The sequence below is a fragment of the Ranitomeya variabilis genome, chromosome 1 (genome assembly GCF_051348905.1).
Source record: "Ranitomeya variabilis isolate aRanVar5 chromosome 1, aRanVar5.hap1, whole genome shotgun sequence".
NCBI classification, from domain to species: Eukaryota; Metazoa; Chordata; class Amphibia; order Anura; family Dendrobatidae; genus Ranitomeya; species Ranitomeya variabilis.
Window position 1 is genome coordinate 267,745,876 of NC_135232.1, and position 140,386 is coordinate 267,886,261.

Consider the following 140,386-nt stretch of genomic DNA (forward strand, 5'->3'; position numbering starts at 1 on the left):
ATTGTCTGTTTTTTTATCATTTTATTTGCATATTAGGGTGGAAAATAAGTATTTGGTCAGAAACAAAATTTCATCTCAATACTTTGTAATATATCCTTTGTTGGCAATGACAGAGGTCAAACGTTTTCTGTAAGTCTTCACAAGGTTGCCACACACTGTTGGCCCATTCCTCCATGCAGATCTCCTCTAGAGCAGTGATGTTTTTGGCTTTTCGCTTGGCAACACGGACTTTCAACTCCCTCCAAAGGTTTTCTATAGGGTTGAGATCTGGAGACTGGCTAGGCCACTCCAGGACCTTGAAATGCTTCTTACGAAGCCACTCCTTCGTTGCCCTGGCGGTGTGCTTTGGATCATTGTCATGTTGAAAGACCCAGCCACGTTTCATCTTCAATGCCCTTGCTGATGGAAGGAGGTTTGCACTCAAAATCTCACGATACATGGTCCCATTCATTCTTTCATGTACCCGGATCAGTCGTCCTGGCCCCTTTGCAGAGAAACAGCCTCAAAGCATGATGTTTCCACCACCATGCTTTACAGTAGGTATGGTGTTTGATGGATGCAACTCAGTATTCTTTTTCCTCCAAACACGACAAGTTGTGTTTCTACCAAACAGTTCCAGTTTGGTTTCATCAGACCATAGGACATTCTCCCAAAACTCCTCTGGATCATCCAAATGCTCTCTAGCAAACTTCAGACAGGCCCGGACATGTACTGGCTTAAGCAGTGGGACACGTCTGGCACTGCAGGATCTGAGTCCATGGTGGCGTAGTCTGTTACTTATGGTAGGCCTTGTTACATTGGTCCCAGCTCTCTGCAGTTCATTCACTAGGTCCCCCCGCGTGGTTCTGGGATTTTTGCTCACCGTTCTTGTGATCATTCTGACCCCACGGGGTGGGATTTTGCGTGGAGCCCCAGATCGAGGGAGATTATCAGTGGTCTTGTATGTCTTCCATTTTCTAATTATTGCTCCCACTGTTGATTTCTTCACTCCAAGCTGGTTGGCTATGGCAGATTCAGTCTTCCCAGCCTGGTGCAGGGCTACAATTTTGTTTCTGGTGTCCTTTGACAGCTCTTTGGTCTTCACCATAGTGGAGTTTGGAGTCAGACTGTTTGAGGGTGTGCACAGGTGTCTTTTTATACTGATAACAAGTTTAAACAGGTGCCATTACTACAGGTAATGAGTGGAGGAAAGAGGAGACTCTTAAAGAAGAAGTTACAGGTCTGTGAGAGCCAGAAATCTTGATTGTTTGCTTCTGACCAAATACTTATTTTCCACCCTAATATGCAAATAAAATGATAAAAAAACAGACAATGTGATTTTCTGGATTTTTTTTTCTCAGTTTGTCTCCCATAGTTGAGGTCTACCTATGATGTAAATTACAGACGCCTCTCATCTTTTTAAGTGGTGGAACTTGCACTATTGCTGACTGACTAAATACTTTTTTGCCCCACTGTATCTTGGAAACTGTATTTGATCTTGTGGAACGCCTGCCAGGGCCATGGGGATACTCGGTACCGGGTCCGGTCATTATTAAAGGGGTGGTCATGGTGACAGCAACCCGGTCCGTGGCCCTGTGCACCCAAGTAAAATGGATAGTCTTAAAAGGGATTTGTAAAGTAATAAAAGTTTGTGACGCCACCTGTGGTACTCGGTCAGGGGTGACCGACACTGCTTAAAGGGGTCCTCTGGGGGTGATGGTGGAGCACCCCCACACCGCCGCAGGGCCTAGGGGCACCCGGAGCCGGGCCTCTGAGTCTCAGTCCTGGGGTTGTCACGGTGGCTAGACTCGGTCCGTGGCCCTGTCTGTCAGTGGGGGGACGTCCGGTGCAATAAGTCGTGTTGATGATGCAGTAACGGTGGTGTAGCGGTGCAGTTGTGGGGTGCAGGTCGCGGTAAATAACGAGGACACCAGGTTGCAGTCTCTTTACCTCTTTACTGGAGATCTCTCAGTCCGCAGTCCAGAATACGGTTCACCAAGCTGCGCAAGTCCGGCCGGTCCAATGGCACCTCCAGAGTTCACTTTCACAGGTGGAAATCAGTGCCCTCCTTCTTAGCGCTATGTGTTGTAGTCCTTCCCTGCTGTGCTCACGGAAAGTACCCCACAACTGTTGTGTCTGTTTCTTAAGTTCCCTCACAACACGATTCACTGATGTTCTTCTCGTATTCCATCCCTCCCTGTTATTCAGGTTGGAACGGCACCCGTTTGTCAGGTAGGCCTGGAGTTCTTCCGGGACCCTAGAGACGCCCCTCTCCCGCAATTGCCCCCCAAGACTTCATAGGTGATATGTGGTAGACAGCCCGCCTTAAACTGACTGCCCTGCCGCTGTTTGGAGTATGGCTTGAAGCTGTATGCTATTCCACTCCCTCGGCGTTCCGGCCACCGGTAATGCGCCTCAGTAGGATGTTGCTCCGGTCCTACAGCATGACCCCTACTGGTATTCTCCTTTTTGCTTGATCTCGTTTCTCACTCAGCACAATCTATCTCGCTTCTAGTCCTTTCTTGGGCACCGCCGCTATGCTGAGCAGGCACGGTCCCGTTACGTTCTTTCTAATGCCAAGCCTCTGTCAGGATCCCACCCCTGACAGAGACCCTACTGTCTCTTCCTCCACAACACCCTCTGCCACAAGGTGTTGCTTCGTTCAATCCAGTCAGCCTTCTCCTCTAACTTCCTGCCTGACCCCCAGTTTACCCACTATGGTGGGGAGTGGCCTAATTAATAGAACCCTTAGCTCCCCCCGGAGGCCCTGCTGTGAAACATATTGGTGTCTGTGATACCTGGTCAGATGAACTCCTTCAGTGCCATCGAACGCACCATGGCTCCCCATAGTGGCGGATCCACAGTACTGCAACGACCAGGACTCTGGGGCGCTGCACTCCCCCCTGGTTAAACACAGTACTCCGGGACTGGGAAGAAAACAACAATACAAGTTAGCAAAAAGACATACAATTTTGTTGAGTGCAATGACAATAAGTATACTTGAACAGGCTTCCCTTTATGGGAGGTAAGGACACTTGAACGTTACAAACATAATTAAATATCATAGCAACAGGCTACAATTAACTCTCATTACCCAACCGGGTATTCTACTAAGTGCAATTTAATGAACAATAATTTAACATTGCCTTCAAGGAACATACACTCCTAGCTCGCTAAAGGCCTTCCCATAATCACATTACAGGGCAAGTTAACTTTTCATTCTCCTACTTTGAACCTGCAGGACCGCCTGTCCCTATGGCACCAGACCTACTGCCTCTCCTTTCTCTTACAGGACCGCCCCGTTCAGCCAGGGCCTACTGCCTTTCTCTACTATACATGGTATAGACATAACATTCCTTTCAATTAGAGAACATGGAGCCGGCTCTACTTGGCTCCTATTAGGACTCACTCACCAACCCCTACGGGTTCACTTTCTGTCCTTAGTAACACATTATTAACTTTCTATGGGGACTCAGGGTTTACCTTCTATCCTAACTTTCTATCAGCATTATCAAAACATTTTCTATCGAACATTAAGCCTTCTCATTATCTTTCTTCCTTTCTCTTCTCAGAGTACATTATCAGTATTTCTTTACATCTAACTAGTTAAAACACATACAACTTTTCTCATTCCAACATTATCATGGCATTACTGTTCTTAAAACAGTATCTCTCGTAAGTACGCTGTTGGACATCCCCTTTAAAAGAGGATCAAGTCTTTCTGAGGTAGCTCGTCTTCTCAGCCTACCAGTCTTTGTTCAGCAAAGGTTCCAGAACGGTATCTTCGCAAAGAGTCTTTAAATAAAACCAGTAGGAAGCGCCTTTAATAAGGTGCAAACTATATACAAAGAGTTCGGATCATGCACTGTTCATGATTCAGCAGTTTGTAAAACTTGTGCAAAACTGTAGAAAAACAAACAATAAGGATCCCGGGTAAACAAAGGGATCCATAAAAGGGGTTAACCCTGGACGGGTTCAGTAACAAACAATCAGAAACAGTAACTATTTACATTTTCAAGCATTAAAATCTCAGAATCCCCCACGAGGTGCCACCTGGCGGGGGAACCCCTGCAATACAGGCAGTTCAGGTTCCAGGTTCACTCCCGCGGCCAGGTACACCCCATGGGTGCAGGTCTGTTGCACAACCAGATCGTGTGCGGTGATGAGGGTCTGCGTTCCTACTTCTTTCTGCGCTGGTACATCAGGAGCATCAGTTACTTGAAAAGACACTTCTTTGGCCGCTGCGGTGGTTGCGGGGATCATGTGGCAGATCGCAGGTTCCGTGATCAGACAGGTGGGAGTGACCAGAGTGGTTGCAGTTCGGTCACACGGGGGCACTTTAGCTACAGGTGCTGGTTTCTCTTTCTTGTAGACGTTCAGCGCGAACCACCCCTTTTCCCCAAAATGCCGGGTGTAAGTAATGCTGTCCCCCGGGTAGAGGTCTCGATCGGGGTGGCCCTCTCTGAGGTGCGACTCGACATCCCGTCGGTTAACAAAGACCTCCGCGTACAGCCCCGGTTCTTTAATAAAGCCCCAGCCTCCTCGGAGTTTAAAGGTGGTGACGATGCCCTGCCTGCGCGGGGCCTGGTGAGTGGTGGGGTCCTTACGGGCCCGGTCCTTAACCGCCAAATCCTTTTGATGGTGGGCCTCCCGCCCAGCCTGATATATTTTCTCTTCCTCTCGCCACCGTTGTTCTAGCTGGACCCGGTATTCCTCCCAGCTTAGGGCCTGTACCATCTCCCCCTTCTGGGTCTCCACCCCGGGGAACCCCATAAGATTGGATCCGGGGTTCACCCAGCGGCACACCGTGCGCTCCGCATGGACCTCACACAGCAAGGGAGTAGGGGTGATTGGGGCTCGCATACGGTGTTCCATACCCGTGGCTTCCTCCCATGGTAGCAGGCGCTGGAGTTTACGGGCTCCCGGGAGAGGTGGTGCCACTACGGGACCCACTAACACACCCTCGGCTGGCGGGGCAGGATCGGCGGACTCACCAACTGGTACAAGTTCACTTTCTGCAGCAGGTCCTGCTGGTTCTTCCGGTGAGAACTCCGATGTCCGGGAACCCTCTGCCGGCACCACCGGGTGCGGAGCCTGGACTCTCACATTCAGTTGGAGGAGCTGGTTATATAAGTCCTCCATCTCGGCTCTCAGGAATCTGGTGTTATCCACGGAGGACGGGTTGCTGGGCTCATCCAGGTAGTCGGGGGAGACTTCCACTTCAACCCCACTATCGGGTTCGGAGCTGCTGGCCATAGCGTCCTCCACGTGGGTCACTTCCTGGTCTTTTTCCCGCTCTCTCCTTCGGAAGCGGTTTCGTTTTCTCTGCCTCCGCCCCCCATTAAGGATTAGGAGGCGGATCTCTGCTGCTGACGGACACGTCCTCACCGTGCAGAAATATTTAGACTGGGCGGCCATTGCTGTTCGCGCTCTCCAGCTTGTCTACGCCCCCTTCACGCCCCTCTTCTCTTCCTGCGCTCTCCTCAGCGCTACAATGGCGGCGGATTTTGGCGGCAAATGGCACAACACACAGTCCTCTTAATAAAGTACAGTTCAAACACAATAAATCACAGTCTCTAGGCACACATGACCTGATTCTTCAGGCTTAAGTAGATCCTGTTCGTGACGCCAAGTTTGGAGCGCCCCCACACCGCCGCAGGGCCTAGGGGCACCCGGAGCCGGGCCTCTGAGTCTCAGTCCTGGGGTTGTCACGGTGGCTAGACCCGGTCCGTGGCCCTGTCTGTCAGTGGGGGGACGTCCGGTGCAATAAGTCATGTTGATGATGCAGTAACGGTGGTGTAGCGGTGCAGTTGTGGGGTGCAGGTCGCGGTAAATAACGAGGACACCAGGTTGCAGTCTCTTTACCTCTTTACTGGAGATCTCTCAGTCCGCAGTCCAGAATACGGTTCACCAAGCTGCGCAAGTCCGGCCGGTCCAATGGCACCTCCAGAGTTCACTTTCACAGGTGGAAATCAGTGCCCTCCTTCTTAGCGCTATGTGTTGTAGTCCTTCCCTGCTGTGCTCACGGAAAGTACCCCACAACTGTTGTGTCTGTTTCTTAAGTTCCCTCACAACACGATTCACTGATGTTCTTCTCGTATTCCATCCCTCCCTGTTATTCAGGTTGGAACGGCACCCGTTTGTCAGGTAGGCCTGGAGTTCTTCCGGGACCCTAGAGACGCCCCTCTCCCGCAATTGCCCCCCAAGACTTCATAGGTGATATGTGGTAGACAGCCCGCCTTAAACTGACTGCCCTGCCTCTGTTTGGAGTATGGCTTGAAGCTGTATGCTATTCCACTCCCTCGGCGTTCCGGCCACCGGTAATGCGCCTCAGTAAGATGTTGCTCCGGTCCTACAGCATGACCCCTACTGGTATTCTCCTTTTTGCTTGATCTCGTTTCTCACTCAGCACAATCTATCTCGCTTCTAGTCCTTTCTTGGGCACCGCCGCTATGCTGAGCAGGCACGGTCCCGTTACGTTCTTTCTAATGCCAAGCCTCTGTCAGGATCCCACCCCTGACAGAGACCCTACTGTCTCTTCCTCCACAACACCCTCTGCCACAAGGTGTTGCTTCGTTCAATCCAGTCAGCCTTCTCCTCTAACTTCCTGCCTGACCCCCAGTTTACCCACTATGGTGGGGAGTGGCCTAATTAATAGAACCCTTAGCTCCCCCCGGAGGCCCTGCTGTGAAACATATTGGTGTCTGTGATACCTGGTCAGATGAACTCCTTCAGTGCCATCGAACGCACCATGGCTCCCCATAGTGGCGGATCCACAGTACTGCAACGACCAGGACTCTGGGGCGCTGCACTGGTACTGCAGCAAAGATGGTATCACTTCCCACAGGTGAAGCTGGGTCCCCAGGGCTCCTGGTGTATTGGGCAAGGATAGTGTGGTGCCATAGTAAACAGAGGACACAGGGTTGCAGTCTCTTTACCTGGTTTACTGATGGTAGCCAGTCTCAGTCCAGGGTACCAGCAACAGGTGTTGGTGTGGTCCAGTCAGCCTGGAGGCAATGGTGGATCCCTCTTTCAGGTGAGGTTTGTAAGCCTTCCTTCTCGCGCTCTTATGCGAGGTCCTTGCTGCTTGTGGCTCTCTTACAAGGTCCTTCTCTTTCTTGTCCTGGGACAGTACCAGTATGGTGGACAATGTGAGCCTTTTTACAGGGTCTCTATCACGACCCAGCTCTGTGCACTGCTGCACCTTCGGGTGTGGGTGTGGACAGACTACATAAAGTCTTCTGCCCTCCGGTTCTGCTGTGGGACATGAAGTACTACACAGCCTTGGGCTCCCGGTGCCCGGTTCTTGGGCTTCAGCTCAGAAGGTGCCCGGTCACAGTTCCCCTCCGAACTCCTTTGTTCTCCTTTGCTTCTCCCCTCTCACACTTGTTATCCATGCAACCCGCTGTCCTGGAGATGCCGCACCACACGTGGCTGCACAGCCCCAACCTTTGCTCATGCTCCTCTCTCCTCCACTGTCTCTCCCCAACTCCCTAACTCCAACTCACTAACTCCTCCTCCAGACCAGATTATCTATATCTGGGGGAATCTCCCCTGAATCCATGTTCAGAGCTCCCTCTTCTGGCCTGGATTCAGAATGTGTTGCATGTAGGTGTATTACCTGTTAAAGGAAATCCTCCTTGCCTCCAGGCATGACATCACCCTCCCCGAAAGGAAGGCAACATCACTGTAACAACCGGTTACCTGGGGTGTTACACTTGTACATTAGTTAATGCAGATGTATGAAAACAGATCACACAAGGATGTTACACGTATATCACACCAACGTCAAATGGCTGTAAAGAACAACGGTCATGACTCTGTTGTCGGTTGTGTCCCAGGACCAGGGGCTCCTTCCCTGTCCCTAACACTAGAGGCGCCCAAGATTTCTCTGTTCCCCAGATTACTTCTGATGGTGAAGACACCGGGGCCATGTACCATGCCTTAGCTCTTGAATCCACCCTCAGTCTGTACCCTTCCCCCACCCAGGGAAAAGGGGACTAGTAGTGTATCGTAATACACCAACAAGACTAACAAGGTAATATAAACAGGGATAAAGGAAAATACCAACCATACAAATATACTCACACAAACAACAGAGGTAAACATCGGGGAGTGGAAGATGGGGTAAAACCAAAGTAGGAAAAGGAGAGGAATTAGCACACACCCAAAACCTAGCTACAGTCTCAGATAAATCCACCAAACGCCTTTTCAAACAACAACCACAAACTACTGTCTCCTAACCATGCAGCATAAGCTATCTCAGCAATGAGTGCTAGCCAGGGCCAGATTATATATGAGATCAGAGTGCCTAACAGTGCACAGCTGAGATCCTCAATGCAGATTAACCCCTGCACTGCTAAAAGACACCTGCACCATTTAATATGAAGGTGTAGTGCTTCAAAACAGTGCAGCAGTAGGAGAAATCAGACGCTGCGGTTTTCTGTCTCCTGTCTGTCGCGGTAAACCCATAACAATGGCTACCTGGATGGCACATGGATGAAAATCAGATGTAAATCAGAAAAGAAAAGTTCGAGTTTTCTGCATGAAACTCAGATGATTTTTCATACGCTCATCTGCAGCCGCCCTGAAACTGATCTCCTACTGTCTCCTACTTGCACCTTGATTTGACTCCCATAGAAATCATTACATGTTATTAAGAGTGGTTTGAGTGGCTGAAAATCAGTTCCAATCATTGGTTGTTTTAGTGCCAAATTCATACAAGTTCCTGCAAGTTCCATTCAGATTAATGGGATAATAAAAGAAATGTTTGCAGCAACAAATCTGAAGAATGTGAATCATTCAAGACTTAAAGGGAACCTGTGTCCAGAAAAAAACCCATTACTAACCTGCAGATATGGGATTAATCTGCAGGTTAATAGCGTTACTAACCTGCAATGTTCCCATCTTTGTCACGGGGGCAGCGCCGGCGCTGGTTCAGTCACTGCTCTGAGTATATAGAGCGGCGGCTGTAACCACATCCCGACCCTCACTGATAGTCGGCCCCAGTGCAGAGCGTGTGTCAGTAAGGGCTGGAGGCGCAGCTACAGCTGCTGCTCTCTATACCCTATACTGGTGACTGAACCAGCGCTGGCGCCGTCCTCGTGACTGAAGCCGGAACGCTGCAGAGGGGGAAGAGTTCATTTTCTCCCCCTGCATTTGGCTAAGTGAAGGTGCCGGGCCAGTTAATTATGTGATTAACCTGCAGATTAAGCCCATATCTGCAGGTCAATAGCGTTATTTTTTCTGGTAACAGTTTCCCTTGATCTTAGGTCAGGGGTCCCCAAACTGTGGCTCTCGGGCCCACGACGTGTGGATCACACTTGTCTGCCAGCTCGGTGCATAAGCACTAAATCTAGCAACCAGCTATGAAGAGCAGGACTCCAGATGGTGACTTTTCTGAGTAGCCCCCCACAAAAGAGTAGATCTGGATGAGATTGAATGATACTGCCGGTTAGGTGGGTACATAAATCTGTACATAATAGTGTGGTGGGAGTGCTTGGTGGGAGAATACGGAATGGGGGTAAGGTAGGAAACCCTGGATGTAAATATACTGCCTTGGTGTGACAGCTTTTGGATGTCATTATAATGGAGCTATGGGAGTAATTATGGTAAGAGGAGGGAGGCAAGAAATGGATGTCACTGCTCTGGGGGTTCTGCATGTGGCTCGAGACTTCTGTAACTCTTAGACCTAAATGTGGCTCTTAAGGTTAGAAAGTTTGGGGACCACTGTCTTATATCTTGTCCATGGCCTAGCTATAATCAGCTGCTGCCACAAGATGGCACATTTGTTTTGCCAGGTTCTTCAGTTACCGATGCTCTTTGAAGCTGCTCCCAGCTCTAGTTGACTATTCTAACCGTGGAACTTTCCTCTACTAATTTCATATTGGGCTATTTGAAAACTGGACACATTTTTTATACAAACCTTTCACCATTTGACCAGTACACTTCACAATATAGAGCTTTTACCATCATCGTAATTGTTTCTTATAAGAAATGTGAGTCAAACAGTGCCATAGTGACAAAGGGCTAGAGAGATCAGTACTGTAATTATTGCCGTCCTTTGTTTAATCCTGGTCGCATCACTCCGTTTCCGCATCAATGTACTGTACTTGCTTAGCAGAGTTTTGGGTCCACTGATCACCTGATGTTTCCTGTGTAATGGCTGTTAATGTTTTGTCATACTTCATACCTCTCTGTCTTCTGCCATGCGGTCACTGGGTGCCTTAAAATCTACTCTAACTCCTTACTACCATCAGACTGTGCACTTGTGATCTAGTCGTCCTTGCATAGATCTGAAGTTGTCTTTTTTTTTAGGACAATCAATTGACTACCAGGAGAGAAGACAGTTTCAGTAGTGATAACTATGGACAGCTTGGCTTCAGAGCTGGTGAGTGTACTATATAAAACTTATGTAAAATGTTAGGCTCCTACATCCCATCTGTCTTATCACTTTATTGGGTCCATTCCCAGCGCATTCCTAATATTCAATCGGAATTTATCTGAAATTATGGATGACCTGCCCTCTCAATTCTTACATTGAGTCCGGTTTGTAGGTCCTATAAGGTAGGTAGCCCATTATGTTGCCTTTCCTCTTCGGCCTGTGGTCCACAGTCCAATAATATTTTGGCATGCTCCTTTTTTTTCTCCTGTTATAAGCCTAAACCAGGAATGAAATCTAAGCAGAGAAAACATGGTAATGGAAATTACACAGTTTTTTTAACATCCATTCTTTAAATTGGCTGCAAAAAATAAATGCAAATGCTACATGTAATTTAAGGTTTAGGACAGCTTGAACTTCAAGTGATTGCAATATGGTTCTGAAATATCATAAAACATTATGGGTGACACACTGTTCACACAATGATGCAAAATCATATCATAAGTATTGTATGAATATTAGGGTGTGTTCACACCGACTTTTTAAAGGAGTTTTTGGAGCAGAATCAGAGAAGAACCTGGGCAGAAACTGTCTAAATGCTATTCAAAAATTCAAACCTACTCAAAAACTTTTAGTTTCTGCTTAGTTCAAAAACTAAGCAAAAAGACTACATTTACAGATCTGAAATAAGTGGCCTGTTTTTTTTTTAGGGAGGTGATATAATTACATGGGACAGCCTCTAACAAAAACAAAAGCAATACTGATGAATTACTGATGCATTCATATTTTTTACAGCTATGTGTCTTTTTCCTCCTACAAATCGGATGAAAGTAGGGCATGCTTCATTTTTCAAAGCATTTATTTTATATGCATGTGTAAATAGCCTTACATGGTAACATAGGCTCTATAATAAGCTAGGTAAATACTGCGTCTGTGGCTTCTGTCGGGTGCATGCGCTCAGGAGGCATGTGCCTGACAGTGGCCACAGGATAGATGTCTAAGCATCCGTCCACCATAAGAACTATCGTGATAAAATGTATACCAGAGTCTTCGGTACTTTCCTATAAGTAAAAGAAATAAGATGTAGACACAAACCGGCCAGATATAGGCTGAAAGATCATGGTTTTGGCCTGTCTCTGGTGAGTTATATCCTATTGGAATGTTACATTATATGTTTGGAAAAGCCTCCAACACATACTGTGGGTTAAGAGCACAGACGCGGTACACTTAGCATTAGGCCTCACTCACACATCCGATTTTCTAACATACAAGAAAAGCAGACAGATTTTGATCAGATTTTGATGAGCATTTGATCAGATTATGGGCCAAGTGTCATCAGTTTGTCTCATACGTTGAGTGAAAAAAGGTTTCTCCCCCTTCTCCTTTCTGACAATCCATGAAAATGGCATCCAAGAGTGATACGGTTTTTCATGGACCCATAGACTTGCATTACCAATTTTGATTCAACCCTTGAAAAATCACAGACTCTTATAGGTATATGTGCTATCCGGGAAAACCACGAGAATTTATCAGATGTCTGAATGAGCTTCCACAGACTGAAATAACATGTACTATATTTAAAAATATGATTGTATGAAACCTGCTCATAGCCACCTTCACATGTCAGTGTTTTGGTCAGTTTTTACCTCAGTATTTGTTAGATAAAGCTATGCAATTGTTTCCATTATAGTTTACTATTAGAGTACTCGGGCTTTGGCTTGCATTAGAATCCATGCAGATTTTTAAGCAGATTTACTGCAGATTTCACCCTATAAAACTGACATGTTGCAAATGTATTTTCTATACTCAAGTGAGAAAATCTTCAGTAAATGTGCAGTGTATGAACATGTCCAAATGCTGACTTGTCACTATACAGCTCTGGCAAAAATTAAGAGACCACCGCATCAAAACCCTGGCACGGGCAGCCCAATCTCCAGACCTGAACCCCATTGAAAACCTCTGGAATGTAATCAAGAGGATAATGGATAGTCACAAGCCATCAAACAAAGAAGAACTGCTTACATTTTTGCGCTAGAAGCAGTGTGAAAAACTGGTGGAAAGCATGCCAAGATGCACGAAAGCTGTGATTAAAAATTATGGTTATTCCACAAAATATTGATTTCTGAACTCTTTCTGAGTTAAAACATTAGTATCGTTGTTTCTAAATGATTATAAACTTGTTTTCTTTGCATTATTTGAGGTTTGAAAGCACTGTTTGTTTTATTTTGACCATTTTTCTTTGTCAGAAAAAAAATACAAAATGTATTGCTTGGAAATTTAGAGATATGTCAGAAGTTTATAGGATAAAAGAACAATTTACATTTTACTCAAAAATATACCTATAAAGAGAAAAATCAGAGAAACTGAACATTTTGCAGTGGTCTCTTAATTTTTGCCAGAGCTGTATTTCCAGAGTATCATATATCAATGCATCTCTCTTTTACTTTTGTGTCAGGTGCAGCACCGAAACCTTTTCCTGATGTTGTTTGTGTTGGGCATCGGCGGTACATTTCAGTACGGTTATCACATGTCCGTGCTTAATTCTCCATCTCCGGTGAGAATAATCATCTTTCTTCATAATCTTTTCCACTAGTGCAATAGGGTATAGTATTCCATATAGCATGCACCTGTTCATTTTCATTGGCCTTAGACTTTCCGTTCAAGTAGATATTAAAGAACTTTGTCAGTTTATGTTCTAAATTCAGTTAAAAAGTGCATGTTTAGTTATACAGTGCATATTCACTTTAGAAAAATATTTTACAGTTTAAAAGGAACCTGTCACCAGAAAAAAATCGCTATTAACCTGTAGATATGGGGTTAATTTGCAGGTTAATAGCGTTACTAGCCTGCACGGCGCCTGCACTTAGCTGAATGCTGATGGGAGATAATGAACTTTATTCCCCTCGCAGCGTTCCAGTTTCAGTCACGAGGGCCGTGCCGGTCCTTGTTCAGTCACCGCTGTGAGTATAGAGAGTGGCAGCTGTAGCCGTGCCTTCAGCCCTGACTGACACTGGCTCTGCACTGGGGCCGGCTCTCAGTGATGGCCGGTGACGCTTTTACAGCCACCGGTCTATATACTCAGAGCAGTGACTGAACAAGCACCGGCCCCGCTCCCATGACTGAAACTGGAACTCTGCTAGGAGAATAAATTTCACTTTCTCCCCACAGCGTTTGGGAAAGTGAGGGCGATGGGCAGGCTAAAAATGCTGTTAGCCTGCAGATTAAACTCATATCTGCAGGTTAATAGCATTTTTTTCTGGTGACAGGTTCCCTTAAAAGTTTGTGAAGTTTTGTATATATGTGTCACATTTCTGATTTTGTACTGATCTGAATTACAGCATCTATTAGTGGCCATAATTAAATTTACAATTTTGATAGTTTCTACTAGAATATCAGCAAATTAATTGACAACACACATCCATAAAGGGGTTTTGCCACAAACAACAGTTCATTTTAATCAATAGATCTTGATATAATGATAATTTCCACAACTGGATGTGATTAAATAAAATGTTCCTGTGCTGAGATAATCTTATACATGTGTCCCTGCTGTGTAATGTGTAATGGCCGTGTCTGACCGTGCAGGAACATGATCTGATCACACCACAGCTCCTGGACAGGGGAGGAAGCTAAAGACTATACAGGCAGGACTGCATGGGATGACAGCTGTTTCTTTTTGTGAAGTAAAACATTTCCCTGCATTTTTGGAACCCCTTTAGGACCTTGGATATATCCATGGGACCAGGTCGTCTAGTACTTAACGAACTTGGATGTATGGATACATAATGACGATCGCCCGTGCACAGGGGCTGATTCTGACAGTTGATACCCAGCACTCAATGCCAGGACCGGTGCAACACTGCTCTCGTCACTTTAAGGGAGAAATAAGGAGGGTTTAATCCACTACCATAATATACAAATCAGCTCTTTTTAGAGGCAAATAATATTAGATAGTACCAGCACATACAAAACCAATTTTTTTGGAGCAACATAATATTCCTGTGTAGCAGCCCTAAAAAATTATTTTTTACCGCTAAATAATATTCCTCAGTGCTAGCATATCCATTTTAAAAGTTAATTGCTAAATAATATTCCTTGTCTATTGCTTAAATAGCTATTATTTATCTAGCAGTTGTGTGAGTGGCGCAAACCTGTTGAGCTACAGAAATGTCACTAATTACCAGCAGTTTCCCTGAGTCTGCTGTTTGCATGTCTCATAAGGGCGATCTAAAAGATCCAAAAAAATTTCTATTGGCTAAATAAATAAGTATTTTTATCCAGCAGTCAGGCCTCTCAACGTGCACCACTAAAGAGGGTCATGAGGAGGTGGAGTGCAGTGATGCCCAAACATTTGAGCACCCACAGCCAGGAGAAAGCCACGTTGGGGAAGGTCAATTCATGTCTGGAGAGGACGAGGATAATCATGACACACAGTTGCCATCAGGTCAGCCTAAAATCGCAACTCAGAAGGAGAATCAGATGAGGCCACTGATCCAACCTAGCATGGTGGCACGCCTAGCGAGCTTAGCGAGCACAGCAGTGCAGAGAGGGATGGATCCGTAGCATGAAAACAGGTAACAAGAGGTAGTGGTTTGACCAGGAGAACTCATTCAACTGTTCTACAGAGCCCCCAACTCGGCTAGATAATAGGCCAAGGGTGCATTGTTCCCCTGTATGGCAGTTTTTTCTGAAATTCCTCCAGACAAAACAACTGTAATTTGCAGCATCTGCCAAACCAAGCTAAAAAGATACAATACGATACGATACGATACACTTTATTGATCCCGTGGGAAATTATGGATGCAAGAACACTGCAAACCTGACCTCTACCAGAATGCAAAAGCATATGGCAGCTAAGCACCCCAGTAGGTTGGCGGAACGCCTGGGTACAAAATCTGTGTCTGATGGTGAAACCACTGCCCCTTCCCCTGTGTTGCAACCTTCCCTATCTGCTGTCCAGGAAGGAGGTGCTGATGCCTCCTGTCCACAACCTGCAGTTGCACAGACACAAGAGTCAGCAACCACGTCTAGTTTGTTGTCCCAGTGCAGCGTTCAGTTGTTCCTTGTCAGCATATATGCCTGTTCACAGATTGTTAGTTAGATAGGACATACTTAAGTGTTAGCATTTTACATTGTCCGGTGCTGGACAAAGACCATTGCTGACTTTTCCAGGCTCATAGATGAGACTTGTGTATCTTTATTAAACTGTCGCTTCCCTTACATTTTCTAAATTTGGGTCCTTACTCCTTACAAAAAATGGTGGTGGGGTATTGGCCATTTTATGTACGTCTAAGAGACTGGGTTAATACACTCCACAGACCTATTCAGGCCGCAGACTTACAAATATTGGAACATGGTCATTGCCACGCTAAGGCCTATACCTGAGCTCTGTAGCACTCCCTGTCACCTAAGTAATACACTCCAAAGACCTCGACACTCTCTGGGACATGTCCTGTAATTACTCCATTGTTGCTCAAAACCATGTGTGAGGCAATGACCGGTGTTATACGTGAGGGTCGCTATGTGTCCCCCAGGATGTCAAAGAAGCATATGGAGGCCGTGGGAGTGCATTGCAGTCACAGGCATAGCTGATATTGCAATGCAAAATAAAAGTGAGTATTGGTCTTGGACATTCTATGTGTTCAGGGCAAATATAAGAAAACCTGTTCTGGACTTTTATTTTTGAAACAGATTACAGTACGGCAGCGGGGCAGTCCGTTTCCTCCCCGGCCCGGGTTTTCCAACAGGTTCTTTTGTAAAAACCCCTGCAGCAGAGAGTTGGGTGTGTCAGTTTTGATCTTGCGCGCAGGCAGAGCAGACGGCTCTGCAGAGCACTACCTGTGTGAGGCAACACAGGGCCAAGCGGAGCCAAAAGGCCTGGCACCCTCAGCGTACATGGCAGTGCCTTAACCCATGGCAATGGGTGACGGACTGTCTTCGTTTTCCTGGCTGCGATCCGAAGGATCCAATTTACTGTTTGTGAGTACGCTGTACATTAAAAGAGACTTTATTTTGAACTTTTGCCAGGTCACTGCCTCCTCACTGCACAGCAAGGATACCGCTGCACTGCACATGCAAAAGATACATTCTGCCTGGTTTGGTAATTTCCAGAAGAACTGCGTAGGCTTGTGCAGATTGGTCAATGGCACTCCTGTCTCTTTCCCTTGAGGAGGCTGCTTCAAAGTACAATGAGGCTTGCACATGTTCCTGACATGAGTTTCAGGCCTGACAGACTGACCACAATACAGGCCCTCACTTGCATACACTGTATTCAGAATTTAATTCTAAAGCTTTTGGTGTCTGGTAGAAACCAATTTACAGCTCCCCCAACTTCTGTATTATATTCACCTTGCAGCGGCTTCACCCGCTATGACAGTGGCTCCATTGGGAACCGGTGGCCAAAATGAACAGTGAAGCTCACAAAATTCAGGTTTCACGGCACCTGCTAGCCCTTTGAAAATGTGAAGCGAGGGCCACATAATGACATGGCTGTGGACATGATGGTGGTGGCATGCGAAGCCCAAAATTCAAATGGGCATGTTTTATCTGGCATTGTAAATTAATGGGAATATATTACAGTATTTTCTTTTATCCCTGTATTTCCTTATTAGTCTGATTGGTGTATTTACATTCACTACTACTAGCCACTTCCCTGGGTGGGGAGGGATCAGATTAAGGGCTAATTCAGGAGCTCAGCAAGGTATGTGGCTCTGGTATCTTCACCATTAGAAGTAATCTGGGAGGTAGGGACAGATAGGGCGCCTCTAGCTGTAATGTCTGTATTTTTTTTACCACCCCTCCTCCCCCACCCGGCCTGGAGATGTGGTATGATCTGTCTCTGTACAGTGAGACACAAACATTACACAGTACATAACAGGGGCACATTTATAATATTATTTCAGCACAGGTACATTTAATTTAAAGACATCCAATTGTAGGTCTTATTATTATTCCAATATTTTTGTTTGTGGGAAAACCCCTTTAAATGGGACTGTACCAAGTTTGTAAATTATCACCTGTACAGTGCATAGGATAGAAGATAACTGACTGATCATTTAAAATCTGACTTCTGGAACCTCCACTGATCACGGTAAAAGAGATCTGAAAGGACCAGAAATCTAGCGTGTGCACCTCCACTACAATCATTGTTTAACCCCTTACTGATGTTACGTAAGAGTGGGCTTAAGAGCTGAGCTCGCACCATACCAGGTGCCAGATGTGATATGTAGCTTGTGCTTGCTACTAACTGCAGTGTTCAGAGATAGCTCCAATTGATGTTCTATAGCTATAACTTACGGCACTTTTAGTGGTACTTTGGCAGTTCTTACTAGGGCTTCCATGGAAAGGCTTAGTCACTCTATCTACCAGATTCCAATGCTCGCCCTGGTCTCCACCCTTCCTCTGTATAGGTACCCCTGGATTGGATAAACAGAGTAGGCTGCTGGCCAGTGCAGTGAGCTGGCAGAAGGTAATCAGGAACATAAGTCAAAACCAGGAAGTCACAAACAAGAACAGAATCGCAAGGCTGAAGGATGATCAAAATACAGTCCGAGGTCTTATAACAGGAATAAAAACAGACTAGGCAAGGGCTGAAAAAGCAGGACTGAACCAAAGTTAGATTAACTACAACTGGCAGTAGATAGCAGGATTTTAAGAAATTAAATAACTTGTAACCCTGGGCTAAACAGAAAGAAGCACTCACAAGCAGAAGTTAACTATTGACTTCCTAGCCTGAATGGTACTACAAGTCCCAGAGAAGACTGGACTAGTGTTGTCACACCATGTTGTGTGCAACGAAAGTACAACACCACCCAGCAGCAGAAGCAGAGTCAGGGCAGCCACTGACACAGATGTCACATTAACCATTTAAAGGGGTTCCCCAAAATAATATACAAATGGAATCCCTGATATAATTCAAATTGCAGCCCACCCTAGTCACGTGTAGGATGGGCTGCAGACTGAAGACGTAAACCTCTAGAGACCTCAGCTGACAGAGATACAGAATACAATGCAGAGAGAGTAATGAGTGCTAGGAGATTGGAACTGTGATGTTGCTAGCTTGTACTATCATTTCTATTAATTCCGACTTCCAGTTCAGCCTTTACTGACCTCATATATTGTTACTATCACATTAGTTTATCAAACAGTTCATCAATGACACTTGGATGAGAAGATACGGGACCAGAATCACTGGTGGATCCCTTACATTGATATGGTCTTTGGTGGTTTCAGTATTCAGCATCGGTGGTCTAATAGGATCCACTGCATCTGGCTACCTAACCGGAAGATTTGGGAAGTAAGTACTGTAAATGGGGACCTTGTTAAAATCCAACTGAAATTGAGCATTTACTTATTTTATTTTTCTACTTGCATGTGTATTGTATCTATTGTTTTATGAGTGCCCCATAATTATAATAATTTATGCTATATAATAATAGCTATTGAAAGGAGTTGACCATTTTTATTGTTTATGGTACATGAATTTCCAACTACTCCGCTTACTCTTCTGAATTGTAAAGATGACAGCAACATAACATTGAGCAAATTAGAATAAAGTTTTAATATTGTAAAGAAAAATGGTAGCAAATTTCTAAGATACGTTTTGTTTCAAGCCTTCAACATTTTCAAGATGTCTGCTGGCTGTCAGTGAATGGAAACAAGCACAATTTAGGTTCAGAAGTTGACAACCTAATTTTGTCCAAGTTAAGGCAGTGGGTGACAGTGATGAATAACCTAGGGAATGGTGTGAATTCTTTTTTCACTAATATTGTAAACATATGAATGTAAAATACCAGCTAAATGTTGAACTGTCCGAGCCAGAAAACAGAGCCAGGAGTCTCTGACTTCCACCTCTGATGACATGTCACTGCTGTAGCCAGTGAAAATAGTGAAATATATCCGCACTATGTTATACTATTGTCCACATTTCTACTACAGGAAGAAGTGCCAGCTATGTATCGCAGTGCTGCCGCTGGTCAGTGCTGTGCTCATGGGCCTCAGCCAGACTGTTGACCGGATTGAAATGATTATAGCTGCGCGTTTCCTCTCTGGGTTTTACTCAGGTTTGTGCCAAATAAATCAATACATATCAGATTGTCATAGACTGTCCCCAAATAGAGAGGAAGCATCAATAATGAGAATATATCAATTAAAAAATGTACAATCCTTTCTCTGTATTACCATCCACGGGTGTTATGACCTGGTGGTAACGGAGCAGCACTGATGTGACATGGTGGGAACGGAGCAGCACTGATATGACCTGGTGGGTACGGAGCAGCACTGATGTGACCTGGTGGGTACGGAGCAGCACTGATGTGACCTGGTGAGTAAGGAGCAGCACTGATGTGACCTGGAGGGTAAAATAGATCATGGACTAGCTCTGAGGAGGTGGTAGCTTTACTGACCGCAAACCCTAATCCTAACACAAACACTAGAAATAGCCGTGGGACGTTCCTGTCACTCCGTAGACGCCTCTTCACAGCCTAAGAACTAACTACCCCTAAAGATGGAAATAGAAAACTATCTCGCCTCAGAGAAATTCCCAAAAGGAAAGATAGCCCCCCACATATATTGACTGTGAGTGGAGAGGTAAATGACAAACGCAGGGATGAAAACAGATTTTAGCAAAGGAGGCCAACACTGACTAGATAGACAGAAATAGTAAAGGGCACTGTGCGGTCAGTATATAAAACCCTAAAATCCACGCAGAGATTACAAAAATAACCTCCACACCGACTCACAGTGTGGAGGGGCAATTCTGCTTCCCCAGAGCTTCCAGCTAGCCTGAATATTTCATAATCACAAGCTGGACAAAAAGAGACATAACTTTAAACTGAACAGTAAGTACAAGAACTAGCAAGAACTTATCTTATGCTGACATGGACGGCCATCAGGGAAATCCAAGGAGAGGACTGAGTCTAACCTAGGAAAACATTGACAGCTGGCATGAATTACAGACCAGAGCCCGGTTAAATAGAAAGGCCAAGGGAGCCGATTAGTGAAGTCAGCTGCCAGGCCAAACTCCAAGAGCAGCAGTTCCACTCGAAACCACCAGAGGGAGCCCAAGGGCAGAACTCCCAAAAGTACCATTCATAACCACAGGAGGGAGCCCAAGAACGGAATTCACAACACACGGGGTTGTATTTTTAAAGGGAATCTGTCGACAGAATTTCACCCCTCAAACTATTTATATGCAAATGTAGTTCCTTCAAAGACAAGTCTAGCAATACTTTTACATGACCAGTTTGTTCCTCCATTACTGAGAAGTCAGCATTTGAATTGATATATAAATGAGGTTGTAGATCTGAAGCCTGTGTCACTCCAGGTCTATTCCCCACCCAGCAATGCCTACTCCTGCTTAACTGACAACTGCTTTGTCCGAATTCAACAGGAGGATGTGGGAATGGAGCTGGAGTGACAAAAGTTTCAGATCTACAGCTCCATTTGCATATGAATTCAAAGGCTGATTTCTCAGTAATGGAAGAACAAACTGGCCATGTAAAAGTATACAAAACCTAACTTTTTTATTTTTCCAAGAGGTCTTGTTTTTCATGGACGAATTATATTTTTGAATGACATCATTCATTTTATCATGCGATGCACTTGAAAGTGAGAAAAAAATTCCCAGTGCGTTGAAATTGCAAAAAAAGTGCAATTTCACAAATTAAAAAAAAAAATTATTTACAGTGTTGGCTGTATGGTAAAACTGACCTGGCAATATGATTCTTCAGGTCAGTACGATTAAATAGATATCAAACATGTTTATTTTTATTTAAGTGGTAAAAAAAAATGTCAGACATTTGTAGGAAAAACAATTAGCCAATAGGAGGGTAGGATGACGTGCCCCTGCAGCTGTCAAAGATTGACAGCTGAATTTAATAGGTTGTCAGCTGTTAAAGTCACACGATGGCTGATTAAATCAGACATCATGACCGGGGGGGGGGGGGGGATATGCGCTTGACGTGCCAACCTGCATCAAGGGCAGGGCCACAACTTTTCACAAGCACGTCAAAGGTCGTGAAGGGTTTCATAGACAACAGCCATTGCAGTTCTGTACCCAACAGCTATGTAATATCATTGAGAATGAAAAAGTATCACTTATTATATTTTGAAATGCTGTGTAGAGAGGCGGCTGTGCTGCACTACTCGCTTCTCAATGAATCAGGGTGTCCAGACTAGATTTACATTAGCGGAATAGGTATTATGGTTTATTCTCAAACGTGTTAGAAAATACTTCTTCATCAGGAGGACCATAAGTTTATGTTGAGGTTCTCCTGATTTAGATGTGAGTTGTACTTTGAAATGCTTTGAGAATAAACAGCAGTAATTATTCCATTAATGTAAACAGGGCCGTATTTAGAGTTTCTGCTGCCCTAGGCACTTTTAGTGCTGCCTCCCCCATTGGTGAGTATGACACTATCGGCAGTGACTTTGCCATAAATCACTGATGTGAAAGTCGCCTTTTGCAGCAGATCCGGCAGTTTTTCCGCATCTGCCGCGTAATGGATCACTTACGGCAACCCTGAGTTCGGCCTCATTCATTCCCTATGGGACTTGCAGACATGTGCGGCACTTGCGGTTTTGCCGCGATCCGGCAAATGGGGTACTTGCAGCAATGGAAAAAAACACTGCTAGCAGTGTTTTTTGTATCACCGCAAGTGCAAAACCGCAATTGCCGCACATGTCCGCAAGTAGTCATCACTACCTGTCCCTGCACCTTCCTAGCTCATCCCAACCATCCCTCTGACCTAAAACTACACTATAAAGCTTTAGAAAAACAATTTATTAACTGACATATTCCTATGATAATGAGGGCTCCTGGCTACGGCGTAGACTGGGACGGGCAGTCTCCGGGTCTCCATTCTCTCTGTGCACACCCTCAGTCACTGCCTGTGCTGCACAGTGCACAGACCTCCCTCCACCAGACCCGGTAATCGCCGCTCGAAGTAGCATACCGGCAGAGGTGTATCTAGGGTTTCTGGCACCCGGGGCAAGAATTCATTTTGGTGCCCCCCTCTCTCCAAGGACATATGCGATTTGCACACTCAGTCATGTGCCCACGAGCTGCTCTCCCTATAGCTCTCAATGTTCAGTGAAAAACTGAGAGAAGCGGGAAGAGAAGCTCGTTGTCACAGGACTATGAGTATGAAAATCACATATGAGTGACGTGTCCATGTGACGACTACTGGAACCTGCAGAGCTGAATCCTGACATCGCAGCTTCTGAATTCTCAAAACGCATGCACTGCACACTTTTAGGATTCTCCCTTGCTGGTGGACGGTCATGTCAGCACAAGCATGTGATTTGTATACTGTTCTGACCACATTCCGACTAGATGTGCCCGGCCACGCTTAATTCATTTTCACTTACGGAGGCCACACATGTCTAGTCAGCATGTGACCGCATTAATGTAAATCCCCAGCATGAGAGAATTCTGACAGCGTGCAGTGCGCACTGTGAGAATTCAGAAGTCTGCAGTCACATAGAATGACTGCAGACTCATCACAAACCTGGACATCCCCTTTAATGCTCCTAACATAAATAAAAACACGAGAGTTAGTTAGCATCACAAATAACATTTACATCCAGGTACCTTATAGATGACGTCGCCTCTGGAGCCGTTCTTATTTTCTTCATCTTGTCCAGACCACATGATGAGTTTTCTCATCCACAGCTCGTCTCTGCAGACTTCCATCTTCTCCGCTCTTTTGCAGAAAATCTCCACATGATGCCCTTAAAGATGCAAGTGTCATTATAATGCTCCTGAATAAAAAATTGTCCCTCACTATATTGTCTGCACAAAATATGACCCCCACACTGTCCCTCTTATGGTACATACTCTTCACACTGACCTCTCCTTTCTATACCGGCCCCCCTCTTCACACTGTCCTCTCACACTGTGTCCCCCCTATAGGGCCCAGTATTTATACTCCATATTTATACTCCATCCTCCTACCCTGTGTGCATGGCTCCCTCATCTTCCCACCCTCCGTGCATGGCTCCCCCATCCTGCGTGCATGGCTCCCCCATCCTCCCACCCTGCACGCATGGCTCCTCTATCCTCTCACCCTGCGTGCATGGCTCCCCCATTCTCCTCCCCTGCGTGCATGGCTCCTCTATCCTCCCACCCTACGTGCATAGCTCCCCCATCCTCCTCCCCTGCGTGCATGGCTCCTCTATCCTCTCACCCTGCGTGCATGGCTCCCCCATCCTTCTCCCCTGCGTGCATGGCTCCCCCATCCTCCTCCCCTGCATGCTGGCTCCCCCATCCTTCTCCCCTGCGTGCATGGCTCCCCCATCCTCCTCCCCTGCGTGCATGGCTCCCCCATCCTCCTCCCCTGCATGCTTGGCTCCCCCATCCTCCTCCCCTGTGTGCATGGCTCCCCCATCCTGCTCCCCTGCGTGCATGGCTCTCCTATCCTCCCACCCTGCGTGCATGGCTCCCCCATCCTTCTCCCCTACGTGCATGGCTCCTCTTTCCTCTCACCCTGCGTGCATGGCTCCCCCATCCTCCTCCCCTGTGTGTATGGCTCCCCCATCCTTCTCCCCTGTCAAACTCACCACGCGGCGCAGAGCTTCCAGGCATCTCTGCAGCGTCTTCCTTCCTGTATGAGCGGTCACGTGGTACCGCTCATTAAGGTGATGAATATGCGCATATTCATCACCTTAATGAGCGGTACCACGTGACCGCTGAAGATAGGACGCGCTGCCGGCGCTGAGACGGAGTTGCAGCCACCGCTGGAGGAAGGTGAGTATGACATCTTCAGGGAGGGGGGCGGGAAGGAGGGAGGGAGGAGGGGGGGCAGTCACTTGACCTCGGACTTTTATAATAAAAGAAAAAAACCCTAGCTTAAGTGCGCCCCCTCGCATCCTGGCGCCCTAGGCAGGTGCCCTCAAGTGCCTAGTGGCAAATACGGCCCTGAATGTAAATCTATTCAGAACATCCCGATTCATTGAGAAGCCGACAGTGCAGCATAGACATCTATCAGCATCATTTTGATTTCAATGTTGGATCTGCCAACCAGCGGGGCAGCAGCAGCAGGACCTATTTTAAGAGTTGTGCTTTTTTTACAACTCTACCCAACTCGTACCATACCACAAAACACTTTCTGTCTAGATAATGGCCTGTTTTACTGTCTTTTGTCCTTGTAGCCTATAATCAAAGCTTACTATATTTTGTTTCTTTCAATATTAGGTTTGGGAGTTAATATTCATGCACAGTATGTCGGAGAAACTGCCCCTCGAAAGTTGCGTGGCTTCATCAATGTAACCGGACCCGTGTTTGTAACTCTGGGAAAACTTTGTGGACAGATTGTAGGACTCAAGTAAGCGCTGTTAAAAATCACGCACAACACGACAGTATTAGTGCTCAGTCCAGGCTGTTATGAGCCCACACTGTACCGCTGTATGCTCCTGATTTTATATGGAGACACACATCCATTAACCTCTGCCAAAGGTCTGGCGTGAACAGTTTATGAACTTCTCCTCTTAAAATGTGCTTTTGTCTCAACACAGAGAGATATTTGGGACAGAATTCTTGTGGCCTCAAGTTCTGCTCTGTAGTGGCATTTCATCCCTTGTTCAGCTGGTTACTCTGCCCTTCTTCCCAGAATCTCCAACCTACTTGCTGTTAGTAAAAGGCGACAAGGAAGGTTGCCTAAAAGGTAAGTGCAACACAACAGTTGCAGTTAAGAGGAAAAAACCATTGCCAAGCATAACGGAAAGGTGATTGTTATATGCGCGGGTCACATAATTCCAATCATAATGATCATCTTCTGCGGTTTTCATGAACATTTCAGAGTTTTATATACTGTCTAATCAAATTGCAAAATCACAAGAGAGGTACTGTTGATAGATCTTTACACGTTTAGGATTAGAAATAGATTTCAGTTCAGATTCTGCCTCCAGCGTTGTCCTTGGGCAAAGATAAATTCAATGACTAGCTGTACCCTATGCATGTCAATGGGGTTACCCACCCCTATTCACACACTATTCAGAATTTCAGTACTGATATTTGGAGAAAAAAAGAAACACGAGAATAAATTTGATGCTACCTATTCTAGTGGATTATCCAAGGAAAAGACGGTGGAATAGCTGTGTGTAGATCAGACCCGCTAAATGTTTCTGAGTCGCCCACCAGGGCAGGGTACTCGGTGCCGGGTCCGGTCGGCTATTAAAGGGATGTCATGGTGGCTGCGACACAGTCCGTGGCCCTGGGACTCACTGTAAATGGGAACGGTCTTTTAAGGGGAATTGTGAATAAGTCTGTTGTGACGCCACCTGTGGTGTTCGATCAATAGCGGGACCGATGCTGCGTTAAAGGGGTCCTCTGGGGGATGTTGCAGCAATGATGGTGATGCTTCCCACAGGTGAAGCGGGGTCCCTAGGGGTCCTGAAGTGTATGGCGATGATGGTGTACGCCGGGCAATGAGTAAAGGACATAAGTTGTAAAGTCTTTACCTGGTTTACTGTAGTTGGCAGGCCACAGTCCAGGGTACCAGGCACAGATGGTGATGCGGCCCAGCCAGCACAGAGGCAATGGAAGGTTTCCTTTCTCCAGTCGAGGTCTGTGAGCCTTTCCAACTAGCGCTTGCTGTATATGAAATCCCTGCTGCCTGAAGCTTTCTGCAGAGTCTTCTATTCCCCCTGTCCTGAGACAGGTACCTGCATGACGGGCAGCTTGAGCCTTTTTATAGGGACTCTATCATGCCCTGGGCTCCTCAGTTGCTGCTGCATCTTAGGTGTGGTGTGGGCCAATCCCATAAAGTTCTCAGCCCTCCGGTTCTGCCGAGTATCCTACAGCTCCACTAAGCCCTCGGGCTCCCGGTACCGGGTACTATTCTTTGGCTCTGACGGTGCCTGGTCACAGTTCCCCTCTGAGCCCTGTTCCTCTCCTTTGCTCCTTTCTTCTGAAGCTCCACCACATACAACCCCTCGAGTTATCAGTCCTTTCAGAGGCTTTAGCTCCCTCTTGGCTGCCAGGCCTCTCTGTCTGCTCTCACAGACTTCCTTCTCCTTCAGTGTCTCTATCAGACTGTCCTGCTTGGTCTCGCTTGACCAACTACTTAGCTCCTCCTCCAGGACAGGATACATATAGCTTAGGGAAGCTCCCCTGAATCTGGGTCCTGAGCTCCCCCTCCTGGCCTGGATTTGGAATGTGTTGTATGTGGGTGCCTTACCTGGTGAAGAGAACTCCATTGCCTCTGAGCATGATATTACCCTCCCAGAAGGAAAGGTAACATCACTGTAGCAACTGGTTACCTGGGGTGCTACACTCCCCCCTTTAACACCAGTACTCCCGGACTGGGAAAAGAAAAACAGGCATTGCAGGTTAAAAGACAATTTTGAGACATGCATGTCAACAGGTTAAACCTAGCATCGTTTTATGGGAGGTACGGTTCTTGAACGTTGCATAAATAACATTAACATAACTTTTTATTACAAGTGCACACAGGTTAAAGGGCAAACTTTAAGGATAGCAAGACACATTGACCAGTCCTGGTCTCCGCTACGCCATGCAGTTTTGCTCCAATCCTGAAAAGCGAAACGGGTACACATATATGCAGTCCTGCTCATGCTACCAGCGCGCGGCAATATCAAAGAAGGGCACCAGAACAGGTGCCAAACTATTTATACATCAGTTTCCAGGGAACATCTGTGCATTCAAACTGCAAAGAAAAACAGCAGTACAACATATTTACAAAGGGTTCCTTCACGCAGGTGAATGTCTTTTTTAACTCTGCTTCTTCCAGGGCAGGTCCTGGCGTGTACAGCTTCCTGACTGGGGAAGTTCCTTAACACTGGGGTCAGCAGGTGACTCCTTAGAAAAAAGTTCGGCTTCCAAAGTCTGTGTAGCCCGGGTTTGTTGTCCACTCACAGTGGCTACACGGATATTGTCATGTTGTTCTAGGCACCTTTTCACATGAAGAGCATAGTAACCCCTATCTCCATGGTGCTGGGTATAGGTCACTTTGTCTCCAGGGTATAAGTCACGGTCAGGGTGTCCTCTTAATAGGTGTGATTCCACGTCCATGCTGTTGACGAATGGTTCCCTGTGTCCTATTTGTTCCTTGATGAAACCTCATCCTTTATCCAAATTAACCCCTTAATGACCACCAATACATCTTTTAACTGACCTGAGATTTAAGAGAATAGTATCCCCATACAGGTGACAATCCTCTAGCTATCAGCTGCACACTATAGCTGACAACTTTCTGCATCAGCCACGATCAGTGTTTGTGCAGCGCCCCAGAGTCCTGGTCGTTGCAGTACTGTGGCTCCGCCACTATGGGGAGCCATGGTGCGTCCGATGGCACTGAAGGAGTTCATCTGATCAGGTATCACAGACACCAATACATTTCACAGCTGGGCCTCCGGGGGGGAGCTAAGGGTGCTATTCATTAGGCCACTCCCCCACCATAGTGGGTAAACTGGGGGTCAGGCAGGAAGTTAGAGGAGAAAGCTGACTGGATTGAACAAAGGAACACCTTGTGGCAGAGGGTGTTGTGGAGGAAGAGACAGTAGGGTCTCTGCCAGGGGTGGGATCCTGGCAGAGGCTTGGCATTGGAAAGAACGTAACGGGTCCGCGCCAGCTCCGGGAAGCGGCGGGACCCAGGAAAGGACTAGAAGCGAGATAGATTGTGCTGAGTGAGAAACGAGATCAAGCAATAGGAGAATTCCAGTAGGGGTCATGCTGTAAGACCGGAGCAACACCCTGCTGAGGCGCACTACCGGTGGCCGGAACGCCGAGGGAGTATTATAACATTCAGCTTCAAGCAATACTCTAAACAGCGGCAGGACAGTCAGTTTAAGGCGGGCTGTCTAACACATATCACCTATGAAGTCTTGGGAGGCAATTGCGGGAGAGGGGCGTCTCTAGGGTCCCGGAAGAACTCCAGGCCTACCCTACAAACGGGTGCCGTTCTAACTGTAACATCAGGAAGGGACGGACGATTAGAAGAACATCATTTAATCGAGTTGTGAGGGAACTTAAGAAACAGACACAACAGTTGTGGGGTACTTTCCGTAAGCACAGCAGGGAAGGACTACAACACATAGCGCTAAGAAGGAAGGCACCGATTTCCACCTGTGAAGTGAACTCTGGAGGTGCCATTGGACCGGCCGGACTTGCGCAGCTTGGTGAACCGTATTCTGGACTGAGGACTCAGAGATCTCCAGTAAAGAGGTAAAGAGACTGCAACCTGGTGTCCTCGTTATTTACCGCGACCTGCACCCCACAACTGCACCGTTACAACACGACTTATTGCACCGGACGTCCCCCACTGACAGACAGGGCCACGGACCGGGTCTAGCCACCGTGACAACCCCAGGACTGAGACTCAGAGGCCCGGCTCCGGGTGCCCCTAGGCCCTGCGGCGGTGTGGGGGCGCTCCAAACTTGGCGTCACGAACAGGATCTACTTAAGCCTGAAGAATCAGGTCATGTGTGCCTAGAGACTGTGATTTGTTGTGCTTGGACTGTACTTTATTAAGAAGACTGCGTGCTATCATTGACCAAGAGAAATTCCCGCCAAAAGCCGCCGCCATTGCTACTTCGGAAAAGAAGGAGGGCGTGCTATGGGAGGAGACTACCAGAATGGCGTGAGAAATGGGTACCGCCCCCTGCGCTTCTGGCTGCAAGGAGATGACCTGCCCCAAAGCAGAGGACAACCCCCTGGTTTGCAACGGCGGGAAGCGGGTGATGGAGAAGCCCGACCTCGGAGAAATGGCGGAGTCAGATGCATGCATTGCCACCGATCAACGGATCATGATGAAGAACAGCGAGTGCCGGAACGGGGAAGGAGCAGTCCCGGCTTACCCTCGTTCACTAGAGGTGGACCCGTGTCCTCTGCAGCCGGAGGATCCGAAACCCTGGGAACAGATAGCGGGGCCGAGTCCACCAATCCCGACCTCGGAGCCAGCGGAGGAGGAGTCACAGCGAGCGGAGCCGTGTTCGGGGACCGAATTGGAGGAGCCGCGGTCCGGGCAGCAGCCGACTCCAGCGTTCTTGTCAACGGACCGGATCGACATCGGTGGAACCACATCAGGCGCAGGTACGGCAGACGCCCCTGCTTCCACGCTCGATCCTGCTCCCGCGACCGGTCCTCCCCCCAATAGGAGCGGACTCCTCTCAGCAGAACTAGTGGTGTTACCTCCTGACGCCATGGAAAAGATGGTACCGCCGCTGCCGACTAGGATGGGAGAACCCATAGACGTGGGCCCAGACGGGGTGATCCTCCAATGGGACACCCCCCGGATTGGCTCGGACGGGGCTCGGGAGGAAGGGTTCACCCTTGCTGTGCTTACCTGGGAACAGTATCGACAGTGCTTGATCTTACATTGGAGGAGACAAAAAGAGTCAGAGTCAGAACTGATTGGTCCACCGAAAGTACAACCATCGCCTCCTGCATGTGATGACAGAGACGTGATACGGCGAGGAACTGTATTGACTTTCCACCCGAAGAGGGGATGGGGCTCCATACAGGAACCGGGACTACCAACCGACGTTTTCGTTGCCAGTAGCAACGTGAAGACTCCCTGCTGTGGCCGAGGTGGTGACTCTCTACAAAAGGGGGATCAAGTGACCTACTACCGCCATCGTAATACCCAGGGGTGGTATGCCCGTAACGTTCGCCGATGTGGACCTGAGGGAGTGTCATCTACTACTTCAGCTGTGATTGAACCAAATGTGGCAGAGCTTACCAACATTGCCACCGTACGTCTTATTGCAGCAACTGAGCTGGCCGCTAGGATCCGTCTTCAGGTTCAGGCATCGGGTGGTCTGACTGCACCGGGAAGATCCACCAGTGACACTGGCGCGACATCAGCCGGGAATCAGGGGCCAAGGCCACCTGAATAAGAATAAACCTCGGAAACCTGAAAATGTATATAGTTCTTCGTTTAATTGTTTGTTCCTGATTGTTTGCTGCTGAACCCGTCTAGGGTTAACTTTAAAGGGATCCCTTAGTTGACCCGGGATCCTTATTGTTTGTTTTTCTACAGTTTTGCACAAGTTTTACAAACTGAGAAATCATGAACAGTGCATGATCCAAACTTTCTTGTAAATAGTTTGCACCTTATTAAAGGCGCTTCCTACTGGTTTTATTTAAAGACTCTTTGCGAAGATACCGTTCTGGAACCTTTGCTGAACAAAGACTGGTAGGCTGAGAAGACGAGCTACCTCAGAAAGACTTGATCCTCTTTTAAAGGGGATGTCCAACAGCGTACTTACGAGAGATACTGTTTTAAGAACAGTGATGCCATGATAATGTTGGAATGAGAAAAGTTGTATGTGTTTTAACTAGTTAAATGTAAAGAAATGTAACTGTTTTGCATATAAGAAAGTAATAATGAAGGTGAGGATAGAAGGTAAACCCTGAGTCCCCATAGAAAGTTAATAATGTGTTACTAAGGACGGAAAGTGAACCCGTAGGGGTTAGTGAGTGAGTCCTAATAGGAGCCAAATAGAGCCGGCTGTTGTGAATTTGCTTTTTGCTCCCTCTAGTGGTTACTAGTTTTTTGACTCTGGTTTTTCTGTCATTCCTTTTATCCGCACCTGGGTCGCTAGTTAGGGGTGTTGCTATATAAGCTTCCTAGACCTTCAGTTCTATGCCTGGCAACGTAGTTATCAGAGCTAGTCTGCTGTGCTCTTGTCTACTGATCCTGGTTCCAGTTATATCAGCTAAGTCTGCCTTTTGCTTTTTGCTATTTGTTTTGGTTTTGTATTTTTGTCCAGCTTGTTCCCAATCTATATCCTGACCTTTGCTGGAAGCTCTAGGGGGCTGGTGTTCTCCCCCCGGACCGTTAGACGGTTCGGGGGTTCTTGAATTTCCAGTGTGGATTTTGATAGGGTTTTTGTTGACCATATAAGTTACCTTTCTTTATTCTGCTATCAGTAAGCGGGCCTCTCTGTGCTAAACCTGGTTCATTTCTGTGTTTGTCATTTCCTCTTACCTCACCGTTATTATTTGTGGGGGGCTTCTATCCAGCTTTGGGGTCCCCTTCTCTGGAGGCAAGAAAGGTCTTTTGTTTTCCTCTACTAGGGGTAGCTAGATTCTCCGGCTGGAGCGTGTCATCTAGAATCAACGTAGGAATGATCCCCGGCTACTTCTAGTGTTGGCGTTAGGAGTAGATATATGGTCAACCCAGTTACCACTGCCCTATGAGCTGGATTTTTGTATTCTGCAGACTTCCACGTACCTCTGAGACCCTCGCCATTGGGGTCATAACAGTTTGCCAGGCCAGTATTAAATGTTTAATGCGTTGCAGAAGAGGGATTATAAGAAAGAAGATTCTGAGTTTTTTTTTTTTTTCTTTCTTCTTCCCCTTTACCTCAGAGTGGCTATGCTTGCTGCAGACATGAATGTCCAGACCTTGATTACAAGTGTGGACCAGCTGGCTACTCGTGTGCAGGGCATACAAGACTATGTTATCAGAAATCCTAGGTCAGAACCTAAAATACCGATTCCTGAACTGTTTTCCGGAGACAGGTTTAAGTTTAGGAATTTTGTGAATAATTGTAAATTGTTTTTGTCCCTGAGACCCTGTTCATCTGGAGACTCTGCTCAGCAAGTGAAAATAGTTATTTCGTTCTTACGGGGCGACCCTCAGGATTGGGCTTTTTCGCTGGCGCCAGGAGATCCGGCATTGGCTGATATTGATGCGTTTTTTCTGGCGCTCGGTTTACTTTATGAGGAACCCAATCTTGAGATTCAGGCAGAAAAGGCCTTGCTGGCTATGTCTCAGGGGCAGGACGAGGCTGAAGTGTATTGCCAAAAATTTCGGAAATGGTCCGTGCTGACACATTGGAACGAGTGTGCACTGGCCGCTAATTTTAGAAATGGCCTATCTGAAGCCATTAAGAATGTTATGGTGGGTTTTCCCATTCCCACAGGTCTCAATGATACTATGGCACTGGCTATTCAAATTGACCGGCGGTTGCGGGAGCGCAAAACCGCAAATTCCCTCATGGTGTTGTCTGAACAGACACCTAATTCGGTGCAATGTGATAGAAAAACCGCAAATTCCCTCATGGTGTTGTCTGAACAGACACCTGATTTAATGCAATGTGATAGAATCCTGACTAGAAATGAGCGGAAAATTCATAGACGCCGGAATGGCTTGTGCTACTACTGTGGTGATTCTACACATGTTATCTCAGCATGCTCTAAACGTATAGCTAAGGTTGTTAGTCCTGTCACCGTTGGTAATTTGCAACCTAAATTTATTCTGTCTGTAACTTTGATTTGCTCACTGTCGTCTTATCCTGTCATGGCGTTTGTAGATTCAGGTGCTGCCCTGAGTCTTATGGATCTGTCATTTGCTAAGCACTGTGGTTTTACTCTTGAACCATTAGAAAATCCTATTCCTCTTAGGGGTATTGATGCTACGCCATTGGCAGCAAATAAACCGCAGTATTGGACACAGGTTATCATGTGCATGACTCCTGAACACCGCGAGGTGATACGTTTCCTGGTTTTACATAAAATGCATGATTTGGTTGTTTTAGGGCTGCCATGGTTACAGACCCATAATCCAGTCCTGGACTGGAAGGCTATGTCAGTCTCAAGTTGGGGCTGTCGTGGTATTCATGGGGATTCCCTGCCTGTGTCTATTGCTTCTTCTACACCTTCGGAAGTTCCGGAGTATTTGTCTGATTATCAGGATGTCTTCAGTGAGTCTGAGTCCAGTGCACTGCCTCCTCATAGGGACTGTGACTGTGCTATAGATTTGATCCCAGGCAGTAAGTTTCCTAAGGGAAGACTGTTTAATCTGTCGGTACCTGAACATACCGCTATGCGTTCATATATCAAGGAGTCTCTGGAGAAAGGACATATTCGTCCGTCTTCTTCCCCCCTTGGTGCGGGATTCTTTTTTGTGGCAAAAAAGGACGGATCTTTGAGACCTTGTATTGATTATCGGCTTTTAAATAAGATCACTGTCAAATTTCAGTATCCTTTACCGCTGTTGTCTGACTTGTTTGCCCGGATTAAAGGTGCCAAGTGGTTCACCAAGATAGACCTTCGTGGTGCGTACAACCTTGTGCGCATTAAGCAAGGTGATGAATGGAAAACCGCATTCAATACGCCCGAAGGTCATTTTGAGTACTTGGTGATGCCTTTTGGGCTCTCCAATGCGCCTTCAGTTTTTCAGTCCTTTATGCATGACATTTTCCGGAAGTATCTGGATAAATTTTTGATTGTTTATCTGGATGATATTTTGGTTTTTTCTGATGATTGGGATTCGCATGTGGAGCAGGTCAGGTTGGTCTTTAAAATTTTGCGTGAAAATTCTTTGTTTGTCAAGGGCTCAAAGTGTCTCTTTGGTGTACAGAAGGTTCCCTTTTTGGGGTTCATTTTTTCCCCTTCTGCTGTGGAGATGGACCCAGTCAAGGTCCGAGCTATTCTTGATTGGACTCAGCCCTCGTCGGTTAAGAGTCTTCAGAAGTTCTTGGGTTTCGCTAACTTCTACCGTCGTTTTATCGCTAATTTTTCTAGCATTGTGAAACCGTTGACGGATATGACCAAGAAGGGCTCCGATGTAGCTTACTGGGCTCCTGCTGCCGTGGAGGCTTTCCAGGAGTTGAAGCGCCGGTTTACTTCGGCGCCTGTTTTGTGCCAGCCCGATGTCTCACTTCCCTTTCAGGTTGAGGTGGATGCTTCAGAGATTGGAGCAGGGGCCGTTTTGTCGCAGAGAGGCCCTGGTTGCTCTGTTATGAAACCTTGTGCCTTTTTCTCCAGGAAGTTTTCGCCTGCCGAGCGAAATTATGATGTGGGCAATCGGGAGTTGTTGGCCATGAAATGGGCATTTGAGGAGTGGCGTCATTGGCTCGAGGGTGCTAAGCATCGTGTGGTGGTCTTGACTGATCACAAAAATCTGATGTATCTCGAGTCTGCTAAACGCCTTAATCCGAGACAGGCCCGCTGGTCATTGTTTTTCTCCCGCTTTGATTTTGTTGTCTCGTATTTACCAGGTTCAAAGAATGTGAAGGCCGATGCCCTTTCTAGGAGCTTTGTGCCTGATGCTCCTGGAGTCGCTGATCCTGTTGGTATTCTTAAAGATGGAGTACGTGGTGGAGAAGATCTTGGATTCTCGCCTCTCCAGGCGGAGGCTTCAGTACCTGGTCAAGTGGAAGGGCTATGGTCAGGAGGATAATTCCTGGGTGGTCGCCTCTGATGTTCATGCGGCCGATTTAGTTCGTGCCTTTCATGCCGCTCATCCTGATCGCCCTGGTGGTCGTGGTGAGGGTTCGGTGACCCCTCACTAAGGGGGGGGTACTGTTGTGAATTTGCTTTTTGCTCCCTCTAGTGGTTACTAGTTTTTTGACTCTGGTTTTTCTGTCATTCCTTTTATCCGCACCTGGGTCGTTAGTTAGGGGTGTTGCTATATAAGCTCCCTAGACCTTCAGTTCTATGCCTGGCAACGTAGTTATCAGAGCTAGTCTGCTGTGCTCTTGTCTACTGATCCTGGTTCCAGTTATATCAGCTAAGTCTGCCTTTTGCTTTTTGCTATTTGTTTTGGTTTTGTATTTTTGTCCAGCTTGTTCCCAATCTATATCCTGACCTTTGCTGGAAGCTCTAGGGGGCTGGTGTTCTCCCCCCGGACCGTTAGACGGTTCGGGGGTTCTTGAATTTCCAGTGTGGATTTTGATAGGGTTTTTGTTGACCATATAAGTTACCTTTCTTTATTCTGCTATCAGTAAGCGGGCCTCTCTGTGCTAAACCTGGTTCATTTCTGTGTTTGTCATTTCCTCTTACCTCACCGTTATTATTTGTGGGGGGCTTCTATCCAGCTTTGGGGTCCCCTTCTCTGGAGGCAAGAAAGGTCTTTTGTTTTCCTCTACTAGGGGTAGCTAGATTCTCCGGCTGGAGCGTGTCATCTAGAATCAACGTAGGAATGATCCCCGGCTACTTCTAGTGTTGGCGTTAGGAGTAGATATATGGTCAACCCAGTTACCACTGCCCTATGAGCTGGATTTTTGTATTCTGCAGACTTCCACGTACCTCTGAGACCCTCGCCATTGGGGTCATAACAGCCGGCTCCATGTTCTCTAATTGAAAGGAATGTTATGTCTATACCATGTATAGTAGAGAAAGGCAGTAGGCCCTGGCTGAACGGGGCGGTCCTGTAAAAGAAAGGAGAGGCAGTAGGTCTGGTGCCATAGGGACAGGCGGTCCTGCAGGTTCAAAGTAGGAGAATGAAAAGTTAACTTGCCCTGTAATGTGATTATGGGAAGGCCTTTAGCGAGCTAGGAGTGTATGTTCCTTGAAGGCAATGTTAAATTATTGTTCATTAAATTGCACTTAGTAGAATACCCGGTTGGGTAATGAGAGTTAATTGTAGCCTGTTGCTATGATATTTAACTATGTTTGTAACGTTCAAGTGTCCTCACCTCCCATAAAGGGAAGCCTGTTCAAGTATGCTTATGTTATTGCACTCAACAAAATTGTATGTCTTTTTGCTAACTTGTATTGTTGTTTTTCTTCCCAGTCCCGGAGTACTGTGTTTAACCAGGGGGGAGTGCAGCGCCCCAGAGTCCTGGTCGTTGCAGTACTGTGGCTCCGCCACTATGGGGAGCCATGGTGCGTCCGATGGCACTGAAGGAGTTCATCTGATCAGGTATCACAGACACCAATACATTTCACAGCTGGGCCTCCGGGGGGGAGCTAAGGGTGCTATTCATTAGGCCACTCCCCCACCATAGTGGGTAAACTGGGGGTCAGGCAGGAAGTTAGAGGAGAAAGCTGACTGGATTGAACAAAGGAACACCTTGTGGCAGAGGGTGTTGTGGAGGAAGAGACAGTAGGGTCTCTGCCAGGGGTGGGATCCTGGCAGAGGCTTGGCATTGGAAAGAACGTAACGGGTCCGCGCCAGCTCCGGGAAGCGGCGGGACCCAGGAAAGGACTAGAAGCGAGATAGATTGTGCTGAGTGAGAAACGAGATCAAGCAATAGGAGAATTCCAGTAGGGGTCATGCTGTAAGACCGGAGCAACACCCTGCTGAGGCGCACTACCGGTGGCCGGAACGCCGAGGGAGTATTATAACATTCAGCTTCAAGCAATACTCTAAACAGCGGCAGGACAGTCAGTTTAAGGCGGGCTGTCTAACACATATCACCTATGAAGTCTTGGGAGGCAATTGCGGGAGAGGGGCGTCTCTAGGGTCCCGGAAGAACTCCAGGCCTACCCGACAAACGGGTGCCGTTCTAACTGTAACATCAGGAAGGGACGGACGATTAGAAGAACATCATTTAATCGAGTTGTGAGGGAACTTAAGAAACAGACACAACAGTTGTGGGGTACTTTCCGTAAGCACAGCAGGGAAGGACTACAACACATAGCGCTAAGAAGGAAGGCACCGATTTCCACCTGTGAAGTGAACTCTGGAGGTGCCATTGGACCGGCCGGACTTGCGCAGCTTGGTGAACCGTATTCTGGACTGAGGACTCAGAGATCTCCAGTAAAGAGGTAAAGAGACTGCAACCTGGTGTCCTCGTTATTTACCGCGACCTGCACCCCACAACTGCACCGTTACAACACGACTTATTGCACCGGACGTCCCCCACTGACAGACAGGGCCACGGACCGGGTCTAGCCACCGTGACAACCCCAGGACTGAGACTCAGAGGCCCGGCTCCGGGTGCCCCTAGGCCCTGCGGCGGTGTGGGGGCGCTCCATTTGCATCGTCCAAATCTGTTTAACCCCTTAAATGCTGCTGTCAATAGTGACTACATCATTATAAATGGTTAACAGAGTATGGGGGCTTCCTCTTTATCCAAACTGGTGCCCTCAGATCATGATTGTGGGGTCCTGATGTTTGCCATGGCAATTCACAACCAAATAGCGGCCTTACAGTCTGACGGCTCTAGTAATCTGTTAAGAATTTAGAGACATTTAGGTGGTAAAAATGCACATTTTCATTTCTGTCATACAACTTTGCATTAATTCCTGTAAAGCACCTGAAGGGTTAATAAACTACCTGACAGCAGTTTTCAATATGTCAGGAGGTGCTGTTTTTAAAATGGTGTCACATTTGGGGGTTTCCCAATATATGGGACTCCAAAAGTCACTTCAAACATTGATAAGTCCCTAAAAAAATAAATTTTGTAAATTTCCTTGAAAAAATGAAAAATTGCTGCTACATTTTTAAACCTCCTAAAATGCTAACAAAATAAAATAATATATTACAAATGGTGCTGATGTAAAGCCGACATGTGGGGAGTGTTATTTATTATTGGTTTTCTGTAGTTTGACCATCTGGATTAAAGGGATAATCATTCAAATTAGGAAATTGCTAATTTTTTAACATTTTCTCAAATTTTTTATAAATAAACACAAAACATATTGACCTAAATTTACCATTATCATAAAGTATAATGCGTCCCGAAAAAACAATCTCAAAATCACTGGGATTTGTTGAAGCATTGCAGAGTTATTACCACATAAAGTGACACTGGTCAGATTTCAAAAATTTGGCTCTGTCACTAAGGGGTTAAAGGAGACTACAGTTCCTGTTCTGATAGGTCCCCTACTCACAAGTTTAATTGTGTGGGACTGGGCTTTAGCTAACAAGTTCTTCTGTTCCATAGCTTCCCACCTAGTGTTGTGGGTTTTCTCTTCCGCTGCAAGTTTTAATATCTGCTGTCGGCAGTAGTCCTCCTTATCGATCAGTTATACACCATTAGCTGCTGATAGGGCCTCTATTGGGAATCCCATAAGGTCTGTCTGGGGATGCTTCCATTGAACAGTCTCTTGGGCCTGCATGCCTTCAAGGGCGATGGCACAGGGGTCATTGGCTCAGTAAGTGCGTCAGTCCTACGGTCCCAAGTTATGGCGGTTGTGATTTGTCTGAGCACTAAGGTTGGCGGGGTTGCTAGTGGTCCTACTAGGGTGTCTTCAGCTACCGTGGAAGTTAGCATACCTGTCTCACCGGTGTCGGTGTTCTGTTCCGGCTCCGCTGGGGCCTGACGTGCTGTCTGCAGGGCCTGGTGCTGCGGCGCGGTCATGTCTGTTTGCGGCGTCTCGCTTTCCGACGGTGTTTCTCTTTCTGGCTCCGTCGGGGTAGTGGTCGCGTGGTCCAGGTTCTCCATCAGCGGCATCACCTTTTCCAGCAGAGCATTGCTTTCCCTCTCCACCGAGGTCAAAGGTGCAGGTTCCGCCGGGGCTGGGAGCGCGGCTGGTGAGTACTGTCGCTGCGGCTGGGCGGTTGTCATTCTCTGTACCAGGGATTCTTTCCAGGCGGCCACCGCTGTCATCTGTGTCTTTAGAAGTTGCTGGGCCAGTTCCTCAATCTCTGCGGCTAGGAGCTCCGGTGTTATGGACCTGGTGGTTAGGTGCACCCGGAATGACCTGATGGTTAAACTAGGAATCGGGACAAGCTCTGGGGAAGTGGGAACTCTGCTGACCGCAAACCCTACTCTTATCACACACACTAGAAATAGCCGTGGAGCGTACCTAACTCTCCCTAGACGGCTCTTCACAGCCTAAGAGCTAACTACCCCTAAAGATAGAAATAGAAGCCTTACCTTGCCTCAGAGAAATTCCCCAAAGGAAAAGGCAGCCCCCACATATATTGACGGTGAGTTTAGAGGAAAGTCACAAACACAGGAATGAAACAGGTTTTAGCAAAGGAGGCCAGTCTTCACTAAATAGTCAGAGGATAGAAAAGGGAACTATGCGATCAGCAAAACAAAACTACAAAAAACCACGAAGAGTATGCAAAAAGACCTCCACACCGACTCACGGTGTGGAGGTGCAACTCTGCACCCCCAGAGCTTCCAGCTAGCAAGGAAATATCATGATAGCAAGCTGGACTAGAATTAGCAGTAACAACAAATGAACTAGCAGGAACTTAGCTTCTGCTGGAGTAGACAGGTCATCTGAGAAGTCCAAGAGAGATCTGAACCAATACTGAGACATTGACAGCTGGCATGAAGTAACGATCTGAGTGGAGTTAAATAGGGAAGCCAGCATAGCAATAAACGAGGGCAGCTGAGAAAGCCAACCTCAAGGACCAGCAGTTCCACTTAAAGCCAGTAGAGGGAGTCCAAGGACAGAACTCACCAAAGTACCATTCATGACCACAGGAGGGAGTCCGAGAACGGAATTCACAACAGTACCCCCCCTTGAGGAGGGGTCACCGAACCCTCACCAGGACCCCCAGGCCGATCAGGACGAGCCAAATGAAAGGCACGAACTAAATCGGCAGCATGGACATCGGAGGCAACAACCCAGGAATTATCCTCCTGACCATAGCCCTTCCATTTAACCAGGTACTGAAGCTTCCATCTTGAAATATGAGAATCCAAAATCTTCTCTACCACATACTCCAACTGCCCCTCGACCAACACCGGAGCAGGAGGATCAACGGAGGGAACCATAGGCGCCACATATCTCCGCAACAACGACCTATGGAACACATTATGGATGGCAGAAGAAGATGGAAGGACCAAACGAAATGACACAGGATTGAGAATTTCAGAAATCTTGTAAGGACCAATGAAACGAGGCTTAAACTTAAGAGAAGAAACCTTCATAGGAACATAACGAGAAGATAACCAAACCAAATCCCCAACACGAAGTCGGGGACCAACACAGCGACGGCGGTTAGCGAAACGTTGAGCCTTCTCCTGGGACAACGTCAAATTGTCCACTACGTGAGTCCAAATTTGCTGCAACCTGTCCACCACAGAATCCACACCAGGACAGTCAGAAGGCTCAACCTGCCCTGAAGAAAAACGAGGATGAAAACCAGAATTGCAAAAAAAAGGCGAAACCAAAGTAGCCGAACTAGCCCGATTATTAAGGGCGAACTCAGCCAAAGGCAAGAAGGTCACCCAATCATCCTGATCAGCAGAAACAAAGCATCTCAGATAGGTCTCCAAAGTCTGATTGGTTCGTTCGGTTTGGCCATTTGTCTGAGGATGGAAAGCCGAAGAAAAAGACAAATCAATGCCCATCTTCGCACAAAAGGACCGCCAAAACCTAGAGACAAACTGGGAACCTCTGTCCGACACAATGTTCTCCGGAATGCCATGCAAACAAACCACATGCTGAAAAAATAATGGGACCAAATCGGCAGGGGTACCAAATGGACCATCTTAGAAAAGCGATCACAGACCACCCAGATGACAGACATCCTTTGAGAGACAGGGAGATCAGAAATAAAATCCATGGAAATGTGCGTCCAGGGTCTTTTCAGGACCGGCAAGGGCAAAAGTAACCCACTGGCACGAGAACAGCAGGGCTTGGCCCGAGCACAAGTCCCACAAAACTGCACAAAAGAACGCACATCCCGTGACAAGGAAGGCCACCAGAAGGACTGTTGTGAATTTGGATTCTGGGCTCCCCCGGTGGCTACTGGTGGAATTGAACTTGTGACATCATCTTCCCTGTTCACCTGTTCTGATTAGATCTGGGTGTCGCTATATAACCTGGCTTCTCTGTTAGATGCTTGCCGGTCAACAATGTTATCAGAAGCCTCTCTGTGCTTGTTCCTGCTCCCAGACATCTACTAGATAAGTTGGACATTCGTCCATGTTTTGTTTTTGTATTTTGGTTCCAGTTCACAGCTGCAGTTTCGTTACTGTGTCTGGAAAGCTCTTGTTGATCAGGAATTGCCACTCTGGTATTATGAGTTAATGCCAGAGTCCTAAAGTAATTTCTGGATGTGTTTTGTTAGGGTTTTCTACTGACCATGAAAGTATGCTTTCTGTCTTCTGCTATCTAGAAAGCGGACCTCAAATTTGCTAAAACTATTTTCCTGCTGCGTTTGTTGTTTCATCTCATATCACCGCCAATATATGTGGGGGGCCTCTGTCTCCTTTTTTTGGGCATTTCTCTAGAGGTGAGTCAGGTCTTATATTTCCCTCTGCTAGCATTATTTAGTTCTCCGGCCGGCGCTGGGCATATAGGGATAAAAAGTAGGACATGCTACCTGGCTACTTCTAGATGATGCGGTAGGTTTAGTTCATGGTCAGTATAGTTACATCTTCCAAGAGCTTGTTCCTATAGAGGCTTATGCTAGTTCTCTGGCCATGGAGATCATGACAGTTTGACCGGCCCACTAAAGGGTTAAAATCCTTGGCTGAGAAAGGAGAGAAATAAGAAGTCTGCTTAGAGTTTTTTTTTTTTTTTTTTTTTTTTTTTTCTCTGTGCTCTTAATTGGATCACTTGCCAGTCTGTCTATGCTGCAGTCTTTCTTTTTTTTCTCTCTCCTTATAATCTTTGAATGGCTTTGTGTTCACCTGTTAATAATGGATCTTCAGAGTGTAACTGCAGGTTTGAATAATCTCACCACGAAAGTACAAAATTTGCAAGATTTTATTATTCATGCTCCGGTATCTGAGCCGAGAATTCCTTTGCCGGAATTCTTCTCAGGGAATAGATCTAGCTTTCAGAATTTTAGAAATAATTGTAAGCTATTTTTGTCCCTGAAATCTCGTTCTGCTGGAGACCCTGCACAGCAGGTTGGGATTGTGATTTCCTTGCTCCGCGGCGACCCTCAAGACTGGGCTTTTGCATTGGCACCAGGGGATCCTGCGTTGCGCAATGTGGATGCGTTTTTTTTGGCCTTGGGCTTGCTGTATGAGGAACCTCATTTGGAACTTCAGGCAGAAAAAACTTTGATGTCCCTATCGCAGGGGCAAGATGAAGCTGAAATTTACTGCCAAAGATTCCGTAAATGGTCTGTGCTTACTCAGTGGAATGAGTGTGCCTTGGCGGCTACTTTCAGAGAGGGTCTCTCTGATGCCATTAAGGATGTTATGGTGGGGTTCCCTGTGCCTGCGGGTCTGAATGAGTCCATGACAATGGCCATTCAGATCGATAGGCGTCTGCGGGAGCGCAAACCAGTGCACCATCTGGCGGTGTCCACTGAGAAGACGCCAGAAAGCATGCAGTGTGATAGAATTCTGTCCAGAAGCGAGCGGCAGAATTTTAGACGGAAAAATGGGTTGTGTTTCTATTGTGGGGATTCTACTCATGTTATATCAGCATGCTCTAAGCGTACTAAAAAGCTTGATAAATCCGTTTCCATTGGCACTTTACAGTCTAAATTTATTTTGTCTGTGACCCTGATTTGCTCTTTGTCATCTATTACTACTGACGCCTATATCGACTCTGGCGCCGCTTTGAGTCTTATGGATTGGTCCTTTGCCAATCGTTGTGGGTATGATTTAGAGCCTTTGGAAACTCTTATTCCTCTGAAGGGGATTGACTCCACCCCATTGGCTAATAATAAACCACAATACTGGACACAAGTGACTATGTGTATTAATCCGGATCACCAGGAGACTATTCGTTTTCTGGTGCTGTATAATCTACATGATGATTTGGTGCTGGGATTGCCATGGCTGCAGTCTCACAACCCAGTCCTTGACTGGAGAGCTATGTCTGTGTTGAGCTGGGGATGTAAGGGGACTCATGGGGACGTACCTTTGGTGTCCATTTCATCATCTATTCCCTCTGAAATCCCTGAGTTCCTGTCTGATTATCGTGACGTCTTTGAAGAACCCAAGCTGGGTTCACTACCTCCGCACCGTGAGTGCGATTGTGCTATAGATTTAATTCCGGGTAGTAAATACCCAAAGGGTCGTTTATTTAATCTGTCTGTGCCTGAACATACTGCTATGCGAGAATATATAAAGGAGTCCTTGGAAAAGGGACATATTCGTCCATCATCATCTCCCTTAGGAGCCGGTTTTTTCTTTGTGTCAAAAAAAGACGGCTCTTTGAGACCATGTATTGATTATCGGCTTTTGAATAAAATCACGGTTAAATATCAATACCCATTGCCGTTGTTGACTGATTTGTTTGCTCGCATAAAGGGGGCCAAGTGGTTCTCTAAGATTGATCTCCGTGGGGCGTATAATTTGGTGCGGATCAGGCAGGGGGATGAGTGGAAAACCGCATTTAATACGCCCGAGGGCCACTTTGAGTATTTGGTGATGCCTTTTGGTCTTTCTAATGCCCCTTCAGTCTTCCAGTCCTTTATGCATGATATTTTCCGCGATTTTTTGGATAAATTTATGATAGTGTATCTGGATGATATTCTGATTTTTTCGGATGACTGGGACTCTCATGTCCGGCAAGTTAAGAGGGTTTTTCAGGTTTTGCGGTCTAATTCTCTGTGTGTCAAGGGTTCTAAGTGCGTTTTTGGGGTTCAGAGAATTTCCTTTTTGGGATATATTTTTTCTCCCTCTTCCATTGAGATGGATCCTGTCAAGGTTCAAGCTATTTGTGATTGGACGCAGCCCTCTTCTCTTAAAAGTCTTCAGAAATTTTTGGGCTTTGCCAACTTTTATCGTCGATTTATTTCTGGTTTTTCGGATGTCGTTAAGCCATTGACCGATTTGACTAGACAGGGTGCTGATGTTGCTAATTGGTCCCCTGATGCTGTGGAGGCCTTTCAGGAGCTTAAGCGCTGTTTTTCTTCTGCCCCTGTGTTGCGTCAGCCTGATGTGACTCTTCCTTTTCAGGTTGAGGTCGACGCTTCTGAGATCGGAGCTGGGGCAGTGTTGTCGCAGAAAAGTTCTGACTGCGCCGTGATGAGGCCTTGTGCCTTCTTTTCCCGTAAATTTTCGCCCGCTGAGCGGAATTATGATGTTGGGAATCGGGAGCTTTTGGCCATGAAGTGGGCGTTTGAGGAGTGGCGCCATTGGCTCGAGGGGGCCAGACATCAGGTGGTGGTATTGACTGACCACAAAAATTTGATTTATCTTGAGACCGCCAGGCGCCTGAATCCTAGACAGGCGCGCTGGTCATTATTTTTTTCTCGGTTTAATTTTGTGGTATCGTACCTACCAGGTTCTAAGAATGTTAAGGCGGATGCCCTTTCTAGGAGTTTTGAGCCTGATTCACCTGGCAACTCTGACCCCACAGGTATTCTTAAGGAGGGAGTTATCTTGTCAGCCGTTTCTCCAGACCTGCGGCGGGCCTTGCAGGAGTTTCAGGCGGATAGACCGGATCGTTGTCCGCCTGATAGGCTGTTTGTTCCTGATGATTGGACCAGTAAAGTCATCTCGGAGGTGCATTCTTCTGCGTTGGCAGGTCATCCTGGAATTTTTGGTACCAGGGATTTGGTGGCAAGATCCTTCTGGTGGCCTTCCCTGTCACGAGATGTGCGAGGCTTTGTGCAGTCTTGTGACGTTTGTGCTCGGGCCAAGCCTTGTTGTTCTCGGGCTAGTGGATTATTGTTGCCCTTGCCTATTCCTAAGAGGCCTTGGACACACATCTCGATGGATTTTATTTCAGATCTGCCTGTTTCTCAGAAGATGTCTGTCATCTGGGTGGTGTGTGACCGTTTTTCTAAGATGGTTCATTTGGTTCCCCTGCCCAAATTGCCTTCTTCTTCCGAGTTGGTGCCCCTGTTTTTTCAAAATGTTGTTCGTTTGCATGGTATTCCTGAGAATATCGTTTCTGACAGAGGAACCCAATTTGTGTCTAGATTTTGGCGGGCATTTTGTGCTAGGATGGGCATAGATTTGTCTTTTTCATCTGCTTTTCACCCTCAGACTAATGGCCAGACCGAGCGGACTAATCAGACCCTGGAGACATATCTGAGGTGTTTTGTGTCTGCTGACCAGGATGATTGGGTTGCTTTTTTGCCATTGGCGGAGTTCGCCCTCAATAATCGGGCCAGCTCTGCCACCTTGGTTTCCCCGTTTTTCTGTAATTCGGGGTTCCATCCTCGATTTTCCTCCGGTCAGATGGAATCCTCGGATTGTCCTGGAGTGGATGCGGTGGTGGAGAGATTGCATCATATCTGGGGGCAGGTGATGGACAATTTAAAGTTGTCCCAGGAGAAGACTCAGCTTTTTGCCAACCGTCACCGTCGTGTTGGTCCTCGGCTTTGTGTTGGAGATTTGGTGTGGTTGTCTTCTCGTTTTGTCCCTATGAGGGTCTCATCTCCTAAGTTTAAGCCTCGGTTCATCGGTCCGTATAAAATATTGGAGATTCTTAACCCTGTTTCCTTCCGTTTGGACCTCCCTGCATCCTTTTCTATTCATAACGTTTTTCATCGGTCGTTATTGCGCAGGTATGAGGCACCGGTTGTGCCTTCCGTTGAGCCTCCTGCTCCGGTGTTGGTTGAGGGTGAGTTGGAGTACGTTGTGGAAAAAATCCTAGACTCCCGTGTTTCCAGACGGAGACTCCAGTATCTGGTCAAGTGGAAGGGATATGGCCAGGAGGATAATTCTTGGGTCACTGCATCTGATGTTCATGCCTCTGATCTGGTTCGTGCCTTTCATAGGGCCCATCCTGATCGCCCTGGTGGTTCTGGTGAGGGTTCGGTGCCCCCTCCTTGAGGGGGGGGTACTGTTGTGAATTTGGATTCTGGGCTCCCCCGGTGGCTACTGGTGGAATTGAACTTGTGACATCATCTTCCCTGTTCACCTGTTCTGATTAGATCTGGGTGTCGCTATATAACCTGGCTTCTCTGTTAGATGCTTGCCGGTCAACAATGTTATCAGAAGCCTCTCTGTGCTTGTTCCTGCTCCCAGACATCTACTAGATAAGTTGGACATTCGTCCATGTTTTGTTTTTGTATTTTGGTTCCAGTTCACAGCTGCAGTTTCGTTACTGTGTCTGGAAAGCTCTTGTTGATCAGGAATTGCCACTCTGGTATTATGAGTTAATGCCAGAGTCCTAAAGTAATTTCTGGATGTGTTTTGTTAGGGTTTTCTACTGACCATGAAAGTATGCTTTCTGTCTTCTGCTATCTAGAAAGCGGACCTCAAATTTGCTAAAACTATTTTCCTGCTGCGTTTGTTGTTTCATCTCATATCACCGCCAATATATGTGGGGGGCCTCTGTCTCCTTTTTTTGGGCATTTCTCTAGAGGTGAGTCAGGTCTTATATTTCCCTCTGCTAGCATTATTTAGTTCTCCGGCCGGCGCTGGGCATATAGGGATAAAAAGTAGGACATGCTACCTGGCTACTTCTAGATGATGCGGTAGGTTTAGTTCATGGTCAGTATAGTTACATCTTCCAAGAGCTTGTTCCTATAGAGGCTTATGCTAGTTCTCTGGCCATGGAGATCATGACAAAGGACCTAGCCACCAAATCTCTGGTACCAAAAATCCCAGGATGACCAGCCAACACCGAACAATGAACCTCAGAAATAACTCTACTAGTCCATCTATCAGGGACAAACAGTTTCTCCGCTGGACAACGGTCAGGTCTATCAGCCTGAAACTCCTGCAGCACCCGCCGCAAATCAGGGGAGATGGCAGACAGAATTACCCCCTCTTTGAGAATACCAGCCGGTTCCGGGGCTCCCGGAGAATCAGGCACAAAACTCCTAGAAAGGGCATCAGCCTTCACATTCTTAGTACCCGGAAGGTAGGAGACCACAAAATCGAAACGGGAGAAAAACAGCGACCATCGAGCCTGTCTAGGATTCAATCGCTTGGCAAACTCGAGATAAGTCAAATTCTTGTGATCCGTCAAGACCACCACGCGGTGCTTGGCTCCCTCAAGCCAATGTCGCCACTCCTCGAATGCCCACTTCATAGCCAGCAACTCCCGATTGCCAAAATCATAATTACGCTCAGCAGGCGAAAACTTTCTAGAAAAGAAAGCACATGGCTTCATCACAGAGCCATCAGAACTTCTTTGAGACAAAACAGCCCCTGCTCCAATCTCAGAAGCATCAACCTCGACCTGAAAAGGGAGCGAAACATCTGGCTGACGCAACACAGGGGCCGAAGAAAAACGACGTTTCAACTCCTGAAAAGCATCAACGGCCGCAGAGGACCAATTCACCACATCCGCACCTTTCTTGGTCAAATCAGTCAAAGGTTTAACCACACTAGAAAAGTTAGCGATGAAGCGACGGTAAAAATTAGCAAAGCCCAGGAATTTCTGAAGGCTCTTCACAGATGTAGGTTGAGTCCAATCATAAATGGCCTGAACTTTAACAGGATCCATCTCGATAGTAGAAGGGGAAAAAATGAAGCCCAAAAAGGAAACCTTCTGAACTCCGAAGAGACATTTAGACCCCTTCACAAATAAGGAATTAGCACGAAGGACCTGGAATACCATTCTGACCTGCTTAACATGAGACTCCCAATCATCCGAAAAGACCAAAATATCATCCAAATATACTATCATGAATCTATCCAGATACTTTCGGAAGATGTCATGCATAAAGGACTGAAACACAGATGGAGCATTGGAAAGCCCAAAAGGCATCACCAGGTACTCAAAATGGCCATCGGGCGTATTAAATGCTGTTTTACATTCATTGCCCTGTTTAATACGCACAAGATTATACGCCCCTCGAAGATCTATCTTGGTGAACCAACTAGCCCCCTTAATCCGAGCAAACAAATCTGACAGCAGAGGTAAAGGGTACTGAAATTTGACCGTGATTTTATTGAGAAGGCGGTAATCTATACAGGGTCTCAGAGAACCATCCTTCTTGGCCACAAAAAAGAACCCTGCTCCCAATGGTGACGAAGACGGGCGAATATGCCCTTTCTCCAAGGACTCCTTTATATAACTCCGCATAGCGGCGTGTTCTGGCACAGATAAATTGAAGAGTCGGCCCTTAGGAAACTTACTACCAGGAATCAAATTAATAGCACAATCACAATCCCTATGAGGAGGTAGAGCACTGTATTTGGGTTCATCAAATACATCCCGGTAATCCGACAAGAACTCAGGGACTTCAGAAGGAGTGGAAGAAGAAATTGACATCAACGGAACATCGCCATGTACCCCTTGACAACCCCAACTAGACACAGACATTGATTTCCAATCCAATACTGGATTATGAATCTGTAGCCATGGCAAACCCAACGCGACCACATCATGCAAATTATGCAACACCAAAAAGCAAATATCTTCCTGATGTGCAGGAGCCATACACATGGTCAACTGAGTCCAGTACTGAGGTTTATTCTTGGCCAAAGGCGTAGCATCAATTCCCCTTAAAGGAATAGGATGCTGCCAAGGCTCCAAGGGAAAACCGCAGCGCCTGGCAAACTCCAAGTCCATCAAATTCAGGGCAGCGCCTGAATCCACAAATGCCATAACAGTGTAGGATGACAAAGAGCAAATCAGAGTAACAGACAAAAGAAATTTAGGCTGTACAGTACCAATGGTGACAGACCTAGCAAACCGCTTAGTGCGCTTAGGACAATCAGAGATAGCATGACTGGAGTCACCACAAAAAAAACACAGCCTATTCAGACGTCTGTGTTCTTGCCGTTCAGCTCTGGTCAAAGTCCTATCACATTGCATAGGCTCAGGCCTCTGCTCAGAGGACACCGCCAAATGGTGCACAACATTGCCCTCGCGCAAACGCCGATCAATTTGAATGGCCAAGGACATTGAATCATTCAAACCAGCAGGCGTGGGGAACCCCACCATAACATCCTTAAGGGCTTCAGAAAGACCCTTTCTAAAAATTGCTGTCAGGGCACACTCATTCCATTGAGTAAGCACAGACCATTTTCTAAACTTCTGGCAATATACCTCCGCTTCATCCTGACCCTGACACAAAGCCAGCAAGATTTTCTCTGCCTGATCCACTGAATTAGGTTCGTCATAAATCAATCCAAGCGCCAGAAAAAACGCATCTACATTAAGCAATGCAGGATCTCCTGGCGCAAGGGAGAATGCCCAGTCTTGAGGGTCACCACGTAACAAAGAAATAATAATTTTTACTTGCTGAATGGGGTCACCAGAGGAGCGGGGTTTCAAAGCAAGAAACAGTCTACAATTATTTTTGAAATTCAGAAACTTAGATCTATCCCCAGAAAACAAATCAGGAATTGGAATTCTAGGCTCTAATATCGGATTCCGAACTACATAATCTTGAATGCTTTGTACCCTTGCAGTGAGTTGATCCACACAAGAGGACAGACCTTGAATATCCATATCTACACCTGAGTCCTGAACCACCCAGAGGATAAGGGGAAAAGAGAGACAAAACACACTGCAAAGAAAAAAAAATGGGTTCAGAACTTCTCTTATCCCTCTTTTGAGATGCATTAACACTTTGTGGGCCAGCTGTACTGTTATGGACCTGGTGGTTAGGTGCACCCGGAATGACCTGATGGTTAAACTAGGAATCGGGACAAGCTCTGGGGAAGTGGGAACTCTGCTGACCGCAAAACCTACTCCTATCACACACACTAGAAATAGCCGTGGAGCGTACCTAACTCTCCCTAGACGCCTCTTCACAGCCTAAGACAGGGGTCAGGAACCTTTTTGGCTAAGAGAGCCATAAACGCCACATATTTTGAAATATAATTCCGCGAGAGCCGTACAATATGTTTAAAGGGCCATTGACAGATCAATCGCTCCAATGTTCACTTAGTACAGCAAGGAATGCTCCTCCCTGCTGTATAAAGCCACAACTGGAATGAAACAATGGTAATTAGCAGTAAAAAAATTAAATAAATAACTTACATTGTGAGCTTGCGATGCATGACATCAGTCCAGCAGTCTGGCTTCTTCTTTTTCCTGCGCATGACTGGAAGCTGGCATTCTTCCCACCTGATGTTGAGAGAATGCCAGCTTTGAGGCATTCGCAGAAGAAAGAAGCTGGAATGTTGGACATGTCACACAACGCATTGTCAGTTATGTCAATTATCTATTTTATTATTTTACAGCGAATCATTGTTTAGGTCCAGCGGTGGCTTAGTGCACCTTCAAAGCAGCAGCACAGCCAGGGGTTTCTGGAACGTCCAAGGGAGACACAAGGGAGGAGGCAGATGCCGCTTCACTAGGGGACGCAGGTGCGTGCTTGCAGACGGCGCGGCTATGCAGGGAGTTATGGGAAATGTAGTCCATGCTCCCTGCCGCTCACCACTGCCGCCAATGCTTATCAGGCCATCAAAGAACTACCAATATCAGCGTGCACCGCGGCCTGATGGAGCGCGGTGCATGCATCCTTCCCAGGGGCGTAGCTAGAGCTTTTGCTGCCCGGGGCTGTTCCCGAGTTTGGCGCCCCCCCCCCCCCTAGAACGTATGCGATTTTCACACTTAGTCATGTACCGACGAGCTCCTCTCCCTTAAGCTCCCAATGTTCAGTGAAAAACTGAGAGAAGCAGAAGAGAAGCTCGTTGTTACAGGACCATGAGTATGAAAATCGCATATGAGTGACGTGTCCATGTGTCGACGACTGGAACCTGCAGAGGTGAATCCTGACATCGCAGCTTCTGAATTCTCACAACTAATGCATTGCACACTTTTAGGATTCTCCCTGGCCGGTGGACAGTCATGTCAGCACAAGCATGCGATTTGTATACTTCCGACCACATTCCGACTAGACGTGCCTGGCCTCGCTCAGTTCATTTTCATAGAGTGAGGCCACACATGTCTAGTCAGCACGTGACCGCATGTATGTAAATCGCCAGCACCAGAGAATCCTGACAGTGTGCAGGGTGCACTGTGAGAACTCAGAAGTCTGCAGTCACAAAGAATGACTGCAGACTCATTACAAACCTGGACATCCCCTTTAATGCTCCTAACATAAATAAAAACATGAGAGTTAGTCAGTATCACAAATAACATTTACATCCAGGTACCTTATAGATGACGTCGCCTCTGGAGCCGTTCTTCTTTTCTTCATCTTGTCCAGATCCCATGATGAGTTTTCTCATCCACAGCCGTCTCTGCAGACTTCCATCTTCTCCATTCTTTTGCAGAAAGTCTCCACATGACGCCCTTAAAGATACAAGTGTCATTATAATGCTCCTGAATAAAAAATTTCCCCGCACTATATTGTCTGCATAAAATATGACCCCCACACTGTCTGTCTTATGGTACTTGCTCTTCACACTGACCTCCCCTTTCTATACCGGACCCCTCTTCACACTGACCTCTCACACTGTGTCCCCCCTATAGGGCCCAGTATTTATACTGTACTCTCTCATCACACTCCCCCTCCTTTGTATCATATCCCCTCCTGGCTGTGCCCTTACACTGTCCCCCATGCTACGCATGCACACATCCCAACACCCTCACTCCCCGTACTCTGTCCACATACGTTTTTCACATCGCTACTCATACTGTGTCCGCATACATTCCCCTGTTTGACCCCAAGCTGTCTGCACCCATCCCCCATACTGTTTCCTCATATATGCCCCCCCATCTCCCCCTTTGCTCTTCATTTTGTGTCCTCAGATCTCCCCCACACATTAAATCCCCCCATCCCCATGACAAATCTCCCCCCACACACAATAAATACCCCATCTCCACTCACATTAAATCTCCCCCCACAATAAATCCCCCCATCTCCACTCATATTAAATATCCCCAGTCCAATAATATATCCCACTATCCCCACTCACATGAAATCCCCCCCCATCCCCACTCACAGTAAATCCCCCCCAGAATATATGCCCCCCATCCCCACTCACATTAAATCCCCCCCACAATATTTTCCCCCATGCCCACTCACAGTAAATCCCCCCCTGCACCTTCGGTGTCTTCAGCTCCACTCACAGTAAATCCCCCCCACAATAAATGCCCCCATCCCCACTCACAGTAAATCCCCCCCACAATAAATGCCCCCATCCCCACTCACAGTAAATCCCCCCCACAATAAATGCCCCCATCCCCACTCACAGTAAATCCCCCCCACAATAAATGCCCCCATCCCCACTCACAGTAAATCCCCCCCACAATAAATGCCCCCATCCCCACTCACAGTAAATCCCCCCCACAATAAATGCCCCCATCCCCACTCACAGTAAATCCCCCCCACAATAAATGCCCCCATCCCCACTCACAGTAAATCCCCCCCACAATATATGCCCCCATCCCCACTCACAGTAAATTCCCCCCACAATATTTTCCCCCATCCCCACTCACAGTAAATCCCCCCCTGCACCTTCGGTGTCTTCAGCTCCAGCCTCCACTCACAGTAAATCCCCCCCACAATATATGCCCCCCTTCCCCACACAGTAAATTCCCCCCCTGCACTTTCTGTGTCTTCAGCTCCATTGGAGCACTTACCACCGCTCTGCATCTCCTGCTCTGCCGCGCAGGTGAGTGACGTCAGCAGCGTGATCACATGACCTGATCACGCTGCTGGCATCGCTCTGACCCGGCAGTCAGAGCTTCAATTGTACTCGCATCACAGATACGAGTACAATTGAACACTGGGAGCCGGCACGCTGCAGCTTCTCTGTGCCGGCTGTCAGCTTGACAGTCGGCACAGAGAACAGCTGACTCCCAGCGCGGGGGGTGACAGAATGCAGCCGCCGAGGGAGACACTGCGGACCGCCGCTTTAGGCGGCCCGACTGCGCCCCCCTGCCGGCTGCTCCCCCCCTAGATACGCCACTGACTCACCCCCGCATTGTGCCGCCCCCCGCATTGTGCCGCCCGGGGCGGCCCGCCCCCCCCGCACCCCCCTTCCTACGCCACTGATCCTTCCCATAGACAGGTAGGAGCCCTGTCTGCGAGCCAGATACGGCCATCAAAAGAGCCATATCTGGCTCGCGAGCCATAGGTTCCCGACCCCTGGCCTAAGAGCTAACTACCCCTAAAGATAGAAATAGAAGCCTTACCTTGCCTCAGAGAAATTCCCCAAAGGAAAAGGCAGCCCCCACATATATTGACTGTGAGTTAAGAGGAAAGTCACAAACACAGAAATGAAACAGGTTTTAGCAAAGGAGGCCAGTCTTCACTAAATAGTCAGAGGATAGAAAAGGGAACTATGCGGTCAGCACAAAAAACTACAAAAACCACGCAGAGTATGCAAAAAGACCTCCACACCGACTCACGGTGTGGAGGTGCAACTCTGCACCCCCAGAGCTTCCAGCTAGCAAGGAAATATCATGATAGCAAGCTGGACTAGAATTAGCAGTAACAACAAATGAACTAGCAGGAACTTAGCTTCTGCTGGAGTAGACAGGTCATCTGAGAAGTCCAAGAGAGATCTGAACCAATACTGAGACATTGACAGCTGGCATGAAGTAACGATCTGAGTGGAGTTAAATAGGGAAGCCAGCATAGCAATAAACGAGGGCAGCTGAGAAAGCCAACCTCAAGGACCAGCAGTTCCACTCAAAGCCAGTAGAGGGAGTCCAAGGACAGAACTCACCAAAGTACTATTCATGACCACAGGAGGGAGTCCGAGAACGGAATTCACAACACTCCGGGTCCATGGTAGGCTTCAGGTCCACGGTTTCATGCCGCTGCGGACCGGGGACATCTTTAGGGGTAGTTGCTGGTTCTGGCGGCTCTTCTCCGTTGTCCGCCAAAGCCTTTACCAGGTAGTGTGCAGCCATACTGCTGCCACGCTGTTCCGCGTCCTTTTCCATCACACTTCCAGGGCTTTCTTTACAGTGCCTCCCGCACTTTCCCGCCAGCCATCTCTGGGGGCGGATCCGTCCTGGTGATGGACATCTTTTGTTGGCATTACAGTCTCTGAAGGGGTGGATCCAGCTTTCGCGCCGGTTCTTGAACTCCACGCATGGCAACACATCTTCTTCCTCCTTTATCTGCCTCGTGGTGCAGCAATGGCGGCCATTATACAAATCAATTTCACACAGTCTATTATGTTGTGAAATTGGATTTTGGGCTCCCCCGGTGGCCACTGGTGGAATTGAACTGGTGTGCATCATCCTCTCTGTTCACCTGTTTCCATCAGGATGTGGGAGTCGCTATTTAGCCTTGCTCCTCTGTCACTTCCATGCCGGTCAACATTGTAATCAGAAGCCTTTCTGTGCATGTTCCTGCTGCTAGACAACTCCCAGCTAAGTTGGACTTTAGTCCTTGTTTGTTTTTGCATTTTGTTCCAGTTCACAGCTGTAGTTTCGTTTCTGTGTCTGGAAAGCTCTTGTGATCTGAAATTGCCACTCTGATGTTATGAGTTAATACTAGAGTCTTAAAGTAATTTCAGGATGGTGTTTTTTGATAGGGTTTTCAGCTGACCATGAAAGTGCCCTTTCTGTCTTCCTGCTATCTAGTAAGCGGACCTCAATTTTGCTAAACCTATTTTCATACTACGTTTGTCATTTCATCTAAAATCACCGCCAATATTTGTGGGGGCCTCTGTCTGCCTTTCGGGGAAATTTCTCTAGAGGTGAGCCAGGACTATATTTTCCTCTGCCAGGATTAGTTAGTCCTCCGGCCGGCGCTGGGCGTCTAGGGATAAAACGCAGGCTACGCTACCCGGCTACTGTTAGTTGTGCGGCAGGTTTAGTTCATGGTCAGTTTAGTTTCCATCCTTCCAAGAGCTAGTTCTTATGTTTGCTGGGCTATGTTCTCTTGCCATTGAGAACCATAACAGTTTGACCGGCCAGAAAGGGTTAAATTAATTGACAGAGAAAGGAGAGATAAGAGAAGTCTGCTGAAGATTTTTTTTTTTTTTTTTCCTTCAGTTCTGAGTGTGCTTGTAATTGAATCTCTTGCAAGTCTGCCTATATTGCAGCCTTTCTCTCTCTCTCTCCTTCTAATCCTGGAATGGCTCTGTGTTCACCTGTTTAAAATGGATATTCAGAGTTTGGCTGCAGGTTTGAATGATCTCACCACGAAAGTTCAAAATTTACAAGATTTTGTTGTTCATGTTCCTATATCTGAACCTAGAATTCCTTTGCCTGAATTTTTCTCGGGGAATAGATCTTGCTTTCAAAATTTCAAAAATAATTGCAGGTTGTTTTTGTCCCTGAAGTCTCGCTCTGCTGGAGATCCTGCTCAGCAGGTCAGGATTGTAGTTTCCTTGCTCCGGCGCGACCCTCAGGATTGGGCTTTTGCATTGGCTCCAGGGGATCCTGCGTTGCTCAATGTGGATGCGTTTTTTCTGGCCTTGGGGTTGCTTTATGAGGAACCTCAGTTAGAACTTCAGGCGGAAAAGGCCTTGATGTCCCTATCTCAGGGGCAAGACGAAGCTGAAATATACTGCCAGAAATTCCGTAAATGGGCTGTGCTTACTCAGTGGAATGAGTGCGCCCTGGCGGCGAATTTCAGAGAGGGTCTCTCTGATGCCATTAAGGATGTTATGGTGGGGTTCCCTGTGCCTGCGGGTCTGAATGAGTCCATGACAATGGCTATCCAGATCGATAGGCGTCTGCGGGAGCGCAAACCTGTGCACCATTTGGCGGTGTCTACTGAGAAGACGCCAGAGAATATGCAATGTGATAGAATTCTGTCCAGAAGTGAACGGCAGAATTTTAGACGAAAAAATGGGTTGTGCTTCTATTGCGGTGATTCAACTCATGTTATATCAGCATGCTCTAAGCGTACTAAGAAGCTTGATAAGTCTGTTTCAATTGGCACTTTACAGTCTAAGTTTATTCTATCTGTGACCCTGATTTGTTCTTTATCATCTATTACCGCGGATGCCTATGTCGACTCTGGCGCCGCTTTGAGTCTTATGGATTGGTCCTTTGCCAAACGCTGTGGGTATGATTTGGAGCCTCTTGAAACTCCTATACCCCTGAAGGGGATTGACTCCACCCCATTGGCTAGCAATAAACCACAATACTGGACACAAGTAACTATGCGGATTAATCCGGATCACCAGGAGATTATTCGCTTTCTTGTGCTGTATAACCTACATGATGTGTTGGTGCTTGGATTGCCATGGCTGCAATCTCATAACCCAGTCCTTGACTGGAAAGCTATGTCTGTGTTAAGCTGGGGATGTAAGGGGACGCATGGGGACGTACCTGTGGTTTCCATTTCATCATCTATTCCCTCTGAGATTCCTGAATTCTTGACTGAATATCGTGACGTTTTTGAAGAACCTAAGCTTGGTTCATTACCTCCGCACCGGGAGTGCGATTGTGCCATAGATTTGATTCCGGGTAGTAAATACCCTAAGGGTCGTTTATTTAATCTGTCTGTGCCTGAACATGCTGCTATGCGAGAATATATAAAGGAGTCCTTGGAAAAGGGACATATTCGTCCTTCGTCATCTCCCTTAGGAGCCGGTTTTTTCTTTGTGGCTAAGAAAGATGGCTCTTTGAGGCCGTGCATTGATTATCGGCTTTTGAATAAAATCACGGTTAAATATCAATATCCGTTGCCACTGCTGACTGATTTGTTTGCTCGCATAAAGGGGGCCAAGTGGTTCTCTAAGATAGATCTACGTGGGGCGTATAATTTGGTGCGAATTAAGCAGGGGGATGAGTGGAAGACCGCATTTAATACGCCCGAGGGCCACTTTGAGTATTTGGTGATGCCTTTTGGTCTTTCAAATGCCCCTTCAGTCTTTCAGTCCTTTATGCATGACATTTTCCGTGATTATTTGGATAAATTTATGATTGTGTATCTGGATGATATTTTGATTTTTTCGGATGACTGGGACTCTCATGTCCAGCAGGTCAGGAGGGTTTTTCAGGTTTTGCGGTCTAATTCCTTGTGTGTGAAGGGTTCTAAGTGCGTTTTTGGGGTTCAAAAGATTTCCTTTTTGGGATATATTTTTTCCCCCTCTTCCATCGAGATGGATCCTGTCAAGGTTCAGGCTATTTGTGATTGGACGCAACCCTCTTCTCTTAAGAGTCTTCAGAAATTTTTGGGCTTTGCTAACTTTTATCGTCGATTTATTGCTGGTTTTTCTGATGTTGTTAAACCATTGACTGATTTGACTAAGAAGGGTGCTGATGTTGCTGATTGGTCCCCTGCTGCTGTGGAGGCCTTTCGGGAGCTTAAGCGCCGCTTTTCTTCCGCCCCTGTGTTGCGTCAGCCTGATGTTGCTCTTCCTTTTCAGGTTGAGGTCGACGCTTCTGAAATCGGAGCTGGGGCGGTTTTGTCGCAGAGAAGTTCCGATTGCTCCGTGATGAGACCTTGTGCCTTTTTCTCGCGTAAATTTTCGCCCGCCGAGCGGAATTATGATGTTGGGAATCGGGAGCTTTTGGCCATGAAGTGGGCTTTTGAGGAGTGGCGTCATTGGCTTGAGGGGGCTAGACATCAGGTGGTGGTATTGACTGACCATAAAAATCTAATTTATCTTGAGTCCGCCAGATGCCTGAATCCTAGACAGGCGCGCTGGTCGTTGTTTTTCTCTCGGTTTAATTTTGTGGTGTCCTACCTGCCGGGTTCTAAGAATGTTAAGGCGGATGCCCTTTCTAGGAGTTTTGAGCCTGACTCCCCTGGTAATTCTGAACCTACAGGTATCCTTAAGGATGGAGTGATATTGTCTGCCGTTTCTCCAGACCTGCGGCGGGCCTTGCAGGAGTTTCAGGCGGATAGACCTGATCGTTGCCCACCTGGTAGACTGTTTGTTCCTGATGATTGGACCAGTAAAGTCATTTCTGAGGTTCATTCTTCTGCGTTGGCAGGTCATCCTGGAATCTTTGGTACCAGGGATTTGGTGGCAAGGTCCTTCTGGTGGCCTTCCCTGTCTCGAGATGTGCGAGGCTTCGTGCAGTCTTGTGACGTTTGTGCTCGGGCCAAGCCTTGTTGTTCTCGGGCTAGTGGATTGTTGTTGCCCTTGCCTATCCCGAAGAGGCCCTGGACGCACATCTCGATGGATTTTATTTCGGATCTTCCTGTTTCTCAGAAGATGTCTGTCATCTGGGTGGTGTGTGATCGTTTCTCTAAGATGGTCCATTTGGTTCCCCTGCCTAGGTTGCCTTCTTCTTCCGAGTTGGTTCCTCTGTTTTTTCAGAATGTGGTCCGTTTGCATGGTATTCCGGAGAATATCGTTTCTGACAGAGGTACCCAATTCGTGTCTAGATTTTGGCGAGCATTCTGTGCTAGGATGGGCATGGATTTGTCTTTCTCGTCTGCTTTCCATCCTCAGACTAATGGCCAGACCGAGCGGACGAATCAGACCTTGGAGACATATTTGAGGTGTTTTGTGTCTGCAGATCAGGATGATTGGGTTGCTTTTTTGCCTTTAGCGGAGTTTGCCCTCAAAAATCGGGCCAGCTCTGCCACCTTGGTGTCTCCCTTTTTCTGTAATTCGGGGTTTCATCCTCGATTTTCTTCTGGTCAGGTGGAATCTTCGGATTGTCCTGGAGTGGATGCTGTGGTGGAGAGGTTGCATCAGATTTGGGGGCAGGTAGTGGACAATTTGAAGTTGTCCCAGGAGAAGACTCAGCTTTTTGCCAACCGCCGGCGTCGGGTTGGTCCTCGGCTTTGTGTTGGGGACTTGGTGTGGTTGTCTTCTCGTTTTGTCCCTATGAGGGTTTCTTCTCCCAAGTTTAAGCCTCGGTTCATCGGCCCGTACAAGATATTGGAGATTCTTAACCCTGTGTCCTTCCGTTTGGACCTCCCTGCATCTTTTTCTATTCATAATGTTTTTCATCGGTCATTATTGCGCAGGTATGAGGTACCGGTTGTGCCTTCCGTTGAGCCTCCTGCTCCGGTGTTGGTTGAGGGCGAGTTGGAGTACGTTGTGGAAAAAATCTTGGACTCCCGTGTTTCCAGACGGAAACTCCAGTATCTGGTCAAATGGAAGGGATACGGTCAGGAGGATAATTCTTGGGTGACTGCCTCTGATGTTCATGCCTCCGATTTGGTCCGTGCCTTTCATAGGGCTCATCCTGATCGCCCTGGTGGTTCTGGTGAGGGTTCGGTGCCCCCTCCTTGAGGGGGGGGTACTGTTGTGAAATTGGATTTTGGGCTCCCCCGGTGGCCACTGGTGGAATTGAACTGGTGTGCATCATCCTCTCTGTTCACCTGTTTCCATCAGGATGTGGGAGTCGCTATTTAGCCTTGCTCCTCTGTCACTTCCATGCCGGTCAACATTGTAATCAGAAGCCTTTCTGTGCATGTTCCTGCTGCTAGACAACTCCCAGCTAAGTTGGACTTTAGTCCTTGTTTGTTTTTGCATTTTGTTCCAGTTCACAGCTGTAGTTTCGTTTCTGTGTCTGGAAAGCTCTTGTGATCTGAAATTGCCACTCTGATGTTATGAGTTAATACTAGAGTCTTAAAGTAATTTCAGGATGGTGTTTTTTGATAGGGTTTTCAGCTGACCATGAAAGTGCCCTTTCTGTCTTCCTGCTATCTAGTAAGCGGACCTCAATTTTGCTAAACCTATTTTCATACTACGTTTGTCATTTCATCTAAAATCACCGCCAATATTTGTGGGGGCCTCTGTCTGCCTTTCGGGGAAATTTCTCTAGAGGTGAGCCAGGACTATATTTTCCTCTGCCAGGATTAGTTAGTCCTCCGGCCGGCGCTGGGCGTCTAGGGATAAAACGCAGGCTACGCTACCCGGCTACTGTTAGTTGTGCGGCAGGTTTAGTTCATGGTCAGTTTAGTTTCCATCCTTCCAAGAGCTAGTTCTTATGTTTGCTGGGCTATGTTCTCTTGCCATTGAGAACCATAACACTATTATAATCCATGGTGCACAGGACTCATTCCAATAGGTCGGTCCATCCTGTTCGTGATGCCAAAAAGATGAGTCGCCCGCCAGGGTCGGGTACTCGGTGCTATTAAAGGGGATGTCATGGTGGCTGCGACCCGGTCCGTGGCCCTGGGACTCACTGTAAAGGGGAACAGTCTTTTAAAGGGAATTGTGAATAAGTCTGCCGTGATGCCACCTGTGGTGTTCGATCAATAGCAGGACCGATGCTGCGTTAAAGGGGTCCTCTGGTTGATGTTGTTGCAGCAATGAAGTGATGCTCCCACAGGTGAAGCAAGGTCCCAGGGGTCCTGAAGTGTATGGCGATGATGGTTTATGCCGGGCAATGAGTAAAGGACACAAGTTGTAAAGTCTTTACCTGGTTTACTGTAGTTGGCAGGCCACAGTCCAGGGTACCAGGCACGGATGGTGATGCGGCCTGGCCGGCTCAAAGGCAATGGAAGGTTTCCTTTTTCCAGTCGAGGTCCATGAGTCTTTCCAACTAGAGCTTGCTGTATATGAAGTCCCTGCTGCCTGAAGCTTTCTGCAGAGTCCTCTATTCCCCCTGTCCTTAGACAGGTACCTGCTTGACGGGCAGCTTGAGCCTTTTTATAGGAACTCTATCATGCCCCGGGCTTCTCAGTTGCTGCTGCGTCTTAGGTGTGGTGTGGGCCAATCCCATAAAGTTCTCAGCCCTCTGGTTCTGCCGAGTGTCCTACAGCTCCACTAAGGCCTCGGGCTCCCGGTACCCGGTACTGCGCTTTGGCTCTGAGGGGTGCCTGGTCACAGTTCCCCTCTGAGCCCTGTTCCTCTCCTTTACTCCTTTCCTCTGAAGCTCAACCACATACAACCCCTTAGGTTATCTGTCCTTTCAGAGGCTTCAGCTCCCTCGTGGCTGCCAGGCCTCTCTGTCTGCTCTCACAGACTTCCTTTTCCTTCAGTGTCCCTATCAGACTGTCCTGCTTGGTCTCCCTCGACCAACTGCCTAGCTCCTCCTCCAGGTCAGGATGCATATAGCTTATGGAATCTCCCCTGAATCCGGGTCCTGAGCTCTCCCTCCTGGCCTGGATTTGGAATATGTTGTATGCGGGTGCCTTACCTGGTGAAGAGAACTCCATTGCCTCTGAGCATGATATTACCCTCTCCGAAGGAAAGGCAACATCACTGTAGCAACCGGTTACCTGGGGTGCTACATTTCTATAGCTCGATGACAATTCAAATTGAAATCCAAATTCTAATGCAGATCATATATTAATTACTTGTGGAATTTCATATTTCAAATTCAACATATGTAAATGTTCCCATAGATTGTGTGTATCGTTATTTACTGCTTTCCAACGAGAATGTTTGGCATCTTTATTTCCTTTACACCGACGGAATTACGGTGCTAATATAAATCAACCAAAAACCTAAGATATGTTAGGATTAGTGATGAGCGAGTATACTCGCTACTCGAGATTTCCCGAGCATGCTCGTGTGGTCTCCAAGTATTTCGGCGTGCTCAGAGATTTAGTTTGTCGACGCAGCTGCATGATTTGCAGCTGCTAGACAGCTTGAATACATGTGGGGGTTGCCTGTTTGTTAGGCTGGAGTAACACTAGAGTGGAATACGGACGAGTGATGTGCGATATACGCTGACCCCGACAATGGAGGAGATCGAGAAATTCATTTCTCCGCCTCCTCCGCAGCTGTGCTCCGATGCTCTCTGTGCGAGAGGCTCGGAGCACAGATGCTTGACACATGGCTCCCGCTCGTAGCAGAGCAGGAGCCGAGGGTCATTAGCATATTGCATCCGATGCCTTAGGCAAACAAACATGTATTCAAGCTGTCTAGCAGTTGCAAATCATGCAGCTACGTCGACAAATCTCCAAGCATGCCGAAATACTCGGAGACCACCGGAGCGTGCTCAGGAAATATCGAGTAAAGTGTATTCGCTCATCACTAGTTAGGATCCAATTTACCGATAGATTACACCCATTAAAGTTTATGGGGAGTGCTTATGATATGGGTGCATCAGTTTTGCATAATTACCTGATCGGTATTTCAAGTTTTCCCACCTGTATTTGCATTTACCACTTTTATTTTCTATTGAGCAAAAATAGATCCGTTTTTGCACAATAGAAAAAAATAGCAATGAAAGAAAATTCAGATGCAAAAATTGATCCTATACTCAAGGATTACTGATGAAATGCTAATGCATCTAGATAAATATTATGTCCATATTGCAGATCTGTATTATGAATATACAATAATATGATGTGTGAAAGGGGCCTTTCATGCATCGGCGCATACTTGTGATTGGTTCAGTAACATGTTAATTACACTCATAAATTTTTTTTAGATTTTTTTAAAAAGAGGACTGGATTAAAACAATTGTTTTGTGGTTGCTACCTTTTAAGGCATAAAAATTATGCAAGGCACTTAGAGGTGGTAAACAGAGATGAGCAAACGTTTGGCATTCGTACTGGACTTCCGTTGCAATGTTCCAGGGAAGGAGAAAGAGAGAGCACTTTCCAGATCAAAAGTTTGGGTCTGCATTGTTGTCAATGTGGTCCAGATTTTGGTTCGATTTCGGGTACAGTTCTGGTACCCGAACTGAACTTTAAGGCTCATTTCCACATGCGAGACATGCGGCCGAGTCTTGCAGGTGAAAACTCTCTTCTGGCGCCGGCACTTGGGAGCGGAGCGTGCGGCTCCATGTATTGCTGTGCGGCCGCATGCTCCGCTCTGGAGTGCCGGCGCCAGAAGAGGGTTTTAACCCGCGAGGCTGCGAGACTCGGCCGTATGTCTCGCATGTGGAAATGAGCCCTTAGAATGAAGTTCGGTTGGGTACCAGAACCAGAACTTCCACGGGTGCGCTCATCCCTGGTAAAGAATTATGCAACAAATGTATATTTAAACCTTCTGGTCATTATTTCGCATCAGAACCCAAAACCAAGAGTGGAAATAACTGAGAAAAATTATAATCATAAGCTCTACACCCATTCTATGTTTAGATCCGCTTCTGTTTCTGGATTTAAAATACAGATGCAAAACATTGGCTTAAATATAGACAATTGCCTAAAGCAATTTTGTGATGATTTTATTAACAGTGCAAAATGATGAAGGTTTCACCTGTAAAAAGCAAGCCGTTAATAATCGCATCGCAAAACCATGACAAGTCTTGGTAAAATGCATGTGGTTGGTCAGTAAATAGCTGCGGTGCACATTACCCCAATGTGTGAACATAGTCTAACATAGTCTAACAGCTTTTCTTTTTTTCTCAAGCTCTGAAACAGTTGTGGGGAGACAGAGATCACCAACCAGTCATTGATGAAATGATGAAAGAGCAAAATAATATGCAAAAGAAAGGAAAACGCATGGGTGTTTTGGAGCTGCTAAGGGACAACTCCAATCGCTGTCAACTCCTTACTATGATTGGCTTATTCACCAGTCTTCAACTTAGTGGTGCCAATGCAGTTGAGTGTTATTTTGAACACATTATAACAATGTAAAAGATTTAACAATACAGAAAAACAAACTGTATTACAGCCACCATTTTGACTGCAGCTTTTTTGCCACTAAAAAGTTGCAAAAAATGTGTGAGACCTCCCTCATGATCAGGTTAAAGATATTAACAAATGTGTTGAGGACATGATTTTGAGGGACTTTTCTAACATATTAGTATTACACGTTCCCCTCCAGCACTTATTTGTGACTTTTTCCTCACAGACTGCACAGCTATCCTGTCCACACAATGGCAGCTGAGAATGTGACCAGAGCCACAAAATCATGTCCCCAACTAACCTATGAAAATTTTCACGATGACAAATTTGTTGCAAATTCTCTAGAACTGAAAATTCAATTGAGAAATCTGAATAAGGGCTCGCTCACATGAACGTACTGATCGGACGAGTGCTATCTGATGTTTTATCTGATAGCACATGGAGCAATGTTATTCTATTGGGCAGTGCAGATCTGCGATTTAGCATGAGAAAAAAATCAGCATGCTGTGACTGACTGCGCAAATCAGAGCATGCGCACCCATTCAAGTCCATGGATGTGTGTGAAACATCAGATTGCAGTCCGATTTACAGAATTCAGTTCTCCATCGTCTCCTCGCCTGTGAAAGCCAAGTACCAGGAAGTATATAAAACAGAGCAGATTTATTTAAAACATGACATATCAAAATAACCTAATTTACCTAATAAGTGTAGAAATGCTTCAAAAAATTTAAATCAAAACCCTTTGCAATGATGCAAAGTCCAGGCCTAGATATGACTAAATTGTGTCTTCTTCGTTACATTTACTGTATATCTTCTCATGATATAACAGATTTACTTCTACGCATATGATGTGTTTCATGAGGCCGGCTTCCCTGATGACCAGATTCCATATGTTTCGTTAGGAGTTGGGAGTTTTGAGTTGGTTTCTGCTATGATCTGTGTAAGTCTTTTTCGCTGAAAGTTGTATGTTACTTGCTTTGTATTTGAGGACCAGCCCATATATGAATTACTTCATGTACTATTTCCCAAAATACATTATATTGTATTTATTTATATTACTTATGAAAAGATCTGCTAAAGATCAATTTACACATGCCAGCTGATGGAGGTTTATCAGCAAATCACTTAATTTTTTTGGAGTCTCATTGTTTTTTTATCTAGTTTTTCATAACTACAGCACTTGTTTTGCTGTGATTTGAAATAATTACGTCAAAAAACACACAGAACTACTGTAACATACAGTTGAAACCAGATGTTTACATAGACTATATAAAAAGACACATATGCATGTTTTTCTCAATGTCTGACATGAAATCAAAATAAACCTTTCCCGTTTTAGGTCAATTATGATTACCATAATTATTAATATTTTCCAAATGCCAGAATAATGAGAGAATGTTTTAAGACGTTTTTATTACTTACTGCAAAGTCAAAAGGTTACATACATTTCATTAATATTTGGTACCATTACCCTTAAACTGAATAACTTGGTTCAAACGTTTGGGATATCCTTCCACAAGCTTCTCACAATAGTTGGTCGAAATTTGGGCCCATTCCTCCTGACAAAACTGTATGTGTATGTGTAACTGATCCAGGTTTGTAGGTCACCTTGCTCGTATCTGCCTTTTCAGCTTTGCCCATAAATTTTCAAAAGGTTTGAGATCAGGGCTTTGTGATGGCCGCTCCAAAACATTGACTTTGTTATCCTTAAGCCTCTTTGTTACCATTGTGGTAGTATGCTTCGGGTCTTTGTCCATTTGGAAGACCCATTTCCTTCCAAGCTTTAACTTTCTGACTGATGTGTTGAGATGTTGCTTCAGTATTGCCATATAATCTTTTCTCATGATGCCATCTATTTTGTGAAGTGCACCAATCCCTCCTGCAGCAAAACAACCCCTCAACATGATGCTGTCATGCCAGTGTTTCACAGTTGGGATGGTGTTCTTAAGCTTCCAAGCTTCTCCATTTTTCCTCCAAACGCAACGATGGTCATTATACCCAAAAAGTTCAAATTTAGTTTCATCAAACCACAGGACATCTCTCCAAATATTTAAGTATTTGCTCATGTGTGCATTTGCAAACATTAATCTGGCTATTTTATGATTCTTTTGGAGTAATCTTCCAGGCATAGTGGCCTTTCAGTCCATATTGATACACTACTCATTTCACTGTGGATATTGACACAATCTTACCAGTTTCCGCCATCATCTTCACAAGGTCTTTTGCTTTTGTCCTTGGGTTGACATTCACATGTCGGACCAAAACACATTCATCTATGGGACACAGAACCCGTCTTCTCCCGAAGCGATATGATGGCTGGACATTTCCAACTTGTTTGTGCTTGCATATAATTGTCTGTACAGATGAACAAGGCACCTTCAGGTATCTTGAAATTGCACCCAAGCATGAGCTTGACTTGTGCAAGTCCACAGTTATCTTCCTGATATCTTGGCTGATTTATTTACTTTTCCATGATGCTACAAAAAGAAGCAGTATGTTTCAGGTGTGCATTAAAATACATCAACAGGTGTGTCTCTAATTAACTCAGATGTTGCCAACAAAACAGAAGCTTCCAAACACATGCCATCATCATATGGGCAGTCCAGAATTGTTTAAAAGCATAGTAATCTTAGTGTATGTAAACTTTTGACTTTGCAGTAATTAAAATGCCTTAAAACAGTCTCTCTCATTTGCAAATATTAATAATTATGGTAATCCTAATTGACCTAAAACATGAAAAGTTTATTCTGATTTCATGTCAGATATTGAGAAAAACATACATACAACTCTGGCAAAAATTAAGAGACCACTGAAAAATTTTCAGTTTGTCAGATTTTTTTTTATAGATTTATTTTTGAGTAAAATGTAAATTGTTCTTTTATTCTATAAACTACTGACAACATGGCTCCGAAGTTCCAAGCAATACATTTTGTATTTATTTTCTGAAAATGAGAAATAGTCAGAATAACATATTAATGCTTGCAGACCTCAAATAATGCAAAAAGAAACCAAGTTCATAATCATTTAAAAACAACAATACTAATGTTTCAACTCAGGAAAAGTTCAGAAATCAATAGTTTGTGGAATAACAATGATTTTTAATCACAGCTTTCATGCATCTTGGCAAGCTTTCCACCAGTCTTTTACACTGCTTTTGGGTGACCTTATGCCACTCCTGGTAAAAAATTTAAGCAGTTCTTTGTTTGCTGGCTTGTGACTATCCATCTTCCTCTTGATTATATTCCAGAGGTTTTCAGTGGGGTTCAGGTCTGGAGATTGGGCTGACCATGACAGGGATTTGATGTGGTGGTCCTTCATCCACACCTTGATTGAGCTAGCTGTGTGGCATGGTGCATTGTCCTGCTGGAAAAAGACAGTCCTCAGAGTTGGGGAACATTGCCTGAGCAGAAGGAATCAACTGTTTTTCCAGGATAACCTTGTATGCGGCTTGATTCATACATCCTTTGCAAAGATTAACTTGCCCAATTCCAGCCTTGCTGAAGCATCCCCAGATCATCACCGATCCTCCACCAAATTTCACAGAGAGTGCAAGACACTGTGGGCTTGTGTGCCTCTCCAGGTCTTTATCTAACCATTAGACGACCAGGTGTTGAGCAAAGCTGAAAATTAGACTCATCAGAGAAGATTACCTTACTCCAGTCCTCAAAGGTCCAATCCTTATGGTCTTTAGTAAACTTCACCCTGGCTCTCCTTTGCTTCTCATTGATGAAAGGCTTTTTTCTACCTTTACATGATGAGTCCTGCCTCTAGGAGCCTTTTACAAACTCTTCTTGCCCTGCACTTCACCCCACCTGCCATTTGCCATTCCTTTTGTAGGTCACTTGATGTCATCTGTTATGATCCCAGTGGCTGAGGATCACAGGAAATACTAGCTAAGTTACTAAGCATAGAACAAGCTCTAGGGAGGTGGTAACTGGACTGACCGCAAACCTGATCCTATCCAAACACACTAAAGGTAGCCGGTGAACGTGCCTAAAATCCTGGATGTCTCGACGCAGCCTGAGAAACTGACTACCCCTAAAGAGAAAGCAAGACCTCACTTGCCTCAAGAGAAATAACCCCAAAGATATAGGAAGCCCCCAACAAATAATAACGGTGAGGTAAGGAGAAAAGACACATGTAGGAATGAAAACAGATTCAGCAAATGAGGCCCGCTAATACTAGATAGCAGAAGACAGATAGAGAACTGTGCGGTCAGTGGAAAACCCTACCAAAATATCCACGCTGAGAATTCAAGGACCCCTGTTGTGAATTTGCTTTTTGCTCCCTCTAGTGGTTACTAGTTTTTTGACTCTGGTTTTTCTGTCATTCCTTTTATCCGCACCTGGGTCGTTAGTTAGGGGTGTTGCTATATAAGCTCCCTGGACCTTCAGTTCAATGCCTGGCAACGTAGTTATCAGAGCTAGTCTGCTGTGCTCTTGTCTACTGATCCTGGTTCCAGTTATATCAGCTAAGTCTGCCTTTTGCTTTTTGCTATTTGTTTTGGTTTTGTATTTTTGTCCAGCTTGTTCCAAATCTATATCCTGACCTTTGCTGGAAGCTCTAGGGGGCTGGTGTTCTCCCCCCGGACCGTTAGACGGTTCGGGGGTTCTTGAATTTCCAGTGTGGATTTTGATAGGGTTTTTGTTGACCATATAAGTTACCTTTCTTTATTCTGCTATCAGTAAGCGGGCCTCTCTGTGCTAAACCTGGTTCATTTCTGTGTTTGTCATTTCCTCTTACCTCACCGTCATTATTTGTGGGGGGCTTCTATCCAGCTTTGGGGTCCCCTTCTCTGGAGGCAAGAAAGGTCTTTGTTTTCCTCTACTAGGGGTAGCTAGATTCTCCGGCTGGCGCGTGTCATCTAGAATCAACGTAGGAATGATCCCCGGCTACTTCTAGTGTTGGCGTTAGGAGTAGATATATGGTCAACCCAGTTACCACTGCCCTATGAGCTGGATTTTTGTATTCTGCAGACTTCCACGTTCCTCTGAGACCCTCGCCATTGGGGTCATAACAGTTTGCCAGGCCCGTATTAAATGTTTAATGCATTGCAGAAGAGGGATTATAAGAAAGAAGATTCTGAGTTTTTTTTTTTCTCCTTCCCCTTTACCTCAGAGTGGCTATGCTTGCTGCAGACATGAATGTCCAGACCTTGATTACAAGTGTGGACCAGCTGGCTACTCGTGTGCAGGGCATACAAGACTATGTTATCAGAAATCCTAGGTCAGAACCTAAAATACCGATTCCTGAACTGTTTTCCGGAGACAGGTTTAAGTTTAGGAATTTCGTGAATAATTGTAAATTGTTTTTGTCCCTGAGACCCTGTTCATCAGGAGATTCTGCTCAGCAAGTAAAAATTGTTATTTCGTTCTTACGGGGCGACCCTCAGGATTGGGCTTTTTCGCTGGCGCCAGGAGATCCGGCATTGGCCGATCTTGATGCGTTTTTTCTGGCGCTCGGTTTACTGTCATGATCTCTGCAGGCAGAGATCATAGCAAGCCTATAGAGGGACAAGCTCTCGGAAGATGGAACTATACTGACCATGAACTAAGCCTGCCGCGCAACTAGAAATAGCCAGGTAGCATTTCCTATTTATCGCTAGATGCCCAGCTCTGGCCTAAGACCTAAATAGCTAGCAGAGGGAAATATAAGACCTGGCTCACCTCTAGAGAAATATTCCAAAGAAGACAGTAGCCCCCCACATATAATGACGGTGAGTTCAGATGAAACAACAAACGCAGCAGGAAAATAGTCTTAGCAAATTTGAGGTCCGCTTACTAGATAGCAGAAGACAGATAGTATACTTTCATGGTCAGCAGAAAAACACTAACAAAACACCATCCAGAGATTACCTTAAACTCTGGCATTAACTCATAACGCCAGAGTAGCAATCCCTGATCAACGAGAGCTTTCCAGACACAGTAACAAAACTTCAGCTGTGAACTGGAACAAATAGGCAAAACAAAACATGGACAAAAGTCCAACTTATCTAGTAGTTGTCTAGAAGCAGGAACAAGCACTGAGAGGCATCAGATAACATTGTTGACCGGCAAGAAACCACCAGAGAAATGAGCTTAAATAGCGACACCCACTACTGATGGAATCAGGTGAAACAGGAAAGAGGATGACAAGTCCAATTCCACAAGCGGCCACCGGGGGAGCCCAGAATCCAAATTCCCAACAGTACCCCCCCCTCAAGGAGGGGGCACCGAACCCTCACCAGATCCACCAGGGCGACCAGGATGAGCCCTATGGAAGGCACGAACAAGATCAGAAGCATGAACATCAGATGCATTGACCCAAGAATTATCCTCCTGGCCGTAACCCTTCCAGTTGACCAGATACTGGAGTTTCCGTCTGGAAACACGAGAGTCCAAAATTTTCTCCACAACGTACTCCAACTCACCCTCAACCAACACCGGAGCAGGAGGCTCAACTGAAGGTACAACAGGTACCTCATACCTGCGCAATAACGACCGATGAAAAACGTTATGAATGGAAAAGGACGCAGGGAGGTCCAAACGGAAAGAAACAGGATTAAGAATCTCCAATATTCTATAAGGGCCGATGAACCGAGGTTTAAACTTAGGAGAAGAGACCCTCATAGGGACAAAACGAGAAGACAACCACACTAAATCTCCAACACAAAGCCGAGAACCAACACGACGATGACGGTTGGCAAAACGCTGAGTCTTCTCCTGGGACAACTTCAAATTGTCCATAACCTGCCCCCAGATGTGATGCAATCTCTCCACCACCGCATCCACTCCAGGACAATCCGAGGATTCCACCTGACCGGAGGAAAATCGAGGGTGAAACCCCGAATTACAGAAAAACGGGGACACCAAGGTGGAAGAACTGGCCCGATTATTGAGGGCGAACTCTGCCAATGGCAAAAAAGCAACCCAATCATCCTGGTCAGCAGAGACAAAACACCTCAGATATGTCTCAAGGGTCTGATTAGTCCGCTCGGTCTGGCCATTAGTCTGAGGGTGAAAAGCAGATGAAAAAGACAAATCTATGCCCATCCTAGCACAGAATGCCCGCCAAAATCTAGACACAAATTGGGTACCTCTGTCAGAAACAATATTCTCAGGAATACCGTGCAATCGGACAACATTCTGAAAAAACAGAGGAACCAACTCAGAAGAAGAAGGCAACTTGGGCAGAGGAACCAAATGGACCATTTTAGAGAAACGGTCACAGACCACCCAGATGACAGACATCTTCTGGGAAACAGGCAGATCTGAAATAAAATCCATCGAGATGTGTGTCCAAGGCCTCTTAGGAATAGGCAAGGGCAACAGCAGTCCGCTAGCCCGAGAACTACAAGACTTGGCCCGAGCACAAACGTCACATGACTGCACAAAGACTCGCACATCTCGTGACAGAGAAGGCCACCAGAAGGATCTTGCCACCAAATCCCTGGTACCAAAAATTCCGGGATGACCTGCCAATGCAGAAGAATGTACCTCAGAGATGACTCTGCTGGTCCAATCATCCGGAACAAACAGTCTATCAGGCGGACAACGATCCGGTCTATCCGCCTGAAACTCTTGCAAGGACCGCCGCAGATCAGGAGAAACGGCCGACAAAATTACTCCCTCCCTAAGGATACCTGTGGGTTCAGAATTACCAGGAGAGTCCGGGTCAAAACTCCTAGAAAGGGCATCTGCCTTAACATTCTTAGAACCCGGTAGGTATGACACCACAAAATTAAAGCGAGAAAAAAATAAAGACCAGCGCGCCTGTCTAGGATTCAGGCGTCTGGCAGTCTCAAGATAAATCAAATTTTTGTGGTCAGTCAATACCACCACCTGATGCCTAGCCCCCTCGAGCCAATGGCGCCACTCCTCAAACGCCCACTTCATGGCCAAAAGCTCCCGATTCCCAACATCATAATTCCGCTCTGCGGGCGAAAATTTGCGAGAAAAGAAGGCACAAGGCCTAATGACGGAGCAGTCGGAACCTTTCTGCGACAACACTGCCCCAGCTCCGATCTCCGAAGCGTCAACCTCAACCTGAAAAGGCAGATTCACATCAGGCTGACGCAACACAGGGGCAGAGGCAAAACGGCGCTTAAGCTCCTGAAAGGCCTCTACAGCATGAGGGGACCAATTAGCAACATCAGCGCCTTGTCTGGTCAAATCAGTCAGTGGTTTAACGACATCCGAAAAACCAGCAATAAATCGGCGGTAAAAGTTGGCAAAGCCCAAAAATCTCTGAAGACCCTTAAGAGAGGAGGGCTGAGTCCAGTCACAAATAGCTTGCACCTTGACGGGATCCATCTCAATGGAAGAGGGAGAAAAAATATACCCCAAAAAGGAAATTTTCTGGACCCCAAAAACGCACTTAGACCCCTTCACACATAAAGAATTAGACCGCAGAACCTGAAAAACTCTCCTGACCTGCTGGACATGAGAGTCCCAGTCATCAGAAAAAATCAGAATATCATCCAGATATATTATCATAAATTTATCCAGAAAATCGCGGAAAATATCATGCATAAAAGACTGGAAAACTGAAGGGGCATTAGAAAGACCAAAAGGCATGACCAAATACTCAAAGTGGCCCTCGGGCGTATTAAATGCGGTCTTCCACTCATCCCCCTGCCTGATCCGCACCAAATTATACGCCCCACGAAGATCAATTTTAGAGAACCACTTAGCACCCTCTATACGAGCAAACAAATCAGTAAGCAATGGCAATGGGTATTGATACTTAACAGTGATCTTATTCAGAAGCCGATAATCAATACATGGTCTCAAAGAGCCGTCTTTTTTTGAGACAAAGAAAAACCCAGCTCCCAAGGGAGAAGAAGATGGACGAATATGTCCCTTTTCCAAAGACTCCTTTATATATTCCCGCATAGCAGCATGTTCCGGCACAGACAAATTAAACAAACGACCCTTTGGATATTTACAACCCGGTATCAAATCTATGGCACAATCGCACTCACGGTGCGGAGGTAACGACCCAAGCTTGGGTTCGTCAAAGACGTCTTGATAATCAGAGAGGAACTCAGGGACTTCAGAGGGAATGGACGACGAAATAGAAACCAAAGGTACGTCCCCATGAATACCCTTACATCCCCAGCTCAACACAGACATTGCTCTCCAGTCCAAGACTGGGTTGTGAGACTGCAACCATGGCAATCCCAGTACCAAATCGTCATGTAAATTATACAGCACCAGGAAACGAATAATCTCCTGGTGATCCGGATTGATACGCATGGTTACTTGTGTCCAGTATTGTGGTTTATTATTAGCCAATGGGGTGGAGTCAATCCCCTTCAGAGGAATAAGAGTCTCCAAAGGCTCTAAATCAAAACCACAACGATTGGCAAAGGACCAATCCATAAGACTCAGAGCGGCGCCAGAGTCAACATAGGCGTCCGTGGCAATGGATGACAAAGAGCAAATCAGGGTTACAGACAAAATAAACTTAGACTGAATGGTGCCAATGGAAACAGACTTATCAAGCTTCTTTGTACGCCTAGAGCATGCCGATATAACATGAGTAGAATCCCCACAATAGAAACACAATCCATTCTTCCGTCTAAAATTCTGTCGCTCGCTCCTGGACAGAATTCTATCACACTGCATACTTTCTGGCGTCTTTTCCATAGACACCGCCAGATGGTGCACCGGTTTGCGCTCCCGCAGACGCCTATCAATCTGAATAGCCATTGTCATGGACTCATTCAGACCTGCAGGCAAAGGGAACCCCACCATAACATCCTTAACGGCATCAGAGAGACCTTCTCTGAAAGTTGCCGCCAAGGCGCACTCATTCCACTGAGTAAGCACAGACCATTTACGGAATTTTTGGCAGAAAACTTCAGCTTCGTCTTGCCCCTGAGATAGTGCCATCAAAGTTTTTTCTGCCTGAAGTTCCAAATGAGGTTCCTCATAAAGCAAGCCCAAGGCCAGAAAAAACGCATCCACATCGCGTAACGCAGGATCCCCTGCTGGCAATGAGAAGGCCCAATCTTGAGGGTCACCCCTGAGCAAGGAAATCACAATCCTAACCTGCTGAGCAGGGTCTCCAGCTGAACGAGACTTCAGGGACAAATAAAGCTTACAATTATTTCGGAAATTCTGGAAGCTAGCTCTATTCCCTGTGAAGAACTCCGGCAAAGGAATTCTCGGCTCAGATACCGGAGCATGTACCACAAAATCTTGTAAATTTTGTACTTTCGTGATGAGATTATTCAAACCCGCAGTTACACTCTGGAGATCCATTATTGTCAGGTGCACACAGAGCATACAGAGATTAGGAGGAGAGAGAGAAAAAAGACTGCAGCAAGGCAGACTGGAGGGGAAAAAAAAAAAAAAAAAAAAAAATTCCAGCAGACTTCTTATAACTCTCCTTTCTCAACCTGGGTCTTTAACACTTTATTGGCCGGTCAAACTGTCATGATCTCTGCAGGCAGAGATCATAGCAAGCCTATAGAGGGACAAGCTCTCGGAAGATGGAACTATACTGACCATGAACTAAGCCTGCCGCGCAACTAGAAATAGCCAGGTAGCATTTCCTATTTATCGCTAGATGCCCAGCTCTGGCCTAAGACCTAAATAGCTAGCAGAGGGAAATATAAGACCTGGCTCACCTCTAGAGAAATATTCCAAAGAAGACAGTAGCCCCCCACATATAATGACGGTGAGTTCAGATGAAACAACAAACGCAGCAGGAAAATAGTCTTAGCAAATTTGAGGTCCGCTTACTAGATAGCAGAAGACAGATAGTATACTTTCATGGTCAGCAGAAAAACACTAACAAAACACCATCCAGAGATTACCTTAAACTCTGGCATTAACTCATAACGCCAGAGTAGCAATCCCTGATCAACGAGAGCTTTCCAGACACAGTAACAAAACTTCAGCTGTGAACTGGAACAAATAGGCAAAACAAAACATGGACAAAAGTCCAACTTATCTAGTAGTTGTCTAGAAGCAGGAACAAGCACTGAGAGGCATCAGATAACATTGTTGACCGGCAAGAAACCACCAGAGAAATGAGCTTAAATAGCGACACCCACTACTGATGGAATCAGGTGAAACAGGAAAGAGGATGACAAGTCCAATTCCACAAGCGGCCACCGGGGGAGCCCAGAATCCAAATTCCCAACAGTTTACTTTATGAGGAACCCAATCTTGAGATTCAGGCAGAAAAGGCCTTGCTGTCTATGTCTCAGGGGCAGGACGAGGCTGAAGTGTATTGCCAAAAATTTCGGAAATGGTCCGTGCTGACACATTGGAACGAGTGTGCACTGGCCGCTAATTTTAGAAATGGCCTTTCTGAAGCCATTAAGAATGTTATGGTGGGTTTTCCCATTCCCACAGGTCTGAATGATACTATGGCACTGGCTATTCAAATTGACCGGCGGTTGCGGGAGCGCAAAACCGCAAATTCCCTCATGGTGTTGTCTGAACAGACACCTAATTCGGTGCAATGTGATAGAAAAACCGCAAATTCCCTCATGGTGTTGTCTGAACAGACACCTGATTTAATGCAATGTGATAGAATCCTGACTAGAAATGAGCGGAAAATTCATAGACGCCGGAATGGCTTGTGCTACTACTGTGGTGATTCTACACATGTTATCTCAGCATGCTCTAAACGTATAGCTAAGGTTGTTAGTCCTGTCACCGTTGGTAATTTGCAACCTAAATTTATTCTGTCTGTAACTTTGATTTGCTCACTGTCATCTTATCCTGTCATGGCGTTTGTAGATTCAGGTGCTGCCCTGAGTCTCATGGATCTCTCATTTGCTAAGCGCTGTGGATTTACTCTTGAACCATTAGAAAATCCTATTCCTCTTAGGGGTATTGATGCCACACCATTGGCAGCAAATAAACCGCAGTATTGGACTCAGGTTACCATGTGCATGACTCCTGAACACCGCGAGGTGATACGTTTCCTGGTTTTACATAAAATGCATGATTTGGTCGTTTTAGGGCTGCCATGGTTACAGACCCATAATCCAGTCCTGGACTGGAAGGCTATGTCAGTCTCAAGTTGGGGCTGTCGTGGTATTCATGAGGATTCCCTGCCTGTGTCTATTGCTTCTTCTACGCCTTCGGAAGTTCCGGAGTATTTGTCTGATTATCAGGATGTCTTCAGTGAGTCTGAGTCCAGTGCACTGCCTCCTCATAGGGACTGTGACTGTGCTATAGATTTGATCCCAGGCAGTAAATTTCCTAAGGGAAGACTGTTTAATCTGTCGGTACCTGAACATACCGCTATGCGTTCATATATCAAGGAGTCTCTGGAAAAAGGACATATTCGTCCGTCTTCTTCCCCTCTTGGTGCGGGATTCTTTTTTGTGGCAAAAAAGAACGGATCTTTGAGACCTTGTATTGATTATCGGCTTTTAAATAAGATCACTGTCAAATTTCAGTATCCTTTACCGCTGTTGTCTGACTTGTTTGCCCGGATTAAGGGTGCCAAGTGGTTCACCAAGATAGACCTTCGTGGTGCGTACAACCTTGTGCGCATTAAGCAAGGTGATGAATGGAAAACCGCATTCAATACGCCCGAAGGTCATTTTGAGTACTTGGTGATGCCTTTTGGGCTCTCCAATGCGCCTTCAGTTTTTCAGTCCTTTATGCATGACATTTTCCGGAAGTATCTGGATAAATTTTTGATTGTTTATCTGGATGATATTTTGTTTTTTTCTGATAATTGGGATTCGCATGTGGAGCAGGTCAGGTTGGTCTTTAAAATTTTGCGTGAAAATTCTTTGTTTGTCAAGGGCTCAAAGTGTCTCTTTGGTGTACAGAAGGTTCCCTTTTTGGGGTTCATTTTTTCCCCTTCTGCTGTGGAGATGGACCCAGTCAAGGTCCGAGCTATTCTTGATTGGACTCAGCCCTCGTCAGTAAAGAGTCTTCAGAAGTTCTTGGGCTTCGCTAACTTCTACCGTCGTTTTATCGCTAATTTTTCTAGCATTGTGAAACCTTTGACGGATATGACCAAGAAGGGCTCCGATGTAGCTAACTGGGCTCCTGCTGCCGTGGAGGCTTTCCAGGAGTTGAAACGCCGGTTTACTTCGGCGCCTGTTTTGTGCCAGCCTGACGTCTCACTTCCCTTTCAGGTTGAGGTGGATGCTTCGGAGATTGGGGCAGGGGCCGTTTTGTCGCAGAGAGGCCCTGGTTGCTCTGTTATGAAGCCTTGTGCCTTTTTCTCTAGGAAATTTTCGCCTGCCGAGCGAAATTATGATGTGGGCAATCGGGAGTTGTTGGCCATGAAATGGGCATTTGAGGAGTGGCGTCATTGGCTCGAGGGTGCTAAGCATCGTGTGGTGGTCTTGACTGATCACAAAAATCTGATGTATCTCGAGTCTGCTAAACGCCTTAATCCGAGACAGGCCCGCTGGTCATTGTTTTTCTCCCGCTTTGATTTTGTTGTCTCGTATTTACCAGGTTCAAAGAATGTGAAGGCCGATGCTCTTTCTAGGAGCTTTGTGCCTGATGCTCCTGGAGTCGCTGATCCTGTTGGTATTCTTAAAGATGGAGTTATCTTGTCAGCTATTTCTCCGGATCTGCGACGTGTGTTGCAGAGATTTCAGGCTGATAGGCCTGAGTCTTGTCCACCTGACAGACTGTTTGTCCCGGATAAGTGGACCAGCAGAGTCATTTCCGAGGTTCATTCCTCGGTGTTGGCAGGTCACCCGGGAATTTTTGGCACCAGAGATCTGGTGGCCAGGTCCTTTTGGTGGCCTTCCTTGTCAAGGGATGTGCGGTCATTTGTGCAGTCCTGTGGGACTTGTGCTCGAGCTAAGCCTTGCTGTTCTCGTGCCAGCGGTTTGCTCTTGCCCTTGCCTGTCCCGAAGAGACCTTGGACACATATCTCCATGGATTTCATTTCTGATCTTCCGCTATCTCAGGGCATGTCCGTTATCTGGGTGATATGTGATCGCTTCTCCAAGATGGTCCATTTGGTTCCTTTGCCTAAGCTGCCTTCCTCTTCCGATCTGGTTCCTGTGTTTTTCCAGAACGTGGTTCGTTTGCACGGCATCCCTGAGAATATTGTGTCAGACAGAGGATCCCAGTTCGTTTCCAGGTTCTGGCGATCCTTTTGTAGTAGGATGGGCATTGATTTGTCGTTTTCGTCTGCTTTCCATCCTCAGACTAATGGACAGACGGAGCGAACCAATCAGACTTTGGAGGCTTATTTGAGGTGTTTTGTCTCTGCTGATCAGGACGATTGGGTGACATTCTTGCCGTTGGCTGAGTTTGCCCTTAATAATCGGGCTAGTTCCGCCACCTTGGTTTCGCCTTTTTTCTGCAACTCTGGTTTCCATCCTCGCTTTTCTTCGGGTCATGTGGAGCCTTCTGACTGTCCTGGGGTGGATTCTGTGGTGGATAGGTTGCAGCAGATCTGGAATCATGTGGTGGACAACTTGAAGTTGTCACAGGAGAAGGCTCAGCGCTTTGCCAACCGCCGCCGCGGTGTGGGTCCCCGACTACGCGTTGGGGATTTGGTGTGGCTTTCTTCCCGCTTTGTTCCTATGAAGGTCTCCTCTCCCAAATTTAAACCTCGTTTTATTGGGCCTTACAAGATATTGGAAATCCTTAATCCTGTATCTTTTCGTCTGGATCTTCCTGTGTCGTTTGCTATTCACAATGTATTTCATAGGTCCTTGTTGCGGCGGTACATTGTGCCTGTAGTTCCTTCTGCTGAGCCTCCTGCTCCGGTGTTGGTTGAGGGCGAGTTGGAGTACGTGGTGGAGAAGATCTTGGATTCTCGCCTCTCCAGGCGGAGGCTTCAGTACCTGGTCAAGTGGAAGGGCTATGGTCAGGAGGATAATTCCTGGGTGGTCGCCTCTGATGTTCATGCGGCCGATTTAGTTCGTGCCTTTCATGCCGCTCATCCTGATCGCCCTGGTGGTCATGGTGAGGGTTCGGTGACCCCTCACTAAGGGGGGGGTACTGTTGTGAATTTGCTTTTTGCTCCCTCTAGTGGTTACTAGTTTTTTGACTCTGGTTTTTCTGTCATTCCTTTTATCCGCACCTGGGTCGTTAGTTAGGGGTGTTGCTATATAAGCTCCCTGGACCTTCAGTTCAATGCCTGGCAACGTAGTTATCAGAGCTAGTCTGCTGTGCTCTTGTCTACTGATCCTGGTTCCAGTTATATCAGCTAAGTCTGCCTTTTGCTTTTTGCTATTTGTTTTGGTTTTGTATTTTTGTCCAGCTTGTTCCAAATCTATATCCTGACCTTTGCTGGAAGCTCTAGGGGGCTGGTGTTCTCCCCCCGGACCGTTAGACGGTTCGGGGGTTCTTGAATTTCCAGTGTGGATTTTGATAGGGTTTTTGTTGACCATATAAGTTACCTTTCTTTATTCTGCTATCAGTAAGCGGGCCTCTCTGTGCTAAACCTGGTTCATTTCTGTGTTTGTCATTTCCTCTTACCTCACCGTCATTATTTGTGGGGGGCTTCTATCCAGCTTTGGGGTCCCCTTCTCTGGAGGCAAGAAAGGTCTTTGTTTTCCTCTACTAGGGGTAGCTAGATTCTCCGGCTGGCGCGTGTCATCTAGAATCAACGTAGGAATGATCCCCGGCTACTTCTAGTGTTGGCGTTAGGAGTAGATATATGGTCAACCCAGTTACCACTGCCCTATGAGCTGGATTTTTGTATTCTGCAGACTTCCACGTTCCTCTGAGACCCTCGCCATTGGGGTCATAACAGACCCCCACACCAAGCTGGACAAGAAAAATATTGAACACTGATGATCAAAAAATGAACAAAACGGAAACTTAGCTTCTCTTGAAGAGACTGGTAGCAAGGTAGTCAGAAGGAATCAGAATTGCACTGAATACATTGACAGCAGGCATAGACTGAGAGTCCAAGTGAGCTTAAATAGAAAACCAGCCCACAGATAACGAGACAGCTGATGCCAGTCACAAACCTGCAGAAAGAGCACTCACACATTACCACTTGTGACCACAAGAGGGAGCCCAGAAATAGAGTTCACAACAGTCATCCTGCGGTTGCTGAGTGACATTCGATTAAGATGATAGTCATCGCCGTCAGTGGAGAGTTGTTTTCGCCCTCTGCCGGTCTGTAGCTTTCTTGTCCCTAATGTCTGCTGCTTGACCTTGTTGTAATGGACTGCCGTCTTAGAAATATTAAGGATGGAGGCAACATGATGCTCACTATGTCCCTGTGCTAGTAAAGCCAGAATTGAGCCCATCTTTCCTCACTCAAGACTTGACTTTTCAACTCCTTTGGCATGGTTAAAAGTTATGTTTTCATTCCTATTACTTTTGGGATATTACTAGCACTTGTTTTGCCATCCAGCTTGTCCTATTGCAAGAGGATGGTACACATCACAGCAGTATTTTTTATACTTTCCTTCAGTAAATAAGATTTGGTACAGGTGATCACCTAATCAGAAGCACATTAAGTAGAATGAGGTGTACTCTTTTGGAATTCAACTGACACTGGAATGGAATGGCTGTCAGACATGTAGACAAGTTGATTTTTATAAAACTGTGCAATGGTCTCTTAATTTTTGGCTGAGTTGTATGTGTCTTTTTATATAGTGTATGTAAACTTCTGGTTTCAATTGTATGTGAATTCACCCTAATAAGTGTTCAGTTCATTGAATAGCATTGTTATCTAGTCTTGCATCTTGTATCAGGCATAAAATTACCAAAAGTTGCTACAATGTAAAAACCATACTGTCATACTGACACAGTAAATGTGTGTATTACTTTTATTTCGGCACTATGGTAATAGCCATAGCCTGAAGTTGCAAATAAATTAATGGCACTTTTCTTTTTCTTAGAGTCTCCTTATTGACCGCTTTGGAAGAAGGGTTCTACTCTTGGGGGGCTATAGTCTTATGGCTCTGACCCTAGCGCTTCTAACTGTGACACTTGCAATGCAGGTAGCTACTACTTCAGGGTATACCTTTATACATTTTTATGCAGAGTAATCTTATAATGAATAATTTAGTAATTTTAAAGGGTATCTTCCATTTTATTTTATTATTTTATTCTACTCACTAATATAGAGCCATTAGAGGTCTCAATTTTAAAATCGCCTTGATTGCTCAAAAAAAAAAAAAAATCTCTTCATTGCAATGCCCATCAGCATAAGAGCTGACTTCCTGCATGTGTACATGCACAGAACAATACAGTACATGGCCTCAAGAGGAACTCTGTTGGCCTGAACACAGAGTACAGTACAGGTTCATAGACTCTCTAATGAGCTCATATACTGCTCTGTGTACACGCTAATGCCCAAGCTCAACAGAGCAGCTTTTTGAGCAATAGGATCCCATATGGATCAACCTTATAGCATCTGATTTTTATGGATACACTGAAATTCTTAACAGGGAGATAGTATTTGGTCTTGTAAAGTTTACAAACTGATGATTTCTAAAAACGAATGCCATATGAACGACAATACAGACGAAAAATCGCCTTTTTTTTCTGAATGAAAATAAGACGATTTTTATCATAAGATCTTGTGAACTTATTCAAACACTGCATTTGGTAGAAGAACTTTTCACACATATAATTCAGTCAGTACTTTGGGTCGGTCACCATCCATCATGTTTGGTTTTGCTTTTACTTACTCTGTGAAGTGTTGTACCTCAGCTACTCCTCCTAGAAATAACATACCGGTATATACATTGACAACCAGTGTTACCATTCCCATTTTTCAAACGGTGTGTCTCTACACAATTACCACTAATTGGTGAGTTGTGTAACGACATACTGCCAACTTATAACACCCAGGTGGCAATTTACCCATAAATATCAAAAAGGAATAATAGAGTATTGTCCCAATGAAGGGAAAATTCAAGTGTTTACTAAAATAGATATGTTAGCAATAGTGACATGCTCGTGTTAAGTCTGAGGTTACATCATTTTAGGAAAAATACTTCTGGATGCCATATTGCAGTGTCGGCCTCACCTTTACCTTCATTTTTGTGTATGGAGCTGGGCCAGGTAAGTGATTGGATATTGTCGGACTTGCTGCAGTATGATATTGCACGGATCATGTTCTTCTGGTTTGTAACAGTGACTCTTGTCATCTACAGCTGGGGCCACAGTATCTACATGTGTTGAAATCTTTGCACAGGCCCCTCGTGTTCCTGCATTTGTCATTTCAGGAGTTTTCGGCTGGGTTGGGCTCTACATCCTGGGCATGATTTTCCCATATGTTGTGGTAAGTTGGAACTTATAAAATTAGATTAAATTAAACATAATTAGTATAAATTGTTAACAATCATTTGCAAAATAGACTTAAATTTCCTATAGACATTATATTAATGTTGAATAAGCCCGTTGATCTTGGCAGGACTGGCTGACAGTGGTATAACTAGAGTCCAACGAGCCCAGTGCAAAATTTGGACCTGGTCCCCTACCTGAATGTTGGTCAGATGTATGGGCCCTTGTAGCGTTCTTCATCCTATAAAGACATACATATTCATCCCTTATTAATAATATCCCCAGTACTGTCTCCTTCTTGTAATAATCTCCGCTATTCTGGGCACCTTTCAGTAATGATTCCATGATCTATGGGCCCCATGCTGCAACATTTTTCCCCTTTCTGTTATAATGTCCCCAATTTTGGTATAAAGCCCACATCCTGGACCCCTCCGTTCTTCTCTAATACATTTTTTATACTATATAGCGCCACTATATATACAGTGGGGTAAAAAGTATTTAGTCAGCCACCAATTGTGCAAGTTCTCCCACTTAAAAAGATGAGAGAGGCCTGTAATTGATATCATAGGTACCGTATTTTCCGGCGTATAAGACGACTTTTTAACCCCTGAAAATCTTCTCAAAAGTCGGGGGTCAACTTATACGCCGGGTATGGTATGTGCGGAGCACTGAGGTCGCCACATATGGTGCAGGGAGCGGTCTGGGATGGTTCCCAGGGTCTGGAAGAGAGGAGACTCTCCTTCAGGCCCTGGGATCCACATTCGTGTAAAAAAAAAAAGAACCATCTGGGAACGCTCCCTGCACACGCCGTATAAGACGACACCCGGTGTATAAGATGACCCCCGAAATGTTGGGGGTCGTCTTATATGCCAAGTCGTCTTATGCGCCAAAAAATACGGTAGACCACAACTATGAAAGTCAAAATTGAGAAAACAAATCCAGAAAATCACCTTGTCCGATTTGGCAAGATTTAATTTGCATATTATGGTGGAAAATAAGTATTTGGTCATTAACAAAAGTTCATCTCAATATTTTGTTATATATCCTTTGTTGGCAATGACAGAGGTCAAAAGTTTTCTGTAAGGCTTCTTTCACACTTCCGTCTTGAGACGGCCGTCATAATGCATCAGTGTGATGTATCGACCGACGTTGTAAAAAGATTGCCAAACGGATGGAACGCATCCAGTAACCTGACAGATCCGTCGAATTTGGTAGTACGTGAATTGTAATGTATAAAATTGTGGAGAGAGAGACGGATCCAGTGCATGACGAATGAAACGGATGGCCATCCGTCACAATCCGTTTTATTTTTATTTTAAAAATATAAATTTGAAAATTGTGATATTCATTTATATTCAGCCCCCTGTAGTTTGATACTCACAGAGCATTGCTTAATCCATCATTCAAAAATAGAACTGCAAACAGACCAAGACATGGCCGTCCACCTAAACTTACATCCCAAGCAAGCAGAGCATTAATTAGAGAAGCAGCCAAGAGGCCCATGATCATTCTGGAGGAGCTGCAGATATCAACAGCTCATGTGGAAGAATCTGGCCACAGGACAAATATTAGTCGTACAGTGTAGTCCACAAATCTGGCCTGTATCAAAGAGTATAAAAAAAAAAGCTATTTTTGAAAGCAGACATAAGACGTCTTGTTTGCAGTTTGCAATAAGCCACAGGGGACACAGCTAGCATGTGGAAGAGAGTGCTCTGGTCAGGGAGACCAAAGTAGAAATTTTTGGGCTAAATTCAAATTGCTATGTGTGGTGGAAAACGAACACCCTGAAAACTCCATCCCCATCGTCAAGCATGATGGCAGCTGTTATGATCCTTAGTGGTTGAGGATCACAAATTACTCCAGCAAGGTGACTAAACATAGGACAAGCTCTAGGGAGGTGGAAAACTGGACTGACCGCAAAACTGAACCTATCCAACCACACTAGAGGCAGCCGGTGAACGTGTCTAAAATCCTAGACGTCTCGAGCCAGCCTGAGGAACTAACTACCCCTAGAGAGAAAGAAAGACCTCTCTTGCCTCCAGAGAAATAATCCCCAAAGATATAGAAGCCCCCAACAGATAATAACGGTGAGGTAAGAGGAAGGCACATACACAGGGGTGAAAGCAGATTCAGCAAAAGAGGCCCACTAATTCTAGATAGCAGAAAATAGAAAAGGGGTCTATGCGGTCAGTAAAAAACCCTTACAAAATATCCACACTGAGATTTCAAGAACCCCCACACCAACTAACGGTGTGAGGGGAGAAACTCAGTCCCCTAGAGCAACCAGCAAGTAAGAAATCACATTTTAACAAGCTGGACAAAAAAACATGATGAACGCTAATAATCAGAAACTGAACAAACAAAAACTTAGCTTGTCTTGGAGAGACTGGGAGCAAGGTAGTCACCAGGAATCTGAAGAGCACTGAATACATTGATAGCAGGCAAGGAACTGAGTATCCAGGTGGGCTAAATAGGAAACCAACCAAGGATAACGAACCAGCTGATAAAGCCAACCTGCAGAAAGACAACACTACACAGTACCGCTTGTGACCACTAGAGGGAGCCCAAAAATAGAGTTCACAACATACCCCCCCCTTGAGGAGGGGTCACCGAACCCTCATCAAGACCCCCAGGGCGATCAGGACGAGCTGCGTGGAAGGCACGAACCAAATCGGCCGCATGAACATCAGAGGCGACAACCCAGGAATTATCCTCCTGACCATAGCCCTTCCACTTAACCAGATACTGAAGTCTCCGTCTAGAGATACGAGAATCCAAAATCTTCTCCACCACGTACTCCAATTCGCCCTCGACCAGCACCGGAGCAGGAGGCTCAACAGAAGGAACCACAGGTACCACATACCTCCGCAACAAAGACCTATGGAACACATTATGGATGGCAAACGATGCCGGGAGATCCAAACGAAAAGACACCGGGTTAAGGATTTCCAAGATCTTATAAGGACCGATGAAGCGAGGCTTAAACTTAGGAGATGAAACCTTCATAGGAACATACCGAGAAGACAGCCACACCAAATCCCCAACACGAAGTCGGGGACCCACACCGCGGCGGCGGTTGGCAAAGCGCTGAGCCCTCTCCTGTGACAATTTCAGATTGTCCACCACATGGCTCCAAATCTGCTGCAACCTATCCACCACAGAATCCACCGCAGGACAGTCAGAAGACTCAACCTGACCCGAGGAAAAACGAGGATGGAAACCAGAATTGCAGAAAAAAGGCGAAACCAAGGTAGCAGAACTAGCCCGATTATTAAGGGCAAACTCGGCCAATGGCAAAAAAGTCACCCAATCATCCTGATCAGCAGAAACAAAACATCTCAAATAAGTCTCCAACGTCTGATTAGTTCGCTCGGTTTGGCCATTAGTCTGAGGATAGAAGGCCGACGAAAAATACAAATCAATGCCCATCTTAGCACAAAAAGTTCGCCAAAACCTGGACACAAACTGGGATCCTCTATCAGACACAATATTTTCAGGAATGCCGTGCAAGCGAACCACATTCTGAAAAAATAGAGGAACCAAATCGGAGGAGGAAGGCAGCTTAGGCAAGGGCACCAAATGGACCATCTTGGAAAAACGATCACACACCACCCAAATGACAGACATTTTCTGAGATACTGGCAGATCCGAAATAAAATCCATGGAAATGTGCGTCCAAGGCCTTTTCGGGACAGGCAAAGGCAAAAGCAAACCGCTGGCACGAGAACAGCAAGGCTTAGCCCGAGCACAAATCCCACAAGACTGCACAAAGGAACGCACATCCCGCGACAAGGAAGGCCACCAGAAGGACCTAGCCACCAAATCTCTGGTACCAAAAATCCCAGGATGACCCGCCAACACCGAAGAATGAACCTCGGAAATAACTCTGCTGGTCCATCTATCCGGGACAAACAGTCTCTCTGGTGGACAACGGTCAGGTCTTTCCGCCTGAAATTTCTGCAGCACTCGTCGCAAATCTGGAGAAATGGCAGACAAAATCATTCCCTCTCTGAGAATAGCAGCCGGCTCAGAAACTCCCGGAGAGTCAGGCACAAAACTCCTAGAAAGTGCATCAGCTTTCACGTTCTTCGAACCAGGCAGGTATGAGACCACGAAGTTGAAATGGGAGAAAAACAACGACCAACGAGCCTGTCTAGGATTCAGGCGCTTGGCAGACTCGAGGTAAATCAGATTTTTGTGATCAGTCAGGACCACCACACGATGTTTAGCTCCTTCGAGCCAATGTCGCCACTCCTCAAATGCCCACTTCATAGCCAACAACTCCCGATTACCAACATCATAATTTCGCTCGGCAGGCGAAAACTTTCTTGAAAAGAAAGCACACGGCTTCATCACAGAGCCCTCAGAGCTTCTCTGCGACAAAACAGCCCCTGCTCCAATCTCGGAAGCATCAACCTCGACCTGGAAGGGGAGAGAGACCTCTGGCTGACATAAGACTGGAGCTGAAGAAAACCGGTGCTTAAGTTCCCGAAAGGCCTCCACGGCCGCAGGAGACCAATTAGTCACATCAGAGCTAGTGTTGAGCGATACCGTCCAATACTTGAAAGTATCGGTATCGGAAAGTATTGGCCGATACCGGCAAAGTATCGGATCTAATCCGATACCGATACCCGATACCAATACAAGTCAATGGGACTCAAGTATTGGACAGTATCCCTGATGGTTCCCAGGGTCTGAAGGAGAGGAAACTCTCCTTCAGGCCCTGGGATCCATATTAATGTGTAAAATAAAGAATTAAAATAAAAAATATTGCTATACTCACCTCTCCGACGCAGCCTGCACCTTACCGAGGGAACCGGGAGCCTTCTTTGCTTAAAATGCGCGCTTTTACTTCCTTCCGTGACGTCACGGCTTGTGATTGGTCGCGTGCCGCCCATGTGGCCGCGACGCGACCAATCACAGCAAGCCGTGACGTAATTTTCAGGTCCTCAATGCCTAATTCTAGGCATTCAGGAATTTAAAATTACGTTCCGGCTTGTGATTGGTCGCGTCGCGGTCACATGGGCGACGCGACCAATCACAAGCCGTGACGTCACGGGAGGCAGGAGACGCGCGCATTTTTAAAATTACGTCACGGCTTGTGATTGGTTGCGTGCCGCCCATGTGACCGCGACGCGACCAATCACAGCAAGCCGTGACGTAATTTCAGGTCCTGATGCCTATTTCTGCATTGAGGACCTGAAATTACGTCACGGCTTGCTGTGATTGGTCGCGTCGCGGTCACATGGGCGGCACGCAACCAATCACAAGCCGTGACGTAATTTTAAAAATGCGCGCGTCTCCTGCCTCCCGTGACGTCATGGCTTGTGATTGGTCGCGTCGCCCATGTGACCGAGGCGCGACCAATCACAAGCCGGAACGTAATTTTAAATTCCTGAATGCCTAGAATTAGGCATTGAGGACCTGAAAATTACGTCACGGCTTGCTGTGATTGGTCGCGTCGCGGCCACATAGGCGGCACGCGACCAATCACAAGCCGTGACGTCACGGAAGGAAGTAAAAGCGCGCATTTTAAGCAAAGAATGCTGCCGGTTCCCTCGGTGAGGTCCAGGCTGCGTCGGAGAGGTGAGTATATCAATATTTTTTATTTTAATTCTTAATTTTACACATTAATGTTGTTTCGATACCGATACCCGATACCACAAAAGTATCGGATCTCGGTATCGGAATTCCGATACCCGCAAGTATCGGCCGATACCCGATACTTGCGGTATCGGAATGCTCAACACTAATCAGAGCCCTTCTTGGTCAAATCCGTCAAAGGTTTAACCACACTAGAAAAATTAGCGATGAAACGACGGTAAAAATTAGCAAAACCCAAGAACTTCTGAAGACTCTTAACAGACGTGGGCTGAGTCCAGTCATGAATAGCCTGGACCTTGACTGGGTCCATCTCCACAGTAGAAGGAGAAAAAATAAAACCCAAAAAGGAGACCTTCTGTACTCCGAAGAGGCATTTTGAGCCCTTCACAAATAAAGCATTAGCACGCAGGACCTGAAACACCATCCTGACCTGCTTCACATGGGACTCCCAATCATCAGAAAAAACCAAAATGTCATCCAGATAAACAATCATAAATGTATCCAGATATTCTCGGAAAATGTCATGCATGAAGGACTGAAACACAGAAGGAGCATTAGAGAGTCCAAAAGGCATCACCAAGTACTCAAAATGGCCTTCGGGCGTATTAAATGCTGTTTTCCATTCAACTCCCTGCTTAATGCGCACAAGATTATACGCACCACGGTGATCTATCTTGGTGAACCAACTGGCACCCTTAATCCGAGCAAACAAATCAGACAATAGTGGCAAAGGATACTGAAATTTGACTGTGATTTTATTCAGAAGGCGATAATCTATACACGGTCTCAAAGAACCGTCCTTCTTGGCCACAAAAAAGAATCCTGCACCAAGAGGGGAAGAGGATGGGCGGATATGTCCCTTCTCCAAAGACTCCTTTATATAACTCCGCATCGCGGCATGCTCTGGTATAGACAAATTAAAAAGTCGTCCCTTAGGGAATTTACTACCAGGAATTAAATTTATAGCACAGTCACAATCCCTATGAGGGGGCAGGGCACTGGACCTGAGCTCATCAAATACATCCTGGTAGTCAGACAAAAACTCAGGGACCACAGAAGGAGTGGAAGAAGCAATAGACACCAATGGAGTATCGCCATGAATTCCCTGACAACCCCAACTAGACACAGACATAGCTTTCCAATCTAAAACTGGATTATGAGCCTGCAGCCATGGCAGACCCAAAACGACAACATCATGTAAATTATGCAGAACAAGAAAGCGCATCACCTCCTGATGAACGGGAGTCATGCACATGGTCATTTGCGTCCAATACTGAGGTTTATTCTCAGCCAATGGCGTAGCATCAATTCCCCTCAGAGGAATAGGAAATTCTAAAGGCTCCAGGACAAAACCACAGCGCCTGGCAAATGACAAATCCATCAGATTCAGGGCAGCACCCGAATCCACAAAGGCCATAACCGAGTAGGACGACAAAGAACAAATCAAAGTAACAGACAAAATAAATTTAGGCTGTATAGTACCAATGGTGACAGGTTTAGCAACCTTTTTTAAGCGTTTAGAGCATGCTGAGATAACATGAGCAGAATCACCACAGTAAAAGCACAACCCATTTTGACGTCTATGACTTTGTCGCTCAATTCTGGTCAGAGTTCGATCACATTGCATAGACTCAGGTCCCTGTTCAGAAAATACCGCCAAAGGATGAGCAGATTTGCGCTCCCGCAAACGCCGATCAACCTGAATGGCTAAAGCCATAGAATCACTCAGACTTGTAGGGGTGGGGAACCCCACCATAACATCCTTAATGGCTTCAGAAAGACCTTCTCTGAAATTTGCAGCCAGGGCACACTCATTCTATTGAGTAAGCACTGACCATTTCCGAAATTTTTGACAATAAACCTCTGCTTCATCCTGCCCTTGAGAGAGGGCCAGCAATGCTTTTTCTGCCTGATTCTCAAGATTAGGCTCCTCATAAAGCAATCCAAGAGCCAGAAAAAACGCATCCACATTAAGCAATGCAGGATCTCCTGGCGCCAGAGAGAAGGCCCAATCCTGAGGGTCGCCACGCAACAAGGAGATAACAATTTTTACTTGCTGAGCGGAATCACCAGAGGAACGAGGTCTCAGAGATAGAAATAACTTACAATTATTCTTAAAATTCTGAAACCTAGATCTATCTCCAGAAAACAACTCAGGAATGGGTATCTTTGGTTCTGACATAGGGCTATGAATAACAAAATCCTGAATACTTTGCACCCGTGCAGCAAGATGATCCACACTAGAAGTCAGTCTGAACATCCATGTCTGCAGCTGAGCTCAAAACCACTCAGAGTTCAAGGGGATGAAAGAAGCTAGACAGACTGCAGCACAAAAAAAAAAAAAAATGTACTCAGGTCTTCTTTTAATCCCACTTCTGCGATGTATAAAACACCTTTTGGGCCTGCTATACTGTTATGATCCTTAGTGGTTCAGGATCACAAATTACTCCAGCAAGGTGACTAAACATAGGACAAGCTCTAGGGAGGTGGAAAACTGGACTGACCGCAAAACTGAACCTATCCAACCACACTAGAGGCAGCCGGTGAACGTGTCTAAAATCCTAGACGTCTCGAGCCAGCCTGAGGAACTAACTACCCCTAGAGAGAAAGAAAGACCTCTCTTGCCTCCAGAGAAATAATCCCCAAAGATATAGAAGCCCCCAACAGATAATAACGGTGAGGTAAGAGGAAGGCACATACACAGGGGTGAAAGCAGATTCAGCAAAAGAGGCCCACTAATTCTAGATAGCAGAAAATAGAAAAGGGGTCTATGCGGTCAGTAAAAAACCCTTACAAAATATCCACACTGAGATTTCAAGAACCCCCACACCAACTAACGGTGTGAGGGGAGAAACTCAGTCCCCTAGAGCAACCAGCAAGTAAGAAATCACATTTTAACAAGCTGGACAAAAAACATGATGAACGCTGATAATCAGAAACTGAACAAACAAAAACTTAGCTTGTCTTGGAGAGACTGGGAGCAAGGTAGTCACCAGGAATCTGAAGAGCACTGAATACATTGATAGCATGCAAGGAACTGAGTATCCAGGTGGGCTAAATAGGAAACCAACCAAGGATAATGAACCAGCTGATAAAGCCAACCTGCAGAAAGACAACACTACACAGTACCGCTTGTGACCACTAGAGGGAGCCCAAAAATAGAGTTCACAACAGGCAGCATCATGTTGTGGGGATACTTTTCTTCAGCAGGAACAGGTAATCTGGTCAGAGTTGATGGGGAGATAGATGGAGCTAAATACAGGGCAATTCTGGATGAAAATCTGTTAGAGGCTGCAAAAGATTTCAGACTGGGGCATAGGTTTACCTTCCAGCATGACAACTACCCTAAATATACTGCCAGAGCTACAATGGAAGGGTTTATATCAGTTATGAAAGCAACACACACTCCCTCACGAGTAACAAAAAAAGGGAAGACCTACTACAGGAAGATGCCGCGCCCACACTCAACTGGTCCCTGTACAGACTAGAAAGACCCAGGCCGCACAACTCAAAAACAACGCATCAGACCTGGCTCACTAAAATGCCATCAAGAAGTTCCTCGCACCTCCTGAAGAACAAGAGGGGAGGCCGCAAACATTATCAACAAGAGGAGAGGAAAATGTGCAGGAAGATACAAAACCAGGGTGAGAAAATTAAAACACGTTAACATAGGGTAGAGAGGGAAGGATCCTATACTATCGCTGATATTAAAACATTACCATGTGTCAAAAATTACCTCAATGTAAATAAAGGCAGAGCAGGACCAAGGGCCGACTGTGGACACCCAGCCATGGGAAGCAATATAAATACAATGCCCAGGCCAAAGAGAGGGAGGCCGCACCCTTGTTTGTACTGAGTACAAAAACCTAGAGAAAAAAATTTGAAAATTGAGCCAGAGTATAAGTTGGTATGCATGCAATGCAATGTATGGGTGCATGTTCACACTGGCCATTAAACAAATAAAACCGAAAATAGAAACAAAATGAACAAATACCCTGCTCTAAGTAAAACTTAATAGTACATATGAATAACATTGGGTACTTAGTAGACAGTTTTTTATTTAAAAAAAAAATGAAAGCCACTCCAACGCATCAAGGTGTGTACAAATCGTGATGGCCCTATACTGTCTCTGATATTAAGACATTGTGGTGTGAAAAATTACCTCAATGTGAAATAAGGGCAGAGCAGGACCAAGGCCTGACCGTGGACACCCAGCCATAGGAAGCTGTATGAATGCAATGCCCAGTTCAAAGAAATGGAGGCTACACCCTTGCTTGTACTGAGTACAAACACTTAAAGAAAAATCAAGAAAATTGAGCCAGAATATAAGTTGGTAATAATAATAATAATAATAATAATTTTTATTTATATAGTGCCAACATATTCCGCAGCACTTTACAATTAAGCGGGGACATGTACCGACAATAAATTCAATACAAGTTAAGACAATTTAAACAGTGACATTAGGAGTGAGGTCCCTGCTCGCAAGCTTACAATCTATAAGGAAATGGGGGTATGCATGCAACGTGTAGGAGCATGTTCACACTGACCATTAAAAAGACAAAGCCCGAGATAGAAACAAAATGAACAAATACCCTGCTGTAAGTAAATAAATGTAATAGTACATATAAATAACATAGGGTACTTAGTAAGCACTGTTTTTGATTAATTAAAAATGAAAAAGCCATCCCAACACGTCAAGGAGTACCCAATCGGGACTGTCCTTTTCTTTCTCTAATATTAATTCCTTACCATGTGTCAAAAATGACCTCAATGTGAATAAGGACAGAGAAGGATACATGGTAAGTTTTTAACATTAGGGACAACATAAGACCGTCCCAATTTGGGTATACCTTGACGCGGTGGGATAGCTTTTATGTTTTTTTTTATATATATATATATTTCAAAAACAGTGTTTAGTAAGTACTCTATGTAATTTATATGTAGTATTAGGCTCTACTTCCCCACAGCAGGGTATTTGCTCATTTTGTTTCTATCTTAGTTTTTGTCTTTTTAATGGCCCATGTAGGCATGATAAGAAGAAAAACCTCCACTATTCTAGACAAAAAAACACCAGTATACAGGCAGAGATGCTTAACTGTCCAAGGCCTCCAACAATTGCACTAACCAAGGTGCAGCGGACCCAAGTTAAGATGGCAAATACACAGGTGCAATAATACCGATAATGCAGCCACCCTCCAATCAGGAATTGGCCGCTTGGTGCACCTGTGCAAACAAATAGTCTGTATGTGGCATGTTCACACAGGAATGCAAAGTATATGGCTCAGAGCCTATTAATGACGCCATGTAGCGGGCTCACCATAATGCATCCTGTGTGAACAGAGGCCGCAGTGTACAGAGCCATCTAGGGCCCAGCCGCACCCTGGAAAAATATACAGTGCACCAAAAACATAACAATGTATGCAAGGTATTGGTCGATATTATGGCCACAATATTTAAGCTGCCAACCCGCGTCAAGGGTCCTTACATATTGGCAGTCCTAATCTAAAAAAACAACATACCGGTATATACAGAGTTGATTTCAGAATACTGTTGGCTGCCCATTTAAACAGACAACCACTTTAGGTCACATCCCGATGTTAGAAATGTGATTTTACAATTTAGCTTGAACTAAAGAACACCAACACTAGCGCTTTTATAAAGTGGATTTAAAATAAATTTTATTTATACGTTAAATGTAAAAAACCACACAGGCTTATAAAAGTGGATGAAACACTAATGGGGAAAGACAAATACAGGAAAAACAAAAGTTGGGTATGGCTTAAAGTGGCATAGTATATGTCATATGTGTAAAAGGGTTACTATATTCAATTACAAAGAAATTCAGATGCATACATGTATATATAGCCTAAGTAAGCATGCATATATATGTTATCTGAGTACAATCAGTCTGCTCAGTCCGCAGGAAATAAAAACCAGGCACCATATAGTATAAAATATATAATCTTAATAATAAATAAGTTATATATATATATATATATATATATATATATATATATATATATATATATATATATATATATATTAAAAGTGGAAAGAGACGGTGCCAGGAAAATACCGCGGGCAGACAAATCAACATCCAGCATCAATAATGCACAAACCCACACTACACATACCATGATGTTAATTAGCTCGTACAAGCCAACAGCCAGGGACTACACCCGATGAGCGTTTCACTGTGGAAAGCTTCTTCCAGGGGTCGATTTTAAAGTTTAGCTTGAACTGTGTAACTGTATCTGAGCTTCTTCAAGGTATTGCTCTAGTGATAGGAAACCACCAAATTATGTATTTTACTTTAGAGATGACAGCAGAGAAAACATCATTGTGGATTTCACCTTTTGCAATGCATTTCCACAATAAAATCTGCATTAATATCTGCTTGACTTGGCGAGGCTTTGCTGTTGCAGATTTTACTGTGGAATTATCACTGCAGAAAATCCTTAGTCAACAAATCCTGTGTGGCTGTACCCAAACTCCTCAATGTCACTGATCATTGTCTTCCACTGAGTAACATCTTTCTAATAGCTCATCATATTTTTTGGGATTATATCTTCTAGGAGACTCTTCAGCATTTCTGCTTCCTTCTCTTCTTATCAGTTATCATCACTTCAGGAACTGTTATATATTTTGTTGTTCCTGAAACTAAGGGGAAAAGCATAGCAGAAATTTCTCAGGAATACAATAACCGAAAATTCAGGAAACAACGCATGGAGACAAAAACTGCCCACCCTGAAGGCGTACTGTGCAGCAGACTTTAAGCCCTGAAACATAAAGGAAAACATCCAGAAGATGCCGGTGTATAAATCTAATGCCATTGCAGGGATATGAGAGTGACTGGATATAATGTAAAGCAAAAATAGAGGCTACAAGTGACCAGAGGTGAAAATGAAGGACAGGCTGTACAGAGTTGGGACAGTTCCTGGTGGAGAGCATTGATGGTCGTGGAAAGGACTGGCGAAGCTGCCCACACCCCCTTGAAGATCTTATGATTATAAAAAGCATTGCTATGTTTTAAATGTTGTTTTCTCTATTTTGTGCAAAGCAACAGTGAGTTAGTAGCAGACAGGATTAATTATTGGGACCAACCCAGGATGGGAAGACATACATGGGCAGCACATAGGAATGCAGTTTCCTGTTGTTAGATAGGAATAAGTATTGATAAGTGAACAGACCCATGGTCTTGTTGCTCCCAGACGTGCATTGTAATTGGTGTTTTTGTGTGAAGAAGGGAGACCAACATACAGCTTTGGCAAAAATTAAGAGACCTGAACCCCATTGAAATCCTCTGGAATGTAATCAAGAGGATGATGGATAGTCACAAGCCATCAATCAAAGAACTGCTTAAATTTTTGAGGTCTGAAAGCACTGTGGGGTTTTTTAAATGTTGACCATTTTTCTTTGTCAGACAAAAATACAAAAATTATTGCTTGGAAATTCGGAGACATGTTGTGAGAAGTTTATAGAATAAAAGAACAATTTACATTTTACTCAAAAATATACCTATAAAGAGAAAAATCAGACAAACTGAACATTTTGCAGTGGTCTCTTAATTTTTGCCAGAGCTGTATATCAGATAGCAAATTCTGAAGGAAACAAGAATTAAGTAGCAGAAGGATTCCTTATTTCAGGTAGGGGGCCTAGCAAGGATTCAGTGGAAGGCCGGTTTCACACGTCAGTGGCTCCGGTACATGTAGTGACAGTTTTCTCACGTACCGGAGACACTGACACACATAGACCCATTCAAATGAATGGCTATGCACATGCCTGTGTGTTTTCACGGACCGTGTGTCCGTGTGCAAAAAACGGAGACATGTCCGCTTTTCTCTGGCAGCACAGTCCGCAAAGCGTCCTGCACACGTGCACACGGAGAACAGTATGCACTCTCCTCCGTGTGCACGTACCGTCGCAGGAGAAACAGCGCTACAGTTAAGCGCGGTCCAGTGGTGCTGAAGCCGGCATTCATCCCTTCTGTCCTGCTCGGCTGAAAGCAGCGCTTGCAGGAGAGAAGGGATGAAAGATCAAGGTTTTTTTTTGTTAAAAAAAAAGTTTGGGGTCACCTCCCACATCCCACCCCTCCCCACCCCCAGCGCACACACCTGCTTGCAGAGAAATACTCACCCAGCTCCTGCGATGCCTCCTCTCAGCGCCGGCAGCTTGTCCTGTGTGAGCGGTCACAGGACAGGCTGCCGGAGCTGAGAGGAGGCATCGCGGGAGCTGGGTGAGTATTTCTCTGCAAGCGGGCGGGCGCACGGGGGGTGGGAGGTGGGAGGTGACCCCAAACTTTATTTTAAACAAAAAAAATTTAAAAAAACCTTTGTTTTTCATTCCTTTTCTCCAGCGAACGCTGCTGGGGAGAAGGAATGAATGCCGGCTTCAGCACCAAAAGCAGGGGACAGCGCTTAACTGTAGCGCTGTCTCCTGCACGGTCCGTGTGGTCCTCAGTCTGCACATGGGCGGCACACGGCTGCCACACGGCGCAGTGTGAAAGCCTGGCTTGGACGGCAGACGGCCAGAGCTTACTGCGCCTGCGCAGAACAGTACTACACAGCGCAGGTGCCGGTTTGAAAACGTAAACAGCGCTGAGGGGGCGGCGCAGAAAGACCAAGAAGATGTGAGTGACGGCAGAGGAGCGTTTCGAGCTGGGGAGGGAGGACCAGCCTACGTGGCTAGAGACACCAATTATGGCTAAGTATCAAATCGCTTTTTTGGGGGTATACTTGAACCTAAAACTAAAAGAGCCACCTTGTTAGAATGCAGCATTACTGCTGCACAAGGTGGCTCATTTAGTTTATAACGGCTGGAGGGGGGTGACAGTGGCCCTTTAAACATGCTGCACTTGCATTTAGACACTTTATTAGTATAGACAGCATAACACACTTTTTTCTCTATACTTGTTTGCTTCCTTTAACAAGCGCTATATCCACTATTTATTGAACTAACTTTCCATGGATTCTGATCCTTAGGTCACTTTGACCTTTTAAAGAGGTTTTTTACCCTTTCATGTGTATAGGATTTTTGATTGAAACTTCTTAAACTAAATAATATACATTTTGTTTATCTTCTACATAACCCTTGGCACTTTTTCCGCATTGGCCAGACCGACTGTATTTTGCACGTTGTGTCTTCACAGTTTTTAATTTACATGATTGTCGTTTGTAAAACCTACATTTTAAATTGACTATAATAAAATGTTGAAACTTTTAAGGCGATAGCTTTTTTTTCAGTTTTTTTATGCACATATTTGGTATCGCTGCTTTCAGAATCGCCCGATCTACCAATAAAAAAAAAGAATTAACCTGATCGCTAAACGGGGTAGCAATAAAAAAATCAAAAGGCCAGAATTACGTTTTTTTGGTTGCCGCAGCATTGCATTAAAATGCAATAACGGGCAATCAAAAGCACGTATCTGCACAAAACTGGCATCATTAAAAACATCAGCTCAGCATGCAAAAAATAAGCCGTCACCCAACCCGAAAAATGGAGACGCTACAGGTCTCGGAAAATTGGATTTTTTTTTAGCAAATTTTGGAATTTTTTTTACCATTTAGATAAAAGAGAATCTAGACATGTTTGGTGGCTATGAACTCGTAATGATCTAGAGAATCATAATGGCAGGTTGGTTTTAGCATTTAGTGAACCTAGCAAAAAAGCCAAGCAAAAAACGAGTGTGAGATTGCACTTTTTTTGCAATTTCACCGCACTTGGAATTTTTTTCCCGTTTTCGAGTACAAGGCATGATAAAACTAATGGTGTTGATTAAAAGTACAACTTGTCCCACAAAAAATAAGCCCTTACATGGCCATATTGAAGGAAAAATAAAAAAGTTATGGCTCTGGAAAGAAGGGGAGCGAAAAACGAAAATCAAAAATTGAAAAAAACTCCAGTCATGAAGGGGTTAAAAACCTTACGTGACACAGACTTTAGGAACACATGTTCCTGTTCAGCATATCAAAATCTATAAGATACAATAAAATTTTCTCAGGGGACAAGAACTTTCCTGAAATTTGTTGCACAGAGTTATTTATACTAGATAAGAAGCGTGTAGCCAGGCCTGAAGATCATGAAGCAGAATATGACCAGGCTGGGACACGAGTTCTCCTATGGAGAACTGAAGAAGCAATGGCACACCAAGAAGTATGTGGCCATCATCAAATGTACTTTGAGAGTACCAGTGAGGAGTTGTAACAATGCCCCTCAATCAGTGAGGTCCTCACAAGTCAACTGGGAGTTTAGACTAGCTATGTGGGGCCTTAGCGACACCTCTTGTCCTGTGCGGTCCTCGGAATATGGATGTTACTATAATGTTTTGCTGGACTTATGTAATATGAAATGTAAGTAATGTACCACCACCTGTAACTGTAAAGTTCCTGCCTCTGGATTGCGCAAAAATGTTCTTAAACTGTTGTGCCTGCTATCTGATGTATATACTTCCCATTAAGTTGTTCAATAAAGAAAAGTTTATTTTTGGACTTTGGTCTCCCACGTTCATCTCTCTACTAGTGATGAGCGAGTGTGCTCGTTACGCGAGTTTTCCGAGTATGCTTGGGTGTTTTCTGAGGGCTACATGATTTGTGGCTGCTAGACAACCTGAACACATGCAGGGATTGCCTGTTTGTTAGGGAATCCCCACATATATTCAGGCTGTCTAGCAGCCACAAATCATGAAGCTGCAGATACTCATACATAATCTATGAGCACACCCAAGATACTCGGAGAATACGCGAGTGAGTCGCCTGCCAGGGCCGTGGGGTACTCGGTCCCAGGTCCTGCGGTTCACAGGGGGATGTCACGGTGGCTGCGAACCGGTCCGTGGCCATGGGCGCACATGTAAAAGGGAAAGGTCTTTAAAGTAAATAAAGTTTATGTTCGTGATGCCACCTGTTTGTCTTCGGTCAGTGGGGACCGACGCTGCTTTAAGGGGTCCTCTAGGGTGATGTTATAGCAGCTAGATGGTATAACTTCTCACAGGTGAAGTATATCCCCAGGGCTCCCGGTGTGTAGATGGAAGATGATGAATGGCGCAGTAAAGAATGAGGACACAGGTTTGCAGTCTCTTTACCTTGTTTACTGAAGTCTTCAGGCAGCCACATTCCAGGGCACCTGTTATGGACTGGTAATTTAGGAGCGACATGCGACTAGCTCTGAGCAGGTGGTAACTATACAGACCGCAGTTCCTGATCTTAACACAACACTAGCAGTAGCCGTGGGATGTTCCTGTCACTCCCTGGACACCTCGTCACAGCCGGAGAGCTAGCTACCACTAAAGGTAGAAATAGGAAAGCTATCTTGCCTCAGAGAAAATCCCCAAAGGATAAGACAGCCCCCCACAAAGAATGACTGTGAGAGGAGAAGGAAATGACATACGTAGTATGAAACAAGATTTAGCAAAGGAGGCCACTTCTAGCTAGATAGATAGTACAGGAAAGAACACTGTGCGGTCAGTAATAAAAACTAGAAAAAGTCCACCACAGAGATATGCAAAAATCTCCACACCTGACTAAAGGTGTGGAGGGCAAAATCTGAAGCCCAGAGCTTCCAGCTTAGCTGAATAGATCCATACTGATAAGCTGGACAAATGAGCAAAACATAGAATGTGCTGAACAATAAAGTCCACAACAAGTGGACTACAAAAGGACAAGCAAGGACTTATCTTTGCTGAACTGGACAGAGTGTCAGGGAAATCCAAAAGAGCAGTGACTCCAGGCAGGAACAATTGACAACTGGCATTGATTGAGGGCTAAGGCCAGACTAAAATAGCCGAGCCAGAAAGACGATCAGTGGAAGCAGCTGCTGATGCTAAATCCAAGAAGCAGCTATACCACTCAAAACCACAGGAGGGAGCCCAAGAGCAGAATTCACAAAAGTACTACTTACAACCACCGGAGGGAGCCCAAGAGCGGAATTCACAACAGTACCCCCCCTTGAGGAGGGGTCACCGAACCCTCACCAGAGCCCCCAAGCCGATCAGGACGAGCCAAGTGAAAAGCACGAACCAAATCGGCAGCATGGACATTGGAGGCAACCACCCAAGAATTATCCTCCTGGCCATAACCCTTCCACTTAACAAGATACTGAAGCCTCCGCCTCGAAAAACGAGAATCCAAAATTTTCTCAACCACATATTCCAACTCCCCCTCAACCAACACCGGGGCAGGAGGATCAACAGAGGGAACAACGGGTACCACATATCTCCTCAACAAAGATCTATGGAAAACATTGTGGATGGCAAAAGAGGCTGGAAGGGCCAAATGAAAAGACACTGGATTGATAATCTCAGAAATCTTATAAGGACCAATAAACCGAGGCTTAAACTTAGGGGAAGAAACCTTCATAGGAACATGACGAGAAGATAACCAGACTAAATCCCCCACACAAAGCCAAGGACCAACACACCGACGGCGGTTAGCAAAACGCTGAGCCTTTTCCTGAGACAACGTCAAATTGTCTACCACATGAGTCCAAATCTGCTGTAACCTGTCCATCACAGAATCTACACCAGGACAATCAGAAGGCTCAACCTGCCCTGAAGAAAAACGAGGATGGAAACCAAAATTACAAAAAAAAGGCGAAACCAAAGTAGCCGAACTGGCCCGATTATTAAGGGCAAACTCGGCCAACGGCAAGAAAGCCACCCAATCATCCTGATCAGCAGACACAAAGCATCTCAAATAGGTTTCCAAGGTCTGATTAGTTCGCCCAGTTTGGCCATTTGTCTGAGGATGGAACGCCGAAGAAAAAGACAAATTAATGCCCATCCTAGCACAAAAGGCCCGCCAAAACCTGGAAACAAACTGGGAACCTCTGTCCGACACAATATTTTCCGGAATGCCATGCAAACGAACCACATGCTGAAAAAACAATGGAACCAAATCAGAGGAGGAAGGCAATTTAGGCAAAGGTACCAAATGGACCATTTTAGAGAACCGGTCACAAACCACCCAGATAACAGACATCCTCTGGGACACAGGAAGATCCGAAATAAAATCCATGGAAATATGCGTCCAGGGCCTCTCAGGGACAGGCAAAGGCAAAAGCAACCCACTAGCGCGGGAACAGCAAGGCTTAGCCCGGGCACAAGTCCCACAGGACTGCACAAAAGAACGCACATCTCGCGACAAGGAAGGCCACCAAAAAGACCTAGCCACCAAATCTCTGGTACCAAAAATCCCAGGATGACCGGCCAACACCGAACAATGGACCTCAGAAATTACCTTACTTGTCCATCTATCAGGAACAAACAGCTTCCCCACAGGACAGCGGTCAGGTTTATCAGCCTGAAATTCCTGAAGCACCCGCCGTAAATCAGGGGAGATGGCAGAAAGAATCACCCCTTCCCTAAGAATGCCAACCGGCTCAAGAACTCCAGGAGAATCAGGCAAAAAACTCCTAGAGAGGGCATCCGCTTTAACATTCTTAGATCCCGGAAGATATGAAACCACAAAATCGAAACGGGAGAAAAACAGGGACCATCGAGCCTGTCTAGGGTTCAGCCGCTTGGCCGACTCGAGGTAAATCAAATTCTTAAGATCGGTCAAGACAACAACGCGGTGCTTGGCTCCCTCAAGCCAATGTCGCCACTCCTCAAATGCCCACTTCATAGCCAACAACTCCCGATTGCCGACATCATAATTGCGTTCCGCAGGCGAAAACTTTCGGGAAAAGAAGGCACATGGTTTCATCAAGGAACCATCAGAATTCCTCTGTCACAAAACGGCCCCTGCCCCAATCTCAGAAGCGTCAACCTCAACCTGAAAAGGAAGAGACACATCCGGCTGACGCAAGACAGGGGCAGAAGTAAATCGGCGCTTAAGCTCCTGAAAGGCCTCAACAGCCTCAGAGGACCAATTTTTCACATCAGCGCCTTTCTTCGTCAAATCGGTCAGGGGCTTAACCACACTAGAGAAGTTGGCAATGAAACGGCGATAAAAATTAGCAAAGCCCAGAAATTTCTGAAGGCTCTTCACAGATGTGGGTTGAATCCAGTCATGAATGGCTTGGACCTTAACAGGATCCATTTCTATAGACGAAGGAGAAAAAATAAACCCCAAAAAAGAGACCTTCTGAACTCCAAATAGGCACTTAGACCCCTTCACAAATAGAGCATTATCACGAAGGATCTGGAATACCATCCTGACCTGCTTCACATGAGACTCCCAATCATTGGAAAAAATCAAAATATCATCCAAATACACAATCAAGAATTTATCAAGATAATTGCGGAAAATGTCATGCATGAAGGACTGAAATACAGAAGGAGCACTAGAAAGCCCAAAAGGCATCACCAGGTATTCAAAATGGCCTTCGGGCGTATTAAATGCAGTTTTCCATTCGTCACCCTGTTTAATACGAACAAGATTATATGCCCCTCGAAAGTCAATCTTGGTAAACCAACTAGCCCCCTTAATCCGAGCAAACAAATCAGAGAGCAAAGGTAAAGGGTATTGGAATTTGACCGTGATCTTATTAAGAAGGCGATAATCAATACAGGGTCTCAAGGAGCCATCCTTCTTGGCAACAAAAAAGAATCCCGCTCCCAATGGTGACGAAGACGGCCGAATATGCCCCTTCTCCAAGGACTCCTTAACATAGCTCCGCATAGCGGTATGTTCTGGCACAAATAGATTGAAAAGTCGGCCCTTAGGGAACTTACAGCCAGGAATCAAGTCAATAGCACAATCACAGTCCCTATGTGGAGGAAGGGAACTGGACTTGGGCTCATCGAATACATCCTGGAAATCTGACAAAAATTCAGGAACATCAGAAGAGGGGGAAGAGGAAATTGACATTAAAGGAACGTCACTATGTACCCCTTGACAACCCCAACTAGTCACAGACATCGATTTCCAATCCAACACTGGATTGTGTACTTGTAATCATGGAAAACCCAGTACAACAACATCATGTAAATTATGCAACACTAGAAAACGACAATCTTCCTGATGTGCTGGAGCCATGCACATAGTCAGCTGAGTCCAATACTGAGGTTTATTCTTGGCCAACGGTGTAGCATCAATACCCCTCAAAGGAATAGGGCTCTGCAAAGGCTGCAAAGAAAAACCACAGCGCCTGGCGAATTCTAAGTCCATTAAGTTCAGGGCAGCGCCTGAATCCACAAATGCCATGACAGAGAAAGATGACAATGAGCAAATCAGGGTCACAGACAGGAGAAACTTAGGCTGTACAGTACTAATGGTAACAGATCTAGCAACCCTCTTAATACGCTTAGGGCAATCAGAGATAGTATGAGCTGAATCACCACAGTTAAAAAACACAGCCCATTCTGACGTCTGTATCCCCTCTGTTCCGCTCTAGTCAGAATCCTATCACATTGCATAGGCTCAGGACTCTGTTCAGAGGATGCTGCCATATGGTGCACCACTTTGCGCTCGCGCAGGCGCCGATCAATCTGAATGGCTAGAGACATAGATTCGCTCAGACCAACAGGCGTGGGGAACCCCACCATAACATCTTTAAGGGCTTCAGAAAGACCCTTTCTAAAAATTGCTGCCAGAGCGTCCTCATTTCATTTAGTAAGCACAGACCATTTTCTAAATTTCTGGCAGTATAATTCGCTTCCTTACCCTGGCACAGGGCCAACAAGGTTTTTTCTGCATGATCCACAGAGTTAGGTTCGTCATACAATAATCCGAGCGATTGAAAAAATGCATCTACATTAAGCAATGCCGGATCCCCTGACTCAAGGGAGAATGCCCAGTCCTGAGGGTCACCACGCAGCACAGAAATAACTATTTTAACTTGCTGAGTGGGGTCACCAGAGGAACGGGGTTTCAGAGCAAAAAACAATTTGCAGTTATTTTTAAAGTTCAAAAATTTAGATCTATCCCCGTAAAACAAATCTGGAGTAGGAATTCTAGGCTCTAAGGCTGGAGTCTGAACAACATAATCTTGGATACTCTGAACTCTTGCAGCAAGCTGATCCACACGAGAAAACAAACCCTGAACATCCATGTCCGCGCCCAAATCCACCCAGAGATTAAGAGGAAGGAAAAAGACAAAACAGACTAAAGAAAAAAAATATGGCTCAGAACTCTTTTTCTTTTCCTTCTTTTGAGATGCATTCAACTCATTTTTGGCCAGTTGTACTGTTATGGACTGGTAATTTAGGAGCGACATGCGACTAGCTCTGAGCAGGTGGTAACTATACAGACCGCAGTTCCTGATCTTAACACAACACTAGCAGTAGCCATGGGATGTTCCTGTCACTCCCTGGACACCTCCTCACAGCCGGAGAACTAGCTACCCCTAAAGGTAGAAATAGGAAAGCTATCTTGCCTCAGAGAAAATCCCCAAAGGATAGGACAGCCCCCCACAAATAATGACTGTGAGAGGAGAAGGAAATGACATACGTAGTATGAAACAAGATTTAGCAAAGGAGGCCACTTCTAGCTAGATAGATAGTACAGGAAAGAACACTGTGCGGTCAGTAATAAAAACTAGAAAAAGTCCACCACAGAGATATGCAAACATCTCCACACCTGACTAAAGGTGTGGAGGGCAAAATCTGCAGCCCAGAGCTTCCAGCTTAGCTGAATAGATCCATACTGATAAGCTGGACAAATGAGCAAAACATAGAATGTGCTGAACAATAAAGTCCACAACAAGTGGACTACAAAAGGACAAGCAAGGACTTATCTTTGCTGAACTGGACAGAGTGTCAGGGAAATCCAAAAGAGCAGTGACTCCAGGCAGGAACAATTGACAACTGGTATTGATTGAGGGATAAGGCCAGACTAAAATAGCCGAGCCAGAAAGACGATCAGTGGAAGCAGCTGCTGATGCTAAATCCAAGAAGCAGCTATACCACTCAAAACCACAGGAGGGAGCCCAAGAGCAGAATTCACAAAAGTACTACTTACAACCACCGGAGGGAGCCCAAGAGCGGAATTCACAACAGGCACCTATCACACGGCAGATAGGGTCCGGCCGGCTTGGAGGCAAGTTAGGAGTCCCCTTATCCAGGTGGAAATCGAAAGCCTTCCTCTAGCGCCGTGGTGTTGTAGTCCCTTACTTCCTAGGGCTTCCCATTTCGTTCTCACAGATATTATCACTCTCTCTCTCTGTCCCCCGGATAGGATAGGACATAACCCCTATAACTGGTGGCTTAAGGCTGTTTGTAGGGACTCTAGCACACCCCGGCCTCTGAGGGTTGCCACCGTGCATCCTGGGTGTTAGGTCGGACAGGTAATGTGAAGTTCAGCTGTCCTGCCGGTCTCTGATGTAAGTCATAGAGGTTCTTACAACCTCGGTGTTCCAGCTACCGGTCTCAGAAGGGGGCAGCCTGCTCGGGGCTGGTCTCCCCCTGGTATTCTCTCCTGTGCTTTGATCTCCTGCACGCTCTCTGCAATGTATTCGGCTTTCCTGGCAAGAACTTACTAACTCTCCCTACAGACTACCAGTTATATATATATATGGGGAGTCACCTAGTGAATAGGATCAAAAGCTCCCCCTGATGGCCTGGAGTGTGAACGTGTTGCATGTTTGTGGTACCTGGTTACAGTTATCCCTTCTTGCCTTCAAGCGTAACATCACTCTCCCCGTGAGGAAAGCAATGCTACTGTGACGACCAGGACCCTGGGGCGCCACAGGAGCATGCTCAGAAAACCCGAGTAATGAGCTCAATCATCACTAATCTCTACTGTTGTGAATTAGACTTTTTGGCTCCCTCTTGTGGTTACTTGTGATATGACTCTGGGATTGTCTTTCCTCAGTTTGGCACCCACCTGGGTCGTTAGTCCAGGGGTGTTGCTATATAAGCTTCCTGGATCCTTAGTCCAGTGCCTGGCATCGTTGTAATCAGATCCTTTCTGTTTGCTCCTGTCTGCTGGTCTTGGTTCGTGCTAGATTAAGCTAAGTCCTGCTTCTTTGTTTTTCGGTTATTTGCTTTGCTCTTATTTTTGTCCAGCTTGTACTAAATGTGATTTCTGACTTTGCTGGAAGCTCTAGGGGGCTGGTGTTCTCCCCCCGGGCCGTTAGACGGTTCGGGGGTTCTTGAATATCCAGCGTGGATATTTTGATAGGGTTTTTGCTGACCATATAAGTCATCTTACTTATTCTGCTATTAGCTAGTGGGCCTCTCTTTGCTAAATACCTAGCTCATTCTTACGTTTGTCTTTTCCTCTTACCTCACCGTTATTATTTGTTGGGGGCTTGTATCCAACTTTTGGGGTCTTTTCTCTGGAGGCAAGAAAGGTCTTTCTTTTCCCTTCTAGGGTTAGTTAGTTCTCCGGCTGGCGCGAGACGACTAGAACCAACGTAGGCACGTTCCCCGGCTGCTGCTATTTGTGGTGCTAGGATTAGATATATGGTCAGCTCAGTTACCACTGCCCTATGAGCTGGTTTTTTGTGTTTGCAGACTTAGTAATTATTTCTGAGACCCTCTGCCATTGGGGTCATAACAGTATGCCAGGCCCAACATTGAATGTTTAATGCATTGCAGAAGTGGGATAATAAGAAAGGAAATTCTGAGTTTTTTTTTTTTTTTCCTCTCTTCCTCCCCTTTACCTCTGAGTGGCTTGTGCTTGCTGCAGACATGAATGTCCAGACCTTGATTACAAGTGTAGACCAGCTTGCTGCTCGTGTGCAGGGCATACAAGATTTTGTTACCAGTAGTCCAATGTCTGAACCTAAAATACCTATTCCTGAACTGTTTTCTGGAGACCGATTTAAGTTTAGGAATTTTAGGAATAATTGTAAATTGTTTCTATCTCTGAGACCCCGTTCCTCTGGAGATTCAGCTCAGCAAGTTAAAATTGTTATCTCTTTTTTACGGGGCGACCCTCAGGATTGGGCTTTCTCGCTAGCGCCAGGAGATCCGGCATTGGCAAATATTGATGCGTTTTTTCTGGCGCTCGGATTGCTTTACGAGGAACCCAATCTTGAAGTTCAGGCAGAAAAAGCCTTGCTGGCTATTTCTCAGGGCCAGGATGAAGCTGAAGTGTATTGCCAAAAATTTCGGAAATGGTCCGTGCTTACTCAGTGGAATGAGTGTGCTCTGGCCGCAAATTTCAGAAATGGCCTTTCGGAAGCCATTAAGAATGTGATGGTGGGTTTCCCCATTCCTACAAGTCTGAATGATTCCATGGCGCTGGCTATTCAAATTGACCGGCGTTTGCGGGAGCGCAAAACCGCTAATCCTCTGGTGGTGTTGTCTGACCAAACACCTGATTTAATGCAATGTGATAGAATTCAGACTAGAAATGAGCGGAAAAATCATAGACGTCAGAATGGGTTGTGTTTTTACTGTGGTGATTCTACACATGTTATATCAGCATGCTCTAAACGCCTAACAAGGGTTGTTAGTCCTGTCGCCATTGGTAATTTGCAACCTAAATTTATTTTGTCTGTGACTTTAATTTGCTCATTGTCTTCTTACCCTGTTATGGCGTTTGTGGATTCAGGTGCTGCCCTGAGTCTTATGGATCTGTCATTTGCCAAGCGCTGTGGTTTTGTTCTTGAACCGTTGGTAAATCCTATTCCTCTTAGAGGTATTGATGCTACGCCATTGGCGGAAAATAAACCGGAGTTTTGGACGCAGGTAACCATGTGCATGACTCCTGAACATCGGGAGGTGATTCGTTTTCTTGTTCTGCATAAAATGCATGATTTGGTCGTTTTGGGTCTGCCATGGTTACAGACCCACAATCCAGTCTTGGATTGGAAGGCAATGTCTGTGTCAAGTTGGGGCTGTCAGGGAATTCATGCTGATTCCCCGCCGGTGTCTATTGCTTCCTCTACTCCTTCGGAAGTTCCTGAGTATTTGTCTGATTATCAGGATGTATTCAGCGAGTCCAGGTCCAGTGCCCTGCCTCCTCATAGGGACTGTGACTGCGCCATAGATTTGATTCCAGGTAGTAAATTTCCTAAGGGAAGACTGTTTCATCTGTCTGTACCTGAGCATGCCGCAATGCGTTCGTATATCAAGGAGTCTCTGGAGAAGGGGCATATCCGTCCATCCTCTTCCCCTCTTGGTGCGGGATTCTTTTTTGTGGCCAAGAAGGACGGATCTTTGAGACCTTGTATTGACTATCGGCTTCTGAATAAAATCACTGTTAAATTTCAGTATCCTTTGCCTCTGTTGTCGGACTTGTTTGCCCGGATTAAAGGTGCCAAGTGGTTCACCAAGATAGATCTTCGTGGTGCGTACAACCTTGTGCGCATTAAGCAAGGAGATGAATGGAAGACAGCATTTAATACGCCCGAAGGTCATTTTGAGTACTTGGTGATGCCTTTTGGGCTCTCTAATGCTCCCTCAGTGTTTCAGTCCTTTATGCATGATATTTTCCGGAAGTATCTGGATAAATTTATGATTGTTTATCTGGATGATATTCTGGTTTTCTCTGAAGATTGGGACTCACATGTGGAGCAGGTCAGGATGGTGTTTCAGGTTTTGCGTGAGAATGCTTTGTTTGTTAAGGGCTCAAAGTGTCTCTTTGGAGTACAGAAGGTTCCCTTTTTGGGGTTTATTTTTTCCCCTTCTGCTGTGGAGATGGACCCAGTCAAGGTCCGAGCTATTCATGATTGGACTCAACCCACGTCAGTTAAGAGTCTTCAGAAGTTCTTGGGTTTTGCTAACTTCTACCGTCGTTTTATCGCTAATTTTTCTAGCGTTGTTAAACCTTTGACGGATATGACCAAGAAAGGTTCTGATGTTGCTAACTGGGCTCCTGCAGCCGTGGAGGCGTTCCAAGAGTTGAAGCGCCGGTTTACTTCGGCGCCTGTTTTGTGCCAGCCTGATGTCTCACTTCCCTTTCAGGTCGAAGTGGATGCTTCTGAGATTGGGGCAGGGGCCGTTTTGTCGCAGAGAGGCCCTGGTTGCTCGGTAATGAGACCATGTGCTTTCTTCTCTAGGAAGTTTTCGCCTGCTGAGCGGTATTATGATGTTGGCAATCGGGAGTTGCTGGCCATGAAGTGGGCATTTGAGGAGTGGCGTCATTGGCTCGAGGGTGCTAAGCATCGTGTGGTGGTCTTGACTGATCACAAAAATTTGATGTATCTCGAGTCTGCTAAACGCCTGAATCCTAGACAGGCCCGCTGGTCATTGTTTTTCTCCCGTTTTGACTTTGTGGTCTCGTATTTACCAGGTTCAAAGAATGTGAAGGCTGATGCTCTTTCAAGGAGCTTTGTGCCTGACTCTCCTGGAGTCGCAGAACCAGTTGGTATTCTTAAAGAGGGAGTTATCTTGTCGGCCATTTCTCCTGATTTGCGACTTGTTTTGCAGAGATTTCAGGCTGGTAGACCTGACTCTTGTCCACCTGACAGACTGTTTGTTCCTGATAAGTGGACCAGCAGAGTCATTTCCGAGGTTCATTCCTCGGTGTTGGCAGGGCATCCGGGAATTTTTGGCACCAGAGATCTGGTGGCTAGGTCCTTTTGGTGGCCTTCCTTGTCACGGGATGTGCGGTCATTTGTGCAGTCCTGTAGGACTTGTGCTCGAGCTAAGCCTTGCTGTTCTCGTGCCAGCGGGTTGCTCTTGCCCTTGCCTGTCCCGAAGAGGCCTTGGACACACATTTCCATGGATTTCATTTCAGATCTCCCGGTGTCTCAGGGCATGTCTGTCATCTGGGTGGTATGTTATCGCTTTTCTAAAATGGTCCATTTGGTGCCTTTGCCTAAGCTGCCTTCCTCTTCCGATCTGGTTCCTGTGTTCTTTCAGAATGTGGTTCGTTTACACGGCATTCCTGAGAATATTGTGTCTGACAGAGGATCCCAGTTTGTTTCCAGGTTCTGGCGATCCTTTTGTGCTAGGATGGGCATTGAATTGTCGTTTTCGTCTGCCTTTCATCCTCAGACTAATGGACAAACGGAGCGAACTAATCAGACTCTGGAGGCTTATTTGAGGTGTTTTGTTTCGGCAGATCAGGATGATTGGGTGACCTTCTTGCCGTTGGCTGAGTTTGCCCTTAATAATCGGGCTAGTTCCGCTACTTTGGTTTCGCCATTTTTCTGCAACTCTGGTTTCCATCCTCGTTTTTCCTCGGGACATGTGGAGCCTTCTGACTGTCCTGGGGTAGATTCTGTGGTGGATAGGTTGCAGCAGATCTGGAATCATGTGGTGGACAACTTAAAGTTGTCACAGGAGAAGGCTCAGCGTTTTGCCAACCGCCGCCGCGGTGTGGGTCCCCGACTTCGTGTTGGGGATTTGGTATGGCTGTCTTCTCGATTTGTTCCTATGAAGGTCTCCTCTCCTAAATTTAAGCCTCGCTTCATTGGTCCTTACAAGATATTGGAAATCCTTAATCCTGTGTCCTTTCGCTTGGATCTTCCGGTGTCGTTTGCCATTCACAACGTGTTCCATAGGTCTTTGTTGCGGCGGTACGTTGTACCTGTGGTTCCTTCTGTTGAGCCTACTGCTCCGGTGTTGGTTGAGGGCGAGTTGGAGTACGTGGTGGAGAAGATCTTGGATTCTCGTCTCTCCAGACGGAGGCTTCAGTATCTGGTCAAGTGGAAGGGCTATGGTCAGAAGGATAATTCCTGGGTGGTTGCTTCTGATGTGCATGCGGCCGATTTAGTTCGTGCCTTTCACGCTGCTCATCCTGATCGCCCTGGTGGTCTTGGTGAGGGTTCGGTGACCCCTCCTTAAGGGGGGAGTACTGTTGTGAATTAGACTTTTTGGCTCCCTCTTGTGGTTACTTGTGATATGACTCTGGGATTGTCTTTCCTCAGTTTGGAACCCACCTGGGTCGTTAGTCCAGGGGTGTTGCTATATAAGCTTCCTGGATCCTTAGTCCAGTGCCTGGCATCATTGTAATCAGATCCTTTCTGTTTGCTCCTGTCTGCTGGTCTTGGTTCGTGCTAAATTAAGCTAAGTCCTGCTTCTTTGTTTTTTGGTTATTTGCTTTGCTCTTATTTTTGTCCAGCTTGTACTAAATGTGATTCCTGACTTTGCTGGAAGCTCTAGGGGGCTGGTGTTCTCCCCCCGGGCCGTTAGACGGTTCGGGGGTTCTTGAATATCCAGCGTGGATATTTTGATAGGGTTTTTGCTGACCATATAAGTCATCTTACTTATTCTGCTATTAGCTAGTGGGCCTCTCTTTGCTAAATACCTAGCTCATTCTTACGTTTGTCTTTTCCTCTTACCTCACCGTTATTATTTGTTGGGGGCTTGTATCCAACTTTTGGGGTCTTTTCTCTGGAGGCAAGAAAGGTCTTTCTTTTCCCTTCTAGGGTTAGTTAGTTCTCCGGCTGGCGCGAGACGTCTAGAACCAACGTAGGCACGTTCCCCGGCTGCTGCTATTTGTGGTGCTAGGATTAGATATATGGTCAGCTCAGTTACCACTGCCCTATGAGCTGTTTTTTTGTGTTTGCAGACTTAGTAATTATTTCTGAGACCCTCTGCCATTGGGGTCATAACACTCTACCTATCAAGTAGCAGTATGCAGTCTACACCTAGATAACAGTAGCACACACACACACGCAGTTAGAACCCCCATTTTCCTGTATAGTGTCAGTGCACAGAGGATGCGTCCCTTGGCTCCAATTACGGCCCCTGCCTACGTTACAGTGGTTTGTCCCATTCACTTTTTAAGTGTAAGGTCAGACTGTGAGTCAGCTGCCTGGTAGGTGGTAGCATGGCTTAACCCCTTCACGACATGCACCGTACATGTACTGTGCATGTCGTGCCCCTCCCTTTGATGTGGGCTTCGGGGCGGAGGCCACATCTTTCCTGGCACACGTCAGCTGTCACATGACCGCGGGTCCTCGATGGGTTGGAGACCCCTGTGGTTGTAATTGGCGCATTGCTTTGAGCACCGCCCAGCGGTCAGTGCTCATAGCAAGTGAGCATTTCTGCTACACACAGGCGATCTGATGATCACCTGTATGTAGCAGAGGCGATCAGACAATTGCAGCTTCTTGTCTCTCATTTTGAAGCATGCAAAAAGTAAAAAAAAACATTTAAAATATTAAAAAAATAAAAAAATACAAAAGTTATGGTTCTGGGAAGAAGGGGAACGAAAACAGAAACGCAAAAAGAAAAAGGGCTGCGGCATGTAAGGGTTAAGCTCTGCCTACCCTTGGTAGGCCAATTGTCAATTGTGGCACATTTGTGAAACAATATTGGCCATTGCAGGGGGCTGAGCTTCCTCTGCATGTTGGCGGCTGCACCGTGTGGCCCTGACCTGGGTGCCAGGTTAGAAAGATTCAGGCGTATTAGTTTGTAATGTATTTGAGCCCTATTTTGTACAGTAAGCTTGATCATGTCTAATAGCAGTATATACATTTAGGTTATTAAATCGAGGCTGAATCATCCACACTGCAGCTCAAATCAAAGTTTCAAGCTGCTTCTGAACTGCTATTTACCTTAATGTATTGATTTGTTCCAGGGAGATTTGTAGCTTGAACTGCATTTTGTATTGAATGTAATCTGACAGCTGATTCATCCTGCCTGACCACAGGCAGCATCTGGCCGGGGTCACACTAGCGTATAATACGTATTAATACATCACATAGCATTTGGACCATTGTTAATGGCCCCCTTAAAAATAGTCTTGGTGAAATGGTGGATGAGGAAAAAGCCAATATGCTAAATGACTTTTTTTCATCGGTATTTACACAAGAAAATTCCATGGCAGACAATATGAACAGTGACTACTAAAATTCCCCATTAAGTTTCACCTGCTTAATCCAGCAGGAAGTACGGCGGCGTCTAAAAATCACTAAAATTGACAAATCTTCGGGCCCAGATGGGATACACTCCCGAGTACTGCAGGAATTAAAGGGACTCTGTCACCTGAATTTGGAGGGAACAATTTTCAGCCATAGGGGCGGGGTTTTCAGGTGTTTGATTCACCCTTACCTTACCCGCTGGCTGCATGCTGGCTGCAATATTGGATTGAAGTTCATTCTCTGTCCTCCGTAGTACATGCCTGCACAAGGCAATCTTGCCTTACGCAGGCGTGTACTATGGAGGACAGAGAATGAACTTCAATCCAATATTGCAGCCAGCATGCAGCCAGCGTGTAAGGAAAGGGTGAATCAAACACCCAAAAACCCCGCCCCTATGGCTGAAAATTGTTCCCTCCAAATTCAGGTGACAGAGTCCCTTTAAGTACAGTCATTGATAGACCATTATTTTTAATCTTCAAGGACTCCATAATAACAGGGTCTGTACCACAGGACTGGCGTATAGCAAATGTGGTGCCAATATTCAAAAAGGGGACAAAAACTGAACTCGGTAATTATAGGCCAGTAAGCTTAACCTCTACTGTGGGTAAAATCCTGGAGGGCATTCTAAGGGATGCTCTACTGGAGTATCTGAAGAGGAATAACCTCATGACCCAGTATCAGCACGGGTTTACTAGGGACCGTTCATGTTAGACTAATCTGATCAATTTCTATGAAGAGGTAAGTTCCGGACTGGACCAAGGGAACCCAGTGGAAGTAGTGTATATGGACTTTTCAAAAGCTTTTGATACGGTGCCACCAGGGCCGGACTGGCCATTTGGCAACTCTGGCAAATGCCAGAAGGGCCTGTCTGGTTGTGGGCCACCTTGTCTGCTACATTAACAGAATCTCAAGACACCCATACTGTTAAGAGTTGTGACGGAGCACTTACCCCAGCAGGCCACGGGTATCATTAGAAATATTGGTCATGTATAGTGTTGAGTGATACCTTCCGATACTTGAAAGTATCGGTATCGGATAGTATCGGCCGATACCCGAAAAATATCGGATATCGCCGATACCGCTACCCGATACCAATACAAGTTAATGGGACTCAAGTATCGGAAGGTATCCTGGATGTTTCCCAGGGTCTGAAGGAGAGGAAACTCTCCTTCAGGCCCTGGGATCCATATTAATGTAAAAAATAAAGAATTCAAATAATAAATATGGATATACTCACCCGTCCGGCGGCCCCTGGACCTTACAGCTGTTAACCGGCAGCCTCCGTTCCTAAGAATGAGGAGTTTAGGACCTTCGATGACGTCGCGGCTGACATCGCGGTTTTTGATTGGTCGCGTGACCGCTCATGTGACCGCTCACGCGACCAATCACAAGCCGCGACGTCATCGCAGGTCCTAAACTCCTCATTCTTTGGAACGGAGGCTGCCGGTTAACAGCGGTAAGGTCCAGGGGCCGCCGGACGGGTGAGTATATCCATATTTATTATTTTAATTCTTTATTTTTTAGATTAATATGGATCCCAGGGCCTGAAGGAGAGTCTCCTCTCCTCCAGACCCTGGGAACCATACACTGGGAACTTCCGATTCCGATTTCCGATATCACAAAAATATCGGAACTCGGTATTAGAATTCCGATACAGCAAGTATCGGCCGATATCCGATACTTGCGGTATCGGAATGCTCAACACTAGTCATGTAGTAAATCTTGCTTTCCTCCATCCAGGGTAATATTAGTAATATATCCCATCTGGTTCATGGGGACGGGGACAACATGGACCTGTGTGATTTCAAATGCCAGGGCTGAATTTCATCCCCAGTCCGTAGCTGGGTGCCACACAAAAGGTTGATACATAAAATGAGAATAATGGGGATAGGGGAAAATATGTGTGAGTGGGTTAAGAGCTGCCTCAGGGATAGGAAACAAAAGGTGGTTATTAATGGAGCACACTCGGACTGGGTTGCGGTTAGCAGTGGGGTACCACAGGGGTCAGTATTGGTCCCTCTTATTTTTAACATATTTATTAATGACCTTGTAGGGGGCATACAGAGTAGAATTTCAATATTTGCAGATAACACTAAACTCCGCAGGGTAATCAATACAGAGGAGGACAATTTTATATTATTATTTTATTATTATTATACATTTTTATAGCGCCATTTATTCCATGGCGCTTTACATGTGAAATACGGGGCAAATATAGACAAATACATTAAACATGAGCAAAAAACAAGGCACACGGGTACATAAGGAGGGAGGACCCTGCCCGCGAGGGCTCACAGTCTGCAGGGGATGGGTGATGATACACTAGGAGAGGGTAGAGCTGGTTGTGCAGCCGGTTCAGCAGGTTCAGGATCACTGCAGGCTGTAGGCTTGTCGGAAGAGGTGAGTCTTCAGGTTCTTTTTGAAGGTTTCTATGGTAGGCAAGAGTCTGATGTGTTGGGGTAGTTCCAGAGTATGGGGGAAGCACGGGAGAAGTCTTGGATGCGGTTGTGGGAAGAAGAGATGAGAGGGGAGTAGAGAAGGAGGTCTTGAGAGGATCGGAGGTTGCGTGTTGGTAGGTACCGGGAGATCATGTCACAGATGTATGGAGGAAATAGGTTGTGGATGGCTTTGTATGTCATTGTGAGGGTTTTGAACTGGAGTCTGTGGGCGATAGGAAGCCAGTGAAGGGTTTGGCATAGGGGAGAGGCTGGAGAATAGCGGGGAGACAGGTAGATTAGCCGGGCAGCAGAGTGTAGGATGGATTGGAGTGGTGCCAGAGTGCTAGAGGGGATTACAGGATGATCTTAGTAAACTAGAAGCTTCAGCTGATAAATGGCAAATGAGCTTTAATGGGGATAAATGTAACGTCATGCACTTGGGTAGAAGTAATAAGATGTATAACTATGTGCTTAATTCTAAAACTCTGGGTAAAACCGTCAATGAAAAAGACCTGGGTGTATGGGTGGATGACAAACTCACATTTAATGACCAGTGTCAGGCAGCTGCTACAAAGGCAAATAAAATAACAAGATGCATTAAAAGAGGCATAGATGCTCATGAGGAGAACATAATTTTACCTCTATACAAGTCACACTAGTTCAACCACACTTAGAATACTGTGTACAGTTCTGGTCTCCGGTGTATAAGAAAGACATAGCTGAACTAGAGCAGGTGCAGAGAAGAGCGACCAAGGTTATAAGAGCACTGGGGGGTCTGCAATACCAAGATAGGTTATTACACTTGGGGCTATTTAGTTTGGAAAAACGAAGACTAAGGGGTGATCTTATTTTAATGTATTAATATATGAGGGGACAGTACATAGACCTTTCTGATGATCTTTTTAATCATAGACCTGAGACAGGGACAAGGGTGCATCCTCTACGTCTGGAGGAAAGAAGGTTTAAAGGGCCACTGTCACCCCCCTCCAGCCATTATAAACTAAAAGAGCCACCTTGTGCAGCAATAATGCTGCATTCTAACAAGGTGGCTCTTTTAGTTTTAGGTTCAAGCATACCCCAAATAAAACGTTTTTATACTTAGCCACAATTCCTGTCTCTAGCCAGGTAGGCGGGTCCTCACTCCCCAGCTTGGCCAGCTCCTCTGCCGTCACTCACATCTTCCTGCGCTTTCGGCGCCGCCCCCTCAGCGCTGTTATCGTTTCAAGTCCGGCGCCTGCGCTGTGTACTGGTGTCCTGCGCAGACGCAGTAAGCTCTGGCCGTCTGATGTAATGGCTGATACCAGAGAACAAAAGACATCCACAGAACACCAGGATGGATCTGCTGCACAGCAAATAGCTGTAGGACCTGCGATGACGTCACTGCCATGTGATTGCCCTAATCACATGTCAGTGACGTCATCGCAGGTCCTACAGCTATTTGCTGTGCAGCAGATCCATCCTGGTGTTCTGTGGATGTCTTTTGTTCTCTGGTATCAGCCATTACATCAGACGGCCAGAGCTTACTGCGTCTGCGCAGGACACCAGTACACAGCGCAGGCGCCGGATTTGAAACGATAACAGCGCTGAGGGGGCGCCGCCGAAAGCGCAGGAAGATGTGAGTGACGGCAGAGGAGCTGGCCAAGCTGGGGAGTGAGGACCCGCCTACCTGGCTAGAGACAGGAATTGTGGCTAAGTATAAAAACGTTTTATTTGGGGTATGCTTGAACCTAAAACTAAAAGAGCCACCTTGTTAGAATGCAGCATTACTGCTGCACAAGGTGGCTCTTTTAGTTTATAATGGCTGGAGGGGGGTGACAGTGGCCCTTTAAAGAAGTTATCCACTACAATAATTTTTTTTTTTCATAAATCTTGCTATTATGTGCCACTGAAAATATCCACTGTCTTTATTTTAGCAATATTACCTTTTATCATGCTGTAGCAGCACATCTTCAGTGCTGGATCCAGCTCTCATGGGGTTAATCGACAACTTCCTTTCTCCTGAGTTATTGTGCTCTAATACTACAAGTTCCATGATGCATTGCACTGCCACTAAGCACGACCCTACCACACACACTCCAAAACACACCCCAACCCCTCCCTCCTCTCCCTCCTCCCTCCTCTCCCTCCTCCCTCCTCTCCCTCCTCTATCTTCAAAAAGATTTGTGATGTCATTTCTGTCCAACCTCCTCTTTTACATTTGTCCAACCCACACTCCATTACACACAGATAGATAGATAGATAGATAGATATGGGATAGATAGACAGATAGATAGATAGATATGGGATGGATAGATAGATAGATACATACAGATATATCTATATATCTATGTCTATTTCCATAGATATGTCCATATCCATGTTTCTAAACCCCTTCACCCCTGGAGCTTTTTTCGTTTATCGCTCCCCTTCTTTTCAGAGCCATAATTTTTCCGTTAATATGGCCATGTGCGGGCTTATTTTTTGCGGGACAAGTTCTACTTTTGAACGACACCATTGGTTTTACCATGTCGTGTAACAGAAAATGTGAAAAAAAGTCAAAGTGCAATGAAATTGCAAAAAAAGTGCAATCTGACACTTGTTTTTTGCTTGGCTTTTTTGCTACGTTCGCTAAATGCTAAGGCTGTGTGCACACGTTGCTGATTTGATTGCAGATCCGCAGGGTTTTTTGCTGCACAGAAATGCATCAAATCCACAGTGTAGAGCACAACAACCAATGTAAGTCTATGGGAGCCGCAGACTTGTTGTGCACATGCTGCGGAAAAGGCCACACCGAAACGCAGCTTTTTTTTTTTCCGCAGCATGTCACTTCTTTTGTGCCGAACTGCAGCATTTCTGCACCCATAGACTTTCATTGAGTCGTGCACATCCGCAGCAAAACCGCAGATGTAAAAAAGATCTGCAGTTTAGATGCGGATGTGGGTCCGAGAAACGCCGCAGTTCGGCAGGAGGGAAGTGTGTGGGCGGTGACTGTGTGCGTGTATGTGCGTGTATGTGTGTGCTGAGTCTGCGGGCTGTTCAGATGTGTGCAGCACTGTGCAGGACTGTTCAGGTGTGTGCGGGGTCTGCAGGCTGTTCGGATGTGTGCGGGACTGTTTGAATGTGTGCGGCGCTGTGCGGGACTGTTTGGGTGTGTGCGGGACTGTTTGGGTGTGTGCGGGACTGTTCAGGTGTGTGCAACACTGTGCGGGACTGTTCGGGTGTGTGTGGGACTGTTCGGGTGTGTGCGGGGATCATCCAATGGGACTACAAGTACGCAGCATCCAATTTTCAGCTAATTCGGATGTAATCCGGACAGTGGACACGCACCCTACACTATCCATACATCTATCAATAGATATATCTATCCACATATATCTATAGATAGATATAGGAATAGATAGATGTATGCATCTATAGATCTATCTATATGTAGCTCTGTCTATCCATTTCATCTATCATCTATTTGTCTATCTATCTGTGTGTAATTGAGTGTGGGTTGGACAAATGTAAAAGAGGAGGTTGGACAGAAATGACATCACAAATCTTTTTTTTTTGTTCAATAATACATCTTTATTTAGCTTTCAAAAACGCATACAAAAACGCACAAAAAACACGCAAAAACCGCACCCAAAAAATTAAAAATGCTTCAAAAATGCGAAAAACTGCACGAAAAACTGCATCATAACCACACCAAAAACTGCATCAAAACCGCACCAAATACTGCATTAAATCTTTACCAAAAACTGCATAAAAAAGCATCAAAAACCTGAATCAAAACCACGCAAAAAAATGCACCAAATACTGCAGCAAAAACTGAATCAAAACCGCGCAAAAACCACACCAAAAACCGCACGAAGAACAGCATCAAAACCACACAAAAAACCCGCATCAAAACCTGCGCAAAAACATGAAAAAAACGTGAAAAAAATGCATCCAAAACGCAGCTGCGTTATCTGCAAGGAGATGCAGATTTTGTGCAGACAATTCTGCACCCAAATCTGCAACGTGTGCATACAGCATAAAAATGACCTGCCATTATGATTCTCCAGGTCATTACGAGTTCATAGACACCAAACACGTCTAGGTTATTTTTTATCTAAGTGGTAAAAAAAATGTCAAAACTTTGCTAAAAAGAAATAAAATAATTGCGCCATTTTCCGATACCCGTAGCTTCTATATGTTCTGAGATATCGGGTCGGGTGAGAGCTAATTTTTTGCGTGCCGAGCTGATGTTTTTAATGATACCACTTTTGTGCAGATACGTTCTTTTGATCGCCCATTATTGCAATTTAATGCAATGTCGCGGCGACCAAAAAACCATAATTTTGGCTTTTGATTTTTTTTTCTCGCTATGCCGTTTAGCGATCAAGTACATTTTTTTTTTGTTGTATTGAAAACAGCTGACATGTTGCGGCTTTGAAGTGGGCTCACCGCCGAAGCCCACCTCAAAGCGTGGGGATACTGCCAGCTGACGTACTATTCCCTCAGCTGGCAGAAAGGGGTTAATGAACAATACATTTCAGTAAGAAAAAAAAAATGGCGTGGGCTCCCGCGAAATTTTCTGCGCCAGAGGGGGAAAGCCGACGGCCGGGGGCCAATATTTGTAGCCTGCTATGAATATCAGCCCGCAGCTGTCTCCGTAGCCTTTACTGGCTATTAAAATAGGGGGACCCCCCAAAAAAAATTACATGTGGTCCCCCTATACTTCATAGCCAGATAGGCTACGCAGACAGCTGCGGGCTGATATTCATAGCCTAGAGAGGGGCCATGGATATTGCCCCCCCCCCCGGCTACAAATACCAGTCCGCAGCCGCCCCAGAAATGCGCCAATTCCGGCACTTAGCCCCTCTCTTCCCACTCCCGTGTAGCGGTGGGATATGGGGTAATAAGGGGTTAATGTCACCTTGCTATTGTAAGGTGACATTAAGCGGGGTTAATAATGGAGAGGCGTCAATAAGACACCTATCCGTTATTAATCCAATAGTAATAAAGGGTTAATAAAACACACAAACATTAGGAAAAAAAGTATTTTAATATTCTTCATTTAACCATACTTACCATACTTCAGCGCCTACAAAAAACGTAAAATAATAAACCGTATTCTACCTGTCCGCCGTAGTCCAATTAATAACGAGTGTCCCACGATGATCTCCCCTATAGAACAGTGACATTGGGTGATGTCACTGCTCTATAGGACCTTCAGTGACACACTGACAGGAGGAAATGGCTCCTGCAGTGCATCACTGAGAGGTTACTATAGTTCACTGGTCTCACTTTATGGCAAAAAGCTGCGTGGGAACTTTTTCACACAGCAATGACAAAAGTGAGACCAGGGACTATTTTCTCACAGGGGCGTAGGAATACATTGTGAGGAATACACTGTGGAAGGATACCTTCCATCATTGTAGTCCTGGAGCGCAGTCGCATCAGCTGATGCTCCTTCTCTCAACGGGAGATCGTCGTGGGACACTCGTTTTTATTGGATTTCTGCGGATCAGGGAGTATATTGTTTGTTTATTATTTTAATATTTTTTATAGGTGACACTGGCTTCAGGGAACAAAGTGACAAGTGATGGTAAGTATGTAATCTGTTATATGTACTGTATGTCTGTATGTATGTACTGTATGTATGTACTGTATGTGGCATGTCATATGATGTCACATGCTGCATGTCATCGCATGGTGCATGTCGTCGCATGCTGCATGTCGTCGCATGTTGTCACATGTCACATGGTGCTCGCATGTTGTCACATGTCGCATGGTGCATGTCGTCGCATGCTGCATGTCGTTGCATGTTGTCACATGTCGCATGGTGCATGTCGTCGCATGTTGCATGTTGTCACATGTGGCATGGTGCATGTCGCCGCATGTCACATGGTGCATGTCGTCGCATGTCACATGCCGCATGGTGCATGCCATCGCATGCTGCATGTCGCATGCTGCATGTCGCATGGTGCATGTCGCATGATGTCACATGTTGCATGTCGTCGCATGTCGCACGTCATTGCATGGTGCATGTCGCATGGTGCATGTCGTCGCATGCTGCATGTCGTCGCATGTTGTCACATGGTGCATGTCGCATGCTGCATGTCACATGGTGCATGTCGTCGCATGTCGCATGCCGTCGAATAGTGCATGCCGTCGCATGCTGCATGTCACATGGTGCATGTCACATGTCGCATGCTGCATGTCGTCGAATGTCGCCGCATGTCGTCGCATGTCGCACGATGTCACATGTTGCATGTCGTCGCATGGCGCATGTCTTCGCATGGCACATGTCGTCACATGTCGCATGCTGCATGTCGTCACATGGTACATGTCACATGCTGTCACGTCGTCGCATGCTGCATGGTGCATGTCGTCACATGTTGCATGTTGTCACATGTCGTAGCATGTTGCATGTCTCATGTTGCATGTCCTGTATGTGTGTTCTATGTATGTATTGTATATGTGTGTTTTGTTTTTCTTTACATTCAACACATTAGCCGGATGATGAGACTACTACTGTCCCATCATTGGCTAATGTGTCACTCACTGTCACTGTAGCAGGCAGAGCCCGATGGGACTTGTAGTCCCATCGGACGATGCCTGCACACAGAGACGCCGCCACCGCACAGCCCCATAGACCCCCGCACACTCCAGCACCCTCGGCACAGACCTTCACCGCGCAGACCCCCGCCGTTGCACCGGCCGCCGACGCACCGGCCGCGGCACCGGCCGCAGCCGCTGCACCGGCCGCAGCCGCTGCACCGGCCGCCGACGCACCGGCTGCCGCCACGGCACCGGCCGACGCACCGGCCGCACATCTCGGCACATGAGCGCGGCCGGCCAGCAGATCCCAGCACAGCCCCGCCTGCCCCCAGCACAGCCCCGCAGGCAGCACATAGCCACGCCCACAGCCCAGTCACTCTTGAGTGACTGCTGCCTGTGGAGCCTTGGTCACGCCTGTTGCTGACGTCACGTCAATTTCCAGAGTCTGGAAGTTGACGTGACGTCGGCGGAAATTAGCGTTGGCTGCAGCCTGGGGGTCACGTGACCCGGATTCATCCGCTGCCATAGCGCCGCTCACAGGCGAAAACGGCAACAGAAGGTATTTACACAATTCATTAGGGGCCCCGGGGGGATACATTGGGGGGTTAACTGAAAGTAGTGGACAACCCCTTTAAGCATATTAACAGATGCGGATTCTTTACTGTAAGAGCAGTGAGACTATGGAACTCTCTGCCGTATGATGTTGTAATGAGTGATTCATTACTTAAATTTAAGAGGGGACTGAATGCCTTTCTTGAAAAGTATAATGTAACAGGTTATATATACTAGATTCCTTGATAGGGCGTTGATCCAGGGAACTAGTCTGATTGCCGTATGTGGAGTCGGGAAGGAATTTTTTTCCCCAATGTGGAGCTTACTCTTTGCCACATGGGTTTTTTTTTTTGCCTTCCTCTGGATCAACATGTTAGGGCATGTTAGGTTAGGCTATGGGTTGAACTAAATAGACTTAAAGTCTTCCTTCAACCTTAATAACTATGTTACTATGTTAAAATGTAATCTATGGGGAAGCTCACATCACCGTTTTTTTTTCTCGGGCATATTCTACGTGCGAGTGAATTTTATGCATATATTGGCCGAGCCTTGCCAATACAAGTCTATGGGTGCAAGAAAAAACGCACAGCACTCGCAGCATGCGAGTGTTGATCATTTTTTACCCACCGGTGTCCTTTAAAAAGCCGGTAAGCCCCGCCCCACCAGTAATTCATGTGTGCGTACAGTAAAATCACACAAGAATAGACAGAATAGAAATATACACATAGAATACATATACATATACAGTTGCAAAAGTATTCGGCCTCCTGGAACTTTTCAACATTTTCCCACAGATCATGCTTCAAACATAAAGATACCAAATGTAAATTTTTGGTGAAGAATCAACAAGTGGGACACAATTGTGAAGTTGAACGAAATTAATTGGTTATTTTACATTTTTGTGGAAATTCAAAAACTGAAAAGTGGGGCGTGCAATATTATTCTGCCCCTTTACTTTCAGTGCAACAAACTCACTCCAGAAGTTCATTGTGGATCTCTGAATGATCCAATGTTGTCCTAAATGCCTAATAGTAACATAGTTAGTAAGGCCGAAAAAAGACATTTGTCCATCCAGTTCAGCCTATATTCCTATATTCCATCATAATAAATCCCCAGATCTACATCCTTCTACAGAACCTAATAATTGTATGATACAATATTGTTCTGCTCCAGGAAGACATCCAGGCCTCTCTTGAACCCCTCGACTGAGTTCGCCATCACCACCTCCTCAGGCAAGCAATTCCAGATTCTCACTGCCCTAACAGTAAAGAATCCTCTTCTATGTTGGTGGAAAAACCTTCTCTCCTCCAGACGCAAAGAATGCCCCCTTGTGCCCGTCACCTTCCTTGGTATAAACAGATCCTCAGCGAGATATTTGTATTGTCCCCTTATATACTTATACATGGTTATTAGATCGCCCCTCAGTCGTCTTTTTTCTAGACTAAATAATCCTAATTTCGCTAATCTATCTGGGTATTGTAGTTCTCCCATCCCCTTTATTAACTTTGTTGCCCTCCTTTGTACTCTCTCTAGTTCCATTATATCCTTCCTGAGCACCGGTGCCCAAAACTGGACACAGTACTCCATATGCGGTCTAACTAGGGATTTGTACAGAGGCAGTATAATGCTCTCATCATGTGTATCCAGACCTCTTTTAATGCACCCCATGATCCTGTTTGCCTTGGCAGCTGCTGCCTGGCACTGGCTGCTCCAGGTAAGTTTATCATTAACTAGGATCCCCAAGTCCTTCTCCCTGTCAGATTTACCCAGTGGTTTCCCGTTCAGTGTGTAATGGTGATATTGATTCCTTCTTCCCATGTGTATAACCTTACATTTATCATTGTTAAACCTCATCTGCCACCTTTCAGCCCAAGTTTCCAACTTATCCAGATCCATCTGTAGCAGAATACTATCTTCTCTTGTATTAACTGCTTTACATAGTTTTGTATCATCTGCAAATATCAATATTTTACTGTGTAAACCTTCTACCAGATCATTAATGAATATGTTGAAGAGAACAGGTCCCAATACTGACCCCTGCGGTACCCCACTGGTCACAGTGACCCAGTTAGAGACTATACCATTTATAACCACCCTCTGCTTTCTATCACTAAGCCAGTTACTAACCCATTTACACACATTTTCCCCCAGACCAAGCATTCTCATTTTGTGTACCAACCTCTTGTGCGGCACGGTATCAAACGCTTTGGAAAAATCGAGATATACCACGTCCAATGACTCACCGTGGTCTAGCCTATAGCTTACCTCTTCATAAAAACTGATTAGATTGGTTTGACATGAGCGATTTCTCATAAACCCATGCTGATATGGAGTTAAACAGTTATTCTCATTGAGATAATCCAGAATAACATCCTTCAGAAACCCTTCAAATATTTTACCAACAGTAGAGGTTAGACTTACTGGCCTATAATTTCCAGGTTCACTTTTAGAGCCCTTTTTGAATATTGGCACCACATTTGCTATGCGCCAGTCCTGCGGAACAGACCCCGTCGCTATAGAGTCCCTAAAAATAAGAAATAATGGTTTATCTATTACATTACTTAGTTCTCTTAGTACTCGTGGGTGTATGCCATCCGGACCCGGAGATTTATCTATTTTAATCTTATTTAGCCGGTTTCGCACCTCTTCTTGGGTTAGATTGGTGACCCTTAATATAGGGTTTTCATTGTTTCTTGGGATTTCACCTAGCATTTCATTTTCCACCGTGAATACCGTGGAGAAGAAGGTGTTTAATATGTTAGCCTTTTCCTCGTCATCTACAACCATTCTTTCCTCACTATTTTTTAAGGGGCCTACATTTTCAGTTTTTATTCTTTTACTATTGATATAGTTGAAGAACAGTTTGGGATTAGTTTTACTCTCCTTAGCAATGTGCTTCTCTGTTTGCTTTTTGGCAGCTTTAATTAGTTTTTTAGATAAAGTATTTTTCTCCCTATAGTTTTTTAGAGCTTCAATGGTGCCATCCTGCTTTAGTAGTGCAAATGCTTTCTTTTTACTGTTAATTGCCTGTCTTACTTCTTTGTTTAGCCACATTGGGTTTTTCCTATTTCTAGTCCTTTTATTCCCACAAGGTATAAACCGCTTACAGTGCCTATTTAGGATGTTCTTAAACATTTGATGATGATAAATATAATCCACCTGTGTGTAATCAAGTCTCCGTATAAATGCATCTGCTTTGTGATAGTCTCAAGGTTCTGTTTGATGCACAGAGAGCATCATGAAGACCAAGGAACACAACAGGCAGGTCCGTGATACTGTTGTGGAGAAGTTTAAAGCTGGATTTGGATACAAAATGATTTCCAAAACTTTAAACATCCCAAGGAGCACTGTGCAAGCGATCATATTGAAATGGAAAGAGTATTATACCACTGCAAATCTACCAAGACCCGGCCGTCCCGCTAAACTTTCATCTCAAACAAGGAGAAGACTGATCAGAGATGCAGCCAAGAGGCCCATGATCACTCTGGATGAACTGCAGAGATCTACAGCTGAGGTGAGACAGTCTGTCCATAGGACAACAATCAGTCGTACACTGCACAATACATGGCCTTTATGGAAGAGTGGCAAGAAGAAAGCCATTTCTCAAAGATATCCATAAAAAGTGTTGTTTAAAGATTGCAACAAGCCACCTGGGAGACACACCAAACATGTAGAAGAATGTGCTCTGGTCAGATTAAACCAAAATCAAACTTTTTGGCAACAATGCCAAACAATATGTTTGGCGTAAAGGCAACACAGCTCATCACCCTGAACACACCATCCCCACTGTCAAACATGGTGGTGGCAGCATCATGGATTGGGCCTGCTTTTCTTCAGCAGGGACAGGGAAGATGGTTAAAATTGATGGGAAGAAGGATGGAGCCAAATACAGGACTATTCTTGAAGAAAACCTGTTGGAGTCTGCAAAAGACCTGAGACTGGGACGGAGATTTGTCTTCCAACAAGACAATGATCCCAAACATAAAGCAAAATCTACAATGGAATGGTTCACAAATAAATGTATCCAGGTGTTAGAATGGCCAAGTCAAAGTCTAAACCTCAATCCAATCGAGAATCTGTGAAAAGAGCTGAAAACTGCTGCTCACAAACAATTTCCATCAAACATCACTGAGCTCAAGCTGTTTGCCAAGGAAGAATGGGTGAGAATTTCAGTCTTTCGATGTACAAAACTGATAGAGACATACCCCAAGCGACTTGCAGCTGTAATCGCAGCAAAAGGTGGCACAACAAAGTATTAAGTTAAAGGGGCCGAATAACATTGCACGACCCACTTTTCAGTTTTTGAATTTCCACAAAAAATGTAAATAACCAATAAATTTCAACTTCACAATTGTGTTCCACTTGTTGATTCGTCACCAAGAATTTACAATTGGTATCTTTATGTTTGAAGCATGATATATGGGAAAAGGTTGAAAAGTTTCAAGGAGCCAAATGCTTTCGCAAGGCACTGTACATGGCCCACTCTGTATATAAACATATATATATATATATATATATATATATATATATATATATATATATATATATATATATATATATATATATATATATAGTGTGTGTGTCCATAAAGTCATGGTGCTTTTTTGACCAGTCACTGGAAAGCAACAAGAAATGATAGAAACATGAATTCTGCTCCAAATAAAAAAAACTCTCCTGGTTTCATACCTATCAGTTTATCATGCATCAGGCCACACCACACGTTCACTTTAGGGGTGTTAAGCTTGTGGTTGCATGATGTCACAGACCTGGCAGTGTATTAATCGGAGTTCAGTTTATCAGGGGATTAATCTGACTGGGGGCTCAGCAACAGCTTAAATGAGTTTGTGTTGTTTGATTGGTTCTTGTTATCTCCCCTCATGAACAGGTCTGATATGATTGGGCCATAGAAAGGGTGCAAAAATATAAACTATAAAGGTACCTTCACACTAAGCGACTTTGCAGCGAGAACGACGACGATCCGTGACGTTGCAGCGTCCTGGATAGCGATCTTGTTGTGTTTGACACGCAGCAGCGATCTGGATCCCGCTGTGATATCGCTGGTCGGAGCTAGAAGTCCAGAACTTTATTTTGTCGCTTGATCACCCGCTGTCATCACTGGATCGGCGTGTGTGACGCCGATCCAGCGATGTGTTCACTTGTAACCAGGGTAAACATCGGGTTACTAAGTGCAGGGCCGCGCTTAGTAACCCGATATTTACCCTGGTTACCATTGTAAAAGTAAAAAAAAAAAACAGTACATACTCACCTTCTGATGTCTGTCACGTCCCCCGGCATCCACAGGGTTACGCGCTGCTGCCGAGAACTTCCTGCACTGAATGTGTCAGCGCCGGCAGTAAAGCAGAGCACAGCGGTGACGTCACCACTGTGCTCTGCTTTACTGTCGGCGCTGACACAGTCAGTGCAGGAAGCTCTGAGCAGCAGCGCATAACCCTGTGGACGCCGGGGGACGTGACAGACATCAGAAGGTGAGTATGTACTGTTTTTTTTTTACTTTTACAATGGTAACCAGGGTAAATATCGGGTTAATAAGCGCGGCCCTGCACTTAGTAACCCGATGTTTACCCTGGTTACCCGGGTGCTGCAGGGGGACTTCGGCATCGTTGAAGACAGTTTCAACGATGCCGAAGTCGTTCTCCTGATCGTTGGTCGCTGGAGAGAGCTGTCTGTGTGACAGCTCCCCAGCGACCTAAACAGCGACGCTGCAGCGATGGGCTCGTCTATATCGCTGCAGCGTCGCTGAGTGTGACAGTACCTTAAACGTGCACCATGACTTTACGGACACACTGTATATGTCTGTGTGTGTCCCTATAATTAGATTTCCTTTGTGTGGTAGTAAGACGAATAGTTTGGGATGATTGCCATTGTCTCTTCATTGTCTGCGCCTTTTCATCTAAATAACCTGTTCACAAAATCAAAGTATGTCATTGGGTGGAAAGGGGTTAAACAGGCAGTTTTGATGACATCACAAAGCACATAAACATCATAGACATCATATGACATCACAATTGGAATAGAATGTGTAAAGTGCAGCACCTGAGCCATCTTGCTTCATTAGAACCTGACAGCTTGAAGGATACAAGTCCAGGTAGGGAACTATTCAGTTACGACCTCACTCGCAAATTGTATAGATGGGGGATAGTACTAGGATTCAGAACAGCGTGATTAACCTGAAAATCTTAGCAAAAAGCGCTGTATCATGTGTCCCTTGCTGTAATTGTTATAATGATTCTAATAAAAAAAATGTTATTAACCAGATTCCAAGGAAAATATGAACATTTGGGTTCTTTAGTAAGCCATTGTGAGCCCGGCCTAACCGGGGTTACCAATCTGGACAACCCCTTCCCTAAATGGGGACTTGCTAGCAATCAACTGAAACTGATCATGTGTCACTGGTCTTGAAGACCCTCAGCAATCGGCTGGTTTTGCCCTCTATGTGCTCTAATAAAAACATATAGAAAGGGGTGGACCAGGTGAGACAACTCTATTTGGCTCCATTTTTAAGTAGCTTTGCCATTAATGTTTTGAAAAGGTTATCATAACATACATTTAATTGCAGACTGCTACAGTTCTCCATGGTCAGCTCTCTTTATCCTGTTGGATCAGGGGTGATCGGGAACTGACGGTTTATCGTGATCAGGAATTGCAATATGGCATCCTATGTTTTATTTTAGTTCATAGAGAAGTAGGTGACAAAGACTAAAGAATAAAAGGGTGGAAATGTTTAGGTTTTAACGTGTGCCATGACTCTACTGACGCTGGTGGTTATTTGCAGCCTGTGATTTTGTTTTATTAATTCTACTCCTGATGTTGGAAACTTGATACATAACACACCAGTGGCAGTTACTACAACAGGGAACATGACATCACAGGGCACATGACATCATAGATATCACAATTGGTACAGAATATATAAAGTTATTATCCTGAACCATCTTGTGTCCCCAGAGGAAGGAGCTTGAGTAAGATAAGTCTGGGTAGGTAGCTGTTTGCTTAACACTAAGGCCCCATTCACACATTGTGTTCCTGTGGAGTGTTTGTGGGAAAGTTTAGAACTGCACCATTTACCCCTAAATAATCTTAGCAAGTATTTGTGAGTGATGTGTTCTCTCTTGTGTATCAGGATGATTCCTTAAATAGGACCTACCATTTAATCCTCATTCTTGTAATAATAGGTGTTATGTCTCATGTAGTTCAGATGAGCAGCTGTAATGAAGCACGGACAGATGACGGTGGCGCAGCAGGAAGGCCAAGCAGAAACAATGGAGAACATAGTAACTTGATGGCAGCAGGAAGAACAGAACTGGAACCACAGGATATTATGAGTAGAACTGATTAAACAACAACTGGCGTAATAGAGTTACAGACTCTGATCAAACTCAGATCACAGTTTGATCATAGTGGCATCAGTTCTTCTCGGACATGGAGAAGGGAAAAAAAAGGTTGCTCCACCTTCTCCATTATGTCAGTCTGTGAACGTCATATCGCACTCAGATGTCATCTAAGTAGGGGCCAATTTTTTCACAGGCCCATAGACTTGCATTGACGATTTTGATCTGACACTGGGATCAAACTCGGACTTGTCTCAGAGTTTTTCTGTGGACCACTGGGTCCAAGGAAAAAATCTGACATTTGCACAGCCCCATAGAATATCATAGGCACGAGCGCTATCCGTCAAAACCATGGATAGCATTCAGACAAAATTGGTAAAGTGCATGAGCCCTTATATGGAGTGGATCAGTGGGGGGCCGGGTCCTGAGAAGCCCACTGATTGCTCCACACATCTGCTCTATAGCTGATAAACAGAAAGAAGCACAGAGCTTCTGCCTGAGTGGGCTCAAATCTATGTACAGGCTTGATAGAAAGTCTATTAGCCTGTATTCTACTCTGTGCAGAGGCTTATAGAATTACACAAATACATACAAACACATACAGTATATATTTATTCTACTCTGTGCACAGGCTTATAGAATTACACAAATACATAAAAACACATATATATTTATTTATTTTACTCGTTTACATAGCACCATTAATTCCACAGTGCTTTGTATGCATACTATATATAGAAATAAATTAAATATTTATAAATAAATGTACCGTATTTTTTGGACCATAAGAAGGACTTTTTCCCAAAAATTTTTTTTGGGGAAAACGGGGGTGCGTCTTATGGTCGCAATATACTTACAAATCCTATGGCAGTGGCAGCAGCGGCGGTCCCGATACAGCCTCCCTTCCCAGGCTGGTGCGGCAGGGCTCTGTGGTGTGGTGGTGGCAGGCTGTGCTCCGGGGCAGTGGCAGAGGCTCTCTGCGCTCCGTGGGGGGCTCTGCCGGCATTTCGTCAAAGCCCAGAGGCCCCCGCACATCTGTTGCTGCCAGTTTCAGTGGCCTTTGGGAACATGGCCTATGGGAAGATGGCTGCTGAGCCGGGGGCGGCACATGCTCAGATTCAGATCTCGTCCCGAGATGTTGGGAGACGAGATCTCGGGACGAGATCTCATTGCCGAGATTTGAATCTGAGCAAGCGACTGCCCCTGGCCCGGCGGCCATGTTCCCGGAGGCCATGTTCCCGGAGGCCACCGCAACATGGCAGCAATTTATGTGCGGGGGCCTCCGGGTTTTGATGAAATGCCAGCGGAGACCCCCACAGAGCACAGAGAGCAGCTGCCACTGCACCAGAGCACAGCCCCTGCCCCAGAGCACAGCCCCCCATGCCCCAGCACAGAGCCCCTGCCCTAGCACAGAGCCACCACCCCTGCTCCAGCACAGAGCCGCCACCGCACCAGCTTGGGATGGGATTTCCCGGAGGCCAACGCACCAGCCTGGACCACCGAACAACCACTGTGACCACTTCTCCACCTGTGCCGATCCTTTCCCTGATAACCTGAATTTGGACTGTAAGACGGATCCCTATTTTTTTCCCCTATTTTCCTTCCGAAAATTTGGGGTGCATCTTATGGTCCAGTGCATCTTATAGTCCGAAAAATACGGTAAATATATTTATACATATATTTTTATATATAAGCTTTCCCTGACTTTCACAGACTGGCAAAATGGAGTATATTATATATTAGATTGTAAGCTCCTAGAAGCAGGGTGTATATTGTTTATTAGATTGTAAGCTCATAGGAACAGGGTGTATATTGTATATTAGATTGTAAGCTCCTATGATCAGGGTGTATATTGTATATTAGAATGTAAGCTCCTAGGAGCAGGGTATATATTGTATATTAGATTGTAAGCTCATAGGAGCAGGATGTATTGTATATTAGATTGTAAGCTCCTAGGAGCAGGGTATATATTGTATATTAGATTGTAAGCTCCTAGGAGCAGGGTATATATTGTATATTAGATTGTAAGCTCCTAGGAGCAGGGTGTATATTGTTTCTTACATTGTAAGGTCATAGGAACAGGGTGTATATTGCATATTAGATTGTAAGCTCCTTGGATCAGGGTGTATATTGTATATTAGATTGTAAGCTCATAGGAGCAGGGTATATATTGTATATTAGATTGTAAGCTCATAGGTGTCATGTCGGACGCTGTTCAGACAGCGGTAATTCCGCTTTTGTCCACTATGCGCTCAGTGGCGTCGGCTAGATTTGGTCTAGCTGGTCCGGGGTTAATTTAGCTGGTGCTAGGATTGGAAGCTGGGTCACGCCCACTGCCTTTAAATTGTTCTTCTAAACATTGGGCGTCGCCGATTATAGCTTCTGTCTTGTGCTTGGTTATCTCGGTCTGGAGTGGTGGTCTAGGAAAAGGAGTATCGTATCTGGTGGTGTATATTTCTGTTATGGACTGGTAATTTAGGAGCGACATGCGACTAGCTCTGAGCAGGTGATAACTATACTGACCGCAGTTCCTGATCTTAACACAACACTAGCAGTAGCCGTGGGATGTTCCTGTCACTCCCTGGACACCTCGTCACAGCCGGAGAACTAGCTACCCCTAAAGGTAGAAACAGGAAAGCTATCTTGCCTCAGAGAAAATCCCCAAAGGATAGGATAGCCCCCCACAAATATTGACTGTGAGAGGAGAAGGAAATGACATACGTAGTATGAAACAAGATTTAGCAAAGGAGGCCACTTCTAGCTATATACATAGTAAGAAAAGAACACTGTGCGGTCAGTGATAAAAACTAGAAAAAGTCCACCGCAGAGATATGCAAAAATCCCCACACCTGACTAAAGGTGTGGAGGGCAAAATCTGCAGCCCAGAGCTTCCAGCTTAGCTAAATAGATCCATACTGATAAGCTGGACAAATGAGCAAAACATAGAATGTGCTTAACATAAAGTCCACAACAAATGGACTGCAAAAGGACAAGCAAGGACTTATCTTTGCTGAACTGGACAGTGTCAGGGAAATCCAAAAGAGCAGTGGCTCCAAGCAGGAACAATTGGCAACTGGCATTGATTGAGGGCTAAGGCCAGACTAAAATAGCTGAGCCAGAAAGACGATCAGTGGAAGCAGCTGCTAATGCTAAATCCAAGAAGCAGCTATACCACTCAAAACCACAGGAGGGAGCCCAAGAGCAGAATTCACAAAAGTGCTACTTACAACCACCGGAAGGAGCCCAAGAGCGGAATTCAGAACAGTACCCCCCCTTGAGGAGGGGTCACCGAACCCTCACCAGAGCGCCCAGGCCGATCAGGACGAGCCAAGTGAAAAGCACGAACCAAATCGGTAGCATGGACATCGGAGGCAACCACCCAAGAATTATCCTCCTGGCCATAACCCTTCCACTTAACAAGATACTGAAGCCTCCGCCTTGAAAAATGAGAATCCAAAATTTTCTCAACCACATATTCCAACTCCCCCTCAACCAAAACCGGGGCAGGAGGATCAACAGAGGGAACAACGGGCACCACATATCTCCGCAACAAAGATCTATGGAAAACATTGTGGATGGCAAAAGAGGCTGGAAGGGCCTAACGAAAAGACACTGGATTGATAATCTCAGAGATCTTATAAGGACCAATAAACCGAGGCTTAAACTTAGGGGAAGAAACCTTCATAGGAACATGACGAGAAGATAACCAGACTAAATCCCCCACACGAAGCCGAGGACCAACACACTGACGGCGGTTAGCAAAACGCTGAGCCTTTTCCTGAGACAACGTCAAATTGTCTACCACATGAGTCCAAATCTGCTGTAACCTGTCCATCACAGAATCTACACCAGGACAATCAGGAGGCTCAACCTGCCCTGAAGAAAAACGAGGATGGAAACCAAAATTACAAAAAAAAGGCGAAACCAAAGTAGCCGAACTGGCCCGATTATTAAGGGCAAACTCGGCCAACAGCAAGAAAGCCACCCAATCATCCTGATCAGCAGACACAAAGCATCTCAAATAGGTTTCCAAGGTTTGATTAGTTCGCTCAGTTTGGCCATTTGTCTGAGGATGGAACGCCGAAGAAAAAGACAAATTAATGCCCATCCTAGCACAAAAGGCCCGCCAAAACCTGGAAACAAACTGGGAACCTCTGTCCGACACAATATTTTCCGGAATGCCATGCAAACGAACCACATGCTGAAAAAACAATGGAACCAAATCAGAGGAGGAAGGCAATTTAGGCAAAGGTACCAAATGGACCATTTTAGAGAACCGGTCACAAACCACCCAGATAACAGACATCCTCTGGGACACAGGAAGATCCGAAATAAAATCCATGGAAATATGCGTCCAGGGCCTCTCAGGGACAGGCAAAGGCAAAAGCAACCCACTAGCGCGGGAACAGCAAGGCTTAGCCCGGGCACAAGTCCCACAGGACTGCACAAAAGAACGCACATCCCGCGACAAGGAAGGCCACCAAAAGGACCTAGCCACCAAATCTCTGGTACCAAAAATCCTAGGATGACCGGCCAACACCGAACAATGGACCTCAGAAATTACCTTACTTGTCCATCTATCAGGAACAAACAGCTTCCCCACAGGACAGCGGTCAGGTTTATCAGCCTGAAATTCCTGAAGCACCCACCGTAAATCAGGGGAGATGGCAGAAAGAATCACCCCTTCCCTAAGAATGCCAACCGGTTCAAGAACTCCAGGAGAATCAGGCAAAAAACTCCTAGAGAGGGCATCCGCTTTAACATTCTTAGATCCCGGAAGATATGAAACCACAAAATCGAAACGTGAGAAAAACAGGGACCATCGAGCCTGTCTAGGGTTCAGCCGCTTGGCCGACTCAAGGTAAATCAGATTCTTATGATCGGTCAAGACCACAATACGGTGCTTGGCCCCCTCAAGCCAATGTCTCCACTCCTCAAATGCCCACTTCATAGCCAACAACTCCCGATTGCCGACATCATAATTGCGTTCCGCAGGCGAAAACGTTTGGGAAAAGAAGGCACATGGTTTTATCAAGGAACCATCAGAATTCCTCTGTGACAAAACGGCCCCTGCCCCAATCTCAGAAGCGTCAACCTCAACCTGAAAAGGAAGAGACACATCCGGCTGACGCAAGACAGGGGCAGAAGTAAATCGGCGCTTAAGCTCCTGAAAGGCCTCAACAGCCTCAGAGGACCAATTTGTCACATTAGCGCCTTTCTTCGTCAAATCGGTCAGGGGCTTAACCACACTAGAGAAGTTGGCAATGAAACGGCGATAAAAATTAGCAAAGCCCAAAAATTTCTGAAGGCTCTTCACAGATGTGGGTTGAATCCAGTCATGAATGGCTTGGACCTTAACAGGATCCATTTCTATAGACGAAGGAGAAAAAATAAACCCCAAAAAAGAGACCTTCTGAACTCCAAATAGGCACTTAGACCCCTTCACAAATAGAGCATTATCACGAAGGATCTGGAATACCATCCTGACCTGCTTCACATGAGACTCCCAATCATTGGAAAAAATCAAAATATCATCCAAATACACAATCAAGAATTTATCAAGATAATTGCGGAAAATGTCATGCATGAAGGACTGAAATACAGAAGGAGCATTAGAAAGCCCGAAAGGCATCACCAGGTATTCAAAATGGCCTTCGGGCGTATTAAATGCAGTTTTCCATTCGTCACCCTGTTTAATACGAACAAGATTATATGCCCCTCGAAGGTCAATCTTGGTAAACCAACTAGCCCCCTTAATCCGAGCAAACAAATCAGAGAGCAAAGGTAAAGGGTATTGGAATTTGACCGTGATCTTATTAAGAAGGCGATAATCAATACAGGGTCTCAAGGAGCCATCCTTCTTGGCAACAAAAAAGAATCCCGCTCCCAATGGTGACGAAGACGGCCGAATATGCCCCTTCTCCAAGGACTCCTTAACATAGCTCCGCATAGCGGTATGTTCTGGCACAGACAGGTTGAAAAGTCGGCCCTTAGGGAACTTAGAGCCTGGAATCAAGTCAATAGCACAATCACAGTCCCTATGTGGAGGAAGGGAACTGGACTTGGGCTCATCAAATACATCCTGGAAATCTGACAAAAATTCAGGAACATCAGAAGAGGGGGAAGAGGAAATTGACATTAAAGGAACGTCACTATGTACCCCTTGACAACCCCAACTAGTCACAGACATCGATTTCCAATCCAACACTGGATTGTGTACTTGTAACCATGGAAAACCCAGTACAACAACATCATGTAAATTATGCAACACCAGAAAACGACAATCTTCCTGATGTGCTGGAGCCATGCACATAGTCAACTGAGTCCAATACTGAGGTTTATTCTTGGCCAACGGTGTAGCATCAATACCCCTCAAAGGAATAGGGCTCTGCAAAGGCTGCAAAGAAAAACCACAGCGCCTGGCAAATTCTAAGTCCATTAAGTTCAGGGCAGCACCTGAATCCACAAATGCCATGACAGAGAAAGATGACAATGAGCAAATCAGGGTCACAGACAGGAGAAACTTAGGCTGTACAGTACTAATGGTAACAGATCTAGCGACCCTCTTAATACGCTTAGGGCAATCAGAGATAGTATGAGCTGAATCACCACAGTAAAAACACAGCCCATTCTGACGTCTGTATCCCCTCTGTTCCGCTCTAGTCAGAATCCTATCACATTGCATAGGCTCAGGACTCCGCTCAGAGGATGCTGCCATATGGTGCACCACTTTGCGCTCGCGCAGGCGCCGATCGATCTGAATGGCTAGAGACATAGATTCGCTCAGACCAACAGGCGTGGGGAACCCCACCATAACATCTTTAAGGGCTTCAGAAAGACCCTTTCTGAAAATTGCTGCCAGAGCGTCCTCATTCCATTTAGTGAGCACAGACCATTTTCTAAATTTCTGGCAGTATAATTCTGCCACTTCCTGACCCTGGCACAGAGCCAACAAGGTTTTTTCCGCATGATCCACAGAGTTAGGTTCGTCATACAATAATCCGAGCTATTGAAAAAATGCATCTACATTAAGCAATGCCGGATCCCCTGACTCAAGGGAGAATGCCCAGTCCTGAGGGTCACCACGCAGCAGAGAAATAACTATTTTAACTTGCTGAGTGGGGTCACCAGAGGAACGGGGTTTCAGAGCAAAAAACAATTTGCAGTTATTTTTAAAGTTCAAAAACTTAGATCTATCCCATAAAACAAATCTGGAGTAGGAATTCTTGGCTCTAAGGCTGGAGTCTGAACAACATAATCTTGGCTACTCTGAACTCTTGCAGCAAGCTGATCCACATGAGAAAACAGACCCTGAACATCCATGTCCGCGCCCAAATCCACCCAGAGATTAAGAGGAAGGAAAAAGACAAAACAGACTAAAGAAAAAAAAAATGTCTCAGAACTCTTTTTCTTTTCCTTCTTTTGAGATGCATTCAACTCATTTTTGGCCAGTTGCACTGTTATGGACTGGTAATTTAGGAGCGACATGCGACTAGCTCTGGGCAGGTGGTAACTATACTGACCACAGTTCCTGATCTTAACACAACACTAGCAGTAGCCGTGGGATGTTCCTGTCACTCCCTGGACACCTCGTCACAGCCGGAGAACTAGCTACCCCTAAAGGTAGAAACAGGAAAGTTATTTTGCGTCAGAGAAAATCCCTAAAGGATAGGATAGCCCCCCACAAATATTGACTGTGAGAGGAGAAGGAAATGACATACGTAGTATGAAACAAGATTTAGCAAAGGAGGCCACTTCTAGCTATATACATAGTAAGGAAAGAACACTGTGCGGTCAGTAATAAAAACTAGAAAAAGTCCACCGCAGAGATATGCAAAAATCCCCACACCTGACTAAAGGTGTGGAGGGCAAAATCTGCAGCCCAGAGCTTCCAGCTTAGCTAAATAGATCCATACTGATAAGCTGGACAAATGAGCAAAACATAGAATGTGCTGAACATAAAGTCCACAACAAATGGACTGCAAAAGGACAAGCAAGGACTTATCTTTGCTGAACTGGACAGAATGTCAGGGAAATCCAAAAGAGCAGTGGCTCCAAGCAGGAACAATTGGCAACTGGCATTGATTGAGGGCTAAGGCCAGACTAAAATAGCCGAGCCAGAAAGACGATCAGTGGAAGCAGCTGCTAATGCTAAATCCAAGAAGCAGCTATACCACTCAAAACCACAGGAGGGAGCCCAAGAGCAGAATTCACAAAAGTGCTACTTACAACCACCGGAGGGAGCCCAAGAGCGGAATTCACAACATATTTCCCTTTGTCATATTTCCTCCTTCCTATATTTGTATTTGTTTTGCCCTGTGCATTTATTGTGTATTGCTGAGTGACTGCGGCGTGGTGTATATTTTCCGTTATCCTTGTCTGTGCTAACTGTGGGTATTGGTTAGTGGTCTCTTCACTGGGTGGTGGGTGGAGGTTTCAGCCTAGGGTTGAATCAGGAGACAGGGTGAGGGTGGAGGCCCAGACATGCACACCATCAGTGTAAACTCTGGGAGAGGGTCAGTCAGGGTTTCCCAGAGTTGAGGGAAATCGCAGGGGCCTGGGTTATTAGCTCTTTCCTACCTAGGCTTCCCGTGACTTTATAATCGGCCAATATTATTTGAATTCCATGGATTCCATGACTTCCGTAACCCGCCAGTTGAGGGCGCTGTTCCTACAGGTCACTGAGTTGAGGGGGGCAGTGCAGCAACAGGGACTAGCAGTATCTAATGTGCAAGCTGGAGCGGCAGGTAGAGTTGCTGAGACTGAGTTTCCTTTGCCTGAAAGGTTTGCTGGGGAACGCAGTACATTTGTTACTTTTCGGGAAGCTTGCAAACTTTATTTTCGTATGGGCCCGGTCTCCTCAGGTAATGAGGCTCAGCGTGTGGGTCTGGTGTTGTCATTACTAAACGGGGATCCTCAAGCATGGGCGTTTTCTTTACCTTCTGATTCTGCTGCATTTAACTCAGTGGAGAGTTTTTTTTCTGCTCTTGGAGACATTTACGATGATCCTGACAGAATGGCTCTAGCAGAATCTAAGATACGCACTATTCGACAGGGGGAGCGTGTTGCAGAGGATTACTGTTCTGAATTTCGCCGCTGGGTGGTCGACACTCAGTGGAATGATCCCACGCTGCAGAGTCAGTTTATTCATGGGGTTTCTGGAAGGGTTAAAGAAGCCCTCCTGATGTACGAGGCTCCTGCTTCTCTGGATTCCGCTATGAGTCTTGTTGTTTGCATTGATCGCCGTTTGCGTCAGGGGGAGCCTGAGACGCCGCCTATGGGAGAAGGTGTAGGTTCACGTGAGGTTGCTGCAGGAGAGCCCACGGAGCCTGTGCAAATCTCAGGGGTGTCACATCGAGCCCCTGTGCTCAAGAAGCAGGGAGCCTGTTTTTACTGCGGTAAAACTGGTAATTTTGTTAACATTTGTCCTCTGCTGTCTAAGAAAAACGCATCGGCGGAAAAACTTCTAAGCTCAAAGGGTGTGGAGGAGACCAATCTGAGCTTATGCATATCCTCCATGGTGGTTTCTCAATGCATGCTCCCTGCCAAAGTTATTATTGCTGGCAGAGAGCTGCCAATCACTGTTTTTGTGGATAGTGGTTCTGCCACAAATCTCATTGATGAGGAGTAGCAGGTTTTAGGATTGAAAAACTGCCTCATCCTATCCGCGTGGTCACCATCAATGCATCTCCTCTCTCACAGGGGGAGATTACTGAGTTTGTGGCTGAGGTGAAACTCCACATTGGGGTTCTACATTTCGAGCAGGTTACATGTAAGGTGCTCAGGAATCTTCCTGCACAGGTGGTTTTGGGTTTCCCATGGTTGTCTATGCACAACCCGGTTATCAATTGGAAAACTCAGGACATAATTCAGTGGAGCGAATTCTGCCAGGAGAATTGCCTGGCCACATGTGTGTCTGCTGTGACTTCAAGCGTTCCTGAGTCACTTCTGGATTTTGCAGATGTGTTCTCTGAGAAGAGTTGTTCAGAGTTGCCACCACATCGCTCCTATGACTGTACTATCAGGTTTAAACCAGGGGCCAAATTGCCTAAAGCAAGGATGTTTAACATCTCCGGTCCGGAGAGACAAGCGTTAAAGGATTACATTGCTGACAGTTTGAGCAAAGGGCACATCAGGCCTTCGTCCTCGCCTGTGGCAGCGGGGTTCTTCTTCGTTAAGAAGAAAGATGGCGGACTACGCCCGTGTCTGGATTTCAGGGAGTTGAACCAGATTACGGTTTGTGATCCATACCCTATGCCACTAATACCAGATTTGTTCAACCAGGTGGCAGGTGCTAAGTGGTTTGCCAAGCTTGACCTCAGGGGGGCGTATAACCTCATAAGAGTCCGTCAAGGTGATGAGTGGAAGACGGCTTTTAATACCCCTGAGGGTCATTTTGAAAATTTGGTGATGCCATTTGGGTTGACAAACGCACCAGCAGTGTTCCAACATTTCATAAATGATGTGTTCTCGCATGTTTTGGGGAAATTCGTTATTGTATACCTGGATGACATTCTCATATATTCTTGCGACCGTGATACTCATTTAGATCATGTCAGGCAGGTGTTATAGCTTCTCCGTGAGAATAAGCTCTATGCAAAACTTGAGAAATGTGTATTTTCGGTTCAGGAGTTGCCTTTCTTGGGTTATATTGTGTCAGCTTCTGGGTTTAAAATGGACGCTGCTAAGGTGCAAGCGGTGTTGCGTTGGGAACGGCCTGATAACCTAAAAGCACTTCAGCAGTTCCTTGGGTTTTCTAACTACTATAGGAAGTTTATCAAGGATTTTTCTATCATTGCTAAACCGCTAACAGACATGACTAAAAAGGGTACCAATGTCTCTGTTTGGCCTGAGGCCGCTGTACGCGCATTTGAATTTCTTAGGAACAGTTTTGTTTTGGCCCCCATTCTTGTGCAGCCAGACGTATTGAAACCTTTTGTTGTGGAAGTTGATGCGTCTGAGGTTGGTGTGGGGGCGGTGTTGTCACAAGGCTCATCCTTGAGCGATTTGCGTCCTTGCTCCTTTTTCTCCAAGAAACTGTCGTCTGCCGAACGTAACTACGATATCGGCAACAGGGAGTTGTTGGCAATCAAGTTGGCCTTTGAGGAATGGCGACACTTCTTGGAGGGGTCGGTTCATCAGGTTAGTGTAATTACCGACCATAAGAATTTGCTTTATTTGGAGTCTGCCAAGCGTCTATCTCCCAGGCAGGCTCGCTGGGCATTGTTTCTCACGCGGTTCAACTTTGTTGTCACTTACAGACCTGGGTCTAAAAACACTAAGGCGGATGCTCTGTCCAGGTGTTTTCCGGGGGGAGAACCTCGGGAAGATCCGGTACCCATCCTCCAAAAGGGTGTTGTGGTTTCGGCTCTCACAACCGAGGTTGAGGCTGAGATTGCCGAGGCTCAGGAGGAGGTACCATCTGAGCTTCCCATCAACAAATCATTTGTACCGCTTCATCTCCGCCTAAAGGTTTTGGCGGAGCATCATGATGCTGTCCTGGCTGGCCACCCAGGGGTCAGGGGTACTTTAGAGTTGGTGTCACGTCGGTTTTGGTGGCCCAAAATCCGACAGGACGTGGTCTCATACGTGTCAGCTTGCACCACGTGCGCTAGGTCTAAGACGCCCCGGTCCCGTCCTGTTGGCACAGTACTTCCTCTCGAGGTACCTAGTAAGCCTTGGACGGAGATCTCCATGGATTTTATCACTGACTTGCCTTCCTCAGCTGGGAACACGGTCGTTTTGGTGATTGTTGATCGGTTCTCAAAAATGTCGCACTTTGTGTCTTTGCCTTCGTTGCCCAACGCTAAGACTTTGGCTCAGGTATTTGTGCAGGAGGTGGTCAGACTTCATGGGGTTCCGTCTGATATCGTTTCCGATAGAGGTACTCAGTTTGTGGCAAAATTTTGGAAAGCGTTTTGCTCACGGCTGGGGATCAAGTTGTCTCATTCTTCGGCGTTTCATCGTCAGTCGAATGGTCAGACCGAACGTATGAACCAAA

At 45.8% G+C, this 140,386-nt stretch overlaps 1 protein-coding gene across 1 annotated transcript; it reads left to right on the forward strand.

Moving 5' to 3' along the window:
• The first annotated feature begins 10,233 nt into the window (after positions 1-10,233).
• On the forward strand, positions 10,234-93,925 carry LOC143814595 (solute carrier family 2, facilitated glucose transporter member 11-like). The gene is made up of 12 exons (XM_077293460.1): positions 10,234-10,369; positions 12,816-12,914; positions 18,496-18,656; positions 19,298-19,422; positions 24,555-24,684; positions 24,875-25,023; positions 62,882-63,072; positions 63,929-64,039; positions 79,895-79,996; positions 80,990-81,065; positions 81,158-81,285; positions 93,470-93,925. Exons 1-12 carry the CDS (start codon positions 10,346-10,348, stop codon positions 93,668-93,670), a joined length of 1,497 nt encoding a protein of 498 aa, XP_077149575.1. The 5' UTR covers positions 10,234-10,345; the 3' UTR covers positions 93,671-93,925.
• Positions 93,926-140,386: the final 46,461 nt, after the last annotated feature.

What these genes read in the sequence shown, in the direction of transcription:
- LOC143814595 (XM_077293460.1), top strand. Translation starts at nt 10,346, where the DNA reads ATGGACAGCTTGGCTTCAGAGCTG. An exon ending in AACTTAGTGGTGCCAATGCA is followed by an intron (nt 63,073 to 63,928) that starts GTTGAGTGTTAT and finishes ATGATATAACAG; the next exon opens with ATTTACTTCTACGCATATGA. An exon ending in CTGTGACACTTGCAATGCAG is followed by an intron (nt 79,997 to 80,989) that starts GTAGCTACTACT and finishes ACATCATTTTAG; the next exon opens with GAAAAATACTTCTGGATGCC.